This window comes from Rhinoraja longicauda, chromosome 17 (assembly GCF_053455715.1).
Source record: "Rhinoraja longicauda isolate Sanriku21f chromosome 17, sRhiLon1.1, whole genome shotgun sequence".
Taxonomy (NCBI): Eukaryota; Metazoa; Chordata; class Chondrichthyes; order Rajiformes; family Arhynchobatidae; genus Rhinoraja; species Rhinoraja longicauda.
In genome coordinates, this window is record NC_135969.1 from 24,136,229 (window position 1) to 24,280,407 (window position 144,179).

The following is a 144,179-nucleotide window of genomic DNA, read 5'->3' on the forward strand; positions in this document are numbered from 1 at the left end:
CTTGGAAGGGCATGTTTATCAACCAAGTCTCTTCGCCTTCTTGACTTTGGACAGTAGTGGGATGTTGCCCCTACTGCCTTCGTGGTTGTAATATCAGCAATCCCATTATCACATCATATTTGGGTCATTGATAGGGAGACCACTTTAAGCAGAGCCCCACAGCCTATGTATCCTATAACTGTGAGAAACTCAACCACAGTACAATCAGCTCCGAGGGCCCTCTGCAGGGGTAGACTAATTTATTAAAATTGATTTGCTGATAATGATGTCAAGAATACCGCAATGACCTAAATGTTGTACCGTTTATCCTTTATCTATCTATTGTGGATGGCTTGATTGTAATCATGTATAGTCTTTTCTCGGTTAATGGTACTTTTATTGCCACATGTACTGAAGTACAGTGAGATTTTTTTTGCATACAGTTCAGTACAAGTTGAACTATAAGCATATCTTAGATTCAGTACAAGTGTATAAGAATAGTACACTGAAACAGTATACAAGAGTCGCCAGATTTTGGCGCCTTTTTCATGTCCAAGTTGCTATAAGTGCAGAGTTCTTAACCTTGCCATGAAGGGCAGTTGTCCTGGCGGCATTGCAGGGTCGGCCTGGCCAAGCGTAACTGTTGGTGTTGCGTCCGGTCCTTGCGCCCTGCGTCTTGGAGCGGCGCCCGATCCAGCCATGCCCCAGGCTGCTGCAGAGCCTCCATTGGCCCACTCCACACTCGAGCTGAACTGCACTGCCTCCCGCAGCCTGTCTGCCTACCAGCCCTTTGTTCCTTGTGTCCACCGCCACCGCCATCTTGGATCTCTTCACCCTCTTCTCTGGGTCTCGGGGATGAGCAGGGCAGGGCACGGCTCAGTGGCTCACTTTTTGAGAATGGCAGGCGAGCCAGGCCTGTTGTCGGAGGGTACGTGTATCACCACAGTCTGCCGTGCGGTATCACCTGACTGGATAGCTACCCAAACAAACGCTTTTCATTGTACCTCGGTACACATGACAATAATAAACTAAATGAAATCCCATGTCATGGGCAAAGTATTTTAGCCTTTTCTCTTCATTGTAAATACTGACCATGACAAACATACAAATATCATGGTTTACTGTAAAGCACATTGAAGTGGTCTTGAAGTCGTGAAAGGCACAATATAAATCCAAGTTATTTCCTTGAGTCTCAAAGCCTAGGTCCCCTCACATGACCAATAACATGAAATGCCCGGCATTTTTTTATTCCAATTGTCTACCAATTTTGAAGTCAGTGTTGTTCCTTTGTGGTCCAAGCTGGATGTTTCATGTTCCGTAGCGTAAATCATCAAGTATTATTTGTTGTTGTACAAAACAACAAACTGCGGATGCTGGTTTACAAAAAAAGATACAAAGTTCTGGAGTAACTCAGTAGGTTGGGCAGCATCTCTGGAGAACATGGCTAGGTGATGTTTCGGTTTGGGATCCTTCTTCAGACTCAAAGAAGGGTTCCAACCCAAAACGTCACCTAGCTATGTTCTCCAGAGATGTTGCCTGATCCACTGAGTTACGCCAGCACTTTATGCCATTATCTCCCAATATGACTTGCTCTATAGAGGTGTAGAGCTGTTTTCTTTACAAAGAGGAGTTAGAAACTCTGCCAGAGGAGGTGACTTCAAAAACGGCAGATCATGTCTTATTGTGATTATTTTTGGAACTTCATCGAGGGCTGGATGCCAGAAGAGACTGAGTACGTTGCTGAATTGAAACCAGAATTAATTTATGATTTGCTGATGTTCAGGTATTCAAGAATTTGAACAGTGCAAGTTATGCTGCAAGAACTGCTTCTCAGTAAAACTATCAAAACTTCCAACGATCTTAGCATCTTGCTGTAAGGCAAGGTTGACACTTTAAACATCCCATAAATATGATAATTCACTTTGCATTCATAGATATGACACTCGATTTTAGAAAATATATTCACCCATTCCTAGATAATCACAAGATGACAGCTGTAATCAATCTAGGTTTACCGTTAGCGAGGGTGTACTGCAAACTTCCATTCCTCTTAAGGATATCTATCACTATTTTAGTTTCACATCTGTTTTGTTCAGACTTGCCCTGGATTGTATTCCTATTCCTGTGTCCTTGCAGCGCCAGAGGTCCTGGGCCCAGAAAAGTACGACAAGTCGTGTGACATGTGGTCCTTGGGAGTCATCATGTACATTCTGTAAGTAGCTGTTTCTTTCTGCTTTTTAATTATCTCTCTTCAATTCTTTTCATAAACATTTTTTTTAAACTAGATATTAGTGAAGTAATACAGCAGAAGTTCGTTTGATAGGTAGTAAACATTAATTCAAATAATGCGGTGACGTGGAATTTCCTGAGTTACAGTTATGTTGAAACATTTGTGGTTTCAACATAACTGTGGACACAAATTTTCAGAGAATTGCACATCTGCGTATGCCTGAAATTATGTGCTAATGCCAACTTCTCTGAAGATTTGGGTGAAATCATCACAGTTGGGATTGAATAAACTGAAATAAATGGTGTTCTCCTTCTTCAAGTTCCTCTTTGTCTTATGAAAAACTTGCTATGCACATTAAAGTTTGTGGCTATTATGTACTTTAGGCTCAGCATGTTTAGGATTTTCTGGTTTGAATGTAGCTAAAAATACCATTCAAAGGCAGCAAGCATATAATGCAGGTCTCAGTAGAAATTTTAATGATTGCTATGAAATGCCAGAATGTTAAATGGGTCCTGCTGTGCCTAAATCTTTGGACTAAATTTAACCTCACCTTGCAGTGGATGAAAATTCAAAGCAAGGTGCACTCTCTACTGAACCTGTGTTGATCCTCTAGCCTGGTTACAATGATGGGTATTCGGGCCCATTCTGGAAGATATGGTTCTGTATATTTTGGCTTTCTCAGGCAAAGTCTATGAAGCACCCCCCAGTTTATCCTCCAGATACTTGTTAGGAGGACCTTGCAAGGGACTAAGTACGCCATGTCTGTGGGTCGATGTAGGGCGGTTCCTCTGGTTTTACATTTTCTTGCTTTAACACGACAATCACAGCACAATTGAGCGTTTTTGTGCATAGTGCTAATCAAGGTACCTCTGCCCACAGGCTATGTGGCTACCCTCCGTTTTACTCAAATCATGGCCTAGCCATCTCCCCTGGGATGAAGAAAAGGATCCGAATGGGACAATACGAGTTTCCAAACCCGGAATGGTCAGAAGTCTCTGAAGAAGGTAACTGGATGCAAGGAACCTTAAACCCAGTGTCACCAGATGTGTACCACTTGTAGCCATGGATTTGCTCATGCTGTCAGGTATATTCCTGCTACCTTGTGTGCAGCAGGAACTGTTTAATTCATGATGCTTTGTTAAGGGTTTGGCAACGATGGTCATCAAACCAAGAGTTCGTCTCGTGGATTAGGGATTTAACAGTGTGGTTCTGGTATATTTGAGCAGAGTAAAGTCCCCATCAAACAGTCTGTTGCTCTATGTCCAGTCTTTATTTAATGGGATGGTAGAGCAGAGTTGGGATGTAGGGGAGAGTCCCAGGTCCCCAATTGATTTACAAGGTTTTAACATGTCAAGGAGATCTTGCTGCTGGCGTTTCAATGTGATCTGTTCCTCCCCAATTTCCATTTGTTTGGGCCTCCACCCTTTGCAAATCCCTCCCTCCATCCCATCTCTCCACAGATGCTGTCTGGCCAACCATGTTCCTCCAGCAATGTTATTTAGCTCAGCAGCAATACTCATTTTTTTAAAAATCCATCAAATGCCTTGGATTCCACCACACACAAAGGATGATTCATAACCTACCAGCCCCCACGACTGAGATGTGGGAGGAAACTGGAGCACCCAAAGGAAATCCAAATGACTCACAAATAGTATATGCAAACTCCACACAAACAGCATGGAGCTTGGGGTTACAGGAGCTTAGGTGGCAGACCCACTGGCTGCATCCTACACAACTATTTACCAGCCTTGCCCTGAAGATGTTTGACAACACAATGCCCAACGTGCACAGCATGCTGGATGTGACTGACTGACAGGATGCGACTGATTATACAAACATTAGTGGTTTTGCAGGTAGCGATGATGGTTGTGAAAGATTGCAGCAGGATCTGGATCGATTTGCCAGGTCAGCAGAGGAATGGTTGATGGAATTTAATACAGAAAAGTGTGAGGTGTTGCATGTTGGGATGTCGAACAAGGGCAGGACCTACACAGCAAATGGTAGGCCTCTGGGTAGTGTTGTAGAGCAGAGGGATCTAGGAGTACAGGTGCATGGTTCCTTGAAGGGCGAGTCGCAGGTAGATACGGTGGTCTAAAAGGTTTTTGGCACTTTGGCCTTCATCAGTCAGAGTATTGAGTATAGAAGTTGGGAGGTCATGTTGCAGTTATATAAGATGTTGGTGGGACTGCAGTTAGAATATTGTGTTCAGTTCTGGGCACCGTGTTATAGGAAAGATATTGTCAAGCTTGCAAGGGTTCAGAAAAGATTTATGAGGATGTTGGCAGGACTAGAGGATGTGAGCTATAGGGAGAGGTTGAGTTGGCTGGTCTCTATTCCATGGAGTGCAGGAGGATGGGGGGAGATCTTATAGAGGTATACAAAATCATGAACGGAATAGATCGGGTAGATGCTCAGAGTCTTTTGCCCAGAGTAGGGGATTCGAGGTTCAAGGTGAAGGGAAAAAGATTTAATAGGAATCCGAGGGGTAACCTTTATCACACAAAGGGTGGTGGGAGTATGGAACAGGCTGGCAGAGGAGGTAGTTGAGGCTGGGACTATCCCATCGTTTAAGAAACAATTAGACAGGTACATGGATAGGACAGGTTTGGAGGGATATGGACAAAGCGCAGGCAAGTGGGACTAGTGTAGCTGGGACATTGTTGGTCGGTGTAGGCAAGTTGGGCCGAAGGGTCAATGGGACTATGAACCCACAGTGTCAGAAACACAAGAGAGTTTTGTGAAGTTTGTACTTCATTTCACTCACCAGCTGCATTCACCAAATTAAATGATTCTTTGTAGTGTTGGTGACTGGTATGTTGTCAGATCACCTCAAATGCAGTCCGGGAATTTGTGCCTTGGTCAAATATCCTGAGCTGTATTTAGGCACGATCTGTCCTGTTTGATGCCACCAAATAAACAAACATGCTGGAGAACAGGTGGGATTCCTCCATATCAGTCATGGCACCAGGATTGTCCATGTAAAAATAAGTATCAGGCAGTGAGGATAATGATTAAACAAAGAACTGGCCCTTGTCAAGCAAAATTCTTTTTTCAGATGTCCATTATTTAATGTATTATAAGATTGTTTAAAAGAGGCGACTTAGTTGACGGAGTCTGCCTATGGGTCAGTTGACTAAGCATTGTTGCCTTCTCACACTTTAAAATCATCACATGAGTCGTAAATCCTCTATGTGTAGAACAAGCCTGGACTCCTTGGACAATAGAACAGTATAGAATAGGAGCAGCCTTCTAAAGCCACGTTAAACTAATCCCTTCTGCCTGCACATGATCCATATCCTTCCATTCCCCACATATCCATGTAATTTTCTAAAAAGCTCTTTCACACCACTATCAAATCTGCCCCCACCACTACTCTTGCCAGCTCATTCCAGGCACTCACCACTCAGTGTAAAAAGCTTATCCCACACATCACCTTCCATCCCCTAACCTTATAGTTATGCCTTCTACTTTTTTGACATTTCCACCCTGAAGAAAAGGTTCTGACTGTCTCTCATAATTTTATAATAGAAACAGAAAATAGATGCAGGAGTAGGCTATTCGACCCTTTGAACCCCTCGATTTAATATGATCATGGCTAATCATTCAAAATCAGTACCCCGTTACTGCTTTCTCCCCATATCCCTTGATAATCTATCAGATCTCCCCTCAGCCTCTGACGATCCAGATTTATACAACCTCTCCTTACAGCTGATTTATTGTAATACATGAGGCATCCTGGGGAACCTCCCCTGCACCTACTCCAAAGCCTCCACAACCTTGCTGACCCCTGGGACAGTTCACACAAGACAGCCCTTGTCCTGCCTCAGTCAGGCTTCCCTTTTTAATATCCATATTTGGGTGATGATATCCCTGAAACAGCCATGTGAGGATGTGTTGTTGCCTTAAAAAAGGAGCCTCAAATAACTGTACTTTTCCTTTCTCTGCAGCAAAGGATTTGATCCGGCAGGTGCTGAAGACAGACCCCACTGAGCGAATGACCATCACTGAGTTTATGAACCATTCTTGGATTAATGTAGGTGTCAGCAATCTACCACCGTTTTATGTATACATTGTGCGGCAGTTCCTTCTCAGGGCTTTACAGGAGACTATTTGAAATCTGCAGTTGTACTGTTGGCTGTAGGAGCTGTCGGGACACGAGATCCAAGAGGTCTGTGTGAAGGATATCAGGATCACCCCACATTATAGAGCAGGGTCGATAACAGTACATCACAAGTGGTTCATGGTTCAACTGTGTGCGCCATGGTTCAAAGGTCCGTTTATTGTAACGTGTAGCAAGTAAGGTACAGTGAAACTCGAATTTCCACTCCTTATAGTTAATAGTCGATAATCCAGGCAACATCCTGGTGAATAAGAAAATAACTGCAGATGCTGGTACAAATTGATTTATTCACAAAATGCTGGAGTAACTCAGCAGGTCAGGCAGCATCTCGGGAGAGAAGGAATGGGTGACGTTTCGGGTCGAGACCCTTCTTCAGACTGATGTCGGGGGTGGGACAAAGGAAGGCGGGTGAAGTTCCTCTGCACCCTTTCCAAAGCCTCCACATCATGTCCAGGTGGTGACCACCAGCGAAGCATCCTGACAAGCCAGGACAATTGTGGCATTGAGTGATATAATTTGAGGGGACTGTGGAGCAGACTAGAGCCGGTTTGTGCTGGGGTGGCTTGCAGAAAGAGCAACAATTCTTAAATACTCTCTTAAATACTTTCAGCAATCAATGGCGGTTCCACCAACTCCACTCCACACAAGCCGAGTGCTGCAAGAAGAGAAGGACATGTGGGAGGAGGTGAAGGTCAGTGCGTTCTCACTCACATTCCCTCTGCGAGGATAACACATAATACAGTGTTGAAATGAAAAAGGGAGAGCACCTTCCATGATCTCTGGACATCCCTGAGTGTTTCAAAGCTAAAGAAATCCTTCAGAAGGCTGGCTTCCATAAGATTTACTCCCAGAAAGTTCCCTCAAACAGCAATCATCCCAGATACTGAGGGGAGAGGCTAAACAGGGAAAACGAGGTTATGTAACTTTTGGATAGGCTTGCTGGACGGATTCTGATATTCGAATGTGCACAAAGTATCAAGGTATGGGGACAAGGTGCTAATGCTGGAATCTGGCAAAAAAGTGCTGGAGAAACTCAGTGATCAGGCAGCATCTGTGGGAAAAAATGGACGGTCAACATGCAGAAAACAAAGGGTCCCGACCTGAAGCAACATCTGTCCATTTCCCTCCACAGACCCACTGAGTTTCTCCAGCAGTTTTTTTTTTGCTTACATAATCTGGCATCATAATGTTTCCTTTGTTGAACAGCCCAAGGCAACTGGAATGGAGCACTGGTCAACAGCTCAGCTTTACTCAGGCATTGCCAGCAAGAATTATTGCTGATTCATGCCATTCTACTGATTCTAAAATACAATACTGCACATGCTGGAAATCTGATCCAAAGTGTTGGAAACATTCAGCAAATCAGGCAGAATATATGAAAAAAGAAACAGTTAACGTTTCACTTTCTGATGAAAGGTTATTGATCAGCAAATGTAAATGTAGATTCTCCTTAGATGTATTGCTGGAACTTTAGATTATATCCCTTGAGAGTCAGCTACATTGGCTGTATCATAGTCATGCAGCACAGAAACAGGCCCTTCAGCCGGGCATGTCCATGTCAACCAAGAGACGTCATTTAAGCTAGTCCCATCAGTCCAAGTGTCTTTTAAATGCTTTATAGTACCTTCCTCAACTACCTCCTCTGGCAGCTTGTTCCCTATACACACCGTCCTCTGAGTGAAAAAGTTGTTCCTCAGGTTCATATTAAAACTTGCCCCTCTCACCTTAAACATATGTTCTCTGGTGTTTGATTCCCTTACCCTGGGTAAAAGACTGTGCATTCACCCTATCCCCTTCATGGTTTTATACACCTCTATAAGATCACCCCTTATTATTTTATTTTAGAATAAAATCCTAGCCTGCCCAACCTCTCCTTGCTCACGTCCTGGCAATATGCTCGTAAATCTCTGCACTCTTTCCAGCTTAATGACATCCTTCCTAAAGCAATGACCAAAACTGAACACAATACTCCGTGCAGCCTCACCAGCATCTTCAATGACTGTGACACAACATTCCAAATTCTATACTCGATACCCTAAGTGATGAAGGCCAATGTACCAAACACTTTCTTGGTCTCACCCTATCTACCTATGATGGCCCTTTGAGGCAACTAAGTCCCTATACTCCTAAATCTCGCTGCTCTACAACATCCCCAAAGCCCTACTTTGTAGGTCCTGCCCTAGTTTGACTCCCCAAAATGCAACATCGCCCAATTCTCTGCATTAAACTCCAATAGTCATTCCTCAGCCCACTTGCCCAACTGATCGAGAGCCTACTGTAATTTTACCATATTTACTCTCTGTGATACCACCCACTCTAATGTCTTCTGCAAACTTACTAATCATGCCTTGTACATTCTCATCCAAATCGTTGCTATGAACCGCGCACAGCAAGGGCCCAGCACCGCATGGGCTCAGCACTGATCCTTGAGGCACATTACTTGTCATAGCCCTCCAGTCCAAAAAACACCCTCCACCCTCTCCATCCTTTCAAGAAAGGAGCGAGAGAGAAAACGGGGAATTACAGACTAGTTAGCCTGACTTCGGTGGTGGGAAAGATGCTGGAGTCAATTATTAAAGAGGTAATAACGGTGTATTTGGATAGCAGTAAAAGAATAAGTCCAAGTCAGCATGGATTTATGAAAGGGAAATCATGCTTGACTAATCTTCTGGAATGTTTTGCGGACGTGACAAGTAAAATGGATGAAGGGGAGCCAGTGGATGTAGTGTATCTAGACTTCCAGAAAGCCTTTGATAAGGTCCCGCACGGGAGATTGGTGACCAAAATTAGAGCACATGGTATTGGGGGTGGGGTGTTGACATGGATAGAAAATTGGTTGGCAGACAGGAAGCAAAGAGTAGGAGTAAACGGGTCCTTTTCAGAATGGCAGGCAGTGGCGAGCGGAGTGCCGCAAGGCTCGGTGTTGGGGCCGCAACTGTTTACCATATATATTAATGATTTGGAAGAGGGAATTAGAAGCAACACTAGCAAGTTTGCGGATGACACAAAGCTGGGTATCAGTGTAAACTGTGAAGAGGATGTTAAGAGGTTGCAGGGTGACCTGGACAGTTTGAGTGAGAGGACAGATGCAGTATAATATAGATAAATGTGAGGTTATCCACTTTGGCAGCAGAAACAAGGAGGCAGATTATTATCTCAATGGAGTTAGGTTAGGTAAGGGGGAGGTGCAGCGAGACCTAGGTGTTCTTGTACACCAGCCACTGAAAGTTGGCGTGCAGGTACAGCAGGCAGTGAAGAAAGCTGATGGAATGTTGGCCTTCATAACAAGAGGATTTCAGTATAGGAGTAAAGAGGTTCTTCTGCAGTTGTATAGGGCCCTGGTAAGACCACATCTGGAGTATTGTGTACAGTTTTGGTCTCCTAATTTGAGGAAGGACATCCTTGTAATTGAGGCATTGCAGCGTAGGTTCACGAGATTGATCCCTGGGATGGCGGGACTGACATATGAGGAAAGATTGAAAAGACTAGACTTGTATTCACTGGAGTTTAGAAGGATGAGAGGGGATCTTATAGAAACATATAAAATTATAAAAGGACTGGACAAGCTAGATGCAGGAAAAATGTTCCCAATGTTGGGCGAGTCCAGAACCAGGGGCCACAGTCTTAAAATAAAGGGGAAGCTATTTAAAACTGAGGTGAGAAAAAACTTTTTCACCCAGAGAGTTGTGAATTTGTGGAATTCTGCCACAGAGGGCAGTGGTAGTCAAATCACTGGATGGATTTAAGAGAGAGTTAGATAGAGCTCTCGGGGCTAGTGGAATCAAGGGATATGGGGAGAAGGCAGGCATGGGGTATTGATTGGGGACGATCAGCCATGATCACAATGAATGGCAGTGCTGGCTCGAAGGGCCGAATGGCCTCCTTCTGCACCAATTTTCTATGTTTCTGTGTAATTACCTTACTTTTCCAGGTGACACCCCACATCAATACTGAACCCTGAAGCAGTGTGATTCTGATTGGTAGATGCATGGGTCTCGCCTGGAACATTGACTGTATCTATTGCATTAGAATACTTCCTACTCACTGCATGAACAAGTTTAGAATCAAATGGGATAGCAGCAAGACTAGGCCATTCAGTCATCCTAACTATTCAATAAAATCCAATAACATCTTAAGCAAACTTTGAAATTAGTCTCCAGTCAATAAGTGCATTCCAGAATGAAAATGTGCTCCCAACACCAACTCTTTGGGGATATTAGTTATCACTAGTAATAAAAATAAATATTAAGCATTACCATTTGCTTTTTGTTCCTCAGCCAATTTTAAATTCATAAAGCTCTTCAATTTCCATGGTTAAATTTGTTAGCATGTCAATGTTCATGTGTACATGTCAACAACAATAATATAGAGAATGAACCAGTGGAACTAATCTTTCATTACTTTACAGTAATTAGTTGGGCAGCTTACAACCCAGTGGTATGAATATTAATTTATCTAACTTCAAGTAACCCTTGCATCCCCTCTCTCTCCATCCCTCCCCCACCCAAGTCGCACCAGCTTCAACATTATTTTGTTGAGTCTCATTGGCTGTACTCATTTTCACCAAGCACACAGCTAACAATGGCCTGTTTCCTTTATCATTGTTACTATTCTGCATATCTTTCATTCATTTGTTCTATATCTGCATCACCGGCTATATCTCTCGTTTCCCTTTCCCCTGACTCGGGTCTCAAACCAAAATGTCACCTATTCCTTTTCTCCAGAGATGCTTTTTGACCCGCTGAGTTACTGTAGTTGTTTGTGTCTATCTTTGGTGTAAATCAGCATCTGCGGTTCCTTCCTGCAAACCTACAATCTTGTACCTCTTTGGAATATGGGAGGATACCGGAGCACCCGGAGAAAACCCACGCGGTAACAGGGAGAACGTGCAAACTCCGAATAGACAGCACCCGCAGTCAGGATCGAACCTGGTTCTCTGGCGATGTAAGGCAGCAGCTCCACAGCTGCTGTGCCGCCCTGTGATGCATGCCTGAAATGTTAACGGTGGTAGATCGGCGCGGGTATGAGGGATAAACCGGTCAAACTAACACCATTCCACTCGGTTTATTTCAGTCGGCGTGCTGCTAAGACGGCAGCAACAGCGGCGCAATGTGTCAAAGCCTGGATTGTAGCGAACCCCGCCGGGTTGTTCCTAATGCTAGTGTTGTGTTGTCCACTTACAGGACGAGATGACAAGTGCTCTCGCAACCATGCGCGTCGACTACGATCAGGTGACGATTAAGGACTTGGATAAAACCAGCAACCCGCTCCTCAACAAGAGGCGGAAGAGGCAGGTGTCGTCGGCACGCTCGTCCTCTGCGATCTGCAGTAACCAGTGAATGTGGACCCGGGCCTGAGGGGCGTCCGCCGCCGACAAACATCCCACGGCTTTTAACGCTCGCTGCAGCCCAACGATAGAGGATGTTTATCGTGGCGGTGCAGCCGGGCTTACCCGAAATAGCCCACACACCCTCTCACCATGTACCGCCGCTGTACATTGTACAAACAGTATTTTACCCGGCGTTTTAATTTGGCTCAATCTTTGCATTGACCTTGGAAACTCAAATACAAAAAGGGAACGTGTTGTCAGCGGGTCAGACCGCGGCTGTGGGAGAAGAACAGGAGTTTGCGTTGAAAGGCACAAAGCGGTCGAGTAACTCAGCAGGTCAGGCAGCATCTCTGGACAACATGGATGGGTGATGTTTCGCCAAGGCCGTTCTCAGGTCTAAAGAAGGGTCTCGATGTGAACCATCGCCGACCCATGTTCTCCAGAGGTGCTGCCTGACCTGCTGAGTTACTCCAGCACGTTGTATCCTTTTGTGTATTAACCAGCATCTGCAGTGCTTTGTTTCTATACTCGTTGACACTGATTGGGAGGGAGAGGGTCGGATGCGGACCGACCGAGTATTTCCAGCATTTTCTGATGGTTTTAAATTTGCAGTGTGGTTTTTGAAATAAGATCGGCGAACGGGGGTAAACTCTAACTCTGGCGGGATTTTCCTCGAATACTGCCTGGATTAGAGGATATTAGTTATAAGGAGGTTTGACAGACTTGGGTTGGGGGTTTTTTTCTGGAGCGTCGGAGGCAAAGGGAAGATCTTCAGAATCTTTTTTAAATTATGAGGTATAGACACAGAATCCTTTTTCGCAGGAGGGAAGTGTCAAAGACGAGAGGGAATGGTTTTTAAAGATGTATGGGGAAGGTTTTTTCTACAGTGTTGGGTACCAAGAAACAGCTGCCAGGGGCAGTGGTGGAGGCACGTACGATAGTGGCATTTAAAAGGCTTTCAGGTGAATGTGTGGCTATGGGGGGTTATAAAGGTCCCTTGGAGGGAGAAGCGATGAGTTTAGCTTGGCATCGTTCTCGGCACAAACGTTGTAGGTGGAGGGCCTGTTTTATGTTGAGAATGGCGTTACTGTTGCTCGACTGGAATTTGCATGAGAGCGCTTTTTGCATTTGAAACGGATTACAAATCACCCGCGCTCCCACAACCCTCGTGTACCTGAACCAGGAGGTTGTGGAGGCCAAAGTCCAGCTGTTCATTTGGGAACTAGCTTCCATCCGTTGAAGCGGCGCGGGAGCAGTGTGCAGGCGAGCTGTCCCATAAATAAACCTGCATGTCTCTATTTTCTCAAAAAATATTGTGAATAGTGTCAACAGTGCTTGGCGTGGTGTTTATTATGTATTATGGGGCGACCATCTGCAGTAAAACAAGATGCTTTGAGGAACAACTGGTGGAGCAGCATATGTCCAGGGCACGGACGGGTGACTTTCTGGTCGGGACCTTTCTTCAGACTGACCATCTTCACCCGATTTGGTACATGGCCATCGGCCGCTGCCCGCGACTCCAGTGCACTCCTGTGTACTCCTTTCCAGCTGCCCAGGACCAGGCTGTGAACGCGGGTCATTTCTCCAGCTCCCAGCTCACCGCTACTCCCCCCACACCCAGGACTGCGTGCGTGGCAACTTCCACCCATCTAAATTAGTATCTGATCACACTCAAGACTGGTTCCAAGGGCTGTTGGATTTCCCCATCCCTCGCCATTTAAACTCCCATCCCCATACTGACCGCTCTATCCTGGCCCAGAGTGAAGGCCACACGCAAACAGGAGGAACAGTGCCTCGTATTCCGCTCGGGTAGCTTACAATCCAACGGCAGGAACATTGATTTCTCAAAATTTAGGTGACTAACCTACAAAAACAACTTCTTTGCCCACCCCCTCCGTTCCATGTGTCACATCTGCTCGGATATTGCCCTAACCCGCGGAGGTTTCCCATTTTAACCTGTTTTCTAGCGCCTGCAGTAATGTTTCTTGGGGGGAGTTGGACTTTACATTAAATCACAACTTGTTTTGGAGAACGTGTAAAAGTACACACCCAAACTACTAATATTCAACCAGCACCGAATGCAGATTAATGAGGTGGTTGTAACAAAGTACATCTCGTCGAACAAAACGCAACGTGCTGGATTCACTCAGCGGGTCAGGCAGCATCTGCGGAGGGAGTGATGTTTCGGGTCGGGGCCCTTCTTCGGACAGATGACCTCTGGCCGATGCTCAGCGTCGCTGGGTGCTCTCGTGTGACCCACGGTTGGAGATGGACTAGGAATGGGATTACAGAGCAGCGATGACTTCCGCGAAAGTCCATCGGCCCGGATCGCCTCCGGAGTCCTGGAGTGCCTGTGGTCCCGGCGAGTGCCCACAGGAGATCTTACAAAACTGGCGCGTCTAAAGCCACTGTCGGTCTCACCGTCAGGTCACCGGGAACACCGACACTTGCTCGGGAACCTAGTTAGAACTTTAAGCCGCTTTTCTCTCTCGAATCCGAACAGACTGCGTGAAAAAAAGCCAAAATGCGATGAAAACTCAGCGGTTCAGGCAGCAGCTCTGGAGAGAAAACAGAGCGAAGGCGGGAAATTCTTCCATTTATTTCCATCAGTATTGGTAGCCCAGCCCTTATCTGACCGGACCTTTACGTAGACGGGAACATTCAAATTGCAGAAGCACAGTCGCTGTCAGTCCCATCCAAATCCTTGCTCTGGACACGGCACCGCACGGCAGGGCCTCCGGGAGTCGGGATCCCTCGGGAGCAGTGCCAACGACCAGGGCAGCTTTTCGCTTAGTTTATGAAATTTATCTAAGGTATTGCCTATCAACAAGAAACAGATCGTTCAGCGCTGCCAGCTACCCAGCACCATTCCTCCCGCCCTCGTCCTGCTTTCCGTTACACCTGGGAACTCTCCAGAGATGGTGCCTGTCCCGCTGAGTTACTCCAGCATTTTGTGTACACCTGGGACACAATTTTATATTTAGTAGTTCAGTAGCGCGTTTGCGTGCTTTGACCTGCAGCGTTTTACAGTGTATATGTTGCAGTCACATGTCAAGGAGCAGAGGTGTTGGTATTACGGGGAGGAAGAACCGTGCAGTTGGGAGATGCTCGCACCCTCGGTTTGTTCAGCGGGAAGCCCGGAGTTCGTGCGGGGCAACTTTATCGCAGCAGCAGCAGCTTTAGCGGCACATTGGAGCCGCTGCACATATTCTATGTTTAACTGCAGTTTTGTAGAATTCATGTGTTGTGGTCCGAGGATCGTAAAATTACTCAAGCTTGTACAATTCGCACCACTTCCACTTCAACCGACTCCCTGGGAGATCAGACAAGCCCCAGAGCCCCTCGCTTTATTGGTGTCTGAAGGGGGACATAAATTTCTAAACCTACTTTTGCTCAAAGTCATCAAGAGTCAACTGTGAATCGCACGTGGACCAGACCAGGTGAAAGGAGCAATATCTCTTCCCAAAGCGTCGCTTTCATTGCCCACAACAAACCCTGAGGCAATTGAACAGTTTCCTGGCAACTAAGATAATAAGCACAAATTCCCCCCTCCCTCCCCCCCCCAAGCTTTCCCCAGCTCACCCCCCCCCTCCCTCAAGCTTTCCCCAGCCCTCCCCCCACAAGCTTTCCCCAGCCCTCCCCCCCTCCCCAAGCTTTCCCCAGCCCTCCCCCCCCCAAGCTTCCCCCAGCCCTCTCCCCCCCCCCCAAGCTTCCCCCAGCCCTCTCCCCCCCCAAGCTTCCCCCAGCCCTCTCCCCCCCAAGCTTTCCCCAGCCCTCTCCCCCCAAGCTTTCCCCAGCCCTCCCCCCCCAAGCTTCCCCCAGCCCTCTCCCCCCCCCAAGCTTCCCCCAGCCCTCTCCCCCCCCCAAGCTTCCCCCAGCCCTCTCCCCCCAAGCTTTCCCCAGCCCTCACCCCCCCCCAAGCTTCCCCCCCCCCTCCAGCTTTCCCCAGCCCTCTCCGTTACCCCCTAGCGCTCGGTGGTGAGGTTGTCCACGATTTCCTGCGCGTTTCCTGGGGACTCAGTTAAGACGGCCAGAAAAGGGATTGAAATTTGCCACTGACCAGTGTTTTGTTGAACATTCACAGATTATTTACTCAGCAAACCCGTCGTCGTTTCCAAAAACAGTCGTGTCACTGTAGCGAATACAGTTTTCCTGTAGACTTTGATTCTTGTGTTAGGGAACATTTGTTTGGATTAAACACAATATCTCACTATTACTCTCGATAGTTTTTATTTATTGTTACACCGATTTGACAAATATTAGAGAGTCCACTCCCTGGATGACGGGGGCCGGGGGATTGTCAGGTGAAGCCAGCGTAATGACCAAAGGGCAGTGGTTCACGCTTGTTCAGTTACCACGTTTGAGGCAAGATCGTGTTGGCTGCTTCAGGTCCAGATAGAAAGAAGGAAAGAGTAAATAAAAGGGGAAAATGAGAATCCGGTTGACCCTCATTATTTCTTGCATCATTTAAGAAGTCAAGGAAGTAAAGGCCAGTGGAAATCGGACCTACTCAGCAGGCCAGGCAGAGCATGTGGAGAAACAGAGTTAGCGTTTCAGTTCGTTGATCATCCGAATGAGGAAAGGCGACGGATCACCAAACTGAAACATTAACTTTCTCTCCCTCTCTGCAGATCTTGCTTTACCTGCAGACTTTTCTGAGGAATCCAAGAAATCCAACCTAGAATGGCAGCATGGTGCTCCAAAATTAAATTAGCAGTGAAGGGAGCTGCTCCTTGGCCCCCTCAAGAGGAAACAGCCAAGGGTCTGCACACGTCGCGGCATCAGTGTGCTGGACTCCACACCCCGTTATCGAGACAGACGTTCCCATTCCAATTTAAAAAGCAATAGTTTCGGAAGAATCCAAGGTGCTATACCTCCAGTTTGGATGGGACCTCACTCAGGCCACACCCATTTCTCATCTTCCTCACCCATCTTACCTATATTACATTCTTGCCCCCCTCCCCAAGACGGAACATGTCATGGATGGGGTTCCCTTGGTTCATAACTTTCAAATTTTAAGAGTCCATGCCCTCGGAAACTGCTTGGTTATTCATAATTTCAGATCCAAACAACTCTCTCCCGCGCCCCCACCGGTACTCCCCCCATGTGATGTAAGAGATGTTACACCTGTCCCTCTGGATCCTCCCTCCTCCACCCAAGGACCCCAGCAGCCCTTCGACGTGAAAACAGAGGCTCACGCTCATCTCCTCTAATCTCATCTACTACATTCACTGTACCCAATAAACTCTCCTTTATAGACACAAAATGCTGGAGTAACTGAGCGGGACAGGCAGCATCTCTGGATAGAAGGGATGGGTAAACCTTTCTTCAGACCTTTACATTGGCGAGACCAAATGTAAATTAGGCGACCGTTTTGCTCATCACTTGTGCTGGGTCTGCCAAGGCCTATTGAATCTGAAGAAGGGTCTCGACCCAAAACGCCACCCATTCCTTCTCTCCCGAGATGCTGCCTGACCTGCTGAGTTACTCCAGCATTTTGTGAATAAATACCTTCTATTGAACCTCCCGGTTGCTAGCCATTTTAATTCTCCTTCTCATACTGTCCTGGGCCTTCTCCATTGCCAAAGCGAGGACACGAGTACACTGAAGCTACTGTAGCTCGTATTCCGCTTGAGCAGCTTACCACCCAATGATCTAAACATTGAATTCTCCAATTTTAGGTAACGAGCCTACCACCACTTGGCTGCATACCCATTTCTCCCTTTCCCCTCTCACCTTTATTCGTTGCTCTAGCATTGCTTTTCACGGCACTTCTTTTCTCTTTATCATTTCCTCTCTAGTCCTTGTCCAACTATCTGCCAATCAAAACACCCCTGACCTGTATCCACCTGTCACTTGCCAGGCTTTGATTTGCGCCCATCTGTCTTCGAGCTCCGCCCAACCCCTACAATCAATCTAAAGGATCTCGACCCGACCTCCGAATCGAAATAACATTGATTCATTAGAAAATAACTGCAGATGCTGGTAGAAATCGATTTATTCACAAAATGCTGGAGTAACTCAGCAGGTCAGGCAGCATCTCGGGAGAGAAGGAATGGGTGACCTGCTGAGTTACTCCAGCATTTTGTGAATAAATTAACATTGATTCATGTTCTCCAAAGATGCTGCCTGACCCACTGTTACTCCAGTACTGCGTGTCTTCTTTTTTAAAATCAGCATTTGCAGTTCCTTGTGTCTGCAAAAAGTTGTTGATGATATATCAATTGGTACCAGTTTATTTTAAAAGATCCAATACAAACTCCTAAATGTCAAACCTGGGGGGGGGGGTGCCTTAATGGCATCTAGATTCCAGGAGCCACCGAAAGCTTTTGATCCTCAAGACAAAACTCAGCTGTGATGATGGTGCACACAGACTCAATACCAGGATGTGTAGGAAGGAACTGCAGATGCTGGTTTAAACCGAAGACAGACACAAAAAGCTGGAGTAACTCAGCATCTCTGGAGAGAAGGAATGTGTGACGTTTCGGGTCAAGACCCTTCTAAGAGTCTGAAGAAGGGTCTCGACCAGAAACGTCAGATAGTGTGTCCTGCTCAATACCAGGATTCACACTCTCGACTATCCACACTGGAAATGTATTTTAAAAAGCGCACTGCCACAGTGGGACAGGTTCCTGCTCTCTCTGTTCCAGCTTCACTTAAAATATGGTCACATCATTGGGCCAGGGTATATCAGCTGCCTTTAACACAGTGAAATGTTAAGGGATAGAAAGCAGCTCAAAAACAAGAATGCTCACATATGTGCACAATGCAGTAAAGGGTTCATTTAGACACCATGAACTTACAAGGCTGGGACCTCCTGCATTTCTGTTTGGCGACATGGCTAACTTCTAATGAGAGCAAAAGACAAGATGCACGAAGACAGTGAAAATTAATTTGAAGAGTTCCGAATGAAAAGATTTCTGATAATGCAAAGAACCCACGTAGGTGAGGTGTATGTTTGCATTTCCACTCTGATCCAAGGTGTGCTTTCCTAGGGGAAATTCCAAGAACCACCAGGGCAGAGTTGAGGTCAGATGGAGTTACAATAAATAATATTGATCAATTTACAATAAGCATCCAATAGAATATCTTAACGAGAACTCCAGAACTTACAGCCCAAATAACTGAAGACATCAGTTTCCAATGTAGGGTGAAGGAAGTCAAGTATATGTAAGATCAGAAATCAAACAGGACATAAATCAAGGGGGTTGGTGGCTTGAGCAGTAAAGCCAGGAAGGAACCTGAACACAATGATGAGTTTTAAAATTCTGGCATTATCTGACTGGAGCTAATGCAAACCATGGGACTCAGGGTAATAGGGCAAGGATGCAGGTACCAGAGGTTTGATTAAATTCATTTTAGTGTCTTCAAGAACCACCAGGTCATCTTTAAATGAGAACAAATAGTTCTATTTTTGCTGGCACTGAATGACTGAAGAATTTACTATATTTTAACTTCAGATCTTGCTGCTGCACAAAATTATCAATGGCCCAAGATACAGATATTGAAAACTGGTTGTTTATTTTATACGCACACTATAAAGTTGAGGCTACAAGCAGAAATTTCCTGACAAAATAAGTGGTGTGTTATTCATAAATTATGCAGCAAAGTACACAACTTACTTCAGGAACATTCTCACACAGACACTTAGGTAAAAGACATCTCTATCAAAACACAAAATGCTCTAGACTTTATTTCATTTTCAAAATAAAAAAACAGAACAAGAGGTCCATTAGGCAGTTTACAGATTGGTAACATTTAATTACAAAAAATTGTTTCTTTTTATAAACAACAAATTTATTTTCTGTATGGGGATGGGGGGGGGGGAGCAGTTGGCGGAAGAGATGGGATAAAGAATGAATAAACTTGCAGTTTTGTCTCCTAGTATAGGGCAAAAATCACAAGGGCACCCTATACAGGCCTGCCTGATGCAGCAACAGTACCATTCCCATTGCACTTGTCACAGCAAAAGAGATCTTTTCTAATTTGTACCCGTTGCACATATCCAGACAGCAGTTTTCAGAACGGTGGTTAGCAGCATAGACTCCCTTCATTCCTACTGGTAACAATCTCTGGGATTTGAATACAATGCAGTCAAGCCCACTTCTACATTTAATAAAGGAAGGAAAGAAACTGGCAGGATCTTGTCCACACCAGCGGCAGAAGACAGCACACCTCTTTTCAAGTAGTTGCAATACACTCAACCATTTATCAACAAAAGCAATGGAAGCACTGAACAGTACAGACTGAGAGGAAAGAATACAGACAGACACACTGGAGATGGTGGCATGTTACCATTTCCCTGCTGCCCCATCTAAAAGTGCAAGGAAATCATGATATTTACACAGTGCCATCTGTCTGATGCTCACTTTGGGGCATACAGGATTTGCATTGCACTGAGCTCAATAAACACCACTGTGAATAAATTTGCAACACACAACCTGGAGGTGAATTAGAGTCTGGAAAGGGAACCTGATGGCATCCAGGAGCTGTAGCTGTAATCTGTCTTATAATATAATGAATTCGCACAGTAAAAGGCTAACCCCCACCTTTCCTGGTAACTGGATTCGAAACAGTTAAAGATGTAGAATGTAGCTATTACAAAGGACAGTCAGCTGTTTTTTTTAAAGGAGCATGTACACTTTCACAGAAAAGGCAAGGCTCTTGTGAAGTCACACTTAGTTCTAGATTCAACAACAATCGACATCCACACTTCATCCAAATTTACCTCCTGACCTTTACACCATGCAAATTATTTGAACTCATCAGATTGACTTAACCAGACAAATGGGATAAAAATATGAACAAAGGCAGTGTATGGTCAGAAACAGACGGTCTCATCATTAATATACAGCATGATTTGATGTTCCATACATACATAAAGTTACTCCCACTGTCACAGAATGCAGTCAATAGATTTGGGAATCTTTACAAATGAATAATCTAGCTCCTCAGAAGTTTCCACACAGTTTAAAGTAAGACTCAATGCATTGGGTGCTATAATGGAAGCTTAGCCAGCACCAAATCTCCAGGTTTTTCATGGTCACTACAGCCTACCAGCAAATCCAGACAATTATTCAGCTCAGGTTAAACACAAAATAGCCCAAGTTACGAGAATGACAAGATCACAAAGTGATGCACTTTCACCCACTCTCTTGACAACACTTCCATTTCATGTCTTACAATAACACAGGACACAATAGTTAAAGGGATGTGATAAAGAAAATAAAGTCTTTCAAGTCTTTGGAAAGTTGATAACCACTATCGCAGGCTGACAGATGGTGGTGCCTTGATTTGAGTTTATTAAAGGCCCCTAATATTTTTTGTGATATGCTTGAACAAAAAAAATTAAGAAAACAAAACTTGCATAGCTAATGTTTCTAAGGCTTCTATCAATTAATCTTGTTTATCTCATATGGCAATACATGCTAGATAGGTGTCTGGGGATTGAAAGAAAATCAATAAAGACAAAAATAAATACCTATTTGAGTTAGCTTCAGTGCAGGTCAGAATGACATACCAATTAATCAAACCACATCTGGCAATTTCCAGCTAAACTGTTTTGATTTATGTTTAAGAAATTAAACAGACGAATGCTGACTTCAGCCTGAGTGCTCTGGCCTGCTCACAATCAGAAAGTGGACCATGGGTTTCCATAGATGTCGCTAATCCTGTTTAAGACTGTGGTTCCGAGAGGAAAGAGGGGACTGTGGTGGGGAAATTCAAGGGAGGAGGATTATTGCAGAAACTAAAATAACTGGGAAGGATTGGTGCACAGCTGGTATTTCCAAAATGATGCAATTCATTTCAGTTTTAATGGCAGTGTGAAAACTGAATTCCAGAAGCAGACGGTCAAGGTTAACATCATGGCAGCAGGAACAACACTTCTTGTTAAACAGAAAACAAGCTTCCTGGCTGCATAACAGGGGGCTTGAACAGTGCAGGTTCACATCATTGCCACTTGTCTCAGGCTTCGCAACACTGCACACTCAGACAGTGTAAGGATTTAGCTCATTGCCTCTGACCAACCTATTCAGATTATAATATATTTTTAAGTTAGTTCAGGTTATATTTCTCAGAGATTCTGGGTGCCTTTTAAGTGTTTAATACAAAGTTTAGTGCTACGTTTCATGGTCAAATATTTTTCCAATGTTCATCAATGACTGCCAACTGGTTAAGGAATTGTGTGTTGTTTGTGCATATGGTCTGTACTTCAGTGTGAATTAGTGTCTTTGGAAAACAGGGATATAGGAGGGAGAATTCTTTCCATGGAGGATTTGTAACGGATAGGATACCTAAATTTTTTTTAAAGTGTTAAAATAGGGAGTTCATTGAAGTGAGACGCAGTTTGAAGCTGGGCTAAAACAAGGCTTAACTGGGCTAAAAAGGGGGCACTGCTTCCAGCTCGTTGTCCCCTCCTGAGACTACACAATGCCAACTACAGCTGTGCAATACCCCTGTGGCATCCTTATGACCATTTCTGTGAACTGGTCAACCGCGGTGCCTGCATCATAAGGAGAACAAGCTCTGACTTACAGCAGACTGGCAAGGTGATTTCAGGTAAAAAGGCAACAAACAGCATATATCAGAACAGTGACCCACAATCAATTGCATGAGGTCACCCAGAGCCATTAATTTAAGGACGGAAAGATGCTTCACCACACTTAACTCCAAAAATATACAAAAAAATTAGATAAATTGTTGGAAAATCACCTCCTCCAGGTCTTGAAATGGGTCAAGACTGAAGACAGATGATTCTAACACTCATCTGCTGCGCCTTGTTTAATCCTTGGAGCCAGAATATTTTTGGTCTGACTACATTGGTCCAAATGTCAGCTGAACTTTGGTCAGAATTATCATCCCTGTTTCCTTTTCCCTCCAAAACATATGCATTTAGTTACACTTGTGATAATAAATACCCAAGTCCATAAATAAGTTAAAGGTGTAATTTACTTTCAAGGGGAAAAAAAGCAATTATAATGCTGGCATTAAATTTTAAACCAAACCTCAACCTGGAAATTCTTCTAAAAGTTGTCTGGTTTAATATTTTTGTATCTCAAGAAGTCTGAACTTGATCTGAATGAAGTAATTCACTGCAGACTTCCAGCTGGCACAGTTTGTGTTCTTCCAGCTGGATGATTCGACCACTGTAATGTGCCCGTACAGAGGCCAATAAACAAAATATTTTGCATAAAACATTAACTGCAGCACACAAGGTTCTTGCCCCTTTGCATCCAGGGAAGAACTTTGCCAAACACTTAACAGCATCACACAAACCCAATCCGAGAAAAGAACATGGCCTAAATGGTATTGATGATTTTCACAGTTCATGTGGGGACAAGAATTGTGTTTCATGGTAACTCTTAGAACTTAAATGAGATGTCTGTAATCAAACTTAGGGTCACCTGCCATATTTATGGAACAGTAAAAGATTCCTCCACAGGCACTCAGTTTAATGGAGGAAGCGAACATTCAGAGATGGTCCTCTCTCATCCATCCCATAATTTCCCATCCTTCAAGTTTTCTCCCTGTCCTGTTTCACACAAATTCAATTCTTGAGTGGCTCAAAGGTGGGAATATGGGGCAGGAAGCCATTTTTTGGTTCTCCTTTCAAATCCAAGGAGTTGGATTCCTGTTGGATATCATTTTGCCCTGCAGATTGGGTACAAAGCCTGCTGGATTATGTGTGTCTGGCTCAGGACTGCACTGCCTGTTGCATTCCTGTTAAGCCCATCGGGGGCTGGTATCTAGTCAGTTTTTCAAACAAATTCTATCCAGTCAGAGGTTGCTAACTCACTATCTCCCCAAGCTTTCCAACCATGGAACTCTGGACTCTGAATCATGACCTGAGCAAAATAAATCTTTCAATTCTGCAGTATTATTCCAACTTAATACTGATACGTTGTTCCCTCCTGTTACCTGCTCGTTGAAAATATCAAGCACTGTTCCTGCTCACAAGCTGTTATCAAAGCTTTTTCTGAAACACTTACGTATCTACAAATGTGTTAGCATCACATTTACGTGACACATTCAGACGTATATAGAAGTAAAAGTCCCTTTTTAAGAAAATACACTCCCCCTTTAAACAAGTTATTGTCATATTGCTCTTTAAACTAATTTGCCCACCACTCAAACAGAAACAACTGCACCTCTCCGTTGAAACCAGATTTCTGTTAAATTCTCAAATGTAGGCAAAAACGTCTTCCAGGCAAGAAACTAAAAAAAAATCCAGCTGAAAGTTTTATTTAAAAAAGATGAAAAAACTTGGCTAATAATTAAAAAAAACTTTTAAAAAGGCAACATTTACAATGGTGGTCGGCCATAATATTCGGGAAAGTGACACGTTTATTTATTTATTCATTTAAAAAGATTTGGATAACAGCCTTGTCCCTTGTGGGTTGGTCAGCCCAAGTTACTGCTTGTGACCTCGATGACATCGTCATCCGAGTTGCCAGAGGCATCCAACCCCGGAGGCAAGTCCATCTGGGGAGCTGTGGTGCCAAGGAGCTCCTGAGCAGAGTATCCGGAAGACGAGGATGACGACAATGATGGCACAAAGACTCTGCCGGGTTGGTCCGCGTTGGCCGGCAGACTGTTGGTGAGATGGGGCACTGGATATGGAGCGAACATGCGGGGCTCACTGAGCGGAGAGTGGGCAAAGTGGTGAGGCAGACCGGGAAGCAGGCCCGTGGACACTGCTGAGGTGGGGTTGAGCATGAAGGGCACCGAAGCTCCGGCCGCTGAGGTAGGGACGGTAGGGCCAGCCGAGCTAGCAGCAAGACGCGGGTCAGTAGTCATGGGGTACATCAGCCGCGTGTCCCCCATCAAGCTGGGCAGGGTGTAGTAGGGGCTCCCTGTGCCGTACAAGGGGTTCAAGAGAGTCGGACAATTAGCGGCCAACCCGGGAATCTCGGGGCTGAGGCCGACAGACGACAAGTTAAAGCCGGTTGGAAGCGAATAACTCTGCATCGACATCGAGTGTCTTTGCTTCCGGGCACGATCCTCCAACGAAGGCGAGGAAGACTTCCGCTTCCCGCCCCTGACGTTCATCCCAAATGCACTGGAGGTCCAGTCAGCATAGATGCTCGCTGAGGGCAGGTTCAAGGAGGCCGTGCAGGCCGATGCTGGGCTGCTGACGCCCAGGAGCTGGTCCGATGGCTGGGCCTGCCTCAGCTTGCTATGATCCCCCTGTGCGCTGGCGACGGTACCAGGCCGATCACTGGACTCTCTGGCCGCAGCCGCCTCGGCGTAGCGCTGGAGCTCACTTATTATCTCCGGGCTGTCCGGGGAAAGAGGCCGCGCTATTTCATCCGGGGACAAGCCCTTCTGTGACTGATCAGGTGAGCTGGAGCTGTGACCTTTGAGGCCTGCTACATTGAGGGCTGCTCCCTGCGAGCCTGGAAAAAAAATCAACAAAACAGGATTGGACATTCAGCTGGGACAGGATTTAACTGCAACCTAGTCCTTTGCTGACTTTAATGACCAGACAATGTTCCTTTTTGACTGCATCTCAGGGCAGGATGTTCTTTGTAGCTCAATCCTCATTAATCTCCGTTTATGTCCTCTCTACCCATCTTTATCCTGACCCTTCCCCTGCCCCCCAGCCCATCACTTACACATACATCCCATGCCGATTTCAATGCAGTGAAGTCTTGCTTATAAATCTCTACATTTTCTTACTCCATGTTAACTATCCTTTCACCTCCATATTTTCATTTGTGCTCTTTGTTTCCAATAACCACCTATGTTTTATAGAAACTTGCTGTGTACAAGATACTTTATTATATTACAGCAACTGCACTTTAAAAATACGTAATTGAATGAAAAGTGTCGAGAAATGTCTTGTATAGCTATTTTTAAAATAGTTTCTGGCCAAATTCTCATTGATCTCTCCTACCCTCAAAAGTTTCCTAAAACCTGCCTTTGCAGCCATCTCCTGTATGAAGTACCTTAAAACATTTTCCAATTAAGATGCTGCTTCACTTCAACTTGTCTGCTATGCAATGGCCAGTGCCCCTCTGAACGCCTGGTTGTAACAATATCCCCAACATTATTTTCCTTCTCCCTCCTAGTCAAGAGCAATGGAGCTCACCTCAGGTTCCCCATCTTCTTAAAATCTACTCTCATTCAGAACCAAAGCTCATCAATGATGAAATTTAGCTATTCTCCCTAATTTGGATGGTAGTGAGCAAACTCTGAACTTGAGCAAACATTGCTTCAAATTCAACCATTTTGCAGAGCAAAGTTACACAGATCAAAACCCACCATTGAAAGAAATGTACATATTTGCCTTCACAGCAGCTAAATTTTAACCTCATTACAGCACCAGGTGAAGCGTGCATATATCCATTTCTTCCCTGCTCAGGAACTGTTGGGTAGTTTATCGAGGAAAAGATGAATCCAGAGATTCTTACCTGATGCCACTGCATAATTTCCCTCGGTCACTTTAGGTTTATTGCCCATGCGGACAGCAAATATCCTCCCGTCACATGTGCGGATGTACATCCCTAAGAGAAAGAAAGGCACAAAGTATTTTGATTAGCAAACAAAAATGTCTCAAAACTCTTTTCAGCATATCAAAATATTTGGATATTTGTTTTTGCTTCTGTGACGTGAAGCAAAATCAATACATTAACATGACTTAATACGTGACCCGAAAATTGCACCTCTCGTCATTCTTGGCCTCAAGTAACTCCTATTCTGTGTACATCTGGGATTCCCTTCACTTTGTATAATTATAGATCACAATTCTGAATTCAGGCAAGTTCACAAAATCTAGGCATGGTACTCCAACAGTTAAAAGGCAGTGCTCTATTGGAAATGCTGTCATGGATGTGATATAAAGAACTTCCCTACCCTTCAGGATACATTTAAGAGCTCATTGTATTATTTAAAAAATACGTGTACTCTCTCATTTAATTAACTTGAAGATCATCTGGTTCTTATCTTTCAGTACAGATAAGCAGTCAGGTTTCCCACATTCTATGGTAACATCGTCTTACAACAATTCATTTTGCGCTGTTACTTTGACCTCCAAAGAACTGCAAGGAATTGTAATTGGAAAGAATTGTCACCCCGACCTCCAATCATCAGGTGAAAGGATCCTATTTGATCCTGCAGTGTGCCTTCACTTTGCAGCTAAAACCAGGAATTTAATGTACCTCGATCTGAAGAGTAGTAGTGCAATACTCACAAGTGACACCCTAACAAGCTAATAGTTTGGATTACATCCTCAACAAAATTAACATGCTTTAAAACATTCATAATATTGACGTTTTGAGAAACTGATAAAACAGAGATGGTATCATTAAATCAATGTGAAGCCTCTGAACACATGCCATATTGGTGGTGGAGGCTTCAATATTTGTTTCGTGCAAGTGGTTGAGCAGGGCAAGATTTACTTGTTATTATGGGTTACTTGGAGGCAGAAAATCAACTGCTACTTCCATATATTGGCTGGAATGAATAATGGAAAAGGAAAGGCAAGTCCTACAGTGGGCAGAGGGGCAGACAGGTAGCAGAGAGAGAGTTACCACAATGTTTGGGTCCATTCTGGTGTATTGGTATAAATGGACACCCAATGCAATACCAATAAGCATGCAACTAGCAGAAAAATAATACACATTCAATAAATGTGGCCTTTGGGTTTCAAAGAACGTAGGAAAATCTCAATTAAATTACTTCTCCAGAAGTTCCTAATTATTCTAAAGCCAATGGTACTACAACAAAAGAAACAAGCAAACTCCATAAGCAATAATATGACAAATACCAAATAATTTACTTTTACGATTATCTGAGAGATAAATAAGAACTAGGATATTGGGGATGTCACTGCTCCACGTTGAAATTGCATCATGGGATCTTTGCGTCACCACAGTGAGATGATGCTGCCTCTATTTAATGTCTTGTGTGAAAGACACAACCGAGTAAGTGACCCACTTCCATAGTGATACATTATTCTGTTTGGATACGACTCCAACCTGCAACTTGCTTCCTGAGAAGCTTGACTGAAAAACCACGAGGAAAAATTATAGGTTAGAAAGGTGCAAAGACAGATTACTTCCACAGTGAGAAAAACTACCTTTGGTTCCCCTAATTACATGGACGCTTTCCCCAGCATTAATTCTTGCTTGGACATCAGTTGATGTATTTGTTCCAGGAATAATGATATCTGTAATGGAAAGGAAGAAAATCACTAACAAAGAAAAATAATATATTATAGCCATTTGGCTCTATATCTACATCAATGTAAATAGTGCTGTGGAATCTCACTTTTGAAAGCCCAACCACTACAGATTGGAATCTCTATGTACATATTCAAGCACTGTTTAAATCTGCCTCTAACGTTCAGGTATATAGTTTCTGTCCCCCACCACCCCTAGGACAAAATAAAAACCTCTCCTCGCCTCTAATACCAACTACACTTTTGTTTACCCAGTATTTATATATTTGGAACTCCCACACCACCAGCAAAACATTCTAAAAATATTAAGTGATCTCACAAAATATTTGCAAAACTCAAAATAAGTGTGGAAGTACATTTTTACACAAGGGCAGGCAGTACAATTATTGGTCTAGCAGCAACATCCATTGATAATTTAGCACTTCATGTGATGGCGAGTACATTTGTGTTATTTTTGCTTTAGTCTACATTAATACTGTTTAGCCCCAATATACAAAATTACAGTGTAAAATGTTGTTATTTAAAAACAAAGATCATAACAAACATCGACAAGTTATTTAAAAAGCATTAAGAAATGTCTCACTTGCATCATCTATCATCTGGCAGGCTTTATCCTGCCCACCCCTTTTCAACTGTATCCTCCCTACTAGTCAGTCTGCAGAAGAGGCCCGACCCAAAACATTGTCTTGTGGTGCGTCGAAAGAGGCCCGAAATAAAGGCGAGGAGCCGGGTATTTCAGGAGGTTTGGTTTTATTACAGTTATCAGACCGGTCAAGTCTGCTGGAATGACTTTGCGCCCAAAACCTCGTCCTTTATATCCATAGCAAAGGGTCGCCCCCCCTGGACCGGTCCATTCCCGTGTCGAGGGGTCGGTAGTGGTATGGCCCGACCCTTGGGAGCCGCCAGTCTTTCCATTCCCTCCACAGATGCTGCCTGACCCGCTGAGTTAATCCAGCACTTTGTGTTTTGTTCAGGAGGTGACATTTAATTTGCAAACTTATTTAAATATAAAGAGATAACATGTGTTTGGGAAATTATTTACAGGTTTATGCAAAGGACATTTGTGAGTATTTTTTGGAGTAATTCACATGCAAACAGCAAACCCAATTCTCCATGGATGGCAAAGAGTTGAGACTATACTGCAATTTGAATCAATTCTTCCTGCGTTTAACCCTCCTCAGGAAAACAGGTCCCTCCTACTTTATCCAGGCACTTAAATTTTAAATACCTCAATCCTCCTTTTCGGTCCCAAGAAGGTTATCCAAGCATATCCAAGGGTTCTCATAGCTATAATTTTCTAATATTGCCAACATTTCCATAGTTTCCCGCCGAGTCCTCTTCAGCAAATCATTTGAGGAGAACTGTATGCCCTACTCAAGTTGTGGGTGATCTAGTGTTTGTGAACATTGCTCTATGCTCATATTATATGCCTTAGCTACTAAAGCATGTTTAACACCTAATTGTGCTGTCCTGCAACCTTTAAGGATGCATGGATATATACTTGGAGGTCCATCTGTTCATCCGCACCATTGGATATTTTCCCATTTAACATAAATTCCCATTGCTTGTTACAATTCCCACCACCTTCTACCAGAATGACTAGACCATATCAATCGTTTTGTAGTTCAAAACATTCCTCCTCAATCAGTCTGCATGCCTTTTTATCACGCTTCTTACATTTTGGTCTAATTCATTAACATATAGACAAATATTACAAAAAACAAAGGATTGAGTGTCGATCCCTGTGGATCCCCATTGGTAACGGTCACATTAATCCACCTAACATTGAGCCACGGTGTAGCCCCCTTGCGGACCATCTGATGGGAATAATGCAAATAAAGTCCCCCCCTCTTCCATACACCAATTGTTAGAATGTGCTTGAGAAGAGCTCAAGTACCACATCTGTTACAAAAGACTTGCATTCTTTTGGGGCATCTTAAAACACTTTACGGTCAATAAAATACTATGGAAGTGCTTGTAATGTAGGAAACGCAACAGTCAATTTACGCACAGCAAGGTTCCCCAAAGAGAAACAAGTGAATGACTTTGACTGAGGAATAGATGATAATGACAAAGACGATAATTTCCCCAACCTTCTTCTAAATAGCTGCGGCATCTCTTACATTACATAAACATAAATGAATGAACAGATGTGACCCCAATTTAATCAGAAAGATGGCACTTTCAATAATGCAAAACCTGCTCACTGTTGAACGGGAGCATCTGTCTAGGCTGTGCACAAATTTCTGGGACTTGAAACACGGGTTCTTATTCAATATCTGAACTGATCGACTGCTGATACCTATTGATTGGCAGTAGTGGTAGGAAGGACTTCTCCCCACGCCCCACCTATTTTCAGAATACTACTCTTTGAATGGTCTTCATCACCTTTCCATGGTTCACAATGCTTACCTGTGGTAGTGACAATTTTCTGCACCACAACACCAGCTCGTTGGAGGTGACCAACAGAAAACACTGGACCAAATCCTGAACTAGGAATTCCCATTCCACTTGGAACCTGCCTTGGCATCATGGGAATCGGTGTTGACTGTACTGGCCGAACACTAGCCACTGGCTTCTCATCCATTCCCTTGATTGGGCCTCTCCTGCAGGAAAGAACTGTAACATCAATTCACAAAGCAAGACACTCCACAGGTTCAGAGAACCAAATGCTCAAGTAGCTTTGAGGGCTCATTTAAAATTGATTTCACAAACTGCAAAGGAATATTTATCATTCAGGTGACATTTCAAATAGGCATCAACAATATGGGGATTTCAGTAAAATGAAATTCCATCATTTCCTTCATAGCATCCTCCAACGTGTTAACTCAATTCCAAGCTAATGCTTTGGAAATGGAGGAAGAGGAAGTGGCGCTTTCAACATAGAATTGAGAACAGGAAGGTTCCAAATCCCAATCCAAAAGCCATGATTGTTCTGTTCCTAGTTACATTCTGCCCCAACTATCATCCATAAATGACATTGCAAAGAGGTTATGCTAACAATATTTTGGAAATACCTCATGATGAAATGTCTAACTTTTTTCAAACCTGCGGCCACAAGGCTTCCTGACGGGCTGCGCGGCCAGGAGGCTTCCGAAATGGCCTTGGCTGTGGACTGGAAACGCGGCCGGAGGCCTTTTTCAAGGCGCCGCAGTCTCGATGCCTCCCAGATCGCCGCGTAGAAGCCCAGGTCGGAGCCCAGCTGGGGTCACGCAGGTCGGACGGAGGTGCCTCGCCTCGCGGGTCAGAACACGGGTCAGCAGAGTGGCCGACGGAGCCCGTGGCTGCGGTCCGGGTCAGGGCCACGGAGGCCTCAAGAGAGGTCTTGGCAGCATTGTGGAGAGGTAGGTGTGGCGGCTGATGATGGCGCCGACTGACGGAAGAGACGGACACGTGGTGGAGTGTCGGCTGCAGTGAGATCTCGGCGGCAGCAGTGAAGCCTCGTGATGATGGGGCCTCGGCCGTGGTGAAGCCTCGCGGGTCAACCCGCTGATGACAGTCAATGAGAGCGTGGGGGGACTGCCGTGAGGGGGGGGGGGGGGGAGAGAGAAGAACAAAGAACAATGGGGGGGGGAAGAGAGGAACAAAGGGCAAAGGAGACCCGGTGTGGGGGAAACCGATGTGGTGGTGGGTGGAGAACAATAGGAGGAGCCGGCGTGCTTTGTAATTTTGCCAACGCCGTAGGTGGCCGCTATTTGTATACATTGGGTATGCAGGCAAAGAATTTCACTGTGCCTAGTCACTTTAAGTTCTATGGATATTAACCCCAATTGACTCAAAAGCAATTAGGATGTTGGAAGCCTGCAATTAAAACAACAAATTATTCCATTCCATTCCACTCAGTTAAAGAAAAAGGGGCTCCAGCATGACATCAGTGGAGTAGCCACAATGGTTAGGCACTTCTTACACATCGCTTATGCATAGACCTCCATTGACGCAATGGCCAAGCAAGCACAGAATGCCTCCAACTTCCTCAAAAGGCCAAGAAAATTCAGAATGGCTCCAATTACTCTTGTCAACATCTACAGATACACTGGAGAAAGTATACTATCAGTGTGTATCACACTTTGGTTTGGTAACTGCTCTGCCCAAGGCCACATGAAACCGCAGAGATTTATGGACGTATCCCAGTTGATTATGCACACCAGTATCTCTCCACTCCCCTCCACCCGGGTGACTCCATCTACACCTCACACTGCACAGGAAAGCACCCAACATAATCACAGACCACACACTCTGGCATTCTCTGTTCTCCCCTCGTCCATTGCGCAGAAGATAAAAAAAGTTGAAAGCACATACCAGCAGATCCAGGAAACAGCTTCCTCCCTGCTGTTATCAGACTCTAGAATGAACCTCCTTAGCTTATCTAAGGATATATTCTTGATCTCCCAGTCTACTGGGCTGCAGCTCTTGCACATTTTTTCTGCACTTACTCTGCAGCTGCAACACTAGGTTTTGTACTCTGTTTACTATCTCTTTGTGCTACCTATCATACTTATTCATAGTTTGATTTTTCTCGTGTATGGTATGATTTGCCTGGATAGCAGCCAAAAAAACTTATTAACTGTATCTCAGCGCACGTGACCATAATAAAAAATCTAACTAAGATTAATCCAAACTAAACCTGCTCATTTACCCACTCATACACTCCTCCTTCCCCACCAACATCAGGTCCACGGGTCTTTACGTACCAATGCCGCTGGCTAAAGATGGGGATGTTTGCAAGGCTCTGATCACTGGTTGGATAATATTGGGCGTAGGATGGTCTGGTATACGGGACTGATGCTCGTTTCTCATCCTCATAACTCTTCTTCGCGGCCTTCTTTTCTGCCTTGGTCAGCTTGTACTCTTTGCGATCCATTAGCAGGGACTCATGCTGAAAAGGAGCCTGAGGGAAGAGGCATCAGTTCAGTTTGCAAGAAGGATTACCTTGGTGTCAAGGATCAGAGAATAAATGCCATTCAGTTTTGGAGTCAATGCATCATTGGTTTGATATTGAGCCTCAGAGAGAGGAGTGTGATCAAGTTTAAACAGAGCTAAAATTATAAATGGATGCTAAAATTAGCTATGATCAGGAATTGACTAGGCAGCATCAAGACATAAAATACTACACTTTTAACCCATCTTGGCACAGCGGAGACCAATTTTCTTTGCATAATTAGTGATTGTACCAGAAAACTGTAATTAACCACTTTCATCTTCGTCATTCAATTATATTACATTACCTGAAAACCCATTAACACGTATCACACGGGATACAAGATGAGCCTGGACTCCTAGCCGGTTGGAGTTTATGTATCGAAAACTTAAGCTCGTACCTTGGTGACAAGATATTGATGTTTGGCGCATGCTCTGTGAATCACTTCATCACACAGTTTATCTGTCTCAAAGCTTGTATCTCCTGAAACAGGTTCTTCCTCTACAAAATGCAGGAGGGATTCCACTTCCTTCCGGGTGAAATTAAGCATTGGGTTTAGATCATCAATAACACGATCTAGGAGGAAAATGACAAAAAATTTGTTCTTAATTTTGTGGTTAATTTTTCTTTTTTTTTCGTTGATTATATATTAGTGAAGTAATCAGCAACAGCCTGGGTACAGACCAATTCCATTTCCCTTAAGCAAAGAGATTTGGTCTCAATGCTACATTTACTTTGCTACTGTTCTCTGGATCTAATGTAATAATTAGGGTAATTTGCAACAAGTTTTGACAAACGAGTAAAATGAATAGATCAGCTGGACTGGTGTCTTAGCACATACAGCACACAAACAGGCCTTTCAGCACACCAAATCCACATCGACAATCAATCACTTATTAATAATAATCCTTCAAAAATAACATTTTATCTTCCTTACATTCCTGTCAACATTTTCCCTCTGATTCTACCACGCGCTCTAATCATTTGGGACAATTTACAGTGGCCAATTAGCCTGCTGGACTGCACATCTTTCAGAAGTGCATGGAAACCAGAGCACCCAGTAACTCTTACAATGACAATGATAACATGCAAATCCACACAAACAACATCCCAGATTGGGATTGAACCTGGGTCCCTGGAGCTGAGTGGCAGCGATTGTATATTGGTCTATATTTGGACAGACATATGCTTAGGAAAGGTTTAGAAGGACTATGGGCCAAATGCAGGTAAATGGAGCCTAGCATGTACACGGTGGAAAGGACCTCCTTCCGTGCTGTGTAGCTCTATGACTACTAGCTGGATCACTGTGCCGCTTCTTTTGAATGCAATTGAAATAAAGGAACATCTCTGGCCTTTGAATAATGCTGTGGGATATTTTAGATCCAGATATGTGGAAGAATGGAGCCTTTGTTTAATGTTTCAACCAAGCAACCAGAAATCATCTTTGAAGCTGCTGGGAGCCAAATGATTATTAAAAGCAAGAGTGATCACAGATCAACAATACTTAATCAGTCTGAAGAAGGGTCTCGACCCGAAACGTCACCCATTTCTTTTCTCCAAGATGCTGCCTGACCTGTTGAGTTACTCCAGCATTTTGTGATACATTCGAACAATATTTTAACAATTTGCTTGTTCCCTGCTTTCTTGTAAATAAATAGGGCTTTCTTGGAATCTCAGTCAGAAAGGCTGAGGAACCAACCACTGCAGCAGTGCAGATAGAACCTGACGAACAGGACTCTACAGGAGATAGACACAAAATGCTGGAGTAACTCAGTGGGTCAGGCAGCATCTCTGGAGAAAAAGGATGGGTGATGGTTCAGGCCGGGACACTTCCTTAGAATCTACAGGAGCTTGATGCTGACAGTAGGTATGTTAAAACAACAACTGTTCTGTTCCCAAGCACTTAAACATCTCAACTTGAGGACAGCAACTTGAAGTAAATAAAACCTAATGGCAGAATTTTTAAAAACCCACTCTGGATTTGATCAGAATTCTGAATCGGTGCATCACAACAGCCTGGTCATGACCCATTTTCTCCTGATGCATGATACCATGCATAATCAGTTGGAGCTCTTCAGTTGGAGTCTTAAGACCACACCCACTTTAAGTTCTATGGACATTAACCTCAATTGACTCAAAAACAATTAGGATGTTGAAAACTTGCAATTAAAACAATCAACAGGTTTGCGACATCACAAGAGAATACATTTTAGGTCCTCTATCAAAATGTCGGTTGATTTTCTCAAACCCAACAGTGCAACGAAGCACTCTTACCTGACATGCCCTGCTTGGAGATCTGCCGGTCATAGATCTTCTTCTCAAGCGTGTAGTCAGACACCAGCCGATAAATATAACAAGGCTTTCTTTGACCGTAACGGTACACACGACACACGGCCTGAGCATCATGACAAGGGTTCCAAGATGCATCAAACACTACTACTCGATTGGCTCCAACCAAATTGATTCCCAAGCATCCAGCTCTACGAAGAAATGAAACAGAGTTGGTCGGTCAAATACCACTGCCGATTTCAGGATAATCACTGAATAGTTGTAGTTAGGCAACACAAGTTTGAGCTGAGAAGCTCAAACTGGGAGGAATTCCACAGTGCTGACATAATAAACCCTCATTGCAACGGACCCTGGGGGGAGGGGGGGGGGGTGGGGAGGGGGGGAAGAGTGATGCCCATTATTGCTTATTGTCTGCTATAACCGAGTAAGGGATTATCATTGTGTGCAGTAGAAACAAAGAACTGCAGGTCCTTCTTAACACACAAGAGGACACAAAGTGCTGGAGTAACTCAGCAGGTCAGGCAGCATCTTTGGAGAACATGGATAGGCGACGTTTCAGGTCAGGACCCATCTTCAGATTGATTCAGTCTGCTGAGTTACTCCAGCACTTTGTGTCCATTCACCTTAACACTAGGGGCCGATGCCACTGGTTTGCACCAACGAGCCTTTCTTCACCAGCTGCCACGGCTGTTGTTGCAGTTCATGTTGTATCTCCTGGCCGGTAGTGCTTTCTTCAGACCACCAACAGGACACGCTCTGTCACAGCTTACCAGCTGCTGCTTCTTCATGTCGGCTGTCGCTTTGTCAACTTCCCACTCCACCGCCGCCACCTCCTCCTCCTCCCATCCCTTTGCCAATCTGCCGCTGCCTCCTCCACTGCCACCTCCTCCCCCCGCAGTCGCCGACATCTTCCAAGGTTGAGTATTTCGGCGACTCCAGGGGAGGATGAGGCGGCGGCAGTGGTGAAGGGAGGGAGAGGCCGAGTGGACAATCAACCAGAGAAGGAGACGACGGTGTCCGTGTGCTTACATTTACTCAGGAACTGCAGTTTCACAAAGTATGGGTGCCGAAGGCTGATTGGAGAGAAAACTAGAACTATAGTACTTGGAGCATGAACAAGTCCTTACAAACAGATGCTGCTTGCCAAGATCCTGGGAAGTGATTGCTTCTTGCTCAAGACTTTACACCTTTGGTCTAGTTTTGCTTTATTGTTGTGGTTTGCTATGTTAATTGTTAATCGCAACAACAATTTGTACTCATTCTAAAAATCAATGTTCTGTGCGCTTAAATGGTGGCTCAGTTTCTGCTTAAATTAAAGCAGTATCTTGAGAATTCACAACACTTGCATGCTTGTCTCAATAGTAATCCATGTCGGCTGCAAACAGAGGTGGTGAGTTGTCTGTTTGTAATGAGGCAATTGTGTACTCATTGCTGCCCAAATGAAAATAGTAACATTTAAAATTTAACCTTGGCACTGTCTTCACTGGCTGTGGTTTACATTTTCCATCTCATTGTGACACGGTAACATGCAAAAAAAAAATCAGGTGCAGATATACTTTTGATTATCAACTTCAAAACATCCAAACCCAGTGATGAGTGATGATACAAGTCTTGCCAAGAGCATGGAAACAGATGAAAGCAAGAGAGATGCCATTAACCTGCAATATACCTATTGGAATTTAATGTTCCTTGTACTGAGATAGGAGCTACAGCAGTGTTTAATTTATGAACACTAATATACAATCCATCTCCGACAACTCCCTCCGCCACCCATCCCTAAATCACCGAGGCATTTAATATTTGCTAGGTGATTAAAGATATATCATGGCAATTCTTTGAGCAAAAGTCTAAAGGACTGCTCAGTATTGAAGTGGTCATAAAATTCACAATTATCAATGAGATGCCCTTGAAAATTTTATTGAAAACAACATATTTACTCACCCCCACATATGTGGAATAAGGAAATAAAAGAAAACCTTGTTTTGCAAGGGCTCAAGGAAACCAGAGTCAGGAAACGAGTTGACATTCTTAATTGATTTCATGACTGCAGCAAATACAAATTGGGCAATTCATATTGCCGTGTGCTGATAGGCTGCAGCAATAATCAGAAAGCACATTATGAAAAAAAATGCCACTGTACTTGGCGCCTTTGGGGACGTAGCATTTCTACTGAGGCACACAATCTGAGGCAGATTTGCTGCAAAAGGAATCAATTGGCTCAGTGTCCTCCAAAGATGGTACTTTTATTAAATGTAAAGCAACAAATTCCAATGTTCATGAACCTACGTAAGACACAGCAACAAGCCTGTGGTAATATAACATGGGTATCACCATGGTGCTGGGTTCTGTTCAGATATTGTGCATGCTTACACACCAGGGAGTTCCAAATCAGGGAGCAAATGGCTGCACTTTCATGGCTCTACTGGAAGATTATGTATGGTTCAAGCACTATATCTAAATGTGGTGGGCCAGGGAAAGCAAGGATTGGTAAGGTTCCAAGAGAGAAAAATTAGCATTCAGGAGTGAAAATATTGATTGTATGATGAAGTGGGTTTGATTCATGAAGGGGCTGCTTTGATGTGCTATATGGGAGTAATCATCTTTTAAGAAGTGGGTGTGTGGGGAAAACAAAACTGCATTGAAGTCTTGAGGGTAGAAGGTCTGCAAGATCTCGCTAGGATCCGTAAATAAGCAAGTAAGCTTTCAGCAGCGTAGAATGAGGCAGATTAATCTGGGAAGGTGGAGGAGGTAGGAAGGATGTGGAATTTAACGCTCTGAAAACAGAAACCAATAAAAGCCCAGCTCCCAAATGATGTAGCGAGAGAAGGAGCCCAAAGGGCCTGTTTCCATGATCTATAACGCTATGACTATGCTCACCGAGTTGACAGCAGGAAAAGACAGGCTTTGATGTTGCGCGGATCATTGAACTGGTTGATCAGACGTTCTCGCTCCATAACTGCGGTGCTTCCATCCAGCCCTGCAACAGTCGAGAAGAATTTCATAAAACACACGTTTAAATATATACAATAAACAAAATATTTTAAAATTTGTGCTGAGTTGATTGCAATTAGTTCGTGACTCATTATCATTTAAAGGGCAGGCCCCAACTGTGGGGTTATTTACCCTCTGAGAATCTCTGGCTAACACAGGATATGACTGGGGATTTTAGCACTGGGGACAATACATTGGTAAAAATTATAGAACCTTACAGCACAGATCAAGACCGTAGAGCTGATCATGGATCTTTTCTATTAAAAACTATACAATCCTCAGGTCCTGACCCTATTGTTATTTAACTAATTAACATCAACTAATTATCCAACTTTATTTTAAAATGTATTAAGAAATCTGATCTTGTCACCATTTTAGACTATACGTACTGGTTCATAAGTGATTCTATAAAATATATTCTCAACACCCTGGCAGTCCCATTGTTAAATGCCTTCAATCTGTCATGCCTATAAAATCTGTAGTCACTAGCTAGCTTAGAGCTTTGGAACTATTTTTTGTCAGTGACACTGACTTGAACAGTGTGGGCAACCTCCCAAGAAGAGAAGGCAAGTAGTTTAATTTAGATTGCAATGCACTTTGAATAACAAGAGTTTACTTAAGGGTTTCAGAAAGGAGCCTCTCTGTTTTTCCTAATCTGATAAGTATTTATATTTGGCTATTTTTGGAGTTTGCGTCACTATGTACTGAAGGATATTGTTCAAATTCGCCTTGTATTTACTTTTACATGGACACATCATGTTGGAAGCTCTGAGATTATAAGCAAAATTCACATATAAATTTAAGTGGTATACAAGTGAAGGAAATCTATAGAATGATTTTACACGCCCCTAATATAGCTTTCGATTCTTTACGAAGTACTCAATTGGGGTTGGTTGTTCACAAACGACAACAATGCATAAAGGTAACATTGTGCGACAAGATGGAATCACAGTAATTGCGGGCTGAACATTGAATTATAATGCAAATTTCTGCTTTTTTTAAAATGAGTCCTGGTTAGGAGCAATGGTATTTGTAAAATAAATTGTGTTAGATCGAACTAGTCACTATCAGTATACAAAGTACTGGAGCAACTCAGTGGGTTAGGCAGCATCACTGGAGAACATGGTGAGGCAACGTTTCGGGATGGAACCCATCTCTGGACATGTTCTCCAGAGATGCTGCCTGACCCGCTGAGATACGGTATCCGTTTTTGTAAAACAGCATCTGCAGTTCCTTGTTTCTACATAGTCACTATCAGAAATCTCTAAAAGCAGCTACGAGTATGATGGCTGACTAAATAACTATCTGTAGATGTGCAAATTTATCCACCAGATGGCACTGTTGCATTAAATTTTTAAAAAAATGCTTTCCCAATAGAAAGTGAAACATCTCATTGTTTTATATCAACTTAAATCGTTCCTCTCTGATAATAAAGCAGGCCATCACACACTGCTGTAGAGCTTCTCCCATGCTTACGATAGTAGTTCACATTCCGGATCCAGGATTGTGGGGGCTCTTCGGAGCCAATTTTTGCTGGCATCTGTTTCTTTCCAAGAAATTCTTCAATGACGGAGAGTGTGGAAAGGCTCTGGCTGTAACAGGGAGACAAGAACAATTTTTTACAAATATCAGAAAAAGGTCAACACGTGGAGACTGAAACTGAAAAGCATAATTTCTATTACGAAAAAGTATTGTGCTAAAGATTCAAGGAAGTACACTGCAACAGGAGGAGGAAATTAAAGCTATCCAAAAAGCAAAATCATGCCATTTTGGAGATCTGAAAACCCCTCAGAAAATCTTAGAATTACTCAGCAGGTCTGTCAATATCTGTGGTGAGAGAAAAAGGGTTAATGTTTCAGGTGAGTGACCTTTCCCTCTCCATAAATGCCACTTGACCTGCTGAGCTTTTCTGCTTTATTTGGGAAATAAATTCTGTTCCTGCACCAGTACCACATTTTGTTTTATAGTGGCAAATTATTGGCTAAGAAACACACCCCAACTTACAGTCACCTGTATCATTAATGACGTATTGTTATATTACCTTACGCTTCTGCCCATAGTTATACTCTTAATGTTATTTTGTAACATAACTGAGTCTCCAATTATGCATCAGCATTATGCTGTCACATAAATGAAACACTGATATGTTATAACTTTGTACAATAGCTTACCTGGACATACTAATACTGCAAACAATTTGACAGACTGGCACCAATACTATCATCAAACCCCCACAACCCCAGCCTACTTGTCTTTGAACAAAACATTGTCATTGTGGCATTAGAAGTTCATTTAAACCCATGGGCAGAGGTTATCTAATCTTCCCTTCCTCACCCACAGATATCCAGACCAATAGTGGTGTTTCTGTTGTCAACCCAGACAGATCAGGGCACCGTGCACAAACTTTCCTGGTGAGTGCGACATAACACCAGACTAGGGAATATATTAGGTTAATGTCAATATCAGGTGCATAATGTTACATGATTATGGACATCAATAAATGGCAACTCCACATCCCCATTTACACCAATTGACCTTAAAGGCCAATTGACAACTAGACTTTAACATTATTTCTTGCAACACACACGCTAGGTTACAACTGTCAACTAATGCAGAAGATTTATTTCTCTTTCTTCTCCACTCGCCTCAGATCGCTCGACCGGTTTGGAAGTGGGTCTGAGAATAGCCCATGGCAATGGTGTAAATCAGCATCATTGAAGGTTTAGTAACATATATCTGCCAACAGAGACCAGTAACATCTCATGATACTTTCCACCCATGTTAAATTATCAGATCACAACACTGTGAACGGCAGGTTGTGAACAGCCACTGCAATAGACAATAGAAACATAGAAACATAGAAAATAGGTGCAGGAGTAGGCCATTCGGCCCTTTGAGCCAGCGCCGCCATTCAATGTGATCATGGCTGATCATTCTCAATCAGTACCCCGTTCCTGCCTTCTCCCCATACTCCCTGACTCCGCTATCCTTAAGAGCTCTATCTAGCTCTCTCTTGAATGCATTCAGAGAATTGGCCTCCACTGCCTTCTGAGGCAGAGAATTCCACAGATTCACAACTCTCTGGCTGAATTTTTTTTTCCTCATCTCCGTTCTAATGGCCTACCCCTTAATCTTAAACTGTGGCCCCTTGTTCTGGACTCCCCCAACATTGGGAACATGTTTCCTGCCTCTAACGTGTCCAACCCCTTAATAATCTTATACGTTTCGATAAAATCCCCTCTTATCCTTCTAAATTCCAGTGTATACAAGCCTAGCCGCTCCAGTATTTCAACATATGACAGTCCCGCCATTCCAGGAATTAACCTAGTAAATCTACGCTGCACGCCCTCAATAGCAAGAATATCCTTCCTCAAATTTGGAGACCAAAACTGCACACAGTACTCCAGGTGCGGTCTCACTAGGGCCCTGTACAACTGCAGAAGGACCTCTTTGCTCTTATACTCAACTCCTCTTGTTATGAAGGCCAACATTCCATTGGCTTTCTTCACTGCCTGCTCTACCTGCATGCTTCCTTTCAGTGACTGCTGCACTAGGACACCCAGATCTCGTTGTACGTCCCCTTTTCCTAACTTGACACCATTCAGATAATACTCTGCCTTCCTATTCTTACCACCAAAGTGGATAACGTCACACTTATCCACATTAAACTGCATCTGCCATGCATCCGCCCACTCACACAACCTGTCCAAGTCACCCTGCAACCTCATAGCATCTTCCTCACAGTTCACACTACCACCCAGCTTTGTATCATCTGCAAATTTGCTAATGGTACTTTTAATCCCTTCATCCAAGTCATTAATGTATATTGTAAATAGCTGCGGTCCCAGCACCGAGCTTTGCGGTACCCCACTAGTTACTGCCTGCCATTCTGAAAGGGACCCATTTATCCCCACTCTTTGCTTTCTGTCTGTCAACCAATTTTCTATCCATGTCAGTACCCTACGTCCAATACCATGTGCTCTAATTTTGCCCACTAATCTCCTATGTGGAACCTTGTCGAAGGCTTTCTGAAAGTCGAGGTACACCACATCCACCGGCTCTCCCCTGACAATTTTCCTAGTTACATCCTCAAAGAATTCCAGAAGATTAGTCCAGCATGATTTCCCCTTCATAAATCCATGCTGACTCGGAACAATCCTGTTACTACTATCCAAATGCTCCGCAATTTCGTCTTTTATAATTGACTCCAGCATCTTCCCCACCACTGGTAAGACTAACTGGTCTATAATTTCCCATTTTCTCTCTCCCTCCTTTCTTAAAAAGTGGGAAAGAACAACATTAGCTACCCTCCAATCCACAGGAACTGATCCTGAATCTATAGAACATTGGAAAATGATCACCAAAGCGTCCACAATTTCTAGCGCCACCTCCTTAAGCACCCTGGGATGCAGACCATCAGGCCCTGAGGATTTATCAGCCTTCAGTCCCATTAGTCTACCGAACACCATTTCCTGCCTAATGTGGATTTCCTTCAGTTCCTCCGTCACCCTAGGATCTCTGGCCACTAGAACATCTGGGAGATTGTTTGTATCTTCCTTAGTGAAGACAGATCCAAAGTACCGGTTCAACTCGTCTGCCATGCAAGTGGGATAACAGGGAAGAGAAACAATATAAATACATCAATGCTTCACATGGTCAGAGAGTAGCAGATGCTGGAAAGTGTGTATGAAATGCTGATTGACAAGGACGATATCAGACAAGGCTCGGATTTTCCCCATTCATCCTAACCTATGTAAACATTCTACTGATAACTGTCTGCAGTCAGACTGAACAGCTACCTAATGAATCATGCCCCACCATAAAAATCACTTGCCAATACAAGCTTCTACCTAACCCATCCCATTTAGTGCTTAATTTCCCTTAAAACTCTTACCTAAACACCAGGATCTTGTCGCCGAGTTTTAAGCTCTCTTCAATTAGTTCAAACAACAGCACCATTTTTGCAGAATTCTCCAGCAAGCCTGGCTGGTAGTTTGCCAATATATCCTTAGCCTGAAGACACAAATACAGAGCAAAGAATCCAAAAATTCAGCTCCATTACACTTTATCAGATTATACAGTACACAAGGGAAGCAAACAGCAAACAAAATAAATAGGCTCTTAACTGAGGCAATGAATGTAACAGAAGCTACAGAAGGAACCTACTACAAACCTACTGACTCCCACAGCTATCTTGACTACACTTCTTCCCACCCTGTCTCCTGTAAAAAGTCTATCCCCTACTCCCATTTCCTCTGTCTACGCCGCATCTGCGCCCAAGATGAGGTGTTTCATATTAAGGTATCAGAGATGTCCTCATTCTTTAGGAAACGGGCTTCCCCTCTTCCATTATAGATGAGGCTCTCACTAGGGTCTCCTCTATATCCCGCAGCTCCGCTCTTGCTCCCCCTCTCCGCATTCGTAAAAAGGATAGAGTCCCCCTTGTCCTCACCTTCCACCCCATCAGCCAGCGTATACAACAAATTATCCTCCAACATTTCCGTCACCTCCAATGGGATCCCACTACTGGCCACATCTTTCCATCTCCTCCCCTCTCTGCTTTCCGCAGAGACCATTCCCTCCAAAACTCCCTGGTCCACTTGTCCCTTCCCACACAAACCACCCCCTCCCCAGGTACTTTCCCCTGCAACCGCAGGAGATGCAACACTTGTCCCTTTACCTCCCCCCTCGACTTCATCCAAGGACCCAAACAGTCTTTCCAGGTGAGGCAGAGGTTCACCTGCACCTCCTCAACCTCATCTATTGTATCCGCTGTTCCAGATGTCAACTTCCCTACATCGGCGAGACCAAAATGCAGGCTCGGCGATTGTTTCGCTCAACACCTTCGCTCAGTCCGCCTTAACCAACCTGATCTCCCGGTGACTCAGCACTTCAACTCCCCGTCCCACTCCCACAGTCTGACCTTTCTGTCATGAGCCTCCTCCATTGTCACAGTGAGGCCCACCGCAAATTGGAGGAACAGCACCTCATATTTTGCTTGGGCAACTTACACCCCAGCGGTACGAACATTGATTTCTCTAACGTTAGATAGCTCCTCTGTTCCTTTCTTTCCCCTCCCTCTTCCCAGTTCTCCCACTGTCTTCCTGTCTCCAACTACATCCTTTGTCCCGCCCCCTCCCAACATCAGTCTGAAGGGTCTCGACCCGAAACATCACCCATTCCTTCTCTCCTGAGATGCTGCCTGGCCCGCTGAGTTACCCCAGCATTTTGTGATACCTTCGATTTGTACCAGCATCTGCAGTTATTTTCCTATACAAAGGAACCTTCATGCTCGTTAACGGAGAACATAAAGATTCTTTGTAAAAGATGACTTGAGGTCGTGTCAGTGAAAGTATGCTAATTTACACCCAATTCTCCCCTTCCAGATAGTTCACCAAAGCAAAGGTTGGGAAAATTGTGGAGGAATACAAGACTGTTCTCGTCGAGTTCCCAGTGGCCAATTACAGAGTGGCAGTGGGGAAGGATTGAGAGCAACCCATTGTAACAAAAGGGCAGATGGGGGGAGCTGGTGGTGTGGAAAACCACAATTTTCTCCCAATTGATGACAAAAGACATGTCCAACTCTGGTTCTGTCATAATCCATCCTCAATAAGTTTACAAGGAAAATCCTAAATTCAGATTAGGGAAGTGAGAAGATATGGCACTTACCCAATCATATGTGATGACTTGGTTTGCCTTTTCCTGAAAATGGTTGAATCCAACATTCTGGGAAAATTTGCTGTTTGTGGAGTCTAACGTAGCAGCCATGCTCTCTGCTTTCCTTTTACTTCCAATTGGCAGAGCCCGTGCACTCGGTGTACCTGCATTCAGGTCATTTACCTCAAGGTCCAAATCTGGATCATTGGCAAGGTTCTCCTTCTGCAGTGCTTCATAGAGAACATCTGGATGGTTCCAGATCTGCCAGAGATGAAGCAAACCGAATACAATTTAGCATTACACTCAAACACATAACCACCTGAACAAACAAATGGCACGTGTAGTACATTAGTAAGAAGCAGATGGTGATAGCCCATTGAATGTCCGGAGGCTCTGCAGCTGAATCCATCCCTTTAGACTTAATCAAGCCAAGTGGGTGTAGATTTGAACATACAAGAATAGCTGAAGATCGATAATTTAGTACGAGGAAAAATCATGAAAAGCAGCAGGCAGGAGAGTGGCAGTCCAGTCCATAGCTCCCAGTTGGACGAGTGGGGAGAATCCATGGGCAGGAAACTTTGACTTTGCCATTATGCACCAATGCACTTTTTGCAATGAGGGGCAGATTTATAATTCCAACCACTTTTGGGGCATTCAGAAGAAATGATTTATTTTGTCAAAGATGACAGGATGTGATATCCCACAGCGACTGATGCTGGGATCTCAACTTTTAACATTTTGCATAAATGGCAGACTGAAGAACCTAAAGAAGTGGTTTGAAATTTATTGATTGGAAAGCAAATTGTGAAGTGGGCATAAGAAAACTACGAAGGGATACAGATAAGTTAAGCAAGCTGGCAGAAGGAATACAATTGTTGGGGGGGGGGGGTCAATAGTCCATTTCAGTATGAAAAACAAGGGAAAAACAGCAATTATTTAAATGATGAGAGATGTAGAGCGATCACGGTGCCTTAGTGCATAATTTGCCAAAGGGTAGTGTACAGGTACAACAATAAATCAGGAAATCTGACAAAATATTATTGTTTGTGAGGGGAACTGAATTAAAAATCGGGAGTTCGCAGGTCCCTGGCTGGCGACCGGTTTTTGGGAGCTCCAGCCGTAGCAGCTTCGACCGCCCCGAAGCGCGAGGTACGATCGACCCGCTCGCAGGCCCTTCATTGCCCTGCGTGGTCTGGCCGCGGCATTTTCCATCGCCCGGTGGGGGCTCAGGACTTTCATCGGCCTGCTCGGCTCGGCTCGGCTCGGCCCTGGGACTTTCCATCGCCCAGTGGGGGCTCAGGACTTTCATCGGCCTGCTCGGCTCGGCCCTGGGACTTTCCATCGCCCGGTGGGGGCTTCAAAAAGTTGGGAGCCTCGATCACCTCGTGGCACCACGGGAGAAGAATGAGGAGGAGATAAGACTTTTCTTTGCCTTCCATCACAGTGAGGGTGTGCCTAGAGCAATCACTGTGATGGCTGTTTGTGTAAAAATTGTATCTGTGTGTCCTGTGCTTTTTGTTGTCTACTGCCGGACCCTGACGTGAGAGGACGCTGGCGTTGTTTATTCGCCGCTTTTCCGTTAGGATAGTTTGTCTGTTTGTTTTTATGTTATGATTGTTTCTGTAAAGCGCTTTGAGCACCTGATAAGGCGCTATATAAAATAAATGCTTATTATTATTATTATTATTAAAAGCAGAGTATTTATGCAAAAACACCAACTGCTGGAGGAACTAAGCAGGTCAGGCTGAACAGCATCTGTGGAGTTCAACGGTCACAGGAGCAGAATTAGGCCATTCGACCCATTGAGTCTACTCTGCTATCCAATCACGGCTGATTTATCTTTCTCTCTTAACCCCATTCCCCTGCCTTCTCCTCGTAACCTTTGACACCCTTACTAATCAAGAGCCTGTCAATCGCCACTTTAAAAAAAGCCTCCACAGACACTTGGAGTTTAGAAGGTGGGGGGGGGGGGGGGGGGGGGGGGTCAAGGGAACCTCAATGAAACTATTGAAACTTACCAATTAGTGAAAGGCCTGGATAGAGTGGATGTGGAAAGAATGTTTCCACAAGTGAGAAAGTCTAGGACCAGCGGCCATAGCCTCAGAATAAAAGGACGTACCTTTTGAAAGGAGATGAGGAGTGATTAGTTTAGTCAGAGTGTGGTGAATCTGTGGAATTCATTGCCACAGGCTGGGGAGGCGATCAATGGATATTTTTTTAGGTGATTGATAGATTCTTGATTAATATGGGTTACGGGGAGAAGAAGAATGCGGTTGAGAGGGATAGATAGATTAACCATGATTGAATGGCAGAGTAGACTTGATGGGTTAAATGGCCTAATTCTACTCCTATAATTTAGCAACATCTGTGGCAATTACACCTCCCAGAGTGGAAATATCAAATAATTGAGCACATATTTCCCCCCCCCCCCCAAGAGAGATTAGTGCATGGCGGGAACATGCTCCCTGGGTGGTGGTGGAATCAGATATGATAGGGGGGGGGGGATTTAAGAGGCTTTTAGATAGGCACATGAAAATACTGCGAATGGAGGGGTATGGATCATGTGCAGGCAGCGGGATTAATTTGGCATCATGTTCGGCACAGACATTCGACCCCGTCCCTGTGCTGTACTGCTCTTTACTTGTTTAAATCTTTCCAACCCCAAGTCCTTGTGCCACTTTTTGTAGTTTTATAAAACTAAACCGTCCTTGTGCCACTTTTTGCAGTTTTATAAACCTTTAAATGCTAAAATGGCATGGACCATATTAAAATATGGGATAATTAAAAAATCAACCTCTATTCGAGTCTGAGAAGACACAAAGTGCTGGAGTAACTTAGCGGGTCAGGCAGCATCTCTGGAGGACATGGATAGAGGACGCTTCGGGTCGGGACCTTTCTTCAGACCGATTGTAGGGGGAGAAAGAAAGCTGGACGAAAGGAGGGGGAGGACAAAGCCTGGCAGGTAACAGGTTGTTACAAATGAGGGATTTTTAATACAAAGGCAGGAGATGAAAAGACAGAAGGTACGAGAAAAAAAGGGTGGACGAGGTGTGAATTGCGAAGCTAGAGAAAGGAATGTAGGTGGAAGGGGATGGGAGAAATAGGTGCAAGTCCAGGCAGGGCACAGGGGAAGAGGGGGGGGGTGGGTGAGAGAAAGGGAAGGTTATATGGGGAAGAAAGGAGAAGGAAAGGGTTACGTAATTATCTAAAATTGGAGAATTTAATGTTCATACCATTGGATTGGCAGCTATCAAAGCAGATTAAGTGTTAGAAACATAGAAAAATAGGTGCAGGAGTAGGCCATTCGGCCCTCCAAGCCAGCACCGCCATTCAATATGACCATGGCTGATCATATAAAATCAGTACCCCGTTCCTGCTTTTTCCCCATATCCCTTGATTCCTTTAGCCCGATGAGCTAAATCTAACTCTCTTGAAAACATCCAGTGTATTGGCTTCCACTGCCTTCTGTGGCAGAGAATTCCACTGATTCACAACTCTCTGGGTGAAAATGTTTTTCCTCATCTCAGTGCTAAATGGCATATCCCTTATTTCTAAACTGTGATCCCTGGTTCTGGACTCTCCCAACATCAGGAATATTTTTCCTGCATCTAGCCTGTCCAATCCCATAAGAATTTTACATGTTTCTATAAGATCCCCTCTCATCCTTCTAAATTCCAGTGAATATAAGCCTAGTCAACCCATTCTTTCATCCTATGTCAGTCCCATCATCCCGGGAATTAACCTTGTGAACCTTCACTGCACTCCCTCAATAGCAATAATGTACTTCCTCAAATTAGGAGACCAAAATTGCACACAATACTCCAGGTGCGGTTTACCAGGGCCCTGTGCAACTGCAGTAGGACCTCCTTGCTTGCTCCTAAACTCAAATCCTCTCGCAATGAAGGCCAACATGCCATTAGCTTTCTTCACTGCCTGCTGTACCTGCATGCTTACTTTCAATGACTGATGTACAAACACACCCAGGTCTCGTTGCACCTCCCCTTTTCCTAATCTGACACCATTCAGATAATGTGTAAGAAGGAACTGCTGATGCTGGTTTAAACCGAAGATAAGACACAGAAAGCTGGAGTAACTCAGCGGGACAGGCAGCATCTCTGGAGAGAAGGAATGGGTGACACTTTGGGTCGAAACCCTTCTTCAGACCTCTGCCTTCCTGTTCTTGCCACCAAAGTGGATAACCTCACATTTATCCACATAATTCTGCGTCTGCCATGCATCTGCCCGCTCACCCAACCTATCTAAGTCACTCTCCTCCTCCTCGCAGCTCACACTGCCACCCAGCTTTGCGTCATCGGCAAACTTGGAAATATTACATTTATTCCTCTAGTTTGCGTGTAGCCTCACTCTGGCAATGGAGGCCCAAGACAAAAAGGTCAGTATGGGAATGGGGAGGAGTTAAAATGGTTAGCAACCAGGAGATGCAGCAGGCCTTGGCAGACTGAAAGTAACTGTTCAGTGAAACGGCGGCCACATTTGATGTTTACCGATGTACAGAATGCAGATGATGTCAGAGGATGATGTGTTGGATGCAGAGGCTGGTGGGATGAAAGGCGAGGACCAGGGAAACTATCCTTGTTCCATCTGTGGGGAGGGGGAGCGAGAGCAGAACTATTAGGGCACAGAGGAGGCGCAGATGATCCATCTATGACAGCAGGGGGGAGGACCATGTTTACCAAAGGCAGAGGATATCTTGGATGCCATAGATTGGAAAGCCTCATCTTGGGAGCAGATACGGTGGAGACTCAGAAATTGAAGGTCCTTTACAGTCCTTTTCTAGGCATGTTTATTCTCACTTTGCATTGCTGCATCAAACATACTTTTGAATGGTAAATACTCTAACACTATATGATAAAGTATCACTTATTCCCTTGTCAGTCACAAAAATAAAATCAACCAGTGATAGTCTGTTGTACAAAGACACAAAAGATCCTGACACATACATTGGGATGTTTCCATCATTCTCTCTAATTCTGAAAATACAGAGGCTTACCTTACAGCAGACACAGAATGCTTTCAGAGGGTTGAGCCCCAGCCACCCACTGTTCCCTGCGTCTCTAAAACGATCCATAAACTCTGTGTACAGCATTCGCTGGATTTTGGAGAGACGGACCAGTAACACATTTTCTTCTTTGTCAGGAAGATGACCTCTTAAAACATCATGGCCTCGCCTGCAAAAGATGAAATATTATTGATTCATTGATACAACATTCAATACCTTTGAACGCCTCAGACCTGATTAACTAGATTAAATTAAAAGGCTATAGAGCTGTGGAGTAACTCAGTGGGTCAAGCAGCATCTCCAGACAACATGGATAGCTAACGCTTCGGGTCCTTCATATAGATTGTGGGCGGGTGGGGCCAGAAAGCTTAAAAGGTTAAATCAACAATTTATTAAAATAATTACTCTTCAAAAAAAATATTGACACAAAGCCCAAGGATAAAGCCAGTAATGATTACAAAATGACGAGTAGGAAAAATATAATAAGCACAATTAGAGTCGATTTAGGGAACCTTGCTGATCACAAGAACTGCGAATGAAATCAAACTGGGTGTCTATAATATTAGTAAACATACTGGTTTAGAGCCGTGAATCAGAATTTGGAAACGCAGGAGGCCAATTAATCCTGCCCCCTTCTCTTTCTCAATTGTTCTACATATTTTTCTCCAGTTATACACAGAATTCATCTTTGAACGTTAAGTTAAGAGTGTTTTGTTGTATATACACCGGAATCAGACCAATGAAATTCTTACTTGTTGCAGCTTCACAAACACATTAATGCAGTAACACAATAAATACATACAATAAACAATAATACAATAACTCAGTTATACCAACTAATTAGACTGCAATAGTGCAGGCAGAAATACATAGTGCACCAATCCAAAGCCCATTTAAACTTGTTGCTCAGGTAGGGTTGTGTGGTTGAGGGGAAGAAGCTGTTCTTGAACCCGAGTGAAATGGTTCTCAGTCTCTGTACCTTCTTCCCGATAGCAGTGAGATGAGAGCGTCGCTAGGTTGGGGTGGGCCTTTGATGATGTTAGCTGTCTTCTCGAGAAAGAATTTCCCATAGATCCCGTTAATGGTGGGGAGATCAGAACCCATGATGGATCGGACAATGTTCACCATTTCCTGCAGCCTCCTTTATCCCTGGGCATTTGGATTACTGAACCAGGCCATGATGCAACCAGTCAGTATACTCTCTACTGTACACCTGTAGAAGTTTGATAGTGTTTGGCAACGTGCTGAATCTGCTCAAACTTCTGAGAAAGTGGAGGTGTCAATGAACTTTCATTGTGATTGCCTCAATAGGCTGGGCCCATCTTCAGACAATACATTGTAAACCTCAACAACTCACCAAAGAAATTCTCACCCATTCCTCTTATGTATACTGGTTATTGACTCATTTGCCACAAGAAACAGTTTCTCTATTAAATTTTTTTTTTAGGCCCCTCCTTTTTTTAGGCTGACCATGGGTGATGCATCCTAGTTGGCTGCTTGCTCCAAACCTCGGCTAGAGCAGCGTCGCTTGTGGCTGAAGAGACCAATGCGGGAGTGACAGTCTCTGTTGCAAAGGTCACATTTGTGTGCGGTCTTTGGTCTGTTGAAGTTGCTGCGCTCCTTTCTGCGTGCCCACTTGTCTGCCGCTGAGTTCATCAGTTTCTCTTCCCCCGTTTTGAGATGTTGGTTCAGGGTACCTCTCCACCTCGTACGGTCAGCTGCAAGGCTCTCCCAGGACCACAACGATGTCAAATGCCTTCAAGTCTCTCTTGCAGACATCCTTGTAATGTAGCTGGGGGCGGCCGATGGTTTTAACACTGTTAATAGTTAACTATTAACACTGTTAAACTATTAACACTGTTAATGTCTCAAATCTGTCATTAAATGGTTATTTTTCAAGGAGAGCAACCCACCTTCTCTCCAGTTTAGAGGGGCAACTAGCAATAAGATGGAAAGCAACCAATGAGAGATCAAGATGAGGAAATGTAGCATCACATTCAAAACATCTTATTCTGATACTTTACATTAAGAGATCAAATAAAAATAGTTTTTAGGATTGATTATTTAAGATACCAAGAAAAAACAGCATGGCTAGCATACTGGGTCTTAAAACATAACGTATTATACTGGCCTAATAGGAAACCTATGCCCAGTTTAAGACTAGCATACAGTTTTGGTCACCCTCAAGTAAAAGTGCAGATAGATGACCAGGAAAATTCTGGGGTGCAGGGCATTACATTTAGAAAATTAAAGGATAAACACAACATGGGCTGAAATGAGGCTGAAGCAAATTAATGCTGCCAGACGCAATGGCCAACGCTTCTTCGTCCTTAGGTCTTGGAAATTTGGCATGTCCCAACAACTCTCACCAACTTTGAAGATGCTATAGAAAGCATTTTATCGGGATGCATTAGAGCATGGTTTGGGAATAGATCCATCCAAGACCGCAAGAAATTGCACAGAACTGTGGACATAGCCCAGACCATCACATGGACCAACCTCCCTTCCAATGACTCCATCTACTCCTCACGCTGCCTCGGCAAGGCCCCCAGCATAATCAAGGATGTCTAACCCTCTTCTATCAGGCAAGAGCTACAGAAATGCAAAAACGCATCATATTCAGGGTGAGTTTCTTGCCAGCTGTTATCAGGCAACTGAACCATCCTATCAACAACTAGAGAGCAATCCTGATCTACCGTCCACCTCATTGGAGACCCTCAGACTATCTTTAATCGGACATGACTGTACTTTATCTGGCATAAAACGTTATTCCTTTTATCGTGTATCTGTACATTGTGGAAGGCTTGATTGTAATTATGTATTGTCTTTCCGTTGACTAGACAGCACACAACAAAAAAGCTTTTCATTGTACCGCGGTATATGTGACAATAAGCTGAATTAAGTATTACCGATTTAAAAAATCCTGTTGTCTCACACATTGCTGTTTAACAGTTAGGTCATTGCATTGTATAATAACTTGACGTTTAACCGTAATAATTCCTCACAAGTTCCCTTAGGCACAGCAACTCCTGCCCCCATGAAGTTCCACAAACACAGCCAACCTTGCAGGCATATATCACAGGCAAAACCTACCTTCCCTCCCACAAATCAAAAGCCCAGTTATTTCCTGTCCACCATCGTCTCTCCATGTACAACTGCAGCCCCTCTCCATTCATGAAAATACAATTATTCCCTGTACCTTACCTCCCATGTCTCAACCTCACAACCAATCACAGGAATAATTCACGTCTTTCCATTCAGCTGCTCCTGCAGCACGAGCACTCCAACCACAGGCACAATCTTCCCAGAATTACTGCACCTGCCTTTGCAAAAATGCACCAGCACTTAAGTACACCATTTTGTGTACAGCTTAAAGAATACAAAGCAGATTATGCAATCTGTTATTCAACCTTTGCCTTCTTCAATCTAGGGAATCATGTTTTTATTCTCTTTGAGGAAATATGTTCATAAAGTGCAGACCACTCATAATTTAACCTTGGAATTATTCTGGTGAATTTGTATTGCACCTCAACCACATCCCAAGCTGTGTCCAGAACTGAATGCATTAATTCAGACACAGTCTAACCAGTTTTACCTGTGGATGTTTCCCATCCAAGTTCTTACCTTTGAACAAATCCTTCCAGCAGGCTGTGTAAAACATGGCTTCGATAACGCATCAGCCGAACATCTTGTGGCGTCGAGTCAATACATTGCCCATTCAGGATGGGCCGCTCGAACATGTTGCTAAACTCTTGCCTGGTGCCTAGGAAGTCAGGCCGGACAAAGTCGACCATGCACCAGTACTCTGTGAGGTTGTTCTGAAGCGGATATCCAGTCAACACCACCCGCCGACGTGAACGAATGCTCTTTAAGGCCTGAGAGGTACTGGCGTGGCAATTCTTTATGCGGTGACCTTCATCACAAATAACTACATCGGGCCCTGGTCTGGATAGGGCTTTCTCAATGCCTGAGGGACAAGATAAAAACTTGATCAAATGAAATGAAGTCGCATGGAGTCTGAATATAATGCAATTCTGTAGGTATCTGCTGTATTCCTAACTAAGTAATTCTGATCTTGGATAAAGCAAGTTACTCCAACTGGAGAAATTACATTTAAATCACTATTTATCTTTCAAAGCCATCAGAGCCACTCCCTCATTCCAGGAAAATGACCTAGAAAGCAAACATATCACACTTCTCCGTAAAAGAACAGTTGAACCCAAGCTAATAGCCACAGATTTTTGCAGTCAGCATACATTTGTAATAACTTCCTGTTGAAGCAGATTGTTAAGATACCATTTAAAAGATAGATGTTGAAATTATCATAAGTTTTCATGCAGTTAATAATGTAATTCTGACTTACTTTGGTTGGATAAGGTTTCTGAAATTGTTTGAGAAAGCAAGAAAATGAAATAAAGGACATTTGGCTGCGAGAAGCAAGGTCCCTAACAGTTGTGCCTCACCCAAGAAATGGAGGGAGAAATTACAGAATTCTCCGATTTGGAAAGTAAATGAAATAAGTGCATAATGTATAGTGTAAAATTAGTTTCTCCAATTCTAGGCCATATGGAGTGAATGGGCAAAATCCATGACTCCATTAAAATCAAAGCAGGATAAATATTTGAAGCAAAGGTTAAGCATAGTGAGACGATGGACATCCAGGATTAGATTTGCATTGTCCTAGCAGATTGCTCATACATGGATGATGTACAAAATGTTCCTCATCTGTGCTTCATATTTCTACATTAAAATCTTCACTGGTGAAGCTGCTCAATATTTTAAACCATGACAGAGCTGCCACTTTGTAGTTAGAGTGTGAAGACTTCTCTTCTCCTCACAATAAGTGAAGTAGCAGCTAGGCCAAAGTTGGTTGGGATTTTGTCTTTGAGCTAGAAAGTTGTGGATTCCAGCACAGCATCCAAATTTTACTGCATTATGCAGCTTAGCAGAACAGAGCATTTTATTGTCAGAGGTATATTACAAAATACCATTTATGTAATCAAATGGACATAAATAGCCTTGTTCAAAAAGAATTGTTTTCAGCCCGCACCATCAAAAGGGTCATTCTTCTCACAGTGCAATACAGGGTCTTGCTGACTGTCGAACAGTTAAACAGTGACGAGTTCTGAGACAAGAGCTTTGAGGTTCTGTATGAGATTATAAAATGCATTTGTATCATTACCTTTCAACAGTTCTTGCTGCCGATCTTCCTCATCCAAATCTATAATCACAGGTCCTGTAGATTTCTTTGTTTTTTTCCTCCTCCCACTAACAAAAGATTTCTTCAGTGAAAGCAGACGATACATCTCGTACCCCATTAATAGCATGCCACCATCAGTTGACCACTCATTGATAACCTTGGCACGGGCTACAGTTGTTCTACACGGAAACAGAAAAATTATCAGAAAATCTGAGCACATCATTGGACCCCAAATGTGGCATTCTATCCAATGCTGCATATGTGTCCAAATTATATATTAATGTTATTACCAGCCTCGGGAAAGGGAGAAATGATAGCTAGAAGACTGGGGAAACCTCCAATTCCATTTAAAACAAATGTAAAAGTTCACTGGGTCTCAAGGATATTCTAAGATTGCTTACTTCAGTAACACACCAGGTAATTGATTTATTGATGTAAAAGGTTTTCCCTCTCACTTTAATTATAATGCGCTTTGTACGCGAGTTTAAGACAAACATTTTCAGCAGCCATCCTTGAACTTCACCATCATATCAGGATTCTCCAATTTGAGTAGCTTCTTTCTTCAGACCAGATCCTAAATGCCCCTCCCCCCCTCCTTTGAAAAATTGCACCAGTACTTACTTGTACTCATCATTTAAGACATGAACCTTGAAACTCCTGGGCTGGATCTCCTCAGGATTGTAGTCTGCAGGAAGTGCTTCTTGGGCTGGAAGCCACATGTTAAACTCGGCCAACCAGTTCTGCAAAGTGTTCACCTGCAAACAAGAAGAATGTAACCAATCAACATTTTTTTTGCATAACAACCATCCATGGCTCCCAGTCTAAGCAAATTAGTTCTGCTCTCTACTCCTTTATAGGAAAACTAAAGGCAACTAAATCAGTTCAGTGTGCCTTCTGTAAAGACGGGCTCAGATATCCTTCACAAGATGCCCTCCCATCCCTTTGCATAATCCCCACATTGCAGGAAATGCAGCAAACCCAACCCGCAGGGGGAAAACACTACTAACATTATTGTGTGACAATTCTGCAGAATGTAATGAAACCCTGAGTTGAACGTCAGACCTTTACATTACAACGTGCTCACATACAAGCACAGAGTCTTAACCTACAGGACATATAGATAGACCTGATTCTGATATGTCTACAATTAATTCCACCTTTTCACTTCCAAACAAATTATTTGACTGTCATGAACAAAGGGATCAGATAGATACTGTACTGACCGGTACAATAGCAAGGACAGTGCGGGCTTCTGTGTATCGAAAGAGAACATCCACAAAGCAGACCATCTGCAGGGTTTTCCCAAGACCCATGCTGTGTGCCAGGATGCAACCAAAACCACTGCTGCCTTTAAACCTTTCCAGAGACTCCACCAGGTTATCGTATAAGAAACGGATTCCTCCGATCTGTGTAGGATATAAGAGTATAAATGCCAAGTTATCTGTCGACTGATGAGGCACCAGAAAATCTCAACAGTCTCAGCAAAATCTCAACAAGAATTTTTCATGGTACTGCAACAGAAATGTTGACAGTGGATTCTTAAAACATGGCCATTTAATGGAGAGAAATGTGTTTGTACATAATGCTGCACATGAGAAATGCACAAAAACATTAACAAAGATGACAAGTAGTGAAAAGACTGCAGGGTGTGAGCAAGTGTGCAATATGGAAGGGTGGCATTTACTGTGTAAATTTTATGACATCCCACACCCTTTGCTACAGTTGCTCAACCCTCACCCAGTACTATTGTTTCAGAGTTGACAATGCTACATTGATTGATTCGGCTTGAGGTGCTCTTTATACTCAAAATCAAGGGAATGACGATTAAAGGAGCGATGGGATGGTCCCAGCGTGAACTACCTCTTCTGGGAGCTTGTTGCATACATCCATCACCCTTTGTGCGAAATGTTACCCCTCAGATTCCTATTAAATCTTTTCCCCTTCACCTGAAACCTATGTCATCTGGTCCTCAATTCACCTACTCTGGGCAAGAGGCTCTGTGCACCTGTCCAGGTAGGTTGAGCTCAAATCCAAGTTCCCAGAGATGAAAGATCATTGTCTGACTGTGCACACATCTCACATTGAATAACCACTTTCTCCATTGAACAGCGTTCACCGTGCAATCTACTAAATTATAAGAAATATTAAGTGAAAGTTTTAACAACCAATTTAAAAAAAAAACAATAAAATGTAAAGAAATGTTGATTAGAACACAAGAGTAGGAGTAATGTGGCCCCAAGTCTGCTCCAGGACTCAAGATCATGGGGGATCTACCCCAAAGGCATTTCTCTCCATTAACTTCATGTTCCTCAATTCCAATGTGGAGAAATCGATCAATCGCTGCTTGGCTCCATATGCCTCTGGGATAGAGAATTTCAAAGATTTTCCAACTCCACCATGCTTGCACGAGGCGTACAACTGGGGTAAAAAAAATTGGAAACTATTTGAAAATTTACACCCAAAATTACCAGTTTCAAGCCTCTTCTATTGCATTTCAAAGTAAAAACAGACATTACAAAATAATGTGAATATGTCACTGAACACTAATAAGATTTTGAAGTAAATTCGCACATTAATTGGTAAACAGCCTAAAAAGGTGGTAATTGGCTTCTCTGGTGTTTTATATTTTAACCCTGTCTTAATTAATTTAGTTATATAATCTTGCACTTAAATTTAATATTTACTCATTACAGTTCCACCACTGATTTTCTGGCACAGCAGGCCAAGGAAGTCGGCTATGGGGATAGATTTGCTGGCTCCAGCTGGGCTAGAGTTCCAGAGCCCCAGTCACAGGTTGCAAATTCAACCCACCGATCGGCCATTGAAGTCCCGATGAGGTTGAGATTGGCTGCCTTGCCCAGCCTAGGTGCCACATTTTCGGGGAGATTACCAAGGCGTGGGGGATTTCACTTTCACTACCATTGTCACTTCCACAAAACATTTGATCAAGTTAATAAGATGTGACCTGACTCATTAAAAGCCAGCTGAATGTCCATAGTTAGCCATTCCAATTAGGAGTAAATCTATCCTGAAGAATCCTCTCCAATTATTTCCCCAAGACTGTTGTGAGGTTCATATACCTATATGTCCCTAGAATCTCTCCACCTCCCTACTTAAATAAAGAAATAATATTGGCTACTCTTTAGTCCTTGCCTGTGGCTGAAGTTCTTTGTCAAACCTCTGTCATCTATCTCCTCACTTGCCTCTATGAATAACATGGAATAGATTCCATCAAGGCCTTCCCCTCAGCTACCTCACATATTGATAAGAAAATAATTGCAGATGCTGGTACAAATCAAAGGTATTTATTCACAAAATGCTGGAGTAACTCAGCAGGTCAGGCAGCATCTCGGGAGAGAAGGAATGGGTGACGTTTCGGGTCGAGACCCTTCTTCAGACTGATCAAGATCACTTAAGAAAAGATATGCCTGTCACAATATAATGCACCACAGGTACTCCTCAACTTACGGCGGGGTTACGTTCCGAGAAACCCATCAGAAACCGAAAATATCGTAAGTTGAAATGTATTTAATACACGTGATGATCACGTGGCCGGAAGCGAGCTGCGGCTCGCTATGGATCGCAGCCATTTGCACCATCGCAAAATCGAAACATCGTGAGTCGAAGCATCATAAGCACCTGTAGAGTACTGATAAAAAAGTGTTCCCATTACCTGGTGTGATTTCACAGATCGTGCCAGTTGGGATGCCAGGAAAATGTCTTGCTCATTTGGAGGATGATTTATGTTAACCATTACACGGCCCAGATCATCTGGCTGGTTCAAGGCATCGTTCACATGTGCACCATTGCTCTCCTCATTCACCTCCTCCTCATCATTGCTGGATCCACTATCAAGAATTTGGAGTGAATCATCTTCCCCAGAACTCAACTCGATCACATCTTCCAACACAGATAGAAAAATAAGGTGATATGTCAAATAAGGTGTCACTACTAAAGTGGGAACTACTTGCATGAATAGCATGCAAATGCTAAGTCAACAGATCAGATAACTTTGTTCTTTTGAATTAGTAAGTTATTTACATTCCAAATTAGCATACCAATTTAAATGGGCACTGCAAACCAAATATTGCACCTACTTTCTCGACAAAATAATAATTTATTAATTGTGAAATGATTCAAATCTGATCAGCAAATGGATTGAATTTTCCGACCGATTGGATTGTAAAAGACCCACCAAACTTCTTCCTTTGAAATCAATGCAGAAAAATAAGCGAGTTCGGTATTCCGACTGAGCATGCGCAGGTCATAGGTGGCTGGGGGCATAGAATTGTCGCCAACTAATCTACTATGTGTAAACAAACCTTCGTTTCATCCGTTTTTTCAAGTTTTTCTCGGTATAGGTAAGAAAATATTGTTTTCAAAACTGTTCAATTGGTGAATATATGGTTAATTAGTAAAAATTAAGATGATTTTGTAGGTTTTTTTGCTTTATGCGGCGAGTTCCCCTCAACTCTCCCCGACTCTTTAACTTGTCCCGGAGCCGTAGAGGCGGAGACTGGAGGCAGAAGCTGCCGGCGAAGGTTCACCACCGGAGAGCGGATCGCCACCGACCCAGAGCCGGGACAAGGCTAGAGATCGCAGCGCCCCCTTGCAAACAACAAACTCAAGGAAACTTCCCTCCTCGTGCCGCCGCTCACCCCGGGGATGTGGGGCTTATGAACAACAACTACAACACTTGTGTTTGTTCGTATTTCGCTGTGTTAGAGGGAAACGGGGCCGGGGAAGAGCGTAGAGGAGCGGCGCAGATCTCACTGGGAGGGAGACAGAGGGGGGGAGGGAGAGAGAGGGGGAGGGAATGAGGAGGGGCAGGGAGAGAGAGAGGGAGAGAGGGAGGGAGAGGGAGAGGGGGAGGGGAGGTAGAGGGAGGGAGGGAGGGAGGGAGAGAGGAAGGAGCAGCCCCCACAAGTGACACCCTCCCCCTCCCCGTGCTCTCGTTCTCACCCGCTGCTCCCTCTACCCTGACTCTCTCCCCTCCCCCCCCTCTCTCTCTCTCTCTTTCTCTCCCCTCTCTCCCAGCGCCAGCGAGATCTGCGCCGCTCCTCCACTCTCTTCTCCGGCCCCGTCTCCCTCTAACACAACGAAATAAGAACAAACACAAGTGTTGTAGCTGTTGTTCAGAGGCCCCCCATCCCCTGGGTGAGCGGCAGCGGCAAGGAGGGAAGTTACCTTGAGTTTGTTGTTTGTGAGGGGACGCTGCGATCTCTCGCCTTGTCCCGGCTCTATGTCGGTGGCGATCCACTCTCTAGTGAACTTTCGGCGGCAGCTTCTGCCTCCAGTCCCCGCCGCCGTCGCGGTTCCACGGCTCCGGGACAAGTTAAAGAGTCAGGGAAAGTTGAGGGGAACTCACCGCATAAAGCCTACAAAATCATCGTAGTTTTTACTAATTAACCATATATACACCAAATTAAGAGTTTTGAAAACAGTATTTTCTTACCTATACGGAGAAAAACTGGAAAAAACGGATGAAACGAAGGTTTGTTTACACGTAGTAGATCAGCTGGTGACAATTCTATGCCCCCACGACCGATGACCTGCTTATGCTCAGTCAAAATACCGAACTCGCTTATTGAATGTGCCAGCAAACCAACTTTGAGAAAGTGCTGGAGGAATTCAACAGTCAGTATCTGTGGAGGGAAAGGGGCAGACAACATTGCGGGCCAGGATCCATGAGATCTTTTCCCTTCAGATTCTGCCTGGCCTGTTGAATTCCTCCAGCGCTGTATTTTTGCTCAAGATTAGAGCATATGCAGTCTCTTGTCTCTAATTTTGGATCTTCCATTTCTGGGTGGAAGCATCAAGATCACTTTCATGAAAAAATGATGGTAGTTACATGGGTAATGGCCAACATTTGCCTCAAAATATGGTTTGTGCAAGTGGAACAACAATTTCACGTAAATAAACATCTTTCTTATTTACCATTTTTCTTCAATGTTTCTGTCAATTACTTCAACAAATTGGACAGTTCAGAAAGAAGCAGCTCTCTTGGGGAAACACTGCAAGCTGAATTCACACATTTATAAAAAGGATAAACGGTCCCTCAAGAAGGTAAATCTAGATTGTCAATGCCTTTGAAACCATGCCCTAATGTGAGTTTGCATGCACTGTTTTGTGGTGGGAAGAAGACAAGTGCGTGTTTCGGGCTAAGGAATAATTAATACGAAAATGGGAAAAGATCCAGTTATATTCTCTCACCATCCTTTACAACTTTGTTTACTCCCCCTGCATCTTCTTCACTCTCGCTGCTTATGTCCACACAGATGACCTCAGATTTAGAGAGCCTTGGTGGTGTTGCCAGAAGTTCATCTGCTTTCTGTACAATTTCCTCTGGAAAGAAAACACTCTGGAGTCAGTGCAACTGCATTTGCTTATTTCAATGTCTTTGTGTTCAACATTTTCTCTGCTGAGATCCAAGAAATACTTTTCCAACTAAAACCCAAATGCCACCTTTGTCCCCAGATCCTGGTCCTAGTACTTAATTTTCCACAAATTCCATACATGATTTTGGATACTGGGAGAGGAAGTACATTTGTAAAAAAATCTCTGATCAGTCAGCCCAATAAAGATACGTTTCAATTCTGATATTCTACTTTTACAAGGCTACATCAATAAACGTGGAGCATAAAATACAGGAATACTTAGTTCTAATGAAGCCAACACATTTTATTCCCAGAATCACAAGAAGCTAGATGCTGGTTTACAAAATAAAAGAGACACAAAGGGATGGGGTAACTCAGTGGGTCACCAGGTCAGGACTCTTCGGGATTTGCACCCATTTCTCTCCTTCACCTCTACCCGTCCCCTTTCCACCTATATTCCTTACTCTGGCTATCACCTCTTCTATTGTTGCTTCATACTGTTTTTTTAATCTCTGACCTTTGTCCACCCATCTGCCCATCAACCCCACCCTCTCACCTGTGTCCACCAATCACAGGCTTTCTTCTTCCCCCACTTTTCTTCCAGCTTCCTGCCCCCACCCTCACCACCATCTGACTTGAGAAGGATTCCCACCCAAAACATCACCAATCCATGTTGCCTGACCTGCTGAGTTAATCCAGCACTTTGTGCCTTTTTTTTAACCAGTTATTCGCCCTTACTACTAATGAACATCACAAATATACTTTAAGATTAAAATATATCCAAAATGTTTGTTAAAGAGTGATAAAAGGTGTCAACTTCACAGAAACCAAACATTACTGCTTTTTATAAACCAACCTGAATGCTTAAAGCCATTGAAAAAACGGGTTTATATGAAAAAGGTCTTCTGATGTGGAATTTTAATCAAACATTGGCACGTATGCTGAGCACATGGGCATACATAGAGAAAAGACCATCACCATCACAACACCTTGCCTTGTGAGAAAATGAACACAACATAAAGTCTTTAACAGCCAATTAATAATTATTCCAGTCAGTGACACACCATAACTATTTCCAGCCATGTACTTTGTGTGCATAACTACAGTGGCTGAATAGCTTTTTGAGGCCCATGGGATTTATTGCTTAGTTCTACAATTCCCTTCCTGCAGCTCTGACATTTTCAATTGCTGTTTAATTGATTTACATATAAAAAATGGAACAGAGCATCAAACCGTTTAACACACGAGTACATGTAGTTTTTAAGAAATGCATTTGCTTACCTTCATTCCAAACAGGTTCCTTTTTTAAAGTTTGGGTGTTCGATTCTGAGGATGATTAAAAAAGAACAGATTTTAGAAAAAAGTGCACACTTAATACAACTTGACCTCACTTCATTATATTCACCATTCAAATCCCCCCAGGCCTGCTGCTGCTCATGTCTGCAATATCAACCCAGAACTACCCTATGAATTCTGAATTCTATTTCTGGTCCCATTATATCCAAATCTGCCTCAGTGCCAGAGACCCAGATTCGATCCTGACCTCAGGTGCTGTCTGTGTGAAGTTTGCACGTTCTCCCTGTGACCACGTGGGTTTCCTCCAAGTGCTCTGTCCCCCCCCCCCCCCCCATCTCAAAGACATGCGGGTTTGTAGGTTGATATTTATATATCGGCCTTTATAATTTTTTCAGGTAATTAGTGAGTGGATGAGAAAGTACGATAACTTACAACTAGTGCGAAGAGGTGATCGATGGTCGGCATAGACCCAGTAAGCCCTGGGGCCTGTTTTCATATTGACCTCAATTAAATTGACCTCGTTGCAACTTTCTTGATCTCTCCCCTTTTAACATTTGGACACATCCTATAGTCAGTCTCTCAATGCCAAATTTTATTTTAATAACATTCTCATGAAATATTACTGTAATAAATTTTGCTATAGTAAGAGATTTCTAAATATGCGTTATTGCTGATCAGGCATCTGTTTTAGGTAAAATACTTGAAAATATTATGTCGGGATAACACAATAAGAAATAAAAGGCATGGGTTTATGGCGAGAGGGGAAAGACTTAATAGGAACCTGAAGGGCTACTTGTTCCACACAGTAATATGTATATGAAATGAGCTACCAGAGGAGGTGGTTGAGGTAGGTACAATAACATTTAAAAGACATTTGTACACATACATGGATAGGAAAGGTTTAGATGGATATGAATGAAAAAAACGAGCAAAGGGGACTAGCTTAGTTTAGACAGGCATTTGATCAGTATAGACTAGTTGGACCGAAGGGCCTGGTTTCATGCTGCGTAACTACATGAAATTTAGAATCTTTCTACATTCAACCAGTGGATGGTAGGGAAGAAATAAATCACTCCCCATCTCATACGTTATCTTTCCAACTACAGGAGATGCAACACCTGCCAGCTCCTCCCATCCCATAATCAAAGATCCAGATTTTCAGGTGAACCAGTACTCTTCCAGTCTAGTTAACCGCATTTAGTGTTCACAATATGGTCTCGTCTACATTTGAGAAACAGTGTAGATTGATGGTTTGCTTTGCAGAGCATTGGTGTTCAGACCACGGGATTGACCCTGAGCTTCTCCAGTCTACTCTGATCTCTCTGCCACCCCTTATACTGCTATAATGAGGTATAATGGAAGCGGAGGGAACAACACCTCATACCTGCACATTACGGCCTTCACGATTCAATACAAACTTTCCAATTTTTGGTAATTTGCTCTTTCTTTCTGCCTGCCATTCATCTGCGATTATGGCTCAGATTTTCACTTTCTACTTGCAATAGCCCCCACCCCTGCAATCAATAGTACTTAATGCAAACAAAGAACCATAATCCACCTCTCACAGCCACATTTATGAGTGTGCTCTCATTCTATCAACAATATTCCCTCCCTAACCTCCTCTGGAACTGAAATGGTGCCATTTCTTTCCCAGAACCGAGGAATGGTTTCAGACTGGGAATGTAACTTTGTTAATTCAGATGCCACTTGACCTGCTCAGCGCTTCCTGCCAAGTGGCATCTGCATCTACAATCTTCTTTGATTTTCAACCAGCTTCCTAGTGTAAAACAAAATCTTGCTATGTCCAATCTTCCTCAGCAACATACTTACAAGTAAACAGACCTGTTTACTAGTAAGGCAGTTTGGCAGTTAGCATCCTAATCTTACCTTGTAATAGTTCAAATGGCAAGATGGGTAACACAAATTCCTTCCTTTGTTGTTCAAGTCTTTTTAGCCGCTCAAACTCTTCCTGCTGTGCTGCTTTGGTTCCAGCTTCAAGTTGGTCCTCCCGTAATAGCTTTCTGGGAAACCAAGAAAACCAATTAAACAGGAGTTCAGTCAAAAGCAGCCCACATTTAAAAAGATTAAAACCCAGTGTACAGTCAACACCACAGAACATTGTACAAATGCATTGGTGCTAAAAGATAGACCAGAACCCCACTTTATCACATTGACTTCCTTATGTTGTTATTCCAACTGAAAGGATAAAAATAATGAGTTTTGAAATAACTCAGTTAAATCATTATTGGGCACACAGTTACAAAGACAACACCAGACATATTTCCATGTTAGTACAAACAATTACTCGTTGAGTCCCAATAAAAACTCATTAATCTTTTGTTTTACATCTGGATATACCTTTTACTTAAAAGTTACTTGTTCTTCCATCATACAGACTTTAATTATTCAAGAATGTGGCTTATCACCTTATTAAGCACAACAGAGGAAACAAGTCATGGTTTTCTGTTAACACCAAAATCCTAAGAATAAAATTAAAGAAATGTTTTTCTACATTATTCACGTGCCCAAACTTGACAAGTGTATTCTAACCAGCAGATTCCTTTTCACTTCTTCCTCCTCTAATTCTGTTCCCTTTATTTTATTGCTATGATTTCAAAATCATCACTTGTTTGTTTCCGCTAACTTTCATCTATCATCCCCAAAATAAAAAACACGAAATTCTTCAATAGCTCTATTAATCTAGTTATCGGACACTTGTTGGTTTGCAAATTTTCGTGTTCTATTAACTTAAACATGGAATTCTAACACTTTGACGTGGATACAATAAAAAAATACCTGAATATCTCTTACAGTCCCCTCAAGACAGAAAGAATACATAGAAAATAGGTGCAGGAGGAGGCCATTTGGCCCTTCGAGCCAGCACCGTCATTCATTGTGATCATGGCTGATCATCCACAATCAGTAACCTGTGCCTGCCTTCTTCCCATATCCCTTGATTCCATTAGCCCATAGAGCACTATCTAACTCTCTTTTAAATTCATCCAGTGAATTGGCCTTCACTGCCTTCTGTGGCAGAGAATTCCACAAATTCACAACTCTCTGGGTGAAAAAGTTTCTTGTCACCTCAGTTTTAAATGGCCTCCCCTTTATTTTTAGACTGTGGCCCCTGGATCTGGACTCCCCCAACATTGGGAACATTTTTCCTGCATCTAGCTTGTCCAGTCCTTTTATAATTTTATATGTCTCTATAAGATCCCCTCTCATCCTTCTAAACTCTAGTGAATACAAGCCCAGCCTTTCCAATCTTTCCTCATATGACAGTACGGCCAATCCCCCAGATTAACCTCATGAACCTATGCTGAACTGCCGCAATAGCAAGGATGTCCATTCTCAAATTAGGAGACCAAAACTGCACACAATAATCCAGATGTGGTCTACCCAGAGCCCTGCACAACTGCAGAAGGACCTCTTTGCTCCTATACTCAAATCCTCTTGTTATGAAGGCCAACATGCCATTAGCTTTTTTCACTGCCTGCTGTACCTGCACGCTTACTTTCAGTGACTGGTGTACAAGGACACCCAGATCTCGTTGCACTTCCCCTTTACCTAATCTAACACCATTGAGATAATAATCCGCCTCCTTGTTTTTGCCGACAAAGTGGATAACCTCACATTTATCTACATTGTACTGCATCTGCCCACTCACTCAACCTGTCCAAGTCAACCTGCAACCTCCTAACATCCTCTTCGCAGTTCACACTGCCACCCAGCTTCGACTTACTTCTAATTCCATCATCCAAATCATTAATATATATTGTAAATAGTTGCGGCCCCAGCACCGAGCCTTGCGGCACTCCACCCGCCACTGCCTGCCATTCTGAAAAGGACCCGTTTATTCCTACTCTTTGCTTCCTGTCTGTCAACCAATTCTCTATCCATGTCAATGCCCTACCCCCAATACCATGTGCTCTAATTTTGCTCACCAATCTCCCGTGTGGGACCTTATCAAAGGCTTTCTGAAAGTCTAGATGCACTACATACACTGGCTGTCCTTCATCCATTTTACTTGTCACATCCTCAAAAAATTCCAGTAGATTAGTCAAGCAGGATTTCCCCTTCATAAATCCATGCTGACTTGGATCAACATTTACTGCTATCCAAATGCATCGTTATTACCTATTTAATAATTGACTCCAGCATCTTCCCCACCACCGATGTCAGGCTAACTGGTTCTTTCTCGCTCCTTTTTTGAAAAGGAGGATAACATTAGCTACCCTCCAGTCCACCGGAACTGATCCTGAATCTATTGAACACTGGAAAATGTTCACCAATGCGTCCACGATTTCTAGAGCCTCCTTGAGTACCCTGGGATGCAGACCATCAGGCCCTGGGAATTTATCAGCCTTCAGTTTACCCAATACAATTTCTCGCCTAATGCAAATTTACTTCAGTTCCTCTGTCTCCCTAGATCGTCTGTCCTTTAGTACATCTGGGAGATTGTTTGTGTCTTTCGTAGTGAAGACAGATCCGAAGTACCTGTTCAACTCTTCTGCCATTTCACCCGTATCTGCCATTTCCTTGTTACCCATAATAATTTCACCCGTATCTGCCTTCAAGGGACCCACATTTGTCTTTACTAATCTTTTTCTCTTAACATACCTAAAAAAGCTTCTTTATATTCTTGGCCAGCTTCCCCTCGTATATCTTTTCAGCCCGTATTGCCCTTTTTGTTACCTTCCGTTGTCCTTTGAAAGTTTCCCAATCCTCTGGAATTCTACATTTAGTGCATTACATAAAGGGCCTCCAATATTACAATCTGAACACTGAATTTATTTTCATAATCAAGCTTCTTGAACTGGGCCTTTCCACAAGTCAAACACTCCTCCTCTGATACCAACATTGCAAGTAAAGTTCACGTTATAGGAGTAAAATTAAGCCATTCGGCCCATCGAGTCTACTCGCCATTCAATCATGGCTGATCTCTGCCTCCTAATCCCATTTTCCTGCCTTCTAACCAGAACCCTTGACACTCGTTCTAATCAAAAATTTGTCTATCTCTGCCTTAAAAATATCCACTGACTTGGCCTCCACAGCCCTCTGTGGCAATGTGTTCCACAGAATAACTACCGTCTGACTAAAGTAGTTCCTCCTCACCTTCTTTCTAAAAGAGCGCCCTTTAATTCCTAGACTCTCCCACCAGTGGAAACATCCTTTCCACATCCACTCTATCTATGTCTTTCATTATTCTGTAAGTTTCAATGTCCCCCTCAACGTTCTATACTCCAGTGAGTAGAGGCCCAGTGCTGTCAAATGCTTATCATATGCTAACCCACTCATCCCTGGAATCATTCTTGTAAACCTCCTCTGGAGCCTCTCCAGAGCCAGCACTTCCTTCCTCAGATATGAGGCCCAAATTTGCTCACAGTAATCCAATGCAGCCTGACCAGCGCCGGCCGTATAGAGCCTCAGCATTACATCTCTGTTTGTGTATTCCAGTCCTCTTGTTATAAATGCGAGCATTTAATTTGCCTTCCTTCTGACCAATTCAATAGACAATAGATGCAGGAATAGGCCATTCAGCCCTTCGAGCCAGCACCACCATTCAATGTGATCATGGCTGATCATTCTCAATCAGTACCCCCTTCCTGCCTTCTCCCCATACCCCCTGACTCCGCTATCCTGAAGAGCTCTATCTAGCTCTCTCTTGAATGCATTCAGAGAATTGGCCTCCACTGCCTTCTGAGGCAGAGAATTCCACAGATTTACAACTCTCTGACTGAAAAGGTTTTTCCTCATCTCCGTTCTAAATGGCCTACCCCTTATTCTTAAACTGTGGCCCCTGGTTCTGGACTCCCCTAACATTGGGAACATGTTGTCCTGCCTCTAACGTGTCCAACCCCTTAATAATCTTATATGTTTCAATAAGATCCCCTCTCATCCTAAATTCCAGTGTATACAAGCCTAGTCGCTCCAGTCTTTCAACATACGACAGTCCCGCCATTTCGGGAATTAACCTAGTAAACCTACGCTGCACACCCTCAATAGCAAGAATATCCTTCCTCAAATTTGGAGACTAAAACTGTACACAGTACTCCAGGTGTGCTCTCACTGGGGCTCTGTACAACTGTAGAAGGACCTCTTTGCTCCTATACTGAACTCCTCTTGTTATGAAGGCCTATATTCCATTGGCTTTCTTCACTGACAGCTGTACCTGCATGCTTCCTTTCAGTGACTGATGCACTAGGACACCCAGAGCTCGATGTACGTCCCCTTTTCCTAACTTGGGACTTGCAAATTAACCTTTTGGGTGTCCTGCACCAGCACTCCCGTCCCTTTGCACCTCCAATTTCTGTATTCTCTTTCTGGGGATTCTCTCTCTTGCTAAAGGACAAGCTTGTGCAGCTGGCTTCATGGAACGTGTACTGAACAGAACTTCACATCAGGATGTGTGTGCAGAATGGAAAGTGACTGCCTGTGTTTAACCAGAACTTAGTGATCAAGGAAGCAGAACTAGCTGTACCGGATGTTTCTTCTCATGAGGACAGGCTTTGTTGACCTTTTCCTCTTGCCATTTACTGAGCGAGCCTGTTTCTTTTCATTCTGTGATGAGGTAGATGAAGTGGAACAGTTCCATCCCTTGGCATCGGGATGTGGGGAATGCTCAGAACTGACAGGAGTGAGCTCAGAATCATCTGAAAGAAAAAAAATGGAAACAAGAGCTGAAATCTATTAGCTTTGTGATCCTCTCAACATTCTACATGCTCAAATAAACAAACTTTATTTGAGCTCATGGGCGTTCTGCAAATCAAAACGAGCTCGAACAAGCACACCTGAGTATATTAGATGCCTATTGCACACTTCTGTTTATTGTGTTTAGCAGGAAAGTAGCTCTAAGAAATAAACACAGGAAATGCCATAAACTGCAGGTCGGGCAGCATCTGTAGAAATAGAAACAATGAATGCTTCAGGTCTAGGGCCTTATGTCAGAAACACTGATCGCAAAACTGCTCAGAAATTAACACTGAACGACATTGGAATGCTTAGGAGCCATAACAAAAATTCTTGGGAATTTAATTTTTGGTATAAAGAATTTAGGGAAAAAAAGTTCTTTAAATGTTAGATTTCAATTTCCAACGCTAGCCCTATCATCACAAATTAGAAAACAAAAATCACCTAGATGAGCAATGTTTAATACGATGACAATGGAAGTGATGTTATGAAATACCGTTTTGAAACACCGTTTTGAAACTATGTAACTCAATAGATTTTATCAATTATCTCACAGGTATTATTTTGGAAAGTGTTTGAAGTTACATTTTTGACTTGAAAATAAGATGTTAAAAAACAATCAGACTGCTCTAGCAAATAAAATAAAGACAATCACATTTCAAATTACAATAAACAACTACAATTATACGGATATGGTTTGCGAGGCTCAGGAGGAAATTGCAGTTATGCCAATCTGTGGAGAAATGACCGTACCATTGTTTTCCATACAGACATGTTATATGATTAAAGTGAATGTACTTGCGGATAAATCTAGTTCAGCGAATTTACTCAGTCACTTTCACCACCGTTTACATCCCCAATCACAGCACATGCATTACACCAAAAGTGATCAAAAAACAGGAGAGAATGAATACCACAAGCAACAACATATGATACAAGGAAAATAAGACCTTGATCATAACAAAATCTTTCAACCAGTTGTTGAATGAAAGCCAATTTAAGTACTCTCTATCTTTTATAATGTAGCTCTGGATGAGCAAAGCATTCCCACTGCAGTTATATAAAGGACTTGTGATATTTCATCTAGAATGATGTACAAGTCCCGTCTCTTCACCCAAGGATGCCCAGTACTCCTTCCTGTCAAAAATCATGTGACCATTTTTGGACGCTAGTTTACAAACTAACCTACTATTAAAGTGTAAAGAAAAAACAGTCCAATGTTTATAAAGGAGAACTGGAATTAAAGAGTCACTCTGCCCTCTTCAGAGTACTGCCAAGAGCATCATCAGCTTCTGGAAGAACTTTTGTTCTGTAGTAACTGGCAAATGGTCTTGAAGCAGTTTTCTAATTGAGATATTACATGTTGGATGCAAGCCCAGCAGAGCAATACGGTTATGCTGCACTCTGTGTGAACTTGGTTGCTCAGGGCATAATAATGGATTCAACGCTGTCCCTACCGTACACGACGAGGGAAGGCCATCGATCAGCCAGAACTGCTTCTGTCGAAATCATCCAATGATGTGGAAAATGCAGGTTCAAACGTGCCAAGTTCAGAAAATAATAGGCACAAAGGCACATGGATAACTCTGGACAACAATCTTTAGGAAATATGACATGGAAGATTTTTATTTATTAGCTCTTCTAAGGAGTTGGTGCAGAACGATGGGGGAGAGCAGTGTCTGCCTGTATAATTCTATGATTTAGCAGAGCTGTTATTCAGTGAGTACGCTGACCCTTTGAAAAAAATCATCAATTTAGAATTGCATTCCCGCTCTTCCATGTTGGACCTTCAAAGCATTTATCCAATTCCCTTTCAGAAGTTATTGGGGCAGATTTTCAAACATAATCCACTCCGATCAGAGTAATTCCCAAGCAAGGGCTTCCATTCAACAGTCACGGTGGACTCTTTGTGGGGTCAATGGTGCAGAACAAAGTATAGACCATCCCCCGATTACAACCGTCAAATTGGACACCCCTACATACCAAACAGTTCCCATAATATTCTTAGTTTCAAAATGCTGATGTATGTATATGTATTCATCCCTATAAAAACAGAACTAGTTTTCCCTCAACCTCGACCTTTAGTGAATGTTTTTTCTTACCAGTCCTATGTGCCTTTGAAGCCATTCATTATAATTCTGTGGAGGCATGATTACCACATCAAGTGATTTGTTTAAAAATGTAACCCGCTCTCCACGTGGAAACAACCTGTACTGGAATTTATTTCTAGAGAGATAGATTTAAAAAAACGGGTTGGCACGGACTCAGTGGCCCGAAGGGCCTGTTTCCACGCTGTCTTTCTAAACTAAATTAAATATTTGTTTTCTCCATTTCTTAAACAACATAAATGAGATGGTGCTCTTTTAAAAGAGGATATCTTCAGCAGTCAGACATGGCCTTATTCTCCTTTTTGGAGGCTATGCTGAGGGTGACGATACTCTTAAGCTTCTCTAATCTACCTCTCAGAGAACCTGTGATCTCTAAATGAATACTCAAAGGCCATTCTTCGAGTGGTGAGGCAATCTAACCAAAATGACTTGTTGACAGCACTGCTCTTTCAAGATTATATCACTATGTTTCTCTATGTCTGCATTGAACAAAATTGTGTAAAAAATATCTTGGACAACGCAAATTTATCCATCACCCATAATTCAAGGTTTCAAGGTGAGTTTATTGTCACATGTATCAATTAAGGTACAGTGAAATTCAAATTACCCTGGATAACTAGTAATTAACATTCAGGATATGACTGACCACATTTAGGTAGCATTTTCCTCCAACACCACTTCATGGTTACAATCCATAGACGCTTTCACTATATTCATGGCTTACGCCTGCAGAGTACATTGAGACATGTTATTTCAGTTTTGAGTGGCACTGTCAAACTACCGTTGTGGAAGTCTGTAGGGTACAATATCAATGTAGGCTTAAGAGGGGTCTGAAGAAGGGTCTCAACCCGAAACGTCACCCATTCCTTCTCTCCCGAGATGCTGCCTGACCTGCTGAGTTACTCCAGCATTTTGTGAATAAATCAATGTAGGCTTAGAGGATATCATTGTTTTCTGGAATGTTGTAATTCACACAACAATGAAAGATATTTGGAGGAAAGTATGGCTAGGTTATGTGCACTACTCTCGTGGATTTACAAAAGCTGAAAATTTTCAAATAAAACTGACAAGGTGGCAAATAGGGTGTAACAAAATAGACCATGCCTCCGCCACCTCCCCTGGCAGTGCATTCCCGGCACCCACCACTCTCATCGATCTGTCATCAGCTTATGACACCCTGTGAAAACATGGTCTGTTGCTGAAAACTTCCAGAATCTTGAAGTGCCAAACCACCATGCGTGCCCTCTCATCCATCCTTAGCAACCATAGATTTAGGGTCTTGCTTGGGGACCAGACCAGCTCTGTCAGGATCCCCCAGGGCTCTGTCCTAGCTCCCATACTCTTCAACGTCTATGTGAGTGACATGCCAACTACCTCGTCCAGGAAGTTTGCATATGCAGATGACCTGACCCTTGCCTACCAGGGAGCTGTCCTTGAGGATATCAGCAGAGTGAAGATTTGAAGGGGATGGAGGAGTGCTTCAGCTTCTGGCAACTTCGTTCCAACCCATCTAAGACAACTGTCACTGCCTTTAATCTCAGCAATCGGCTCGCCAATGCAAAGCTCCGAGTGTCCTTTTGTGGCAAGCCGGTGAAGAATGAGGAATTCCCCAAGTACCTCAAAGTCACCCTGGACCGCACCCTCACCTATCGTGAACACCTGAAGAGGGTGGCTGATAAACTGAAAGCAAGGGTCAACATCATCAAGAAACTTGCAGGCAACAGCTGGGGATCCAATGCATACACCCTCCGTACTGTAAGCTTACTCTACTCAACAGCCGAATTTTGCTCAACAGCTTGGGCTAATGGCTGCCACACCAAACAAGTTGTCACTGTCCTTAACTCTGCAATGCGGGTCATCACAGGGACGATGAAGTCAACACTTTTGCAGTGGCTCCCTGTCCTCTCTCACATCGCCCCTCCCAGCATACGCAGAAGGGACAGGATGTTGAAAGATTGGTGCACCTTCGAGGCTAACCCTGACCTTCCCATCCATGCTGACTTGAACAATCTGCCCAACATGCGGCTGAAGTCCCGCAAACCCTTCTAGTCTTCAGCCAAATCTCTGGAAGACTTTGACCCCCAAGATTGAGTGGCGCAGAGCCTGGAAAGATGCCAACATCAACAACGGAGAGGTCATCACAGACCTAACAGTGAAACCACCGGGATTTGACCTCCATCAAAGCAATGGCTAACCCTGAACAGGATCCACACCCTCCATGCAAGAACAGCCCATCACCTGCACAAGGGGGGATGACAGACAGTCCTGCTTGCAACTGCGGATATCCAGACCAGACCATCCCACACATCGTGAATGACTGCTCATTGAGGCTTTTCCCTGGTGGCATCAAGGCCATCCACCCAGCAACTGATGCTGCCCTGGCCTGGATGTCTATCCTTGACCTACAACTTTAGGCTGTGCACGCCATACGCAAGAAGAAGACAACCACTGTGCAAAATAAAAATGCCCCACACATCTCCGTTAAACTTTGCTCCTCTCACCTTAAAGCTATGCCCTCTAGTCATTGACATTTCCATCCTGGGAAAAAGGTTTGTGTTTCTCTACCCTATCAAAGCAGCCACAGCCAGACATAAAAATAGCTTTTTTCCCACGAGTGGTAGTTCTACTCAATAACCAAAGTCTGTAGTTTCTTTTTTGCTCTGGTTTATTTTCACCCACATGTTTGGACTGTAATGTTGTATCCTTATTGTTTTGATGTGTTTATGCTTTAGTCATTCCCACTGTAACCATTAGTTAGTCCTTCTATTTCTGTATATTATATTTGAGCCATTCTGGAGATATGGAAAATCACACAAGGTTTAAAAAAAATACTATGCAAAAGACATGTTACAGAGTACAGCACTTTGCAAAGTGCAGAGTTTGTGAAGATGCAACAAAGGCCTATCATAGAAATATTCTGGCCACACATTGTGTTCTGATAGTGTTTCTTCCACAAAAGGCTGCATTCTCTCTTGCTGAAAAACAAGTAGATTGCATTATGTAAAGCAAAAACAATATTTTACCAAGTTAGGATATGAGTTCCATGACATTTGAGCAGAATTCAAGCTCACGTCTCAGTGTAGTCCTGTAAAAGTGCTGGACTGTAGATGTCGCTTGTTGCGTAAAGTGGTAAACTAGTCGGCCCCATAAAAAATATTTTAATAATCCTGATACTCCTTTGAAGGGCTATGAAGACGATACCTTCCCCAACATTTTACTTGCAAAAAAAAAAATGACAAACAGATTTCTATGTGTTTCAGTGTGTGGAAGCTTGCTGTGCCCAAGAAGGCAATATGTTTCCCCGAGGTGAATGGTGACTATATTTACAAAAGTCCTGTAACAGCTATTAATTGTTTGGGACATTCAGAAGTTATGAACAGCATTTTACAAATAAAAATAATTTTACTTAAACAGCATCCTATAACATAATAAAAGATCCAGTCAGTGAACAGTTAATGTATCTAAGATAGACACAAAAAGCTAGAGTAACTCAGCGGGATAGGCAGAACCTCTGGAGAGAAGGAATGGGTGACGTTTCAGGTCGAGACCCTTCTTCAGACTAAAACGTCACCCATTCCTTCTCTCCAGAGATGCTGCATGTCCCGCTGAGTTGCTCCAGCTTTTTGTGTCTATCTTCAGTTTAAACGAGCATCTGCAACTTGAAAATACTCAACAGGAAAAAAGATCGAGAGCATAAACTGAAACAACAAAAAGCATTTGACATTTTAGAGGTATTACACCAAATCACTATTTTACTACACTGTCAAACTCAAAAGTTGGAAAATATATTTCAGAATAGTCGACATACTAAGCAAATACTCTGAAAATGTGATTACTTTTTGTTTAGTGGAGCACCAAGTAATTACATAACCACTACTCTGCAGGATTTAAATAAATAATGCACAAGAACAAAGCAGAAGTTCATCACATTCTAAAAGCTGCTCGTCAAGCTCTTCTTAAATATTGTTGTTGCATGTTATGGTCTTTAGCTCTGCAAGACCACCAAGTATATGTAGCTTACCTATTAAATGCTGAGCATCATTTAACATGCTCTCTGAAGAGTGAGCCGTCAAGTCCATGAGTCTTGCAGGTGCCAGCTGCTTTAATTTTTCCCAGTGCAAATAATTGAGCTGATCATTAGCCAGAACCAGGGGCTAAATTACCATTGAAGTGCTAACTGAAATCTGGTAACATACATCAATGCAGAGCAACCTCAGCCACTCAAACCCAACAGCTGCAATTAATTCAAGCAAACGGCAAAAGTAAGATCTGAACAAAAAGCCTTACATAACAATTCACACTCGGGCAGGGCTCTACCAAAGGGAATTCATACATGCGACATGCACATGAATAATCACACTACAGAATTTTTTTAATTTTATCTTACAACTTCCACTTTATGCCCAGACAGGAACAAGCTTCTGACTGGACGTAAATGATTCAATAAGAATCATCGTAAGAAATAAAGATTTGTCCCAGTATCCTTTTAAATATTTATCCCTCAAACAACCCTGTTATCCTACTAATATCAATCACACTGGTGTTCATGGAGGCTCGCTGTGCTCAATTTGTCCCACAGATTTCCTGCATTACAACTTAAATTCATTTCAAAAGTATTTCTATTGCAAAGCACTTGGATCATTCTTCGGCAACAAAAATGTGAAACATAAATGCACGCAAGACATCAAAGGCAGAAAGATGCACTGCAAAGTAAAAAAAAATTAAGGACTAATTCAAGAGGTTTAAAGGCTCTCTAATGCTCACTGGCAAATATATTCAACCTGGTCCAAATCTCTCATTTACTGTTAACCACAAGCTGGGAACATAAACTGATCATCTTAATTGACCACCTTCCTTTAGAGAACCACATTATAATCCCCAACATTTAAGCTTTTGGCGTTTTGAACACATCATTTGTAACTGTGTATTTCCACAATGTTATATAAAGCTAATGTCACATACTGTCACAGATCATTAAAGAACCGGATGCCACAGACTGCCAAATAAGCCAACAAACCAACTGTTATACGGAGGCCTGGAAAGAAGTTTCCCCTTCCATCCCCAAATCCCAAGAAAGAACATAATGGAAACCAAACTACAGATTCTAACCTTGTTATTTTAATGTCTGAATTTAAAACTGTTTAAATATCAAGAGTCAAGAGTGTTTTATTGTCATACTAGACCAAGTGGACCCGTTGGGCCCAAACCTCTCCTGCATTGGTGCAGCACTCTCTCCTCCCCCTCCCTCTTCCCCCTCCCCTCCACTCCATCCCCTTCAACCCCACCGGTGACGGACGCACCACACATCTCTGTCCTGCATACAGCTGGCAAGCTCCTCTTTTGTCTCTACATACGCGTCTTCCATCAACGTCTTCAGCATCGTCTTGTTTGGTCATTCCGGGTTCCGTCTTCCATGGGTGGGTTCCCACAGCACAATCTTGTTTGCGGTGGCAATGACCTCATCCTTCTCGACCTGATCTTCTCGGTCAGATGTGGAATCTCCCCATAGAGCTGGGCGTGGGTGGTATGGTCCTTCCAACTGACATTTTGAACTTTACTGAGCATTCGGGTGTAGATACCATCAAGAGACTTGGACAGTACTCGAGTAAGAGTCCATGCCTCACACCCATACAATGATATTGTCTACAGTTGCAAACATTAGTTGTATAATAATAATAATAATAATAATAATCTATTGTAGTTCAGAGCTTATTTGAGGTTGTAGTGTTTAATAGCCTGTTGGCTGCAGGGAAGAAGCTGTTCCTGAACCTAAACGTTACATTTTTCATGCTCCTGTACTTTCTTCCTGATGGCAGTGGTGAAATGAGTGTGTGGCCAGGATGGTGTGGGTCACTGATGATGCTAGCTGCCTTTTTGAGGCAGCGACTCCGATAAATCCCTTTGATGGTGGGGAGGTCAGAGCCGGTGATGGACTGGGCAGTGTTCACAACCTTTTGCAGTCTTTTCTGCTCCTGGACGTTTAAGTTGCAGAGCGAGACCATGATGCAACCAGAAAATATGCTCTCTACTGTACACCTGTAGAAGTTCAAGAGAATCCTCTCCGACATACCAAATCTCCTTAAGCTTCTCAGGAAGTAGAGGTGTTGGTATTCTTTATTTATAATTGCATCAGTGTGCTGGGTCCAGGATATATCTTCGGAAATATGCACACCCAGGAATTTGAAGTTTTTGACTCTCTCCACCATCGTCCCGTTGATATAAACAGGATTGTGGGTCCTCTTCCTTCCTCTTCCAAAGTCCACAATCAGTTCATTGGTTTTACTGATATTGAGAGCCAGGTTGTTGTGCTGGCACCATTTGGTCAATCGGTCGATCTCACTTCTATACTCTGACTCATCACAATCTGTAATTCATCCAACAACGGTAGTGTCATCGGCGAACTTGAAGATGGAGTTTGCACTGTGTCTGGACACACAGTCATGAGTATAAAGTGAGTAGAGCAGGGGGCTGAGCACGCACCCTTGAGGTGCTCCCGCACTGATTGTTAATTAGGAAGACGTATTTCTGCCAATTCGAACAGATTGTGGTCTGTGGATGAGGAAGTCGAGGATCCAATTGCAGAGGGATGTGCAGAGACCCAGTTCTGTGAGCTTGGTAACCAGATTGTTTTTGTTTTTTAATTATCAAAAAATGTATTCAATTATTTAAAAACAATATTTACAATACAATAAAACAAAACAGAACCCACCACCAGAATACAATACAAACAAATATACCAAATGAAACTATTATTCAACTATATTACAATCCCTATCGAGGATGCATCCAATCCCCAGCGGTCCCGGAAATCCCCCAGGATGCCCGTAGACAGCGCATAGTCCCTCTCCAACACCACCCGGGCATGGACTTAACCCTGGAAAAGGGGTGGGCAGCTGGCTTGGGCAGAGCCCTCCTCCGCCTGGCGCTGTGAGTCGCGGATGGCCAGCTTGGCCAGGCCCAGGAGCAACCCAAACAGGACATTGGTAACCAGCTTGGAGGGGATGATGGTATTGAATGCCGAGCGGTAGTCTATAAACAACAGCCTGACACAAGTGTTTTTATTGTCCAAGTGGTCCAGTGCGGAGTGGAGAGCCAGTGAGATCGCATCCTCCGTTGACCTGTGATAGGCAAATTGTAGTGGGTCAAGGTTCTAGTTGAGGTAGGAATTGATATCCACCATAACCAACCTCTCAAAGCACTTCATCACCACTGACGTTAGTGCCATTAGTCGATTTTCGTTGAGGCACCTCACCGTACTCTTCTTGGGCACCGATATCATTGATGCCCTCTTAAAGCAGATGGGAACCTCAGACCTCAGTAGTGAGAGGTTGAAAATGTCCGCAAAACCCCCAGCCAGTTGGTCTGCACAGATTTTGAGAACTCGGCGGGGTACACCATCAGGTCCAGGCGCTTTCCAACATATGCTAATCAAAATTTTATTTCCTATATTCTAACTTTTGGGAAATTAGTTATCTATCAGTCTGATCTAAGCCTACCAGACCTTAAATTAAATGAGTCTACTCAGGTGCCATTCAGTATTTGAGGAGTACCCTGACTCAGTCTGATTCACAACATAACTCCCAGCGCCCTACACATATTTACCCTCCTGAGTGGAGACTTTCAAAATGGGAATTACAGCAGAGGCAGTACTGGCGGCACGGTAGCGCAGCGGTAGAGTTGCTGCTTTACAGCGAATGCAGCGCCGGAGACTCAGGTTCGATCCTGACTACGGGTGCTGCACTGTAAGGAGTTTGTACGTTCTCCCCGTGACCTGCGTGGGTTTTCTCCGAGATCTTCGGTTTCCTCCCGCACTCCAAAGACGTACAGGTATGTAGGTTAATTGGCTGGGTAAATGTAAAAATTGTCCCTAGTGGGTGTAGGATAGTGTTAATGTGCGGGGATCATTGGGCGGCACGGACTTGGAGGGCCGAAAAGGCCTGTTTCCGGCTGTATATATATGATATGATATGATACCTGAAGTGCAGTATCTGTTGACCTATTAAACACTCCGATTGCTTGAACAACACATAGTTGTGGCTGTAAAATTTGCAATAGTTGGAGATGATTGGAAAGCTAATTTTTCTCCTGGAGACAGTTTTTTTTACATCAGAGCACTTATTTTTGTTTTTAAAATCAGCATAAAAATTTAAACATTTTAAAGAACGATGGCAATGACAGAAAATTTTAAGACCAATCAGCTGCCCGAGTTTCAAATGTTTCATAAGCTAAGATAAATAGGCAGAACTTCAGCTAAGCCCTCTGCCCAAGGAACAAATATCTTTTCTACAGGATTTCCCATCCATAATGATAGTTCATTTCGTACAATTTGCTATTTTTTCTTGCATAACTGTTATGCAATTATCTAAACTCCACTCAAAGTCAGCGCACGGTATGAAAAATGCCAGAGGCTGAGGCGATGTGTTCCTTATACTGTGCTGGATTAACCTTTCCTGTGACTTGTAGCAGCATATTTTAGTTAAGTAGTTTACATATTCGAGCAGTCCTCAAAATACCAAACAAATTATATGTCTGTGAGAGTTAAACTTCACACATTGACAAACTTGGCAACACAATTGAGGGCAATGATCGTCCAATTAATGCAAGCCTAATTTGAAAATAGCAACGTTTATTTTACTTTTGAATAAAAACTAAATTCACACATGGGATTTGACTTTTAAAGAACAATTGGGTCATCTTTATTGATGACTCCTTTTACTTTATTCACTCATAAAATCTCCAGTTCTCCATATTAATTTTCATTTCTACTTTGGTCAGCACTTATGGAAGGGGTTTGAAATAAAAATTATAAACTGAGGTGAGAATAATTTGAAGATGATGCATTTAACATAGGTTAAAATCATTCATAGTGAACCCAAAATTTAGGAAGGTTTCATCCAGTTGTTCTGTGCCAAACTAACATCACCAGGCATTACAAGACACTTCACTTCTTTCTCAAAAAGTCTCACACCACCATCACCCTCCCTTTCATCCTTTTCCAAATCGTCTCCCTCATCTCTCCTTGTGCGTTGATGAATACTGAATATCTCTCCCCTCATAGAAATAGAATCTCTTCCTCTTTACACCCGGTATTCACTTCCGCATTGCCTTTCTCTGACTATTTGCACCGATTTTTCAATCTGTTTTTCGAGGGGCAGTTTCGGAATCAGAATCCATTGCAAGGCTACAGACGCCTCCAGTTATCTGGATTAATTACTTCCTGAACGCCATTCCACTCTCCTGGTTTCTCAATGTCTTACATCCACACTGACAATACGAACTTTCACATGAATGCTTCCGATATGCTCTCCTCTTTTCTCCACCAGAGTCCACAGAACTCTAAATGTTTGCCTGTTCACATGCTTTACTCTCTTCCAGCAAGAATAAAGGACCTCCCCTATACTCTCTCACCTTCCAACCAACACCAGACCTCCCAACATTTCATTTTACAAATTCGTAATTTTGTTGTCCAAAATTCAGAATTTCACATCAAAATTCATATGCAACTTTTCAGCAAAAAAAAAGTATGCACGCCAAATGCGCATACGCGTTGCGCTACATTCATGTGTGAAAACGACTATTATTTCCAACAGTTTGTAGTTCTTGGACTACATGTACAATGTCAGGCCTATCATGAGTATATTCTGCTCTTTATAGAAAGCTTATTGAACAGAGATGCTTTTTGCCACACAAAGAAAAAATTGTTTTGTTTTGTTTTTTCTATTTTGCTTTTTCCTTACACATCCCAATTCTCTTAGTATTGAATAAAAGAACAATGGTCATAAAAGGTATGACTAAGTTATGAAGAAAGAGTTGATATATGCGACTCAACTAAGCATACGGAAGGATTTCATAGCACGAGTCTGTGACCGTGCTAACAAGGATCGCAATACAACGCATCAATACTGACCATCCGAAAAAAGTTGGTAATTTCGATCACTCCTATACCATTTGGCACAGTGTTTCTCAACCTTTTTACCCTTGCGGAGCCCTTGAAATAATTTTCATGTCTCAGGGAACCCCTACATAAAAGTTCATCACGTACAGCTCCTGTCCACTGACCACTAAACGCTTTTTCACACTGGCACCATCGCTAAGTATATTCTCTATGATTATTATACCTTTAAATTATATAACAGGTTGAAGACTTTATTATAATACCCAAGAATTTTCCAAGAATATGCCGTACGTGTATAATAAAATTACGAATATGAATTAAACACATAAATGACTCAAAAATGCATTCACATATAATTAGCAAGGATGTGCATTTCTGTTCTACATTGGTTCTTGTCCTGGGAAAAACAAACCCACATATGACCACTAATTGCAGTAATTTAGAGTATAATGTCATCTTGCTTATTGAAGTACTTGTTGAAGTAAATTTGCACATTAATTGATAACCAGCCCAAAAAGGTGGTAATTGGCTTTTCTGCTGTGTTTTATATTTTAACCCCGTTTTAATTAATGAATATAGTTATATAATCCTGCACTTAAATTTAATATTTACTCATTACAGTTCCACCACTGATTTTCTGGTACCCTTGGTTCCAGAGCTTTGCTGGTTTATCCAGCCGGCCAAGGAAGTTGGCTATGGGGATAGATGTGCTGGCTCCAGCTGGGCTGGAGTTCCAGAGCCCCAGCCGCAGGTTGCAAATTCAATCCACTGATCGGCCATGGAAGTCTCGATGAGGTCCAGATTAGCTACCTTGCCCAGCCTAGGCGCCACATTTTCGGGGAGACATCCTGGGCAGGGGGATTTCTCGCGGAACTCCAACGACCTCGAGCGGCTGAATTGACAAATTGCAATAACCGACTGTTTTGCAGAAAAATGAGGTGAAATCGGAATGGCGGAAATTAAATAAGAAAGCGGAAAACTTTCCGCCAAATTCGGAAAGGTTGGGAGGGGTGCAACACGCCATTATTTCAAACACTTCTCACATTATGCCTCCACTAGACATTTCTTATTCTACCCTCCATTCAGAATTTTAATATGACCATTCCTCTTGTCCATCCTTGTTTACTCCCTGGCTCCACTGGTTTTTCTTTTCCTCTGCATCAGCATGAGATGCGATGCCTGCTCATTCACCTTCGTCCCATCTCACTCCACCACTTTCCAAGTAAAGTGGCAATTTATTTGTGCTTCTTTCAATGTAGTAGGTTATTCCCCACTCACACTTCAGAGCCAGCTCCAACTCTCCCTCCAGAACATCCTTCTTGTCATGCTCACCTTGGGAAGGATATTATTGATTGAGCTTGATTTAATTTGCTGGATTTCAGTGGTTATTCCTATTGTTCAGGCTTGATGACTGCTCTACTCGCCGTACAACAGTGCAAATGCTTCCATGCCTATCCAGTGTTATCACCAATATTGCAAACCAGTTTTGTTATAAATGGTGCTTGTTGCCTGGATATATTATGCACATTATTAGGTGAGCACATTTGAAAAATGTCATACTGGTGCCATACTGTGATAAATCTTTTTTTTCCAGTGTATTTAGAATTTAAGATTAGTTTAAGGAGACGAGGGAATCAGCCTGAGCGGTATAGGACATGCAAATCAATCTAGGGTACATGAGAAGCTGGTCAGGTTGTCACAGCAGAAAAAAGGCAAATTAAGTCCAAGCAGGAAGTGGATTGCGTTCAATTTTTTTTTAACCATATTCATTAAACATTTATAATTAGCTTGTTTATACAACTCCTCTGGCTGTGATTAATATCGTTCTTAATTGCTTTCTGATTGATAATCACCTTTGAAACTTTATATCCTGCAAGTAAACTATTAGTATTCCAACTGGTACTGTAGCAAATAAACCACTTGAAGATCCAAAGACAAGTTGTGAAAGGTAAATACTGACTTCTTCAGAGGCTATCTCATTTTTCCTTTGAATAGCCGTGGTAATTTAATATAGTCTATGCCAAAAAATGTTCCTAAATGCTCAATGTTTGGGTATCAACCCCAATGTAATGTAAATTGAATAACTTCATTGTGTTTAAAGTATAAATCAACCATGCAAATCTCTGTATCGCACACCATAATTCTTCCTTGGCTATAACACGAAGATCACCAGAGGGATCAATGTAGTAAAGAGTAATGGCGGTTTCCATCATGTTAGGAACTTCCAAAAAAAAAAAGTGGTTTAATCATAATGAAAACAAAATGTGTATATTCTGTTTTTAGCAGCAAAACCAATTAGTAATTTATATACCAGTTTCCTCTTGACTAAATAACAACCAGTACATTGTCTCCATTATGAAACTACACCTAAAATAGTGTTCAAACCCACAATGTCATCAGTTATCTCCTCCAACAGCCAATCTGATGTTTCAAATTAAATGAAGCAATACAAATATACCTTATAAAATGTTAACATTTCATGACAGTCATTACTGTTTTATGCCTATCCAGAAACAAAGGGCTAGAGCTGCTCACCGTTTTCTTCCAGGTCATCTTCGTCATCGCCATCATTATCTTCCATCTCCTCCTCTTCCTCTTCCACATCCTCAGACTCCACATCTGGATCACTCCCTGAGATAGACTCGTCCTCCATGGCCCAGAACAGCAGACACTGTGCATTACAAATTCATTATCCCCCCTCTGCGGACCTGTGACAACAGAAGCACAAAGCAAGAAATTAATTGCATTATTGAGGTTATATTTAGCAATTACACCAAATGTCAACATCATGTGATGATTAGAAGATGTTTCAGAATAAAAACTGAATGTATTCAAAACCCATGCTACAATTTTTGCTGTAACTGCTTACTGTGCTAGAGGAAAAAAATCACTTACTTTCTGCTGGTTAATATTAATTTAAAGGTAATTACAAAGGTATTGGGGCTGAGGTGAATAGAAAATTGGTTACTGAATGATGGATATTTAAGGTAAAGGGGAAATTTATGAACGGAAAGAAGGAAATAGTAGAAACTGAATATTTCACATTTGTAGAAGACACTAAAATGGTAGAAAAATCAGGGGCAAAGGAGAGCAGACACATTTAACGCTTAGTAGAGGGGTATTGGACAAACTGGAAGGTTACTGGAGGGGTACTGGACAAACTGAGCAGACCTGACAGCCTGCATTTTACGGTCTTAAGTAGCTGCAGAGTTAGTAAAAATATTTTTTGGAATCTTCCAAAAGTCTATAGAATTGGAAAAGACATAGCAGATTGGAAAGCTGCAAATGCTGGAGCCCAATATTAAATGACAGAAGAATTGGAGAATCATAAAACAATCAAGCTGTTTTTATCATAGCACAGTACAGAAACTGGTCCTTTGGTCTAGCTACAGATTGACCAGCAAATACCTGGTTTTATAATCCCAATCTGATCAATTGTACTCCCCCCACATTCCTGTCAACTCCCCACCAAACTTAATCTCTCAGCTACACATTAGGGACAATTTATAGTGGCAAATTAACCTACAAACCTACACATTTTTGGAGTGTGGGAGGAAACCAGAGCACCTGAGAGAAACTGCGTGGTCACAGGGAGAGTGCACAAACTCCACAATGACAGCACCAGAAACCAGATTTAACCCAATTTTTTTGAGCTGTGAGATAACAACTCTACTTGCTGCACACCACTGTGCCACCTATTTCATGAAAGGGAAATATTTTATATTTATTAGCTAGGGACGTTAAAACGAATATCTTTAGATTACCAGAACGCATTCCATAAGGTAGGCAAAAAATTAATGCAAAATGTTCTAATACTGCTGGTAATTTATTAGCATGGATAAAGGGTTAGTTAATGAACAGAAAGCAAAGCTGAAATAAACAGACATTCGATTATCGACAAGGGACACATCTAGAGCATCGTAGCATAACGTCCACTTGCCTAATTGAGTGGAGTTTTAATAACAATCAAGCTTGACAAAATTAATGACAAAGCAACCAGACAGATTGACACCATCAGCATACTGTGGCTGAAGTACATATGATACATAAAATACACTAGTTATTCACCAAGGCAATGTCAACAGTACCTCACAAATCCATGATATCTAAAGATAATTTACATCCCAAGACCATCATTTCCAACTTCCCCTTCCAAGTCACACACCACCTAGATGAATAAATATTGTATTTATTTTATCTTCAGTGGGTCCAAATCTTGGAACACCTTGTCCAACAGGACAACCTCCATAAGATGGATACAGCAATTCAAGAGCACAGCTCAACACTTCCTTATCGAGACAATTAGGTATGGCAATGAAGTGATATTCACATTCCATAAATTAAACATAATGTTTCAAGTTAAATGGTAGTAATAGGGGTGATGGGGAGAGAAGTTGCCAGAGTTCACATTTTTATGCTTCCTCCTGCAGTGTCACTTTCCTATACATTGGTTACAGTAGTCTGCACCATAAAAATAAGACATCAACAACATGAGATGGCATTGGTACTTATCAATACAACAAGCTTCCTCAGAAGTAACCTGAACTGCTCGAGTTCAGAAACACTTAATGGTATAAATAACCACACTCTCTACCAAAATTATTTAGATAGTAGCATTGAGATATCTACATGGGTTGCATATAGATTAGATTTGATATCAGCAACAATATCACATAAATGGTATCTTAAGTCTTTAAATCAAAGCACAAGAACAGTTACAGGTAAATGTGCATCTCTCGCTCATTCTATCATTCAAAAAGTTCATGGTTGATCTAACTCAATACCATTTTCCTGTCATAAACCTGTATCCCTCGATTCTTTAACATCTAAAAAATCTAAATTTTTGTCCTGTGTGAACTCAGTGACTGAACTTTCAGTCCTACTGGGTGAAGAATTCCAAAGATTTAACACTCTCTAGGTGAAGAAATTTCTTCTCAATGTCTATCCTGAATGGTCGACCTCTGATCAGAGGCATCCTAGCTTTGGAAAATATTATTGCAGCAATAATGTTTTCCGAAGCTAGGATGCCTCTGATCAGAGGTCGACCATGTGGTTTCTATGAGACCACATAACATTAATCTCATGTGGTTTCTATAAGACCACATAACATTCTTCCAAACTCTAGAGTATTGGGCCAGATTGATTAATTTTGCCTCCTTTCCTCAAAAGGACAATCCTAACTCACCATCAAAAATCCAGGAACCAATCAGGTGAATCTTTGTTGTAGCTCATCCATTGTATGTTTCTCCTTAAGTGGGTAGACTCCAAACCTGTACACCATACTTCAGGTCCATGTCATTAGGACCCATTATATTTAAATCCTCTTCCAATACAAAGTAAATGTATAACCCATGAATTGCTTCCTCTATCTGCAAAAGTAACTTTTGGGAACGTTGTATACAAGAATACCTCACAATCTTTCACTGTTTCAAACTCAGCTTTTCTATTTTTACAAGATTATAACTTCACATATTTCCATATTATATTCCATCTGCCATATCCAGAAACATTCATTTCACCTATCTATATTCTAATGAAGCCGCTACATTCATCCCACAACACATGCTTCACCAGTTTTGCACCATCATCAAAAATGGATATACTCCTCTTGGTCTCCTTGTCCATTCATAATACAGATTGTGAACAGACGGGAGAAAACAAAACTGGAAAGTGAACAATAATCAATTCAGGAATGATCTACAGATTTAGTGACCCCAAGAATGAGTGGCGCAGAGCCTGGAAAGACCACAACACCAACAACGGAGGGGTCATCACAGACCCCACAGTGAAATCACCGGGATTTGACCTCCATCGCAAGCAATGGCTAACCCTGAACACTTTTCACCCTCCATGCAAGAACAGCCCACCACCTACACAAGTGGGGGATGACAGACAGCCCTGCTTGCGACTGCCAATATCCAGACCAGACCATCCAACACATCGTGAATGACTGCACACTGAGGCTTTTCCCTAGGGGCATCAAGGCCATCCACCCAGCAACTGATGCTGCCCTGACCTGGATGTCTACCCTTGACGTACAACTTTAGGCTGTGCACGCCATACGCAAGAAGAAGTGATCTATACCATTCAAAGTCTCGACTAAACATATCTGTTGATTACAAGTGCTTCTTGTAATCAACAGATCAAGAGAGTAAGACATTCATGTTATCACTGCTGCGCTATGAACTGACATAGTCGGAAACTTGGAAGAAGGCAACTTATTCAAACCACCAAATCAAGACAACAACAAAAAGGATTTAATCAAGAGCAAACAGCTTTTGTACAGAACTATCAAATCAGCTCACACTTACTGTAAGTTTTCTAAAGAAATTCTTAAATAAGTGTATAATTATGAAGTACAGCCAGAGATCTTACAAAACAGTACATGGAATTTGTTCTCAATACTTCTGGCCATAAGAACACATGCTACTGCAATCAGAACTTATTCTCATGACTCTGGCAACAAAGATTTCAGAGATAAAGCTCCCGACTTCACAAACAAAAGTAGACCATTGAGTTTCCCTATTAACACGATGTTGCAACATTTTTTTGCTACAGAAGTCACAACTTACCACTTTGTTGCTCTTCATTTGGGTTTGTCGACCTACTAGCGATTGTGTAAGGATAAAAATAAGAAATTGCACAATGATACAGGCAAAGGACACAGAGAAAGGATTAACTCACATGACAAGAGAGATATAGAAGTTAACAAGCCTTTTCTACTTGGTTAATATTGAATTAAAGAACAATCAAAAGTTGTTGCACCTATTTACTATCTGCAGAAAGAATAGTTTAACTCCAAGACAATCAAAACAGAACTAGTGTTATATAATCACGGATACTACGATAAGTTCGCAGTTGGCTGGTATTATTAGGTAGCACAATCAAATAATGAAATTTGCTTTTGCTAAATCATTTTCCAGCCACTAATGCTTAACTCGCATCAGACCCACCACAGTATTATTTTGGGTCTAAAGTAATTCCAAACGCGCTACACGGTATTTCAGATGTGGCCACATAATTGATCTGCCTATTGAGGTGCCAGTTCCGCATTCTGGCAATGGAGGCGGACTAGGACGGAAAGGTCAGTTTGAGATTGGGGTTACAAACCCACTGAATCCCTCGATAATCTGGACTACACTACTTCCCACTGTCTTGGAAAGACATTATCCCCTATTCACCAACTCCACCACATCAGCTCCCAAGATGAGACTTCCTATTCTAGAACATCCGAGATGTCCTTTTTTTTCAGTAAACGTGGTTTTCCCTCGACTGTCATAGATGGATTCTATCCACGTTTCCCCAAGTTTCCTGTGTCCTGCAGTTATGCTCTTGTTCCCCCTCTCCCCCCGGACAAAACAAGAATAGAGATCCCCTGGTCCTCACCATTCACCCCACGACCCTCTGCATCCAACTCATCATTCTTCAACTTTTCCACCACCTACAACGTGACCCAATACTAGTTACATGTGCTCATCCCCACCCCTTCCGCGAAAACTGGTCCCTCCACAACTCCTTGGTTCACTCATCCCTCCCCACCCAAACCACATCTTCCTCAGGTACGTTCCCCTGCAACCACAGGACATGTAACACCTACATTTCCTCCCTCACATTCACCTCAGCAGTCCTTCTAAATGAGACAGAGGTTCATGTGCACTTCCTCTGCTGCATCTATGATTCCCGATGTTGCCTCCTTTATATCGGCGAGTTCAAGTGTACATTCAGCAACCATTTCACCGAGCACTTGCGTTTAGTTTGCCAAGGCCTACTGGATCTCCCAGCTGCTAACCATTTTAACTTCCCTTCCCATACTCAGGCATGTGAGTGAGGTCAGAAAAAGGAAAAGATCCGAATGCTTGCGCGAGGCGTACAACGGAGTTCCAGAGCCCCGGCCGCAGGTTGCAAATTCAACCCACCGATCGGCCGTGGAAGTCCCGATGAGGTTGAGATTGGCTGTCTTGCCCAGCCTAAGTGCCACATTTTCCGGAAGACTTCCACGGCACGGGGATTCCTCGTGGAACCCCTAATGACCTCTAGCGGAACTTAGTGTTCATTACAAGTCTATACATCGTTTAATATTTTTTCTTTCTTTTTTCGATCCGATTTCTCCGTTTATTTGGCAAAGTGAAAAACGCGGAAACCATGCAAAAAGCACGGAAAATGGATTTTAGAAATGCTGAAATCCGCGGAAAATTCACATGCTTGCATACTGACCTTTCTGTCCTGTGCCTCCTTCATTGCCAGAGTGAAGCCACATGCAAACTAGAGGAACAGCACCTGATGGGAAACGCAAAATGCTGGAGTAACTCAGCGGGTCAGGCAGCATCACTGGAAAGAAGGAACGGGTGGCGTTTCAGGTCGAGACCCTTCTTCTGAAGAAGGGTCTCGACCCGAAACGCTACCAATTCCTTCTCTCCAGAGATGCTGCCTGATCCACTAAGTTACTCCAGCATTTTGTGTCCACCTTCGGTTTAAACCAGCATCTGCAGTTATTTTTCCTGAACTGCATCTCATATTTCGTTTGGGTAGCTTACAACCCTACGATAAAATGCTACGGAAAATAATTAAAGTTTTTGAGATAATGCTTCTCTTCTGATCAAGAATACTAAAATTCAGATGGACTAGGGTTATGCAGTTCTAGGCCCCAAACCCCCTGAAATCCCTGACTTGGACAGAATGCAAGATAGATTTAAGAAGGATGATAGCTGGACTTCAGTTAAATTACAAGAATAGAATATTCAAGGATGGAAAACTGTATTCCTCTTAGTCAGATCACATGCTCATCAACAGACTGATGCTTCTCTCTACTCAGGAACTGAGGGATACAAGAGAAAGAGAAGTAACAAACACGAATCATTAAAATGGAAAGTCAAATGTATGCACACCAGGAAAATGTTCAGCTTGCAGGAAGTAATAAGCAAAAAAATAGTATAGAAGGGCAGCACTGTGGCGCAGCTGGTACAGACTCTGCCTCACAGCGTCAGAGGCTCGGATTAATTCCTGACGTCGGCCCGTTGGTATGGAGTTTGCACGTGCTCCTTGTGACCGTGTGGGTTTCCTCTGGATGCTCCAGTTTCCTCCCACCTCCCAAAACTGTGCGGATTTATACTTTAATTGGCCTCTGTAAATTGACACCAGTATGCAGGGAGTGGATGCGAAAGTGGAAAAACACAGAACTATTGTATGAACGGGTGATCGATGGGCGGCGTGGACTTGGTGGGCCAAAGGGCGCGTTTCCATGTAATATCTCTAACAACCAAATAAAACTCCAGATGTTCATTGAGTGAAACAGCTTCACGAGGTGGTAGGGGAAACAAATTTCCATTTTGATCAAAATCAAGCGATTGCTAACACAGAAAGCAAAACCGAGTTGAAGAAAATGTCCTGTGATTCAACTACCTCTGATGGAGATATCATCATGGGGACATAGCAACAAAGCCCTTTGCTCACCAGTCATAAAATATCTGTTCTTGCATTAAAATTATGCCCGATAACTTTTAATGTGAGAAATTCTGAGACTTGAAACTTATCTGGACTTGATCCAGTATAATGTTGATTGAAAAAAAGGATAAACATTCATTGTGATTTATGGCCATGCTTAAGAACACAAAATTAGAAAACAATACAAAGTAACCTTGAAGAAAGCTTTAGCAGTAGAGCATACAAAGAAACCCTTATATTGCTATGGCAAAGCACTGCGAAGGACCCAGAGATAACAGTTACTAGATAAACATAGCAAATACTGTTGCATGCTTATGGTTTACAGCTAACAAGAAAACTAGCTGTAATTGCATAAAAAATTGGAATAGAGTTTGAACAAGATAGATACATTCTGAGCCAGAATGGTAGATGGCACAGATTCAGGCTAATTTGGATTTTGTGCTTTGTATTTGGGCTCAAACTATCATTGAATGATAGAAAAAACAGGTGCAGGAGTAGGCCATTCGACCCTTCGAGCCACCAGCATCGCCATTCAATATGATCATGGTTGATCATCCAAAATCGGTACCCTGTAGCTGTTTTCTCCCCATATCGCTCAATTCCATTAGCCCTTAAGAGCTATATCTAATTCTCTCATGAATATATCCAGTGAATTGGCCTCCACTGCCTTCTGTGGCAGAGAAGTCCACAGATTCACAACTCTCTAGGTGAAAATATTTTTCCTCATCTCAGTCTTAAATGGCCTACCCCTTATTATACTCAACATTGCTGGAAGATTGGAGCAAATTATTTGCAGCAATTAAAAATGAGAGGTTACAAGTACAATAATAAATGAAAGACCTTTAGAAAAGAAAAAAACACTTCACAAAAAAAATCACATACATGGGCTCACACATAATTCTCTTGCGATAAATACGTTCATCTTTTTTTCAAGACAGGCCTTAGACCAGTCAAAGGGGTTTTGAGTGTGAGGTGCAGCATTTTGGTTTGTCACATTAGGGCTTAACTTACACTGGTAAGTGGTAGAGCCCTGGAGGGTGTTACAGAACAGAGAGATCTGGAAGAACAGGTGAATGGATCACTGTGGCAAGTCAGTGGACAGTGTATTGAAGGTTGTGATTGGCACTCTTGCCTTCACCGGGAAGGGTATTGGGTACAAAAGTTGACACATCATGATGTGGCTGTGCACGTGTTTGGTGAGACCACCCTTAAAGCACTTTGTGCAGTTCTGGTCACCCAACTGTAGGAAGGATGTCACTGGGTTGGAAAAGGTGCCAATGAGACTCACCCACCAGGATGTTACCTGGGCTTGAGCTACATAAAGTTGGATGGTGGGACTTTTTCCTTGGAGTATAGGAGGCTGAGAGGATGACCTAATGAAAATGTACAAGATCATGAAGGGCATGGATAAAGTGATTGCTCAAAATATTTCAGGGTAGCGTATTTTAAGGCTAGAGTACATACGCTTAAGGTGAATGGGGAGAAATCTAAAAGGTACCTGGAGGGTAGTCCATATCTGGATTGAGCTGCCAGAGGAAGTTAGAGAAGATGAACAATTATGACTTTTAAATGAACATTTAGACAAATGGATTGATAGCAAGGTTTAGAATACTATGTGCAACTTGGTCAGCATGGACAATTTTGGCGAAGGGCCTGTTTCCACGCTGTATAGCTCTATGATTGTAATCCAAAGTGAGGAAATGAGAATTTGCATGGACAGAGCTTTGTACTAATTCATCTCCAGAACCCTAAGAAGTTTTAGGAATCAAATCTGAACGAAAATATATTGATCTTAAAAAAGCAGAGATATACCAGGTGTAAACCTGGACAAATCTTAAATAATGGGCTAAATATTCCCTTGGGTTTACGTTTGAAGGTGGATAATTCATCTAATTAGCAGAGTCCCAACCCAAAAGGTTGTCTGTCCACTCCCTCCACAGATGTTGTCTGATACATGGAGTTGCTCCAGCAATTTGTCTTTAGCTAGTCTAATTAGTCTGTTTAAAATTATGAATTTAACTGAATTAAGAGGAGCTTGCAGTGAAAATAATCCAATTGGAAACTTGTAGTTTTCATATAGACTAGGGAATTAAATTGGCAGTAGAATGAAAAATATGATCGATGAATTCATTGAAAACACTTTAGATTTTTCCCCAAGTAATAAAAACAGAAAAGGCTTGAAATACTCAGCAGGTTAGGCACCATCTGTGGAAAGAGAAAGTGTTCACATTTCGGGTTGAAGAACCTTTGTGAGCACCTGAAACATCTGTTTATTTTCCACTGATGTTGCTTGACCAACTGAGTATTTACAGCATTTTGTTTTTGCTTCAGTCTCCGCAATTGCAATGTTTTGATGCTAAGTTCCAGAGCAATACATTGATTCAACCAGGGAAGAGGCAATTTTTATCCTTGACTTGTGCAATTATTATAAAATAATTAGTGATAAAGGAGGGGATCCACTAAAGAAAAGTGATCACTGTATGACATTCAAGATGGACGCAGATTGGTCAGAAAACAGAATTGAATTTTAATAAATCCAATTATGTAGAACAGAAGAGTTAAAGGGGTTAAAAGAATTATCAGTAGGTGGAAAACAGGTGTGTTTTCTACTCTATGGATTTCTATAGATCCAGCTTTGGTTAAGTATAATTAAAGGCTCACATCAATGCCAAAATGTAGTAAGAGGACTGGGAGAATTGTAGGGCCTAATAATCGTTTTAAAAAATTGATAAGGAAAAAATGGATTATGAGAGTAAATTAGCAAGAAACAAAGCATAACACAGTTGATAATGTTGCTGCCCTGCAGCTCCAATAACACGGGTTGAACCTTGACATCCCGTGTTGTTTGGGTAATGTTTGCACATCCTCCATGATGTGGGTTTCCAAAGTTGTGCTGCTTGGAAGGCTAATTGGTTACTGTAAATTGTCACTGATGTAAGAGAGCTAGGTGGCATTGATGGGCATAGGAGAGAGAAGAGGTGACAGGCAAATAAGTGAGGGAATGGGATTGCTCTGGCAGGTGTCAAACTCAATGGACTGAATGGCCTCCCTCCAAGTCCCAAGGGAAAAAAACTAAACAAAAGGTACGAGGGTAGCAAGCATAACTGGGTTCCTTGGGAATGGAAGCAGGTCAAATTTTTACGGGAAATAAAGAAATGATGGAGGCAATACATTAACATTCTTTGGACCTACCAAATGTATCAGACATAGGGAGGGAATCAAATGTTCAATTCTAGAATGGAAGTTAAAAATAAATGAAAGGAAATTAATATCAACAAATAAATTAAATACTGATGAAATTAAGCAAACTAACACAAATGAATAAAGACCTGAAGCAAGTAACATGCATCCTAAGATTCTAAAATAGGTGGCTTCAGAAATAGTCCCAACCTGCTCAATCATTCTTCACAAGACAAGCACTTCACACCGTAAAGATGCTCTGATCTAACTCAAATGCAAGTACATTCCCCTTTACACAAGGATAGCAAAGCTGCAGAGTTATCCATATGTGGTCTAACAACCACCCAATGCATTTCATAGAATTATACAGTATGGAAACAAGCCCTTTGGCTGAACTTGACCATGCCAACAATGTTCACATTCTAGGCTACTCTACTAGTTTACCTGTATTTTTCCTAAACCCTTCTCCTTATATATGTCCAAATGTCTTTTGAAAGTGGTAATTATACCTGCTTCTATAGCTTCCTCTGGCAGCTCATTCCAGATACAGACTGCCCCCTGAGTAAAAACAATTCCTCTTAAATCTCTCCCATCTCACCTTTGCGTATGCCCTTTAGTATTTGAATCCTTTACCCGAGGAAAAAGACTGAATGTTCACTCCATCCATGGCCCCAACAATTGTACAGCTACATCAGGATATCCCCACATTTGTACTCAATAGGCTTCCTATTGAAGGCAAGCATGCCAACGCCTTCTTCATCGCCTTGTGCACTTTTAGAGAACCATGCAACGTACTCGCTCTCTTCTACAACATTATCCAAGGCTTTACCATTTACTGTGCAAATCCTGCCCTGGTTTGACATACTGAAGTGCAACACCTCAAAAAACTTGTCAAAAGAGTTAAATTCAATTTGCAATTCCTTGGCCCACATTCACAACTGATCTGGATCCTGTTGAAAAACCTCCGCACTGTCCATTAGACCACCAATTTCTATGTCATCTGCAAATAATGGAATAAAGACTGCCAAACGTTTGTACTTAATATCCAAGACCATTCCAGTTGCCTTCAAAATTCTTGCAGGAATTGGATGTTAACTTCGTCAAACACCCAGACCCTTTGTACAGCAGAATTCTATAGTTTCTCTATATAATCCATATTTTGTTTTTATATTTTTCAAATTAAAATCAACATCTTTACATTGTCCCACATTATATTCCATCTGTCATATGCTTGCCCATTCATTTGAGCTATTTCTACCACTTTAAAAGCTCTTTGCATTCGCCTCATAACCTGGGGGAGTCCAGAACCAGGGGCCACAGTTTAAGAATAAGGGATAGGCCATTTAGAACGGAGATGAGGAAAAACTTTTTCAGTCAGAGTTGTAAATCTGTGGAATTCTCTGCCTCAGAAGGCAGTGGAGACCAATTCTCTGAATGCATTCAAGAGAGAGCTAGATAGAGCTCTTAAGGATAGCGGAGTCAGGGGGTATGGGGAGAAAGCAGGAACGGGGTACTGATTGAGAATGATCAGCCATGATCACGTTGAATGGTGGTGCTGGCTCAAAGGGCCGAATGGCCTACTCCTGCACCTATTGTCTATTGACTATTGTATCATCTGACCTTTTTGTCCTTGGCCTCCTCCATTGCCCAGCACAAATTGGAGGAACAGCACCTCATATTTCGCTTGGGTAGCTTACACCCCAGTGGTATGAACAATGACTTCTCTAACTTCAAATAGCCTTTGCTTTCCCTCTCTTTCCATCCCCTCCCCTTCCCAGTTCTCCCACCAGTCTTACTGTCTCCAACTACATTCTATCTCTGTCCCGCCCACTCCCCTGACATCAGTCTGAAGAAGGGTCTCGACCCAAAAAGTCACCCATTTCTTCTCTCCTGAGATGCTGCCTATCCCGCTGTTACTCCAGAATTTTGTGTCTACCTTCGATCAAATCATTATATTAGCCTGCATCTATGAAAGAGATGTGGCAGAATGTTGCTGTCATGAAATAGCATCACTTTTTTAAATTCAGAAAATCTCAGTGTTGCATTCTTTTAGAGATTGATCCATTTCAAAATGTTTTTGTAACACTGATTAATGAAACCATAAATAGATACAGAATAATCCTTTTGAAAAACAAACATTGCAAAAATTGAATATCTAAAATAATAATAGAAATTTTATTTTTTATTTAAGGTAGACACAAAATTGTTGGAAATGCAGGCCATGTAGCATCTGTGGAAAGAGGGCTGGAGTTAACATTTCAGATGAATGACCTCACAAAGAGTATGCAAAGTTAGAAAGCAAACACATTAAGTTGTAGAGAAGAGCAGAGGATAAGGGTAGTTTGTGTTAGGGTATTGATTCAGAAACTGAATAACACAATAGTTAACCATGTAGCTGAGAAAGTGTGATGAAAGCTTCTTAATTTCAACAGGTTCTTTGGCCACTGCAACTTAAAACATATTCAATTTATTACTTTTGCAGATGCAATTAAAGATCACCCACAAACTAAAATCTTTACCTTCGTCAGAGTATGGTTCATAAGTTCATATGTTATAGGAGCAGAATTAGGCCATTCAACCCATCAAGTCTACTCCACCAAAATTTCTGGTGAGCAGAATCGAATTCAAAATTTCATTTAAACATGATCAATATCCTCAAAAATTAAACATAATCCACCTGCTTTGTAGTCTCTACCTCCATTTATAAATCCTAGGATCTCATATGCTTTTCAGCATTCTCTCAACATGGCCTGTTATGTTTAAAGACCTTGTCACTGTTCCTGTACATCTTGAAAAGTGTGTCGTTTAATCCACATTCGATTTCCATCTTACTGCTAAAATGCCATATGATAATTATCAGCATATTTCCTGAATCATTCTTTGGAGAAATTATCACAATTTGATAGAATTTTACATTGGGTGCAAAAATACCATATTTATTTTGAAAACTAAATCCTTGAACATAAATTAAATTAATTATATTGATACAAAAGCCATGGTAAAATAAAAGATTGACTTGTGGTCAAGCAATATCAGACAAATAAATATTTCATGATTCTCGGTGTCTATACATTCCATAAATAAAAATTGTTAGGAATACTATTCCTCTGCTGTTAACCAAATACTTAAGGACTGCTTTGGACCCAAAAAGCATACAAGAGAAATTTAAGAACTTGCAGCTTTTCACAAATGACACCAAAAATATACTAGAACCTGTGGGGAACAAAATGTTCAATCGCAAGGAATAAGAGAGATTATGGTATTCTGACTAAGATCCCTGGAATGGTCTCAGTAAATTGGAAGATTTGGCTCACACCCATGGAACTGCAGAGAATTCCAAAATCCCTGGAGTCTTCTCAGTAGATTGGAAGATAACAAAAGCAACACTGCCAACCAAGAAAGGAGCAAAACGGGAAACAGAACTGCTACTCAGTTAACTTGACATCAGTTGTCAAGCAAATATTACAATTATGAAGGACATGGTTTCATTTAGCACAGTCAGCATGATAACATGAAAAGAAAAACATGTTGACAAATCCAATTATTTGTTTTGATAGGCAAGAAGAACCAAGGAGATCCAAAGATTGTTGCAGAACTGGATTGTCAAAGAACATTTGATAAAGCACCACACAACAAATATTAATGTGAAATAAGGGTTGGGGAAAAATTACTAGGATTAATATGTTGGGATAAACTTAATTTTCAGGGTGTAGCTAATGGGTCAAGCTTACCGCTGGGGCCTTGGCTATTTGCAATTTATATAACTCAGATAAAAGGACAATGCAATATATTCAAGTTTGTTAACAATACAGAATAGTTTGGAAAGTGAAATTTGAGAGGAATGCAAAGAATCTGCAAAGAGATAGAGGCAGGTTGAACTGGGAAAGATAAAGTAACTGAAGGATTTTTAATGAAGGAAAAAGATTAGGTTATTCATTTTGAGCGAGAACAATTTTAAAAAAATTGATAAATAATGGGTACATTTTAATGTATAGTGCAAAGAGTAGCATTGGTACACAATACAAAAATATAGCTAGCAAATATAAATTAAAATGTTATGTCAGACTTTATTTTGAAGGGGTTGGAATATAAAAGTAAAGAGTTATTTCTGTACAATGAAAGCCTTTGGAAAGATCATACCCGAGTACAGATTTGGTTTCCTCAATCAGGGAAGGATATACTGTAGGTAGACTCAAAAAGCTGGAGTAACTCAGCATGACAAACAGCATCTCTGGAGAGAAGGAATGGGTGACGTTTTGGGTTGAGACCCTTCTTCAGTCTGAAGAAGGGTCTCGACCCGAAACATTACCCATTCCTTCTCTCCAGAGATGCTGCCTGTTCCGTTGAGTTACTTCAGCTTTTTGTGTCTATCCTATTTAGAGAGCTGTTGGCCTCTAGAATTCTCCAGCTCAAAGCTGAAGATGCTTTGACTGAGAAAAGTAATGTCTTCAATAAATTCAGTATTAGGGGTGGCACGGTGGCGCAGCGGGAGTTGCTGCCATACAGCGCAAGAGACCTGGGTTCGATCCCGATTACGGGTGCTGTCTGTATGGAGTTTACACGTTCCCCCTATGACCATGTGGGTTTTTCTCCCACACTCCAAACGCCTGCAGGTTTGTAGGTTAATTGGCTTTGGTATAAATTGTTCCTAGTGTGTAATGTGTGCCAGTATAACGAGGATCGCTGGTCGGTGCAGACTCGGTGGGCCGAAGAACCTGTTTCCATGCTGTATCTCTAAACTAAACTCAGGGATTGTGTGTACTGTGGCTGGAACACCAAGACAAATCTTATTGATGGATAGAATTGGCTTAATTGTCCAGCAAATCTTAAAATATGTAAAGCCATGAGTTTTCAGGTCGATGACTGGATATCAAAGGAACCTCAAGATCTCTCCTTATGACTATGACATAGAGAAAAACTGTTTATCTGTTCTCAATTAAACCATGCTTCATAAATTGAGAAATAGTGGGGCTTTGCACTGCTTATTCATTCAATATTTAAGTCCGAGCAATTTGCCGAATAGATCAGCTCATTTCAATACAAAACACCTTTCTGTAAACGATTTTAATTAAATGTACAAGAGAACAGATGGTGAATTCAAAATGGGAGTTCTACCTAACCGCTTGTATATTTGGGAAGGATTTAAACTACAATGTGAGCTTAAGCACCAGCTAGCAGTAAACTGACAGACAGGCAGGGTCTGCCAAGGTGTATTAGCGTCCATAGCCTGTGAGATAACATTGGTCCGGTGTATTAACCAGCAACTGCAGTCCTTTGTTTCTGCATCTTGGTCTGTAACTCTGCTGATAGGAAACATGCGAGATCAAACTCTGCAATCATCTAATTAACAAAGAAGCATTCCAATTATTTTCTTATCACAGCAGCCAGTAATCACTGTGCCCCAATGACAATTCCCAGAGGACAGGAGTAAACAAAACAATCACCCCCCCACCATCCAATACAAATTAAACACTTCACCACTCCACTGAAATGAAAATCGAGATTATGGACTGAACTATCTGTAGTAGTTTGAACTCGTGACTTCCTGGTTCAGAGGTCTTTATTTACCATGGAACGTGCTAATATTTGTAAACCCATTTTACACAATAAAAAAAATATACAAAGCCACCAGAAAATGTAATTAAACTTGTTCTATTGAATAAATGAATCATCTATAACTGGCAGCAGTAGAGTTGCTGCCTTACAGCTCTAGAGATCTGTGTTCGATCCTGACTACGAGTGTTGTCATTACGGAGTTTGTTCATACTCCGTGACCACATGGGTTTTCTCTGGGTGTTCTGGTTTCCTCCCACATTCCAAAAAGACATGCAGATTTGTAGGTTAATTGGCTTCAGTAAAAAAAATTGTAAATTGTCCCCAATATGTAGGATAGTGCTAGTGTACGGAGATCGCTGGTTGGTGCCAACTAGGTGGGCCAAAATGCTTGTTTCAATGTTGTATCTCTAATCTAAACTAAACTACAATGGTTGAGTGGTAACCTGAAAGAAAATCTTGTTATGACACTGTCACTTCCTCATGGCAACTGTTATATCCAAAGATAATAGAGCGGAGCAAGATAGACCACTCCGTCGAAATCACCTATACTGAAGAGTAGTACGCAAAGGAGTCATTTTAGTAAGCAAAACCTGCCGTCCGTTATGCCGCTCGCAGTGTAATCAGTGTTTTGGGGGAACAGTATATGTGATGATACCATTAAAATGCAGAATATATCTCATCTATCAATTCACAGATTTTTGTTATTTTTATTTTTAAATGTTTCTCCAAATTTCTGCTACTAAAATGGCACAATGACATACTACAATTTTTAGGGTTGAGTGGTCTATCTTGCTCTGCTCTATTATCTTTGGTTATATCCAAGTTAATTCCCTGAAGTTGCAAAGCTCAAAAATGATTTGGGTCTATAATACCTTCTTTCATGCCTTAAGCAGTTAATGTAATGGATTAATATCACATAAAAGGATCATAAAGATGCAATTTAAAACATGGAATCATCTGGCAATGGACCACCAGCTCATCATAAAGGTCAATAATAAGAGGATCTTGAATATCTGGAGAATGGAATTGAAGGCTTTGTGGCCAACTTTGCTGATTATACAAAGATATCAGGAGTAGTGTGGAGGAAGCAGAGAGTCTGCATAAGGACTTAGACTGGTTGGGAGAATGGTGAAAGAAGTGGAAAATGTATTACAGCGAAGCAAAGTATGCGGTCAAGGACTTTGGTAGAACAAATAAAGGTGTTGACTTTTTTCTAAATGGGGAAAGGATTCAGAAATTGAAGGTGCAAAGGGACTTGGGAATGCTGGTGCAGGATTCCCAAAATGTTAATTTGCAGATTGAGTTAGTAGTAAGGAAAACAATTGCAATGTTATCATTCATTTCAAGAAGACTAGAATATAAAAGCAAGGATGTAAGGCTGAGGCTTTATAAGGCACTGGCCACGCCATGTACCGAATATTGAGGAGTTTTGGTCCCCATATCCAAAGAAAGATATGATGGCATTGGAGAGGGTCCAGAGGAGATTTACGTGAATGCTCCCAGGGATGATTGGGTTAACGTATGAGGAGCATTTGATGGCTCTGGGCATGTACTTGTTGGAGTTTAGAAGGGTGAGAGGGGATCTCATTGAAACCATTGAATAATGAAAGGCCTAGTCAGAGTGGACGTGGAGAGGATATTTCCAGTAGTGGGAGAGTCTAGGACCTAAGGGCACAGCCTCAGAATAAAAGGACATACCTTTAGATTAGAGATGAGGAGGAATTTCTTTAGCCAGAAGGTGGTGAACCAGGAATTAGTCATAGAGTCATACAGTCATAAACCTGTCCTATCCATGTATCTTTCTAATTGTTTCTTAAACGTTGCGATAGTCCATGCCTCAGCTACCTCCTCTGGCAGCTCGTTCCATATACCCACCACCCTTTATGTGAAAAAATGACCTCTCAGATTCCTATTAAATCTTTTCCACTTCACCTTAAACCTATGTCCTCTGGTTCTTGATTCCCCTACTCTGGGCAAGAGACTGTGTCTACCCAATTTATTCCTCTCTTGATTTTATACATCTCTATAACATCACCCCTCATCATCCTGTGCTCCGTGAAAGAGTACCAGCCTGCCCAACCTCCCCTTGTTGCTCAAACCCCAGAGTCCTGGCAACATCTTCGTGAATCTTATCTATACCCTTTCCAACTTGACAACATCTTTCCTATAACATGGTGCCCAGAACCGAACACAATCCTCTAAATGCGGGCTCACTAACATCTTATATAACCGCAACATGACCAACCAACTTCTATACTCAATTCATTGGCTGTGAAGGCTAAATCATCTGGTATTTTTAATGCGGAGTTTGATAAGTTCTTGATTTGTAAGGGCATCAAATATTAGGGGGGGGGGAGGCAGGAGAATGGGGTTGAGAGGGAAAAATAGATCAGCCATGATCAAACAGCGGATCAGACTTGATTGACCAAATGGCCTAATTCTGCTCCTATGTCTTATGCTGACTTAATGTAATTGGCAAAAGGGGCAAGCCGAAGATTTGTTTTTTACGCACCAAATTACGATCTGGAATGAACTACCTGAAAATGGAATTAAATTCTTCAGAGGAAATTAGAGAGCCATGGCGAGCAAGGATAGATTTGTCAGCTCAGTTTGATAGGATGAGTTGCTGCGAGATCCTGTCATTTTATGTCTTTTGCAATTTATAACCAAAAGCCACCATTTTCACTAAATAAATCTTTGTGCCTTGGTCCAGTTAAATTTTTGATTTTTCTGGCCTCAGACATCTATTCCACAATTAAAACTGCCTTCAAGTATTGCCTAACAGGATTTCAACAGGTCGAAAGTGAGAACTGCAGATCAGGGATAAAACATTCATAAGGTAATGTTTGTGATGTTTCAGGCCGGGATCCTTCTTCAGACTAGATACTGCCTTGCCAAGTTCTGACATCAGTACCAGGCCAGTACTGACCCATCAACAAATATTTCTTCCACACAGCATTCCATAAGACACAAACATCGAGCAGCAACTATTGAAATGAATGTCAACTAAGTAGACCTTCCAAAGGCCAATTACAACCTGGTCTGAGATAGCAAAATTTGAGAAAAATAATTACAGAGTATATGCTTTACTAAATTTATCTCCTTGAATGGGGATAGCCATTAAACAACTCACCCAATATAATTTTCTCCACAGCTTTGGAACAAAGACAGGATCAAGAGCAGGTTCTTTTAATTGTTTTTTTTATCCCTATTACTCCTCAATCACTGAACTGAAATTGAGGGCATCAAATGGAAAAGAAAGGGTTATAATAGTTCTGTTGTGAAAAAAAGGTGAAACCTGGCACAATTTAACAGTACTGAAATGGGTGAAAACCACTGTTGAAAGATACGCGAGGTGAAATGTCACAATTTTAATATACTCTAAGTGGTGGAACCTATCACAATAAAAAGGTATTGAAAGGATTGGAACCTGTCATTATTTAAATGCTCTATGAAATCGAACCAGTCATTGGTTAAATGGACTGAAAGGAGTGGAATCAGTCACTCTAACTATTATAAGAGATGGAATCTGTCGCTATTTCATGGTAATGTCAGGGCAGAACCTGTCATTACATAAATATAATGAACAAAGTGGAACCATCATTATAAAACCTGTCATTGGGCTTTTATTACAAGAGGATTTGAGTATAGGAGTAAAGACTCCTTGTTGTAATTAGATGAGACCTTGATGAGACTGTGCCTGGGGCATTGTGTGCCACTTTGGTTTCCTCACTAAAATATAAGACACGCTTTCCATGGAGGGAGTGCCACAAAGACTCACTAGATTTGTTCCAGGATAGCGAGTTTGTCATACAAGGAGCGTTAAATAGACCTGTATTCTCTAGAGTTTGGAAGAAGAGATCTTGAAACTCACAAAATTCTTATAGGGTGTGACAGACGGAATCCATTTCCCTGGCTAAGGACTCCAGAACCAGGTGCTGCAGCCTAACAATAAGGGAGAAAGCCGTTGAGGAGATGAGAACTTTCTTCAAGTCAGGCACGTGAGTGAGGTAAAAAAAAAAGAGGAAAAGAGCCGGGCGCTTGCGCGAGGCGTACAGCGGGGGTCAGAAAATTGGAAAATTTACACACAAAATCACTAGTTTCAAGCCTCTTTTAGTGCATTTCAAAGTAAAAACGGACATTACAAAATAATGTGAATGTCACTGGAAACTATTAACATTTTGAAGTAAATTCTCACATTAATTGATAATCAGCCCAAAAAGGTGGTAATTGGCTTTTCTGCTGTGTTTTATATTTTAACCCCGTCTTAATTAATTTAGTTATATAATCTTATAAAGAGGAAATCATGCTTGACTAATCTTCTGGAACTTTTTGAGGATGTAACTAGGAAAATTGACAGGGGAGAGCCGGTGGATGTACCTTGACTTTCAGAAAGCCTTCGACAAGGTCCCAACATAGATTAGTGGGCAAAATTAGAGCACATGGTATTGGGGGTAGGGTACTGACATGGATAGAAAATTGGTTGGCAGACAGAAAGCAAAGAGTGGGGATAAATGGGCCCCTGTCAGAATGGCAGGCAGTGACTAGTGCGGTACCGCAAGGCTCGGTGCTGGGACCGCAGCTATTTACAATATACATTAATGACTTGGATGAAAGGATTAAAAGTACCATTAGCAAATTTGCAGATGATACAAAGCTGGGTGGCAGTGTGAACTGTGAGGAAGATGCTATGAGGTTGCAGGGTGACTTGGACAGGTTGTGTGAGTGGGCGGATGCATGGCAGATGCAGTTTAATGTGGATAAGTGTGAGGTTATCCACTTTGGTGGTAAGAATAGGAAGGCAGAGTATTATCTGAATGGTGTCAAGTTAGGAAAAGGGGACGTACAACGAGATCTGGGTGTCCTAGTGCATCAGTCACTGAAAGGAAGCATGCAGGTACAGCAGGCAGTGAAGAAAGCCAATGGAATGTTGGCCTTCATAACAAGAGGAGTTGAGTATAGGAGCAAAGAGGTCCTTCTGCAGTTGTACAGGGCCCTAGTGAAACCGCACCTGGAGTACTGTGTGCAGTTTTGGTCTCCAAATTTGAGGATGGATATTCTTGCCATTCCGGAATGGCGGGACTGTCATATGTTGAAAGACTGGAGCGACTAGGCTTGTATACACTGGAATTTAGAAGGATGAGAGGGGATCTTATTGAAACATAAGATTATTAAGGGGTTGGACACGTTAGAGGCAGGAAACATGTTCCCAATGTTGGGGGAGTCCAGAACCAGGGGCCACAGTTTAAGAATAAGGGGTAGGCCATTTAGAATGTAGATGAGGAAAAACCCTTTCAGTCAGAGAGTTGTAAATCTGTGGAATTCTCTGCCTCAGAAGGCAATGGAGGCCAATTCTCTGAATGCATTCAAGAGAGAGCTAGATAGAACTCTTAAGGATAGCGGAGTCAGGGGGTATGGGGAGAAGGCAGGAACGGGGTACTGATTGAGAATGATTAGCCATGATCACATTGAATGGTGGTGCTGGCTCGAAGGGCCGAATGGCATACTCCTGCACCTATTGTCTATTGAACTGCCACAACAGCCACAGCAGCTGGTGAAGAAGGCCTCTCTGGTGCAGACCTAGTTTTAACATGAAATGACACAGTGCTGGAGTAACAGAGCAGACTGAATCTATCCATGTTCTCCAGCAATGCTGCCTGCCCGCTGAGTTACTCCAGCACTTTGTGTCCTTTAGTGTATTAACCATCATCTACCGTTTTTTGTTTCATCTCTATACAATAACACCGTACTTAGTTATAACAGACAATCAGCAATAACGGACACCAGCCCCCCTCTCCCACCCCATGATCCGTTATATCGAGGGTTTACTGTACACAATTTATCTGAAATAATGATTATGGGTTGATGTGATTATGCTTTGGTACAGAATCTATATATTCCACAATAAAGCTGCTCTGTGATTTGAACTCCAATAACCCTGATGAAACAGAAATATATACGCCATTTGTTAGACATGTTAATGTAGGAAGCCTTAAATTCTGCTCCTTTTAAGGAAGTTGTGAATTGCATCATTCATGTTGATGTTTTATTCAAACATGCAGAGTTGATGCGAGCCTACTTTGCAAAAGGGCAGGAAGTGGGTTAAGCATTCCAATATAATGACATTTTGTCAGGTCTCTACTATGGAAGCTGTTGACTGCTTGGTTGCATACTGGAGGTAGTCCATAAAATTTCGTCTGGGTGACATTGTCTCTAAAACAAATCTTTTCACACTGAATACTTCAGCAAAATCTTCAATTTCCTTTCATACACTCATAATTTTCCTGTACTAAGGACACATTTTACATTTTTTTAACACCGCCATCAAATTACTGACAAGTGCATCACTGGGCAGTTGTTTAAATATATGTTAAAAGACTAAATGCAGGATTCTGAAAAGAAAATGTAAATCCTGTATGATTGGTATTTATGGATAATGTAAAATTCAATAAAAAAAATAAAATAGTTTTTCCAAGTAGAGTTTAGGTTATTTTTTCATTTTGTTTTCATCACTTAAAACCAAAATGGATACCCCAAGGATAAACATAATATAGGAAAACAATTGAAGGCCTTTGAGAAACAGTGGGGGAGCAGAATTAAATGAATGGTCTTTACCTGCAGTTTAATTTGCTCATGTCCAAGCAATTCTGAAGAGCATTTGGAAATGTGGTACATACAACTATTCCACAACAACAACCAGGCCACTCACAAAATTAATTCAATAAATAGAACCATGAGCCACAATCATCAGACAGTGCAAATAGTCTCAGGAGACCAAATGCCAACACCTCCCAATCATGAGAAACAGCCACTCCAATATAAATTAGGTACAGTTCAGCACTGTGATTCACCCTGCTGCCATAATACTTGACCGTTGCCAGAAAGCTTCAACATAGCACATCCAAACATTACAGCATGCAGGGGAGGTCATGCATAAGCAACAGCTCACTCAGCATGGCCTAGTCAAATTTCCCTACCAAGAGCTTTATAGCACATTGCGTAACCTTTTATACCAGCGCCAATCTGTTTCATATTAATTCTGCAATGGTCTCTTTCATTTAGTTACATTGCAGTTAATGGACACAACTTATCATAGAAATATAGAAAAATAGGTGCAGGAGTAGGCCATTTTGCCCTTTGAGCCAGCACCCCTTCTGTGACAGAGAATTCCACAGATTGACAACTCTCTGGGTGAAGAAGTTTTTCCTCATCTCAGTCCTAAATGGCATATCCCTTAGTCTTAAACTGTGACCCCTAGTTCTGGACTCCCTCAACATCGGGAACATTTTTCCTGCATCAAGCCTGTCCAATCCTTTAAGAATTTTATATGTTTCTCTAAGACCCCCTCTCATTCTAAATTCCAGTGAATATAAGTCCAGTGGACCCATTCTTTCATCATATGTCAGTCCCGCCATCCCGGGAATTAACCTGGTGAACCTACGTTGCACGCCCTCAATAGCAAGAATGTCCTTCCTCAAATTAGGAGACCAAAATTGCACACAATACTCCAGGTACGGTCTCACCAGGGCCCTGTACAACTGCAGTAAGACCTTGCTCATAAACTCAAATCCTCTCGCAATGAAGGCCAACATGTCATTAGCTTTCTTCACTGCCTACTGTATCTGCATGCTTACTTTCAGTGACTGATGTACAAACACATCCAGGTCTCGTTGCACCTCCCCTTGTCCTATTCTGACACCATTCAGATAATAATCTGCCTTCCTGTTCTTGCCACCAAAAGTGGATAACCTCATATTTATCCATACACAGAAACTCAGATACCTGATAACTTTAAAGCAGATTCACAAGTAAGTCTGTTACAAGATCTTTATTTGATTTACTTAGACATGGGCACAAATGATTGTAGTTACACAATCTTCCTCAATCACTGGCATAGCCCGAACAAACAATTCCATCTCCCTTAGCTCTTTACCCTTTCATTCACCATTATCCCTTCACCTCTAGCATAGCCCAGTCACAATATTATGACAATTAATGAAAAACACCAGCTACAGTATAAGATTTTAACGAGCATGAAGTTGAGTAAAGAGATAGACTTGGATTTAGGGAAGAAATTCAGATGGCTAAAGGGTAAATTAAAATTGGAGCACACCAGAAACCACAGGATTGGAAAAGTGCAGAGATCTCAGCAGTTCCGAGGTTGAAGCAGAGGAATGTGAAGAATGGTAAGCAGCATGAGCAGCACGGAGGGAGGAAAAGATACAGAGAAATACAAGTCACGTGGAGAAAGAGAAAGGAAGGCAAGGGGAGATTATAGGAATCAAAATGGAGAGAATTTAATGGCAAATTTGACTAGTCTGACAAAGATATGAAAATGGGGCAGAATGACATTAAAAAATGGCGTATGTTAATAGATAAAACTTGAGGCTAAAATAATCTAAAATTTATTAGCCTGCAACAACCGTTGAAGTCAACCTAGCTACTAGGGTCAATGACACATAAATGGGTCTTGGCTTCGCCTAAACGGCGGGAAGTGCCATTTTAGGGGACAGATTGTAGAGCTAAAATTTAAGCTTCCGATAAAGAATTCAGCTGTCCCATTAACACTGGGATCAGATAAAGTTGCAAGAACAATCTGAACATATGTCACTAAATTAGTCACATATTAAAAGTTGAGATGGCAAAACCTCCCATACAGAAACACAAATATTGACCTCGCAGCATTCCTTATTAATGAGCACAGTGTTCCTCTTCCATCGTCAATCCCAAAACATAACCTTATACAAAATGTTAGTAATTTCCAACTAATAAATTTCCGCACTTGGTTTTGTCTCCTTGAACACTGACATGAAGCATTCTCTGGAATATATTCAATAAATGCTCGTCATATTCAAAATTGTAACTCCCCACTCCTTGTTGCTTCTTCAATTGGTACTGTAGAGAACCAGTCCAGTAATATCAGCAATGTGATTTCTGGCAGCGTGACTTATTTTTGTCCCAGTCTCTGATTGAATTGTTTAGCTTTCAACAGCTGGAGTACACTAATAATGAAACTAGATGGAACTGTCACAAATTCTCTGTGCTATCAACCCTCTAATCTGATGCGGCATAACACTATCCATAAAAATGTAGCCAATAATACTATGGCAACATGACTTCCTGAGATAAGTGAAATCCTGCTGCAATGTACTCCTGCTGATATGAAGGTATATGACGCAGAATACAGAAACACCTGGTTTCCTACTGGTATTAGACAATAGACAATAGACAATAGACAATAGGTGCAGGAGTAGGCCATTCAGCCCTTCGAGCCAGCACCGCCATTCAATGCGATCATGGCTGATCACTATCAATCAGTACCCCGTTCCTGCCTTCTCCCCATACCCCCTCACTCCGCTATCCTTAAGAGCTCTATCCAGCTCTCTCTTGAAAGCATCCAACGAACTGGCCTCCACTGCCTTCTGAGGCAGAGAATTCCACACCTTCACCACCCTCTGACTGAAAAAGTTCTTCCTCATCTCCGTTCTAAATGGCCTACCCCTTATTCTCAAACTGTGGCCCCTTGTTCTGGACTCCCCCAACATTGGGAACATGTTATCTGCCTCTAATGTGTCCAATCCCCTAATTATCTTATATGTTTCAATAAGATCCCCCCTCATCCTTCTAAATTCCAGTGTATACAAGCCCATTATGTTAATGGGTGTGAAGATTTTGCCTCTGCAAGGGAGCATGAGAAATTGGAGGTTTTCATGAAGTCATCCTTAATCCCAAAAGGACTGTCAAAGAAGAGTATCTAGGTACATTGTGGAGATGAGCTGCTTCTGATACCAGCAAAAAAGTGAGAACAGAGGAGGAAAAAGGAAATCAAAACAAACGTTAGAGTTTGGCAATATCTTAAGAAAGTAAACTATTATACATATGCAAAATTTTAGAGCATAGCAGGTACAGCCCATCCAGCTCAAATTCCAAAGACATCAGGTGTTTGAAGCATGGATCTTGTCCTGGTACCAGGTACATAGGGGATTGTAGTTTCCTTTCCATCACTATATTGACGCGTGGATTCTATTTCAGCATCAGGGCACTACAGGTGCTCTTATTCATATCAGAATTACTCCTAATGTGCAAGAGGTTTTTTTTTTACTTCTTCCATCCAAAGAGAATGTTCAAAATGTACTTTTACTGATGGTATTTATTTTTCTTTGCCACATCAGCATATACCTTCAATTACAAGATCACACACAGGTCGTTGTCGTTCCTCTTCAGCACTGAGATCAAAGACAGTAACAAAACCTAGGATCAGTTTGTGCCTGGTCCTGCCAACCCCTTATAACCTGTTATCAGGGATAATATTTCCTACTGAAGGACCATATGCTTACAGTCTTTGCTGCAACTTAACATCCAATAGATAAATTATGTCCAAGTTCCTCGATAATTGTTCCTAATGTGTCAGCAAAGTGTGATACAAGTTGCGTGGTTTAACATAATGGATTTGAACTAGACACTCTGAACAATGCTCAATTCTGGGATCAGGTTACTATATTCTTATTATAGGCAACATACTATTATGGACAAATAAAGAAACTGCCAAGTAATTTACATGCACAAAATGCCATGTAGCCAATTATCACCAAGAGTTACACACTCCACACCCAGTTTGCTCTCCTTTACCTTGATCTGTAGCAGTGTTGATGGCATAATTCTAACATCACTCTGCCAAAATAAATGCGTGAAGTCTTAAAAGTGTCAAGTGAGTGGTACTGTTGTGAAATAACACTGCCATCTTTTTAGCAATGGATATATTGCTTCATTATGATTTATAATTATATGAATGAGATGGTATTTAGCTAAATTGTGGAATGTAGGCACAATATGCGAATCTTGGAACTGCCACCAACGTCATGGGGTTGTTTCTGGTTTATTGTCCGAAAATTTTCCGTTGTGGATAGACACTCAAGCCAACTGAGAGCCCCCTGACTTTGACTGGACAACATTAATCAAGCTCTCTCTCTCTCTCTCTCTCTCTCTCTGTAGAAAGCCAAGTTCTTCTGCACCCTTATGATTCCTCATCATCCGAATGGATCTGACAGGGCTGGTCGCACTGAAAAAACTTTGCAAATGACCTAATATTTTTAAATTGGTTCTCCAGTTGTAGGCAAGATCGTAATATTAGTTTATCAAAAATATTTATGGCTTAGCCACTTGCTAATTAAACTAACACATAATACCATGAAAATACTATATTTCAAACTTTAAAATTCAGCTCAAAGGACATGCAAATTAATACTGGCCCGGTAACACAATAAATGAGGACTTGACAGGACTAATTGATATTTAAGGCAGCTAACAAAAAAGACAAATGCAATCATTTGAAGAATATAAAATAAGCAGAAAAGAACACAAGCGGACAATTAGAAGGGGCAAAATGGGCCATGAAACACCATTGATGCGTCAGATTAATGGAAATCCCAGGGCTTTGTATATGTATATAAAAGTAAGTGGGTAACGAGGGAGAAGGTAGATTCGCTCAAAAATAAAAGAAATAATTTCTGCTTGAAGTCAGAGATGGAGACGAGCTATTAAACAAGCAATTTGCATCCTTATTCACCATGGAGATGGACATGGAGGACAACAAGATCAGTGCGGGGAAAACCAATACACTAGGGCAATTTGAGAGCAAGATGGGAGTGGTGTTGGGGTTTTTGAAGAATATTAAGGTGATTTTTTTCTATTACAAATCTCAAATTGTGGAATACAGAGGCAAATAGATAAATCATGGGTCTTTGTCCCAGAGGGCACTGTAGATCAGCTACAGAAATGGGCATGGAAATAGTAAATAGTAGAATAGTTTAACCTGAGCAAATGTGATCTGTTGTCAAATGCAAGGGGGAGGTATACAGTTAATGGCAAGACGATTAACAGCATCGCTTTATAGAGATACACCTTGGGGTTCACGCCCATAGCTCCCTGAAAGTGGCAATACAAGTAGATAGAATGGTAAAGAAGGCATATGGTATGCCTGCCTTCATCGGTCGGGGTATTAAAAATAAGTTGGGAAATCATATTGCAGCTTTATAAGACTTTAGTTCGGCCACATTTGGAGTATTGTGTGTAATTCTGGTCACCCCATTACATGAAGGAACATTAGCCTCCTGTGCTCCAAAGAATAAAGCCCTAGCCTCTCCATTAGCTCAGGCCCTTATGTCCGGGCAAGAAGTTGTTGGACTAACTTGGATTGTTTTCTCTGGAACAAAGGAGGTTGAGGGGAGACTTAATAGAAATATATAAAAGTATGAGAGATATAGACAGTCAGAACCCTTTTCCCAGGATGGAAATGTCAAATACTAGAGCGCATATCTTAAAGGCGAAAAAAGTCTAAAGGCGACATGCGGGGCAAGTTTTTTTTCACACAGAGAATAGTGGGTGCCTGGAACACGTGGGGATGGAGAGCTGATAAAATACCAATATTTAAAAGACCTTTACGTTGGCACTTAGATATGCATGGAATGGTGAAATATGGATGATGTGCTGGCAGGGATGATTAGTTTAACTTTGCATCATGTTCAGCATGGTAATTCTAGGCCTTTCCCTGTGTTGTACTATTCTATGTTCCATTTGCAATTGATCTTATTTCATTACAGGGTCTTAGATGTTGTATGGGTCAGGTGGAATTCAGTGGGTTCGATAAGAATTAAAAAAATCATAATGTTAACGGCACAATGACTATACTGAATTTTTTTCATATTTCTGAAATATTGAAAGATGTGGAGTTTTCCTCCACTTTAGCTTCTGTGATTGATTCCAATTCCCTTTGTTATTGCTTGGTGATGTCAGAATTAAAGTTCTGTTCCTTTGTGGGCCAAGTCACGACCAGTCAATTTACATTGTCAATAGTTCACAATTTTAACAGACATTAATAGGAGTCAACTCAACTGTAGAACCAAAAAGAAGTAAACCTTCCCCAAACAGCTCATCATGGGTCAATGGCAATTGTCTATTTTTGCACAATACTGGATTCTCAATTCATTCTTTATGACAAGTCTACCCTTACTGAAACTCTTTCACAACATTCGAGCCAGCATTTATAGGAATAGTATTATATCCCGAAAGGTGGCACGTCATGCACTCCTTTTCAATCATTGTCTTGCTGGAGCTAGGTACTTGAATCCACAACACTGTGGAAGCCATGTGCAACATTCCAGGCTGATCGATTTCCCACTTTATTCATTCTGTTCAGTGACATCCAATGCCATTTCAAAAAAAAGTATAAACCAATTTTGACATTTCAACTCTATATTCCTTAAACCAAGCAAAGCATATTAATTGTCTACCTACTACATTCAATAAAGGCACTAATTGTTGAGGTTCCTGCTAATGGCATTGGAAAAATCTAAAATGATCTTCACCTAGCACATGTCAAAGAATATTAAATTTCACACACATTCCTAAAATTAAGATGTCAATTGTCTGCCTTTAATTCTGTTCAGATATCACAAAGAAGATCCAAAGAGTCGAAATGAAAGTGAAGAGATGTCAGGTATGAACATTTCTCTAGATTGGTAGCTACTTGAAAATTGTTACTTCTGGCCTGTGATTATCAGCCAGAAAATCAGTCAAACGAAGGCAGCAAAATTGCTTCCTATCTAAATAATAACATTCAGCAACGATTAATTACAGTTTTTTGGAAGTGCGGTCAAGGAAGACCATTGCACTGAGGAGCCAGTGTTGAGATGAGACATCAAAGTACCAGATAAATATCAAAGACCCACTAAAGTACTCAAAGAGCAAGAAAATTGTTTGGCTTTGAACTTAACAAAAATACCATATCTGTTTATCTCATGGTCGTCGAGAGAACTTTCCTGTGTAGACTGATTGGTGCAATTTCTGCAATATAATAATGACCACAATTTAAAAATGGACTGCATGCAACTCAAGTGTCCCGAAAACGAGGCATAAACAATACCAATGAAACGTCCCCTGAACATGATACATTAAATGCTCATTACAAAACTTGCGTATGTAATCCCGGTGATATCCTCCAGTCTCCCCACCCCCTCCGGGATGACACGCCCCCTCCCCTCGGTCCCCGGGGAGGGGGGCTGCTCCCTCTCAGCCCCCCCCCCCCCCTCACCGGGGATCAACCCTCCCCTCGGTCACCGGGGATTGCACCCCTCCCTCCCCCCACCTCTCGGGCCCCGGGGATCGCACCCCCGCGGATCAGTCCCCCTACCCAGTCCTGACCTCGGGATTCAGCCCCCCCCCCCCCTCCTCTCGGTCCCCGGGGATCGCACCCTCCCAGGCTCAGTCCCCGGGGAGCGCCCCCCCCCCTCCCCTCCCCTCCCTCAGTCCCCGGGGAGCGCCCCCCTCCCTCAATCCCCGGGGATCCGCGTCCCTCGGGCCCGGCGCCGCCTCCTTTGTTCCCGGCTCTACCTTTGTCTCGGGCCCGGGCCGGGGCCGAGGCCGACGGCTCCACGCCGTTGTCGCAGGGTCCCGTAACCCCCCTCCCCTCTCGGGCTCGGCGCCTCCTACCTCAGCTCTCGCAGCTCGGTCCAGCACCAACCGATTTCAAACCCAGAACCGATTTCAGTCGAAACGAGAGACGCGCAAATCGATTCGAATCACAAGATGCTGCTCCTGCGCGAGCCTCTGCCTCTGCCTCCCCGGGAAACACGGAGCCCGGACAAACGGGCCGGGGCCGGAGCCGCGACTGCGCCACCAGCCGGCAGGACCGGCCGGCCGCACCGCGCAGGGCGCTTCCGGTCGGCCTCGCCGCCCGCAGGATGCAGCGAGCACTGCACCTGCACCGCCCCCTGCTGGAACCTGAGGAAACTCCCCTTTCCCCCAGGCAGAGCAGTAAAGGGTGATGTTTGAAGAAGGGTCTCGACTCGAAACAGTGGGTCAAGCAGCATCTGTGTGTGTATATATATATACAGTCAAGTCAATTTTATTTGTATAGCACATTTAAAAATAACCCACGTTGACCAAAGTGCTGTACATCTGATTAGGTACTAAGGAAAAAATGAAACATACAGTAGCACACAAACATAACAGCACATACAAAACAGTTCACAGCACCTCCTCAATGAGCCTCAAACGCTAGGGAGTAGAAATAGGTTTTGAGCCTGGACTTAAAGGAGTCGATGGAGGGGGCAGTTCTGATGGGGAGAGGGATGCTGTTCCACAGTCTAGGAGCTGCAACCGCAAAAGCGCGGTCACCCCTGAGCTTAAGCCTAGACCAACGGGATAGTGAGTAGCCCCAAGTCGGCCGACCTGAGGGACCTGGAGTTAGAGAGGTGGGTTAGAAGATTTTTGATGTAGGGGGGGAATGTCCATTTAAGGCTTTATATGTGAATAGGAGGAGCTTGAAGTTGATTCTGTACCAGTGGAGAGAGGCCAGAATCGGCGTGATGTGGTCCCTTTTACGGGTACCCGTCAGGAGTCTCGCTGCGGCGTTTTGGACCAGTTGCAGGCGGGACAGGGATGATTGGCTGATCCCAGTGTATAGGGAGTTGCAGTAGTCTAGGCGGGAGGAAATGAAAGCGTGAATGATTTTTTCAGTGTCGTCGAATTGGAGGAAAGGTTTGATTTTAGCTATGGTACGAAGTTGGAAGAAGCTGGCTTTTACCACAGCGTTGACTTGCTTGTCAAATTTTAATGCAGAGTCAAATATCACGCCGAGGTTTTTGACATGCGGTTTGACTAGGCAGGATAGGCTTCCAAGGGGGGGGGGGCGAATAGGATGACCTCAGACTTGCTCTCGTTTAATTGGAGGAAGTTCTGTGCCATCCAACATTTTATGTCCTCAAGGCAGTGTAAGAGGCTGTTTAAATTTGACTGGTTGTTGGGTTTCAGGGGGAGGTAAAGCTGAGTGTCATCGGCATAGCAGTGGAAAGAAATGCCGTGCCTTTGAATGATTTGGCCAAGGGGGAGCATGTATAGAGAGAAGAGAATGGGGCCTAGGATGGAGCCTTGTGGAACTCCGCAGGAGAGGCTAGCTGGAGAAGAGGAATAACTGCCTATGTTGATGGCGAAACTCCTATCTTTGAGGTAGGAAACGAACCAGCTCATATATATATATATATGGATATGGATATATGGATATGGATATATGGATATGGATATATGGATATGTATGCAGTATGTGTGTGTGTGTACTTGTGAGTATGTGTATATATAAACACTGAACTTTTTTTCTCTCGTTTATCATATTGTTTACAGTGTACCATGTTCACATATTCTGTTGTGCAGCAGCAAGTAAGAATTTCATTGTTCTATCTGGGGCACATGACTCTTGACTCTCTTGATCTCTGGAGAACATCGATAGGTGATGCTACGGGTCGCCACCCTACTTCAGCACTTCCTGACCCAAAATGTTGCCCGTCCATGTTCTCCAGAGATGCTGCCTGACCCGCTGAGTAACACCAGCACATTCTGTTCTTTTTTTGTGCAAAGCTGCAAATGCAGTTCCTTATATCTATGTAAATATTGTTCTGTGAAGGGAATTGGAGAAGTCCACGGATAACATGTGGGAGTCGTTTAAAGGCCAACTGATCAAAATGCAAGATCAGTATGTTCCAATTGAGAGGAGGGAGAAGGGCGGCAAGGTAAGGGAACCATGGATGACCAATGTGGTTGTAATACTTGGCGAAGAAGAAAAAGGAAGCATAAGTTAGGTTTAAAAAGGGGACATCAGACAGTGCTTATGAGGAATATAAAGCGAGTAGGAAAGAATTCAAGCGGGCGATTAAAAGGGCTAAAAGAGGCCATGAAATGTCAATGGTAAAAATAAAGATGGATTAAGGAAAATCTCACGGCAATGTCAATGGCAATGTCATGAAATGAAATGGCAATGGCAAGATGGATTAAGGAAAATCTCAAGGCAATGTCAATGGCAATGGCAAGATGGATTAAGACGTTAAAAATAAGAGGGTGACCAGGGAGAAGGTAGGACCTCTCAAAGATAAAGGAGGGATTTGAAGATTAAGATGTATGGGATTCATCATGGTCATTTGGATTCAGAACTGGCTTATTCATAAAAGACAGAGGCTTGTGGTGGAAGGTAGATCTTCTGGCTGGTCTGTGACCAGTGGAATTCTGCAGGGATTTGTGCTGGGATCTTTGATGTTTGTGATATATGTAAATGACCTAGAAAATAATATAAATGGGTTGGTGAGTAAGTTTGCTGACGGCACCAATATTGGAGGAGTTGAAGACAGTTAGGAAAGCCGTCAGAACACACAGCGGAATGTTGATCAGCTGCAGAAATGGATGGAGAAATGGCAGATGGAGTTTAACCCGAGCAAGTGTGAGGTGTTGCACTTTGACACGTTGAATGTAAGGAGAGGGTATGCAGTTAATGGCAAGACCCTGAACAGCATTCATGTGCAAAGGGAACTTGGAGTCCAAGTCTGAAGCAGGGTCTCCACCCAAAACGTCACCCATTCCTTCTCTCCTGAGATGCTGCCCGACCTGCTGAGTTACTCCAGCACTTTGTGAATAAATACCTTGGAGTCCAAGTTCATAGCTCAGTAAAGGTGGCAGCACAAATAGATGGGGTGGTAAAGAAGGTGTATGGTATGCTTGCCTTCATTGCTCGGGGCATTGAGTATAAAAGTCAGAAAGTTACCATGCAGCTCATTTGGTGAGGCCTCAATTGGAGTATTGCATGCAAATCTGGTCGCCCCCATCACAGGGAAGATGTGGAGGCTTTGGAGAGGGTGCAGAGGAGGTTTACCAGAATCCTGCCTGGATTACAGGGTTTTAGCTACAGAGGTTGGATAGACTTGCATTGTTTTCTCTGGAAAGTCAGGGGTTTAGGAAAGATGATAGAAATTGGGAGGCATAGATAGGGTAGACAGTCATAACCTTTATCCCAGAGTGGAAATGTACAACAAGAGGACATAGCTATGAAGTGAGAGGGTGAAAATTTAATGGAGACGTGCAAGGCACGATTTTACACAGGATGTAGTGGGACACATTGTCAGGGGTGGTGGTAAAGGTAGTTACGATAGTGGCGTTTAAGAGGATTGTAGATCGGCACATGGAAGTGCAGGGAATAGAGGGATATGGATAATGTACAGGTAGGTGCTCCCATTCTCCCAGAGCTGGGGAACACTAGGTGCTCACAGTTCCCATTCGCCCAGACCTGGGGTGCGCTGGGTGTTTCACTGTTCCCATTCTCGCAGAGCTGGGGTGCGCTGGATGTTTCACTGCTCCCATTCTCGCACATCTGGGGTACACTAGACGCTCACAGTTCCCATTCTCTGGAGGTGGGTGTGGTGGGAGCTTCATAGGTCCCAGTGTCCCAAAGCTGGAATGCAACAGACAGCTTTGACCCCTTGCAATGCCTTCAGTTGACTTTCAATCTCCTTACTTGTGTGGGAACTGCTTTACGTCCTCGTCATCCACCCTGGGTAGTTCTACGGAATTGGCAAAATTTGCAGCAAAGCATCAACTACGGTACTCTGAAGCACCAATTGCCACTTTTGATTGTTGTAGTAGACATACGAAAGAAGAATCTCCTTACTGAACGTTGCATTTTGGGGGTTCCACTACCTACGCTGGCTTATCATCCTCCAACAAGGAGCGGTTGTCAGCATCTATCCGTGGCATGATCCTTTTCTTGCCAGTCTTCTTGTTTTAATGTGAGAGGCCTGACGGGTAAGGTGGATGAACTCAAGTATCTGTGACTAGGATGTTGTAGCCATTACGGAAACCTGACCGGCAGCACAATGTTCCAAGGTACAGAGGTTACAGGAGAGATAGTGATGGGGGTAAAAGAGGATGGGGATGTTGCTTTATTGATAAAGGAGAATGTCATGACAATAGTCCGAGATGACATTACTGACAGTTTGTCCAGTGAGTCTGTACAGGGGGAGCTGAGAAATAAAAAAAGAATGATCACCATGTTAGGAATGTACTGCAGGCCCCCAAATCGTCAACAGGAATTGGTGGAGCAAACATGCCAAGAGATTGCAGGCAGCTGTGAGGCCAACACGGTAGTCATAATGGGGGATTTTAACTTTCCCAACATGGACTGTCATAGCACCAAGGGCTTGGACGGGGTGGAATTTATGAAATGTGTTCAGGAATGTTTCCTCACTCAATATGTAGAGGGCCCTACACAGGAGAGGGCACAGCTCGATCTACTCCTAGGAAATTGGGAAGGGTTAGTTACTGAAGTGTCTGTGAGCGAGTCTTTTAGGACCATCGACACGGAGACAAACCCTTTCAGAGAGGAGACAGCCCAGAGATATCCACACCATTTACAGGTAAACCTGATATCCTGTGGCTGAGATGAGAAGAACCTGAAGAATATATCCAATTCAACACCATCTCATCCATGTGTAGGAAGGAACTGCAGATGCTGTTTTAAACCGAAGATAGACACAAAAAGCTGGAGTAACTCAGCGAGACAGACAGCCTCTCTGGAAAGAAGGAATGGAAGATGTTTCTGGTCGAGACCCTCTTCAGACTGGTTAGGGATTAGGGCAATGAGAGATATAGATGATGATGTAGAGAGATAAAGAACAATGAATGAAAGATATGCAAAAAAGGAAACGGGCCATTTTTGGCTGTTGAATGAAAACGAGAAGCTAGTGCGACTCGGGTGGGGGAAGGATAGAGAGAGAGGGAATTGCGGGACTACTTGAAGTTAGATAAATATTTATACCACTGGGCTGTAAGCTGCCCAAGCGAAATATGAGATGATTCTCCTCCAATTTGCATTTAGCCTCACTCTGACAATGGAGGAGACCGAGGACAGAAAGGTCTATGTGGGAATGGAAAGGAGAATTAAAGTGTGTAGCAACCGGGAGATCAGGTAGGTTCAGGCGGACTGAGCAAAGGTGTTCAGCGAAACGATCACCCAGTCTACGTTTGGTCTCGCCAATGTATAAGAGTCCACATCTTGAGTCCACACCTCCTCCAATCTCATCTACTGTATCCATTGTGCAAGATGTGGACTCTTGCACATAGGCTTCTTGTTTTCACTCAACAATTCTTAATTGTTAACTGTATGTTTGTGTTGTCATTTGTGAGCGGAGCACCAAGGCACATTCTTTGTATATGCACATACTTGGCCAATAATCTTATTCATTCATTCATTCATTCATTCATTCATTCATTCAAACAGCTAACAATGGCCTGTTTCCTTTATCATCGTTGCTTTTTTTGCATATCTTTCATTCATTGTTGTTTATCTCTACATCCTTGTCTATATCTCTCGTTTCCCTAATCCCTAACCAGTCTGAAGAGGGTTTCGACCCGAAACGTCATCCATTCCTTCTCTCCTCATATTGTATATGTGAGCTTCAAACTGAATAATTTTACACTACATGGTACGGCAGCTCATGGAAACTACTATTTTTGGAATAAAAAGAAACTGCAGGTCGGTTTATACCAAAGATAGACGTAAAGTGCTGTAGTAAATCAGCAGGTCAGGCAGCATCTCTGAAGAAAATGGGTAGGTGACATCCCAGAAGAAGGATCCTGACCTGAAACATCACCTATTCGTGTTCTCCAGAGATGCTGTGTTACTCCAGCATTTTGAATCTATCTTACTATATTTGTGTTGTTTTCAATAAAGGCTAAAACACTATCAATTGGAACATGTACAGCATGGAAACATCCCACAAAGCCCGCACATAAACACATCTATATTTTATTCTCACATTCTCCTCTTCCAGATACTCACCAACACACTCACAGCAGCCAATTATCTGTACCTGTAACCCAAGCTACAGAGAATGTGCACAGCAAGGAGTCTGCACTCCTTTTATGTTTCCTTTTGTGCTTCGTTATGTACCTGTGTAGGTACTCGTGTTAGGTATGATTTGACTGGATAGCACAAAAAAAAAGTCTTTCAACTATATCTTTGTATACATGACAAAAAAAAACCCAATACCAACCTACACAACTTTAGAATATGGGATGAAGCTGGAGCACCTGAAGGAAATGGACACGGTTATGAGGAGAAAGTATAAATTCTGTATAAACAATGCTGAAGGTCAGGATTGAACCCAGGGCACTGTGGCGGTGAGGGACAGATCTGGCTGTGTCACCTTGTCAGAGGAATGGCAATACCTGGCCGACAACACCAGATGGCAACAAGTTCCCATAGTGGAGGCTGCTGAAAGCTGGAGGACGTTACAGCATCTTGCTGCATTCACCCCAAGGGGGTTTACACACTACAGGCAATTAAGGGAGGTCAAACAACACGGCATTCCCTGAGCATTCCACTGAGTACACCAGCCTGCAGTTTGTGTTCAATGATCTAAAATGTGATCAGAATTTTGTCTGTCCTTGCAGGTGGAGTGATTTTTGCAGATGTCCAGAGAATAGTGGCCAGATTTATCCCTTGTTCCACACCACAGTAACAGGTCGTGCTTGTTTTATTGAGGGGTGTGTGTCACCAAAGATGTTTGGAGTGTGGAGGAAGGTTGGATCGTGAGTACCATTGCTCATCTCCAGATGGTGCTGAGCTCCCAGAATGCAAGCCCTCAACGTCCACCCTCACCCTACCTGCCAGCCAGTATAAACCTATCTACCTCTACCCCATCTGCCCACCAGTCTAAACCCGTCTGCCCGCTAGTCTAAACCCTGTCTGCCCACCCACTAGTCTAAACCCGTCTGCCTATCCGTCTGCCAGTCTAAACCCTGGTCACTGCCCATCTGCCCGCTGGCCTAGACACTGGGCTGTCTACCTGCCAGCCAGTATAAACCTATCTGCCCCTGGCCTAGACACTGGGCTGTCTACCTGCCAGCCAGTATAAACCTATCTGCTCGTCTGCCCCTGGCCTAGACACTGGGCTGTCTACCTGCCAGCCAGTATAAACCTATCTGCTCGTCTACCTGCTGGCCTAGACACTGGGCTGTCTACCTGCCAGCCAGTATAAACCTATCTGCCCCTGGCCTAGACACTGGGCTGTCTACCTGCCAGCCAGTATAAACCTATCTGCTCGTCTGCCTGCTGGCCTAGACACTGGGCTGTCTATCTGCCAGCCAGTATAAACCTATCTGCCCCTGGCCTAGACACTGGGCTGTCTACCTGCCAGCCAGTATAAACCTATCTGCTCGTCTGCCTGCTGGCCTAGACACTGGGCTGTCTATCTGCCAGCCAGTATAAACCTATCTGCTCGTCTGCCCGCCAGTCTGAGCTCTGGGCTGCCTGCCCACCCATGTCTAAACCCCCGTCTGTCTGTCTATCCAGCTGCCAGTCTAAACCCCCGACTGTCTGTCTATCCACCCACCAGTCCAAACCCCCGTCTCTCTGTCTGCCCACCCACCAGTCTAAACCCCCGTCTGTCTGCCCACCCACCAGTCTAAACCCCCGTTTGTCTGTCTATCCACCCACTAGTCTAAACCCCCGTCTGTCCACCAGTCTAAACCCCCGTCTGTCTGTCCACAGCCTATCCAAACCCCTCCCTACCCACCTGCCTGCCCAGGGCCCTCCCTGTATGCCTGCTGGTCTGGACAGTTCCCTGTATACCCACTATCCCTCCATCCATCTATCTGCTTTCTCTGTCCATCCACATTTCCTCCATCTCTCTTTCTTCCCCTTTTTTTCTACTACCCTCTTCACCGTCCCTCTCCCTGTTGTCTCATCTATTTCTCATCTCATGCTGTCGGTCCCCACTACAAATGCATTTGGACGTTTGTGAGTGAAGTAGCTCTCTGTGACATTCCCCAAGTCAAAGTCAAAGTCAATTTTATTGTCAATCCTCAGCCAGTTTACACAGACAGAAAATCGAAATACCGTTTCCCACAATCCCGAGGAACAAAGTGCATAAAACTAAGTTAAAATTAAAAAGGCACAGCAAACAACAATCAACATAAAATATAAAATATAGTCACTTCAAATGCGTTAAAATTTTTTTTAAAAAGTGTCTGGTGCTGGATGTGCATGTGTGTGGGGTGTTAAAGTCCAGGTCCAATAGGGGCAGGGGAGAGAGGAGGAAGGGAGGGGAGAGAGTTCAGCATCCTGACAGCCTGGTGGAAAAAACTGTTCTTTAGTCGGGTGGTGCTTGACCTCAGGCTGCGAAACCTTCTCCCTGAAGGCAGGAGGGTGAAGAGGCTGTTGGAGGGGTGGGAGGGGTCACCCACAATGCTCAATGCTTTGCGGGTGAGGCGGGTGGTATAAAGGACCAGGAGTGTTGGGAGTGAGGCGCCAGTGATCCTCTCAGCAGTGTTCACTATGCGCTGCAGGGTCTTGCGGCTGGAGGCTGTGCAGCTGCCGAACCACACAATGATGCAGCTGCTGAGGATGCTCTCGATGGCGCCTCGGTAAAAAGTGTACATGATGGGTGTGGGGGCTCCCGCTCTCTTCAGTTTGCGGAGGAAGTAGAGGCGCTGCTGGGCTTTCTTGGCGATGGACGTGATGTTGTTGCTCCAGGAGAGATCCTCGGTGATGTTCACCCCCAGGAATTTGGTGCTGCTCACCTGCTCCACAGCAGCACCATTGATGGTCAGTGGGTGGGGGTGTTGGGTGTGCGTTCTCCTGAAGTCGACAACAATCTCCTTTGTTTTCTCCACATTCAGGAAGAGATTGTTGTCTGTGCACCACGCGGCCAGCTGGTCCACCTCCTTCCTGTAGTGGGTCTCGTCGTTGTTGCTGATGAGACCCACCACTGTTGTGTCATCCGCAAACTTGACGAAGTGGTTGGAGCTGTAGGTGGGTGTGCAGTCGTGGGTCAGCAAGGTGAAGAGCAGGGGGCTTAGCACACATCCTTGTGGGGCACCCGTACTCAGCGTGATGGTGTCCGATGTGTTGCTGCCGACCCGTACGGACTGGGGTCTGGCAGTGAGGAAGTCCAGCAGCCAGTTGCAGAGAAGGGGGCTGAGGCCCAGATTTGTTAGTTTACAAACCAGCTGCTGGGGGATGATGGTGTTGAATGCTGAGCTAAAGTCTATGAACAGCATCCTAACATATGAGTTTTTAGTGTCCAAGTGGGTGAGGGCTGGGTGTAGAGCAGAGGAGATGGCATCCTCAGTGGACCGCTTAGCTCGATATGCAAACTGAAACGGGTCCAGGGAGGGGGGGATCTGATCTGCTTCATGACCAGCCTCTCGAAGCACTTCATGATGGTTGAAGTCAGCGCTACAGGGCGGTAGTCGTTGAAGCAGGATGGAGAAGACTTCTTGGGCACAGGTATGATGGTGGTTTCTTTGAAGCACAAGGGAACAACAGCCTGGCTCAGGGAGATGTTGAAGATGTCTGTGAGGACATCTGTGAGCTCAGCTGCGCAGTCTTTTAGCACACGACCAGGAATGTTGTCAGGTCCAGAAGCTTTCCGGGTGTTAATCCTTAACAGTGTGCTTCTCACACTGCCTGGAGACAGACAAATAGCCTGGTCGTTGGGGGGGGGGAGTTGTTTTCTGCGCAGGTGTGTTGCTCTGTGCTTCAAAGCGTGCGAAGAAGCCGTTGAGGTCGTTCAAGAGAGAGGTGTCACTGTCACAGGTCTGTGGTAAGGGTTTGTAGTCCGTGATAGTCCTAATACCCTTCCACAGGCTCCGTGTGTCTCTGCTGTCACTGAAGTGGGCTGTGATGCGCCGGGTGTAGTGTTGTTTGGCTTTCCTGATGCCACTGGAAAGGTTGGCCCTGGCTGCTCTGAGACCGGCTGGATTGCCCTCTCTGAAGGCAGCGTTGCGGACCCTCAGCAGCCCATGGACCTCCCCTGTCAGCCATGGCTTCTGGTTAGCCCGGATGGTGATGGCTCTGGTGTGGGTCACATCGTCAATGCATTTCGTGATGTAGCCTGTAACTGTCTCTGTGTATTCCTGAATGTTGGTTGTGTTGTTGTATGTTGCTGCCTGCTTGAACATGTCCCAGTCTGTAGTCTCAAAGCAGTTTTGGAGTGCAGCTGTGCTGTCCTCTGACCACACACGTACCTCTTTTGAAACCGGTTTGGTGACTTTCACCCGGGGTCTGTATGCCGGTTTCAGCAGAACGGTGAGGTGATCAGAGAGGCCGATGTGGGGGAAGGGGGAAGCCTTGTATGCTCCTTTGATGGTCGTGTAGACAAGGTCCAAGGTGTTGTTTTCTCGTGTTGGGAAATCAACATGCTGGTATACTTTGGGCATGACAGTTTTTAGGTTAGCATGGTTGAAGTCTCCCTCTTCCCTTTCCTCTGCCTCTGCCTCCGCCCCCGGCCCCGGGGGGGGGGTTTATGGGGGAGTTGTGGGGGGATGAAGTGGGTGTGTCGTCAGTTGGGGGAGTGTTGCCGGGCCCGCAGGAGGGGTTTGGACGGAGGGTTGCCGGGCCCGCAGGTTTGGGCCCCAACGGGTCCACACCCGAGTATGGCGGGAATGAAATGAGCGTGTGACCAGGGTGGCAGGCAGCCATAACTCCTTTTATTCCATAGATTTTAACCTTGATGACCTGAAGCATGTTCTCCGATCTCCTTTGAAAATTCATTTGTACTGTGGGAGCCACGCTTCCCACAATGTTCCTCTATGCTACTTGGTTAAAAAAAACTGTCTCTATCCCAGTCCCACATCAGCACAGTTGCAGACACTCATTGCACATTTCCAACTTCACGACCATTTGTTTCTCAGTATAGTCTTTCCGCTGATGGCCAGCACACAACAAAAGCTTTTCACTGTACCTCGGTACATGTGACAATAAACTGAACTCAACTAAACTCGGTACTCGTCTCACGATTTGGCAGCCTGTTGGATTGAGCCCATCTCACGTGTGGTCACAGCGCTTCTGAACTCTGAACAGCTAGATTCTATCTTTGAACTACATTGTTCCTTTTTATACAGCCACCCACACCATCCTGCCAGCACCTCCCTTCCCTTCCTGAACACCGTGTACCCAGGAATAGTTACAACCCATAGCTGTTCTTTTGCCAGCTACGCTATTGCCAGAATTCCACATGGTTTGAAGCAGCTAAAGCTCAGCAGTTTATTGCGCGTTGTGCATTGTTGTCATATCATATCATATCATATATATACAGCCGGAAACAGGCCTTTTCGGCCCTCCAAGTCCGTGCCGCCCAGCGATCCCCATACATTAACACTATCCTACACCCACTAGGGACAATTTTTACATTTACCCAGCCAATTAACCTACATACCTGTACGTCTTTGGAGTGTGGGAGGAAACCGAAGATCTCGGAGAAAACCCACGCAGGTCACGGGGAGAACATACAAACTCCTTACAGTGCAGCACCCGTAGTCAGGATCGAACCTGAGTCTCCGGCGCTGCATTCGCTGTAAAGCAGCAACTCTACCGCTGCGCTACCGTGCCGCCCGTGTGAATGCAGTGTAAACCTCTCCTCGACCTCCACCTAATCTTGGGATGGCCCTACCCAAAACCTCAGTGCTGTTCACCTCCTGCTCCTTTGTGCAGCTCCCCCCTTCACTCACACCTTCCCGCACAATGTTGACTTGATCACCTGGTCAATTGGCTTAAGCATCCCCACAAGCTCATGAGCCTCAAAACTGTTGCAGAGCGATGCCCAGACAGAGAGACGCCACTGCCCCCTGAACTAGTGCCAATGGGCCAGGAAGCTAAAGTCCCTTTTGCACCATCTCTCCAGCCCTGCTGTTCATGTATCTTAACCATCCTTCACTGACTACCCCTCGGTTCAGTCACCTGCCCCCTCCTCCCCTACAGTCGTCCACCTACCTCCCTATTTAGTCGCCCACCTCCTCCCATCGTGGTTGCCCGGCCCTTCCCCTATTGTCGCCCACCCCCATCCCCAGTACAATTGTCCGCCAACACCCCTGGCCAGTGCCCCCTCCCTGTACAGTTGCTCTCACGTAAGAGATTTGGGAACAATGTCGACGGCACTAGGTATATGTTATGCTGTCATCATAGTTCTCAGTTTTATAAAGTGCATCGTGTCATTGTTCATTGACACATCGATGAATCCTGTAATAAGATGCTTTTGTACAGGTCTCCCTCCACCTTGGCAACACACTCTCCGCTTACAGGTTGTGACCATGAGATGGCAGTACAACAGTACAGTCAGTGCTACCCGTCATTGCAAATGGCTTGAACGTTGGCAGTGTTGGCATAAGGTGGTTCTTCCTGATGTCCTGGCTAACATGCGTCGGGGATTAAGTGAGACCCATTCCAGTTTCTTATCATTTGAAGTTTCTCTTTCCCCAAATGAGCATTTCCATTATTTCTTTGTGTTATTCATTTTTATGTAAGGTGGGAGTTCTTTCAACATTAGAGGTGGGAACAGGAGTCGGCCGTCTGGCCTTTCGAGTCTGCTCTGCATTCGCCAAGGTCATGGCTAAGCATCCTCTGCTCTATTTTACTGCACTGACCCTATATTCCTTTCCCTAATATCCAGAAATCTATCAATCTCTGCTCCGAATGAACGCAATAACTGAATCTTTCCAGCCCTGCAGAGAATTGTTAAATTTCACCACTTTGTGCGTGAAATTTCTTCTCATTTCTTCTCATGTCTTTTGTGCCCTAGTCCGTACTCTGAGACTGTTCCCTAATTCTCAACTACTTAGAACTGCCTCAGGGGAAGGAGATTTCCGTTAGGTAAGACTACCCAAATTGTATCCAGTACTTTAAATATGGTCTTACCGAGGCTCTTTACAAGTGTAGTAAAACTTCAAACCCTTTTGGAATTAAGGCCAATCTACCATTTCCCTTCCAAACATCTGCTGCACCTATATATTGCCCTTTCAATCTACTGCACCCACTGCCATCATACTCCTGAATCAATTACTTCCTTTACACCCCCTTCTTGGAGGTGCTGTCATGTATTCTCACACTTAACTCTACCTCATTCGGTTATTCTGTTACTGCACAGTAAACCCTTGTTTTAACCGACCTCTTTATAATGGATTATGGTTATAGCAGACGGACCTACCAACCCTCACCGCCAGGCCGGGCTTGCGCACCTTCCTTGGCCACTTCCCGGTCGTGCCGACCCTTACCTGCACTCCGGATGTCCGCAGGCCGCAGCCATTGACTCCGATGATCCTCACCTCTCCCCTGGTGTCAGCAGGCTGGGGCCGTCAGCTCACCTGGATTCCAGGTCCAGTTCCGGACTGAGAGTCTGAAGACGGGTCTCGACCCGAAAGATCACTTATCCATGTTCTCCATTGATACTGCCTGACCTGCTGAGTTACTCCAGCTCTTTGTTTCCTTTTATGTATTAACCAGCAACTGCAATTGTTTGTTTCTACTACCTTTACAATATTAATCCCTTACTCGGTTATAGCGGAGACTCGGCAATAACGGACACCATATCCCCCATGGTCAGTTATAACATTGGTTTACCGTACTAAAATTAAACTGTACTGATTTACTACAGATATTTCCCAGGAGATGTAGAAACATAGAAACATAGAAAATAGGTGCAGGAGTAGGCCATTCGGCCCTTCGAGCCTGCACCGCCATTCAATATGATCATGGCTGATCATCCAGCTCAGTAGCCTGTACCTGCCTTCTCTCCATACCCCCTGATCCCTTTAGCAAAAAGGGCCACATCTAACTCCCTCTTAAATATAGCCAATGAACTGGCCTCAACTACCTTCTGTGGCAGAGAATTCCACAGACTCACCACTCTCTGTGTGAAGAAATGTTTTCTCATTTCGGTCCTAAAAGACTTCCCCCTTATCCTTAAGCTGTGACCCCTGGTTCTGGACTCCCCCAACATCGGGAACAATCTTCCCGCATCTAGCCTCTCCAACCCCTTAAGAATTTTATATGTTTCTATAAGATCCCCCCTCAGTCTTCTAAATTCCAGCGAGTACAAGCCCAGTCTATCCAGTCTTTCCTCATATGCAAGTCCCGCCATCCCAGGGATTAATCTGGTGAACCTTCTCTGTACTCCCTCTAAGGCAAGAACGTCTTTCCTCAGGTTAGGAGACCAAAACTGCACACAATACTCCAGGTGCGGTCTCACCAAGGCCCTGTACAACTGCAGCAGAACCTCCCTGCTCCTAAACTCAAATCCTCTTGCTATGAATGCCAACATACCATTCGCTTTCTTCACTGCCTGCTGCACCTGCATGCTTGCTTTCAATGACTGGTGCACCATGACACCCAGGTCACGTTGCATCTCCCCTTCTCCCAATCGGTCACCATTCAGGTAATACTCTGCTTTCCTGTTCTTGCCGCCAAAGTGGATAACCTCACATTTATCCACATTATATTGCATCTGCCATGCATTTGCCCACTCGCCTAATCTATCCAAGTCACTCTGCAGCCTCCTAGCATCCTCCTCGCAGCTAACACTGCCACCCAGCTTCGTGTCATCCGCAAACCTGTTCCTATACTTTCTCCATCACCTCAATCTAGGGATGCTAGCAGATAAGGTGAGATAGAGGTTCACATGCCCCTCTACTGTATTCAATGCTCTCGATGTGGCTTCCTTTACATCAGCGAGACCAAGTATAAATTAGGCGACCATTTGTGATCTATCTGCCGAGGCCTGTTGGATCTCCCAGTTGCTAACCCCCATTCCCACAGCGGCCTTCCGTTCTTAGCCTCTTCCATTGCTGCCAGAGTGATGCCACACGCAATCAAAGGACACATCACCTTATTTTCTGCTTCGTTAACTTACAACCTAATGGTATAAAGATTGAATTCTACAATCACTGTCAATTAAAGTGACCTCCCCAATACCCTCTCCCTCTCCTGATCTTCCGCCCCTGATGGATAGATGGAGTCAGGAGCAGGAGGGTGATGGGGGAGCTACCACAGGGTCCACACTCTCCATGACTCCTGTTCTGCTCACCCCTCCCTGAGTCTTGAAATACATTCAAGACGGTGAATGGCAGTCAGTTGCACCACAAGGGCGTTGAGGCATGGGGTGAGAGTGAGAAGGTGAAGTTGGGGCCAAAGGTGGATCCAAAATGATTTTGCTGAACGGTGGAGCAAACTTGAGAGGCCTACTCCTGCTCTTGTTTTGTATGTAGTGACTAATGTAACCCTATAAGATTTTTAAATGTCAAATAACAGCATTATTCATTTAAAATATATACAAAAAATAGAAAACTAACTATATGACTTCCATTCATGGTGACATCAACTCTATACATTCATACTTTTCCTAAAGTTAATATATCTTCAAGTAATAAAGTTTTCAACAGAGGGTTAGATTTAGCTCTTAGGGCTACGGGAGTCAAGGGATATGGGGAAAAAGCCGGAAGGGGGTACTGATTTTGGATGATCAGCCATGATCAAATTGAAATTTGAAGGGCCGAATGGCCTCCTCCTGCACCTATTTTCTATGTTTCTATCTTATGTACAAGGTGTCATTGTCATTCATGTAGCCTTTTTGAACTCTTTGAGTCCGGCCCCTCCCTATCCAGTAGCAGCAAGACCTGAGATTGCAGTCCTTCCCTTTCTTGGCCTTTGTGTTGGCTGCACTGAGCTTTCGTGCACCCCCTACACTTCCTCCTGTAGCAGCAGTTATGTTGTTCCCGACGTCAGTCTCTTGTTGAATATGGTGAAGGGGATGAAAGATCGGTCGGGCCAGTTGCCAAAGAGCATGGCCTCGCTCTTCTTGCGGTTTACCCTGGCCCCCGTGGCCGACTCAAACTGGCCGCAGACGCTAATCAGTCAGTGGACTGACCCTGGATCCGAGCAGGATCTGGAGTCAGGCAGGGTTGCCCTCTCTCCCCTGTCTTGTTCGTCTGTTGTATTGAGCCCTTTGCCGAGTCCATCAGGAAAGATGCGAGCATAAGAGGAGTGACATCGAGTGCTGCTGGAAGGTGAAAGACGCTCTTTGGTCTGCCCGAGCTTTGTTGACCTCCCAACGGAACGAGCTGTCTGTCGGGGAATGTTGCCGACTGGCCCACTGCAGACTGCAGGAGTACATGCTGAGGGACGCACTGAAGCTTGGTGCAGCCAACGCCAAGGCTCTGTGGGGAAGGACCACAGTCTAGGGTCCTTCCGCTAGGGGGGCAGGGTGTGGTGGAGACGCCCCTCCAAATAAGGGAAGGAATTCTGTGTAAATCTGGCAATGAATATCTGTATTGAATGTATAACCTCCGGGAATGTCGGATGGAGTTTTTGAAAAGAAAATGTTTTGTAAATATTTATTACTGGAATAAAGTATTTTTTGATATTAAAAAAAAGTCTCTTGTTGAATATCAACCCATGATGGAGACCTATTTTAGTGGCTGTTCATGAGGACTGTCTGGAGTAGGGGTGAAAGCCTTCACTTTATGCAAGAGTGTTCTCTGATTCTGAAGCCTAAGTCATACCCTCCAATATTCAGAATTAACAAAAATGATTCTAATTCTGGTGTGTTCATTTTACAGCAGTAATCCTGAGGGAGCTGTTAAAAACATACGGGAAGGGGGAATTGAGATGAACAGCACTCTGAAAGGATTTAATTGTCTTGCAGACAGAAGCCAAGTCTTCATTAAGGTCCCTGATGGTGTGAATGTGGGGGAAGTGAAGAATATAGCACGTACTGCTGGACAAAAGTCTGGAAGTGTATGGACTCTGAATCTATTCACGTCACCCACAAGGCCTTCAGGGAAGACTCAGCCCAAGGCTTTGTTTAATTCAGTTGTTCAAATGAGGCATCCATTTAGAAAAGACGAATACTAATTAATTGGCAGAATTAGTCAGATTGATGCATGCGATAACTTTAATCTCGGTGTGCCCCTTTTTTTCTGTTTCCTTCAAGGCTTTTGCTCAGTGTTTTACTCGATTTTGAATTGTGTATGCTAATCAGATCATTTAATGAAGAGCTTAATTAACTGGCGTCCTGTTAACATTTGCAGTCTGAGGATTCAAGAGAGAGAGAGTGGCTGAGTTTGGTGTCATTAGTGTACTGATCAAAGCATCAAACCTCAGTGATCTGCCACTCAGAGCTGCAGAACTGAAAATCACCTTCTGCATTAAACTTTGGCCAGAGTTCAAATATGGCACCAATTAATGTCTCAAAGGTGCAAGTAAGAAGTGCATAACCATGAACCAGGAGGTTTTTATCGATGAGCTTGAGAATGTTGTTCTTTGAGCAGGAGACAAGGTTGAACAGAGAAACATGGAGAGTTTTCAAATGGTGTGAAACACATTGCACTCCACAACACTGGGATGTCCGATGCCACCATTAGTTATCGAGGGTTTATGTTTATTTTTGTCACGTCTACTGAGGTACAGTGAAATGTTCTGTAATGTAATGCCCGATCAAAGTAGATAATACCATACATAAATACAATCATGCCAAACTCAAATGCAATACATAGGGCAATAGAATATAGTTCTCAGCATTGCAGCACATCAGTTCCATAGACAAAGTTCCATAGGCTGTAATGAGATACAGATGAATCAGACAGTATCCTAGCTTATGCAAGGAAACCTGATAACTGAAGGGAAGAAACTGTCCCTGATTCTGGTGATGCACACTTTCAAGCTTCTGTCTCTTCTGCCCTTCCCTCCATGGGGGAAAGGTCACCCATTCCTTCTATCTAGAGATGCTGCCTGTCCCGCTGAGTTACTCCAGTGTGCTTTCTCTGGTGCATCTGCGGAGGTTTGTAAGAGTTATTGGGAGACATACTGGATTTCCTCAGACTCCTGAGGAAGTAGAGGTATTAAGGTGTCGATTCAATGTGGTTGGTCCTTGGCAGATTGTTGGTAATATTTACACCTTGAAGCTCTCAACCATTTTCACTTCGACACCAGTGATGCTGATTGGGACATGTACTCCACCACACTTCCTGAAATCAATAACTAGTTATTTTGTCTTGCTGACATTGAGGAAGAGATTGTTGTCTTGTCAATATGTTACTAAGTTCTCTATCTCCATCCTGTACTCACCCTGTACCAGTCTCGCCATTGTTTGTGATCTGACAGTGGTGTCATATGAGCAGAGACAAGCAGGCAAACCTGTGCACGGAGAAATACCATAAACCGCAAATAATTAAGAACCAATGTTTCAGTGACATTCATTAAAGAGTAGGAAGTTACCCGCTCTACATGGTATACTGATTGAGAGTGATCAGCCATGATCGCATTGGCTGAATGGCCTACTCCTGCACCTATTGTCTATTGTCTATTGTCTATTTTATATCCATTTAAGAAGAGGTATTTAACATAAGCTTAAAGGACATCGGTGTCTTTGATAGCACAATACTACTTCAATTATGTTGTCGAGCATAGCTGGTTATATTTTGTGCACAAATCGCGGGGATGGAATTTTGACCCTTGATCTTCTGATTAGGTCAGGAGTGATTGGTGACACTAAATGTGAGAGTTGAAGAGTTGTGAGTTGACTGAGGAAGGACAGACTGAAGCTGATGAGGGGTACCCTGTTTAAAGAGCTATGTGTTGGAATGAACAAGCTTCAACCTCAGTGCGCTGAGTGTCAGAGGGAAGAGTGCCGTGCGTGAAGTTGGGAGGCTGAGATTGATAAACAGACAAAAGAAAATGGGAATAATTGGATCCTTCTCAGCTAGGCAGGCTGTGATGTTTAGGGTATGACAGTACTTGGGCCCCAGCAGTTCACAGTCTACATCAACTGTTTGGTTAAGGGAGCCGGTTTAATCTGTTCAAGTTTGCTGAGGACACAAAACTGTGAGATTGTGAATAATAGACAATAGACAATAGACAATAGGTGCAGGAGTAGGCCATTCGGCCCTTCGAGCCAGCACCGCCATTCAATGTGATCATGGCTGATCATTCTCATGATGGGGCTGCAGAAGTTTCGAGGGGTTTTCGCAAGGTAATAGACTGGACAACACATGGCAGGAATCCGGTGTGAGAAATGTGAGATTATCCATTGGATAGAAAAATACATAATGGTGGAGAATTTTTAAATGATGACACAAGAGACTGCAGATGCTGGAATTGTGTGCAGAAAATCAAATTGCCAGTGCTTTACTTTAACACTGGACTGCCCTCAGACAGAGTCCTCGACCCTTCTCCACAGCTGGATGCAGTGATGAGTGACCTGCATTCTGACCAATTAGTGTTTCAAGAAAGTACAAATTCGGTGGCTAAGCTTCTTGAAATCCCCCTCCGTAAGGGCCTGTCACTGGCGTCTTGAATTAGCGAGTGGAGAAATGGTCGCATCCACTCTGTGACCCCGTGGGATTTCACACTGGGTATGGAACGAGGGAGCAGTGAGGACGCGAGCACAGTGAAGCAGCACTGGGCAGGCACGATGCTGTCCAACAATCGCCAGTCATTTCTTTTCCCTGTGGGTACTGGGAGGGCAAGGGTTGGGCACCAAAATAGGTGAAGGTGTGGGCAAATGGCAACCCGCAGCCTGCCATGACATCAGGTCCAAGGTTCATGAGCAAGGCCATCACTGAATAACATGGAGCACAGAACACTCCCAGCGATAGACACAAACAGCTGGAGTAACTCAGCGAGACAGGCAGCATCTCTGGAGAGAAGGAATGAGTGACATTTCAGGTCGAGACCCTTCTTTCAGACCACTCCACTATAAGCACAACCCAAATCAAAGTGTAACGTGGCAAGGGTACACCCTAGGAAAACACAGCGTGCTGCACTGCTCGGCTGTTGTGTTGTCGTGAGGTGTGTCTCTCTCCACACTGTTTCTACATTAAAAAGTAATTTTAATGAGCTGCTGTTGCAGGCAGTATAAAATTATTCACAGTGCAACACTTCTCCCTAATAGGAGCGTATCATTTGCACATAATTTCTGAATTTTATTCCTAAATAATGCAGCGTGAATGATCTTTAATCCATGGATGTTTTGTGGGAATGTATTTAAACTAATAAAGCACTTTGACAAATCATGATCACGTGCATGTATTCTCTGCAATTTGTTGACTCCATTACCGATTGCCAACCGATTCACACTCACAGCAGTACCTGTTCAACGAACTGCATTCAAAGAAGCTAATTGTACTTTGGAAAAAGGATGTCTGTGGATAATTTAACCAGATCTTTCTTTATACCTATGTTTTGGGAGAGGTGCTATTGACACTTTGGAAGAAGTGGAGACTTGGTACAGCCAGAACGAAGCATCGTGGGCAGTTAGCACAATGGCAAGGAGTTTGATTACAGTTTGATTCATAACTCTCATTGAACTCTCTGGAGCAGGACAAAATGTGTAGAAAGGAACTGCAGATGCTGGGTTATACCAAAGATAGTCATAAAATGCTGGAGGTGCTTAGAGTGTCAGGCAGCATCTCCAGAGAAAAAGAATAGGTGACGTTTCGAGTTGGAACCCTTTTTTTCATTCTGAAGATGTTGAGACCATTCCTCTGGACTGCTTAGTGGGAGGAGTGGAGAGCACTTGTTAAGGGTAAGTACAAGTTCTGCCAGGCGGAGGAGAGTGTTCATAGAGAACCCGTTGGAAACCCGTTCTGGAACAAAATGGAGAACCCTAAGGCCAGACCGCACTGTAGACCACAAAACCCTTCCGCCACCTCACCTGCAATCGGTGCGCTTACTCCACCTAGGGTGAATCCTGGACCAAGGCCGGCCAGCCACTGCCCCAACCGCATAGAAACTGCAGGCTTTGCAGACCTGAGCTGTACCCCAGGGGTGTAGAGAGTGTGGACACTTTATGGGGCCCATGCCCACCTACCCCTGCCTAACCTCTCGTGAGCAACCGGTTCCATCTTTCTACCACTTGTTCCTTAGTCTTTAGCATCAACGCTAGTCGCGTTATTGGCTTCTGTCCGTAATAAAGACAAGATAAATTAATGTAAAATCGTCAGCTGTTGTCACAATTTGCAATCCAGCCAGAGATTGTTGAGTTTCTCGAATTAACTGATAGCCAAGATAAACTATTAAGGAAATAGTGTAACTGTTATAAACATGTTCTTTGTTAATGCCAGTTCGTCTCTGCGTTGCGAGCAGGGGTTTGTTCTGTCACAGGCAGGTCAAGTGTCTGCAGCTGCCACTTGCTGATCTCTTGTTCATTACTGGCCAAGGCACCTGCCTGCAGCTGCTCCCCCTCCATTGCTGCCACCTCGACATCCAGGGCCATGTGCTGAACCCAACGGCGAGACCCTTCCCACGGGGGTCTGCCCTCTCAGCTTTAGGTTGATTATTGTCACGTGTACCAAGATACAATGAAAAGCTTATGTTTGCAAGCTATTCAATCAAATCAGATAACACTATACATGAATACAATCAAGCAAACACAAGTACAAAAGGCAGAGCAAAGAAAAAATACCACAATACAGAATATAATTTCTCGGCAACTCGGCATTGTATAGTTCCAGAGAAAAAGTCCAATGTACAAAATTTGGTAGATTGGAAAATTGGGACTGTACTTTAGCTTATGGTAGGACCGTTCAGTGGTCTGACAACAGTGGGGAAGAAGCAGTTCCTGAATCTGTTGGCACGCGCTTTCAAGCCTCTGTACCTTCTGCCTGACCGGAGCGGGAGAAAAAGGAATGATCCGGGTGGGAAAGGTCCTTAATTGTGTTGGCTGCTTTCCCGAGGCAGCGTGAAGTGTAGATCGAGTCAATGGTGGGGAGGCTGGTCTGTGTGATGGGCTGGGCTACATCCACAACTGGCTGCAATTTCATGTGACTGGAGTAACTCAGCGGGACAGGCAGCATCTCTGGAGAGAAGGAATGGGTGATGTTTTGGGTCGAGACCCTTTTTCAGACATGTGGTCTTGAGTAGAGTGTTTCAAAACCAAGCTGTGTTGCAACCCGACAGTATGCTTCCAATAGTGCTTTTGTAGACGTTGGTAAGAGTTGTTGGAGAGATGCCATATTTCCTCAGTCTCCTGTGGATGTAGAAGTGTTGGTTACATTTTATCTGTGGCTTCAATGTCGTTGGTCCAGGACAGATTGTTGTTGATGCTGACCCGCTGAATTACTCCAGCACTTTGTGTCTAACTTTGCTACAATTAACAGCAGTTTGTGTGGTTATTCTGGGACTTAGTCCAGAATTCCCTCTTGGCATGTTTGATGGACCTGCAAAGGTCATAAATAGATTTTGTTTCCCACTCAGAATTATTTGACTTGAACTCTGTAGACTTTGACTTCACCTGGGAATAGATCTCATGGTTTATCCATAGTTCCTGTTTGGGGATCATTGGGATTGATATTTATGCATGCACTAGAAACAGAAAATAGGTGCAGGAGTAGGCCATTCGGCCCTTCTAGCCAGCACCGCCATTCAATATGATCATGGCTGATCATCCAAAATTAGTACCCGGTTCCTGCTTTTTCCCTTGATTCTGTTAGACCTAAGAGCTAAAACTAACTCTCTCTTGAAAACATGTTTCATGTTTTCCTCTACACATTCCTCTGTACATTTACCGAAGTCTGTGATGGCAATGGCATATTCATTCAGGTTGGCCGCAGAGTCCTTGAGTTACAGTCCATTGAAGTGTGAAGCCCATCAGGAAGTCAGGTGAAGCAGGGATGAGCCATGTCCCTGTAAAACAGATCACACAGCAGTCTATCAGTTCTCTGAGGTAGGTGAGTCTTGCTTTAAGTTCACCCAGCTTGTTTTCAATAGCTTGGACATTTGCCGGGTTTGGGATTGAGGATGATCACTTGGCTCACCTGCAGACTAATGCATCTCCCATGTAAGTGTCTGCTCGTGGCTGGGCCCAGGGATGGTGAGTGTGGTGAGGTGGGTGGGTATGTTTGTTTGGGTGCAAGGCCTGGGTCACAGCACCGAGTGCTCCGGTAGGTCAGGTTCTTGCCTGGGTTGGGCCTCAGCATTGGGTGGTTGTATTGGGCACTACACAAAACCAGGTGTTTTGTTCAGTCAGGCGTTGTGTAGTCAGCCACTCCTGCCAAGCACTGTTGGCCTACGAGATGGGTCTTCCAATAGCCGGTGAGTTGCTGTCTCTCCTGCAGCTGCAGGCTGCGGTTCCACCGTCGGTAGTCCATCTCCCCAGCTCTCACAATCGGACACTCCAGAGTGATGCTGGGGTCCATTCAGACACAGCAGTCAGAACAGTAGCACTTTTGATCCTATAGGTCTCAAGATCGCCGGCAAGAAGATCAAAGAAAATTTTGTTAGAAATCCTGATGTCTATAATCGGAATAGAGATTTAAAAGAGCGGGGATTGTAGTGGATGACAGTACATCTCCTTCTGGAACCAGCATGCAAAAGAGTCCAGTCACCATGCCCCAGTGCCATCTTGACATCATGTTAAATGGAGCATTGTCGGCTGTGCATCACACAAGAGTGGGTGACCGCCTTTCGTCTTTGTGGAAGCACCACCCTCACTGTGCCATGTGTTCAATCATCAAGCATCTTAAACGTTGAAGAGACAAGGAACTACAGATGCCAGTTTTTTTTTTAAACACACTGGAGTAATAACTCAACGGGTCAGGCAGCATCTCCAAAGAAAATGAATAGGTGACGTTATGGGTTGGGATCATTCTTCAGTCCGAGGAAGGGCCCTAACCTGAAATATCATTTATCCATGCTCCCCAGAGATGTTGCTTGACCCGTTGAGTTACTCCAGCCCTTTGTGTCATTGTATCCTGAAACGATGATACTGTCATTCCTGCCACCACCATCTCCTCTGGCAGCTCATTCCAGATGCCAATTACTCTAAGGTGAAGAACTTATAGTTTTATACACCCTAACCTCAGGAAACATTCACTGGCTATCTACCCTGCCTGTGTTTCTCATGATTTGATATACCTCTATCACATCTCTCAAAGATCCTGGGCAATGGTGTCTCACAGTGGCAAAGCCACGGTCCACACTGTAGTGCCTGGCTCAGCAGATGGCAGCGTGGCGGCAGCAGAAAGATTATTCATTGTGGAGGAAAGCAGAAGGCCGGAGCGCGGCGGCTTCCCCGTACGGTCCCCTGTGCAGTCAAACACCAGCAGCAGAGAGCACAATGATCTTTGAGAAAAAGAAGTTTTAATTAAATTTAACCATTCAGCCCCAGCACGAGGTGTGCAGCGGCTTTTTCACCTGGATGGTGTGGACTTTATACTTTGGCAATTGGATTTAATCATTGGGATGGGGTTTTGATGTCACAAATTGATCCGGTTGCCTTCCCTTCCCTGCCAATCCGCTTAATCCAATCAGCCGGCTCTTCAATCAACAATCGAGAATATAGCCCCAGGTAATGAAGCAGGTTTTAACGCTATGTCTTAGTGGAAGGTTATAGCACTGAGCGTGACTGAGCTTGCAAACTGAACAATATAATGTCACCTGCACAGCTCCGGCCTTTCCAGCTGACAGCTACTTAGCACAGGATAGGAAGCTGAACCCATCCGCAGATCAGATTAGGAGCTGCCTGCCAGACTGCTGCTGGGAAACAACCTTGCTTTTGAAGTGGACAGAGAGAATTCTGAAGACACCTGGGAATTCTGTGGAGTACGGATCGTAGAACAGTACAGCAATGGAGCTGGCCCCTCAGCCCACAATATCTGCGCTGAACCTGATGTTGTTTAAACTAATCTCTTCTACCTGAATGTGATTCTCATTGCTCCACTTTCTGCATATCCCTGTGCCTATCTGCTTCCACCCCCACACCTAGCAGCACATTCCAGGCACCCACCACTAAAATAAAACTGTCCGACACATCTGCTTTAAACGATCCCCCTCTCAGCTGAAAGCTGTTCTTGAGTCTTGGAATTTCAGCCCGAGCAAACAAGTTTTGATCGTCTATCCTATCTACACCTCTCATAATTTTGTACACTTCTATCAGGTCTCTTCTCAACATCTGACACTCCAAACAAAACCATCCATGTTTATCCAACTTCTCCTTACAGTCCATCAGCCACCATTGCCCATAACATCCCCCAGGACGGGACCACTGAGTTTGAAGGTCCTTCCTGGCTTCCCGACCGCCCATGGGCCACTAACTGCATCGATCCTCACCATATCTATCCAAGGGCACGGCACCCCTGACCACTTCCACACTGAATGAGTCAATGCTGCTGGCTCCACTGCTCCCCACTGATTGACTCTCCCAGGTCCTACTGCTTCCCCCTTCAAACTGGGGATTTAATTACTGACACCACTGTGTCCTGCTGCCCTTCCCCCTATGTCAACCAAAACCCTTCTCCTAGCCCCACTCTCAAACCACCCATCAAACCGCCCTCGACTTTCAGCCGTCCTCCCTTCACAGTACCTCACCCGGAACACCCTTTTCTCCTCTGCCCCCCTCACAGCCTGGGTTTGACCCCATCCCTATCCCTTGCCATGTTTCCCCATTCCCCTGACCTCCCCCTCTCCAATGCGGAATGGTCAGTCTTCAGCAGAGGCCTTACCCTTACATCTCCCTACGTTTACACCTCAACAAGTTCTGAGCCCATCATGGTGTTGAGCTCTTCTTCCGTCACCTCCACACCTGGGCTTTTTTCTCTGGCAAGGAGTCCACGCCTCCTAGTGAGGATCCCTTTTCCTGTCTCCAACCATCCCTCTCCTCATGGACTCCCCTTGCCAGCCTTCTACCCTCTCTGGGCCTTTTTATTTCCAGCTGCCGGAACAACAACCAACTTGACCTCTATTCCCCTTACCTACTCCTACTCCTATTCCCCTTACCTACTCCAATTTCACGCACATTGAGCACACAGCCCTCCATTCACTCTTTTGAATTTTCCATACTGACCTGTCTATCCTTGCTTCCTCCACTGGCAGAGTGAGACCGTGCAAATTTGAAGAACAGCACCTCAAATTCTGTTCACGTAATCTACAACTCAACAGTATGAACATTGAATTCTCTAATTATAGTCATAGAGCTACACAGAACAGAAACAGGCCCTTTGGCCATCTAGTCTGGGCTGGGCCCATTTGCCTGCATTTGGCCTTTCACCCTCTAAATCCTTCCTATCCATACATCTGTCCAAATATCTTTTTTAATTAATTGTAATTTCAGGTAACCCTTCCGCCCCCACTTTCTCATCTACCCAGTCCCCCACCCCGCCCCTGACACATGCGCACAACTTTCCACTGCAAACACCTCCCACGTAAAATTTATTTCCCCTCCTCCACCACCTCCATCCTCTCAGCACCCACCCTTCATTTTTCCTCCCACCTCCCCCTATTGCCTTCTACCCACCATTCCTCCCTCGTTTCACTCCCCACCTTTCTTTCAGATCCATCAGATACCATCATTTGTACCTTTATGTCTTCTCCACTTATCACCAGCAGCTTTAGTCACTATCTCCTCTCTCCCCCACCTGACTCATCTGTTAGTCAAACCCTCCTTACCTGGATCCACCCATCACGTGCTAACTCTTGCCCCACCCTTTTCCCTCATCTCTTTCGACCAGTTTTCTCCCTTAACTCCATCAGTCTGAGGAAGGGTTCCATCCCAAAATGTTGTCTGTCCATTTCCCTCTGCAGATGCTGCCTGTCCCGCTGAGTTTGTGCAGCAGTTTGTTTCTCGTTCGAGATTCCAGCAACTGCAATCTCTTGCATAAGAGGGTAGGAGCAGGAGTAAATCACTGGGTCTCCTCAAGACACTCCCACACAGACAGCACCAGAGGTCAGAATTGAACCGGCTCACTGCCGCTGTGAGGCTACATCACTGTGGCACCCCTTACATTACCCACCTGTATCTCCCGGTGGAGACCTTTAACTGGCAGAAGTGTAACAAACTAGAAACTTCCCACTAGTCGCCCATCCGCAGCCTAATGTGTAAAAACCCTTTCCCAATTCACTCAGTAAATTCCCGTGAGCTGGTGCCAAACATGTTTAATCTACTGTACCCATTCCCAACTGTATAATGGGTGTATTTAAATGAACAGATCCCGTGTCCATACGATCCAGCTGTGAAATATTCCCATGGATAATCTCCACAATGCTCTCATTTAGGCTGTAAGCATAGTTTACGTTCCCTGAGAGCCTGAAGTGATGATGACTGCCATGAATAATTCAATGTGCTCTGCCCATTAACAGAGCAAATATCGCCCATTCTTTTAATAATGGAATTGTAACACAATTCATAATAACGACACCACAGGTCATTAAAGGGCGATGTAGAACAGCCAAACTACGTTACATTGGAACAATTTGCTGAGAATAGGTTTCCCTACTTGACTGGCTGTGAGCCTGCTGCATGTTTAATCAAGTCTCCTCCATCTGGATAGAATGGTCTTTTACTGAGTCCGGTAATAGTCCTGGGAAATCACGTGGCACTGAACACAGAGACAAACTGCTTCACAAAAGGGACGAAGAAAAGATTTTGATGCAAAAATTAGGACGTGGCCAAAAGCTTGCTCGACAGTCGGCTGCAAGCAGCGGAGGGAATAGCACAGCAGAAGCAGTTTAGGAAGGGTCCCACACTGCCTCATCCACTATCACAGGACACACAGAGCTGGAGTGGAAATGAGTCATCCTTGACCTGCAGTGACTGTCTGAGTGAGAAGAGGAAGAATGCAAGAGACTATGCAAGCATAGGTCAATCCAGGCCAGGCAATAATAACCAACTTATTCACAAAATGCTGGAGTAACTCAGCGGGTCAGGCAGCATCTCAGGAGAGAAGGAATGGGTGACGTTTCGGGTCGAGACCCTTCTTCAGACTGATTCAGTTTCCACATTTTCCACATGCATTCGTTCTGGAGAATTGTTCGGGGACCTGCTGAATGTTCCCAACATTTTCTGTTGGTATAGTTTAGTTTAGCTTAGAGAATATTATTATTGCAGGAAACGACAGGGGTGGGTTCAGTGACCATTGCAACTGGAGGTTATGGTGAGAAGTTAGCTTAAGGCTAAATTTGTACGAAAGTCGAGATTAATTCATCCCACAATTTATGCCAAACTTGATACTCCTGGACATAAAACCCATTTGTCATTACACATATCCTTCCAAACAGTGGACTAAGATTTGTATGCCATTTCCTTACCCGGTTAAAAGTATGTTCTCTGCCTTAGGAGGGTCAGTGCAGCAACATTTGCTAATCAAACACAAGTAAAGAGTAGGAATCATCAGTGCAGAAAAGATCTAAGAAGATGGACTGGAGTGGATGGATTGAATTATAAAGAGAGGTAGGATAGACTGGATCATTATTTCCTGGAGTGTAGGATTGACCGTATATGTTTATGCAATAATGAAGGCCAAAGATAAGGCAAATAGCCAAAGTCTTTCTTCCAAGGTAGAAGAGTCTAAAACTAGAAGGAAAAGTTTTAAGATGAGAGCAGAAAGATTTAAAGGGGACCTGAGGGGTTACTTGCCCACTCAGAGAGTGGTGGAAGTATGGAACGAGCTGCCAGTGAAAGTGCTGGAGGTGGGCACAATTACTTTTTTTTTTTTTTTTTATATCAAAAAATATTTTATTCAAATAATAAATATTCACAAAACATATTTTTTAAACAAGCCCATCCGACATTTCCGGAGGTTACATTTGATACAGACATTCACTTAGACATTTACTTACATTTAGACATTTACCCAGTATCCCTTGTTTGGAGGGGCGTCTCTCTCCACCACACCCTGCCCCCCCATGTCCAGCAGCGGAAGGACCCTAGACTGTGGTCCTCCCCCACAGGGCCTTAGCGTTGGCTGCACCGAGCTTCAGTGCATCCCTCAGCACGTACTCCTGCAGTCTGCAGTGGGCCAGTCGGCAACATTCCTTGATGGACAGCTCACACTGCGCCTGTTTCAGCTCCATTGTCCTTTAGAGTTTCAGGCTGTCCTCCTCCCGCATGCCCATCATCTGGCTGAGTTCCTGCACATTTTTGTTGCACAGGTAATAATACAGGCTGGTGGCTTCCTCAGCACAGGGTGAATTTTCTGGCGTGGCCCCTGCGTTGCTCCCAGTTTCCTGGAGCTGGGGCCCATTGGCCACTGCACTGCTCCCGGTCTCCCGGAGCTGGGGCCCATTGGCCCCTGCACTGCTCCCAGTTTCCTGGAGCTGGGGCCCATTGGCCGTTGTGCCGCCCCCGGTCTCCCGGAGCTGTGGCCCATTGGCCGTTGTGCCGTTCACGATCTCCGGGAGCAGGGGCCCATTGGCCGCTGCACTGCTCCCATTCTCCTGGGGCTGGGGCCCATTGGCACTGCTCCCAGTCTCCTGGGGCTGGGGGGCAACAGACACGTTCTTCCTCTTACCTTCCTCCTCCCCCGTTTTCTTCCTCTGCCTCTGCTTCCGTTGTCGGCTCCTCCCGGTCGTCTCATCCTCCGACGCGGAGAGGTTGCTGGCCTCATCCTGGGAGAGGACTCTTTTTTGGGACTTGCTTGCCCCCTCCGGCTTTTTCTCTGTACGCACAGCCTTCAACGTTTTCCTCGACTGTACCACCTTCCATTCCTCCTCTTCCTGTTCCCCCTCTTCCATCGACTCACCCTCATGGGCAGGGGCCTGGGGGGCTCTGTCCTGCGGTTGGGGGCTCGGGGTGGTCGCGCTGTCATCGCCCCTGCTCTCCTTTCCTTTTTGGGCTTTTGCCGTGGTAGGAGACGTCTCGTCCACCCTGGGGGTGCTGGCAGCGGCCCCTCTTATCGCCTGTGCATACGTGCCTGCTCTTTTTGGGCAGGCCCTGTAAAGGTGGCCTGCCTCCCCACACAGGTTGCAGCTCTTACTCTCTTTGCAGTCCCTTGTCTCGTGGCCTTCTAGTTTGCAGTTTCTGCAGACGACTGTCCTGCATTCTGCCGCCACGTGCCCAGGTTTGTTGCATTTCCTGCACACCCTGGGCTGCCCCGCGTACGTCGTGTAGCCCCGGTTCCCTCCGATGGCGAACACCGAGGGAGGGTGGATGATGAATCCCTTCCCGTCCACTCTCAGCTTCACCTTTACTTGCCTCTTGCTCGTCCAGATCCCGAACAAGTCCTTTATGTCCACGCAGTTCCCGGCCCCTTCCACGTAGCGCGCAAGGAAGGTGAGGACATCCACGACGGGCACATGTGGGTTGAACATGTGCACCGTGACCATCCGTTCCCTCTGGGTGGGGAGGGTGAAGAGCGGCTGC

The 144,179-nt window shown here is 43.5% G+C and overlaps 2 protein-coding genes across 4 annotated transcripts in view; one reads left to right on the forward strand and one right to left on the reverse strand.

Annotated features, from left to right (window-relative positions):
* Positions 1-12,268, forward strand: part of LOC144601868 (MAP kinase-activated protein kinase 3-like) — a 78,095-nt gene extending 65,827 nt beyond the window's left edge. For both annotated transcript variants that reach the window (XM_078414366.1, XM_078414365.1), the window contains exons 6-10: positions 2,116-2,191; positions 3,089-3,213; positions 6,157-6,242; positions 6,940-7,020; positions 11,513-12,268. In XM_078414366.1, coding sequence (XP_078270492.1) covers positions 2,116-2,191; positions 3,089-3,213; positions 6,157-6,242; positions 6,940-7,020; positions 11,513-11,668 — 524 coding nt within the window. In that variant the 3' untranslated portion in view covers positions 11,669-12,268. The remainder of the gene's footprint in view (positions 1-2,115; positions 2,192-3,088; positions 3,214-6,156; positions 6,243-6,939; positions 7,021-11,512) is intronic.
* Positions 12,269-19,193: 6,925 nt separating this feature from the next.
* On the reverse strand, positions 19,194-114,076 carry rad54l2 (RAD54 like 2). 2 transcript variants are annotated; one of them, XM_078414368.1, is made up of 23 exons: positions 113,947-114,076; positions 83,818-83,990; positions 69,071-69,242; positions 64,477-64,610; positions 62,575-62,619; positions 61,130-61,261; positions 58,590-58,816; positions 56,140-56,322; positions 55,538-55,671; positions 54,899-55,095; positions 53,341-53,683; positions 49,708-49,885; positions 44,709-44,957; positions 42,934-43,052; positions 39,516-39,631; positions 37,926-38,025; positions 35,034-35,239; positions 33,160-33,335; positions 32,533-32,729; positions 30,254-30,447; positions 27,740-27,829; positions 26,073-26,165; positions 19,194-25,055 (listed from the first exon to the last, which is right to left on the reverse strand). In XM_078414368.1, the coding sequence occupies exons 2-23, from the start codon at positions 83,933-83,935 to the stop codon at positions 24,061-24,063; spliced, it is 4,398 nt and encodes a 1,465-aa protein (XP_078270494.1). In that variant the 5' UTR covers positions 83,936-83,990; positions 113,947-114,076; the 3' UTR covers positions 19,194-24,060. The 2 variants fall into 2 exon arrangements, with proteins under 2 accessions (XP_078270494.1, XP_078270495.1); XM_078414369.1 differs by having other exon boundaries at positions 113,848-114,062.
* Between the last annotated feature and the right edge of the window lie 30,103 nt (positions 114,077-144,179).

Excerpts from the sequence above, each read along its gene's own strand:
- rad54l2 (XM_078414368.1), bottom strand. The coding sequence starts at position 83,935 with ATGGAGGACGAGTCTATCTCAGGGAGTGATCCAGATGTGGAGTCTGAG. Across the intron at positions 44,958-49,707 it reads CATTCTGTGTCTGCTGTAAG|ATCTGGAACCATCCAGATGT; the intron begins GTAAGCCTCTGT and ends CATCTCTGGCAG. Across the intron at positions 38,026-39,515 it reads CCGGAATGTGAACTACTATC|GGCTGGATGGAAGCACCGCA; the intron begins GTAAGCATGGGA and ends CGACTGTTGCAG.